Source organism: Danio rerio, chromosome 25, assembly GCF_049306965.1.
Source record: "Danio rerio strain Tuebingen ecotype United States chromosome 25, GRCz12tu, whole genome shotgun sequence".
NCBI lineage: Eukaryota > Metazoa > Chordata > Actinopteri > Cypriniformes > Danionidae > Danio > Danio rerio.
Window position 1 is genome coordinate 23,476,916 of NC_133200.1, and position 113,085 is coordinate 23,590,000.

The 113,085-nt window shown below is 37.4% G+C and overlaps 5 protein-coding genes and 1 long non-coding RNA gene across 14 annotated transcripts; 4 read left to right on the top strand and 2 right to left on the bottom strand.

The window, feature by feature from the left end:
* Positions 1–3,674: 3,674 nt before the first annotated feature.
* Positions 3,675–7,676, top strand: nr2e3 (nuclear receptor subfamily 2, group E, member 3). Of its 2 annotated transcripts, XR_011008702.1 has the most exons (9): positions 3,675–4,052; positions 4,192–4,342; positions 4,431–4,534; positions 4,618–4,890; positions 6,133–6,314; positions 6,511–6,751; positions 6,860–6,965; positions 7,052–7,358; positions 7,392–7,676. XR_011008702.1 is itself a non-coding variant. In NM_001007368.2 (8 exons), the coding sequence occupies exons 1-8, from the start codon at positions 3,962–3,964 to the stop codon at positions 7,182–7,184; spliced, it is 1,281 nt and encodes a 426-aa protein (NP_001007369.2). In that variant the 5' UTR covers positions 3,675–3,961; the 3' UTR covers positions 7,185–7,674. The 2 variants fall into 2 exon arrangements, 1 of the variants encoding a protein (NP_001007369.2); NM_001007368.2 differs by having other exon boundaries at positions 7,052–7,674.
* Positions 7,677–10,478: 2,802 nt separating this feature from the next.
* Positions 10,479–21,484, top strand: stoml1 (stomatin (EPB72)-like 1). The gene is given in 7 exon segments (NM_001110032.1): positions 10,479–10,792; positions 11,519–11,625; positions 11,705–11,854; positions 15,268–15,471; positions 17,422–17,632; positions 20,244–20,426; positions 20,762–21,484. Coding segments are annotated over 7 exon segments (1,233 nt in total). The 5' UTR covers positions 10,479–10,614; the 3' UTR covers positions 20,962–21,484.
* A 3,836-nt stretch (positions 21,485–25,320) lies between these two features.
* cyp11a1.2 (cytochrome P450 family 11 subfamily A member 1, tandem duplicate 2) lies at positions 25,321–40,646 on the top strand. The gene is made up of 9 exons (XM_686725.9): positions 25,321–25,973; positions 31,220–31,375; positions 31,450–31,649; positions 32,041–32,244; positions 32,349–32,509; positions 34,457–34,623; positions 34,967–35,045; positions 39,978–40,169; positions 40,274–40,646. Exons 1-9 carry the CDS (start codon positions 25,717–25,719, stop codon positions 40,394–40,396), a joined length of 1,539 nt encoding a protein of 512 aa, XP_691817.1. The 5' UTR covers positions 25,321–25,716; the 3' UTR covers positions 40,397–40,646.
* Positions 34,413–49,386, bottom strand: LOC141380962 (uncharacterized). Of its 2 annotated transcripts, none has more exons than XR_012400405.1 (3): positions 49,328–49,386; positions 45,020–45,097; positions 34,413–39,340 (listed from the first exon to the last, which is right to left on the bottom strand). It is a non-coding gene; the product is annotated as an uncharacterized lncRNA (long non-coding RNA). The 2 variants fall into 2 exon arrangements; XR_012400404.1 differs by having other exon boundaries at positions 37,826–39,340; positions 45,020–45,094.
* On the top strand, positions 49,027–64,368 carry cyp11a1.1 (cytochrome P450 family 11 subfamily A member 1, tandem duplicate 1). 4 transcript variants are annotated; one of them, NM_152953.2, is given in 11 exon segments: positions 49,027–49,073; positions 50,278–50,311; positions 51,076–51,349; positions 54,086–54,241; positions 54,316–54,515; positions 55,480–55,683; positions 55,804–55,964; positions 56,601–56,767; positions 57,798–57,876; positions 63,415–63,606; positions 63,698–64,368. In NM_152953.2, coding segments are annotated over 9 exon segments (1,530 nt in total). In that variant the 5' UTR covers positions 49,027–49,073; positions 50,278–50,311; positions 51,076–51,101; the 3' UTR covers positions 63,821–64,368.
* A 677-nt stretch (positions 64,369–65,045) lies between these two features.
* ccdc33 (coiled-coil domain containing 33) lies at positions 65,046–92,420 on the bottom strand. Of its 4 annotated transcripts, none has more exons than XR_012400401.1 (11): positions 92,188–92,417; positions 90,652–90,821; positions 90,025–90,088; positions 77,674–77,869; positions 74,614–74,702; positions 71,345–71,476; positions 69,707–69,800; positions 69,051–69,172; positions 68,877–68,947; positions 66,298–66,414; positions 65,046–65,145 (listed from the first exon to the last, which is right to left on the bottom strand). XR_012400401.1 is itself a non-coding variant. In XM_073943151.1 (11 exons), exons 1-11 carry the CDS (start codon positions 92,386–92,388, stop codon positions 65,780–65,782), a joined length of 1,350 nt encoding a protein of 449 aa, XP_073799252.1. In that variant the 5' UTR covers positions 92,389–92,420; the 3' UTR covers positions 65,046–65,779. The 4 variants fall into 4 exon arrangements, 3 of the variants coding, with proteins under 3 accessions (XP_073799252.1, XP_002666896.4, XP_005170760.2); XM_073943151.1 differs by having other exon boundaries at positions 65,046–65,851; positions 68,877–68,969; positions 92,188–92,420; XM_002666850.8 differs by having other exon boundaries at positions 68,877–68,969; positions 92,188–92,418.
* Positions 92,421–113,085: the final 20,665 nt, after the last annotated feature.

Below are 113,085 nucleotides of genomic sequence, written 5' to 3' on the forward strand. Positions count from 1 at the left end.
TATATATTTATATATTTATGAAGCGTTTAGATGAAAAAACCTCTAAATGCCGTCTGAAATTTTCCTCTAAAATAAGTATTTTTATCAGTCTCGTGTGTATGTTTAGTAATATTATGGCAAAGAATAGTCATGTGATATTTGAGAAAATGTAGGGTCACTAAATTTATCAATTCTTTTACTGTTTTTATTGGTTATTTATTAGCATTTTTACAGAACTCTACCTTTAAGTAAGTCTCATGGTACTTGCACTGTATTGTGACTTATGAAAAATAAAAAAACAAGTATGCAAATAATAAATAAATAATATACAAATAGTGAGAGCAATTTAACTTAATTAATGAACATTTATCTTAATATAGTGCTATTAATTTGATATTAAATTATGAATAATATATATTTATCTCCATGACTTGTTGGAAAATTTCAACAAGGGTGTCGCACCAAAGGACTTGTAAAATTAGGCCAGGGGTATTTATTAATTAATTATACGCTTTTATTTTTTATTTGTAAGATTTGTATGTGCCTTTTAAGTTTTGGCTCAAAAATATTTAAAGACTGAAATAAAAAACAAGAGGTCCACGAAAAACAAAGAAATATTAAAATAATTTAAATGATGACATTACTAATTATATTCATTTTGTCAAGTGTCACAGTGAAAATGCAATGTCACGTCAACAACCCACATTTAGTGGAAATGTTATTGATATGATGGTATCAATTTCATCATGCCATTCCAAGCACCCAAGATCTTCATCTTCCAATCTTGTTTAAAGTACTAAAGAAAAGTACTAAAAACATAACCAAAACAGTGTCCTCAGTGGTAAAATTATAAACTATTCTGATTGGAGTGACACAAGGATTAAATAACAGTTTTTTTTCTAAATGACAATCTCAATCTCAGATCTTTCTGTTATTCGTTTGTTTTGGCATATTTTTTTGTGGAGCGGATGGCCATCCATCCACAACCCAGTACTGTGCTGGGAAACACCCATACACACTCTCTTATTAATACACACACTACTGTCTTTGGACTGTGGGGGGAACCAGGGTACCTGGAGAAAACACGGGGAGAACATGCAAACTCTACACAGAAATGCCAACTGGCACACATATATATGCGTTGGTCGTTACTATATTATAAGATCACACACACACACACACTCACACTCACACACACACACACACACACACACACACACACACACACACACACACACACACACACACACACTCACACACACACACAAATAGAAAATGACCAACACAGTAATCAAATTTCTGCTGATTGTCAGTTTAGGAAATGAATTAATTGCCTTTTGGGACTTTTATGACTGCTCTCTTTATTATTATTATTATTATTATTTCCTTTATTTAGCCAGGAGATCACATTGAGACAGTACTGGTCAAGCAGGCAGCACATAAAGTTTCATATAAAAATCACAAACAATACCACAAAATTACAAAATCACCATTCTTAAAAACATCAGCTCATAAAAAACAATTACAGGTGTCCTTTAAGATGTTGTATAAAAGATGTTTAATAGTACTCAGAGTCGGAAGAGTGTCAAGATTGAGCTTATTTTGCAGGTCATTCCAAGCTCTGGAAGCGTAAACGGAAAAATCACGTTTGCCGAGTTCTGATAGTACCCTTGGAACTGTTAGACGAACACATGAACCAGATCTAGTGTGTTGGTTGTTGGTGTAAAATGTTAATAAATTAAAAATATAGGATGGTAATTTACCTAAAAGAGCCTTTAAAATAAATACTGTAAGTACAGATGTAATTTTCCTCCTTTGATATAAAGATAACCTGTCTAAGGAATCACACAAAATGCAGTGATGCGTCCGTGAGTCTGCACCTGTGACAAAGCGTATTGCTGCATGATAAACAGAATCTAATTTTCTTAGTAGGGTAGCGGCTGCGTGCATATAAAGATGATCACCATAATCCATTATAGACAGAAATGTAGTCTCTACTAATTTTTTGCAGGCTTTATAAGGAAAAAAAAATTCTTGACCGGTATAAAAAAACCTAACTTTGGCCTAAGCTTTTTTAAGTAACTTGTCAATGTGTATATCAGAGGCTAATCTGTCATCAATCCAAATACCTAGATATTTATAAAAGCTAACTCTTCCTATTTGAACACTGTTCAGAGTTGTTATTGTATGATATGTTAACTTAGTGTGGCCACGGCTAAAAAACATGTATTTAGTCTTTTTTAAATTTAAAAACAATTTAAACTTTTTTTTTTACTTTTATAGTTGGATATTTAACTCTGCAGTTTAACATAGTGACTTTTATTGACATTTTAGTAGTTTGAAATAATAACCAAATATGTAAAATAACAGAAAAACTACTTGCAGTTTATTACCAGGTGTTTGTACCATAAATTACACCACCAAACCAAACAATATATCACTTTAATTGAATTAAAAACGTGTCAATTACTTTTAAAAACTTTTCAACATCAAACGTTGTTGAAGGAATGTTCAAGGTTCCATAATGCAATTCATAAACATACATAAAACCCATGAATCACAAAATATGGAAAATTGTTTATTTACAGATTTATAATTTAATTACTGTAAAATATATTGTCTACATTCTTAATTTTTAAATAAAAAATAGTTTATTAAATTTGTTAATTTTTAAGTTGAAGCGAAAATGTTAATTGATTGTTTGTTGAAATTACAAGGATAATAATAAAATAAAAGCATGAACATTCAAATGCAATTAGGTTGACAAAAGTAAATACTAATATTTAGTGTAGTTTTTATAGTTGTTACTAAACTTCATAGCGTTAGAAACTGCCATAAAATTATTTAAAAGCTTTATTATTGTGTCTAAAATACACTCTTATATGTTGATATAAACTTTAACTTAAATTATGATGCTAAAGAAATATTTTGTGAAAAAATTGTAGCATATGTGTAGTAAACATGCCACAGTCAACCACTGTTGGACACACTGCTGGACATATTTTTTTGAATAAGATTTAAATCCAGCAGATTTGACTAACTGGAGCCAGTAGAGATTAGCATTGCCTCATCGTTACTTCTGGACAGTTAAGGATTAAAGAATGATGAAATACTACAAAACTTTTGGGAAGAATCCCCTAGCAGATGTCCCTTACAATCTGTGCTTTATCGAAAAGTAATATGATACATTTTGATTTGAAGAGATAGTTACACATAAAAAATGTAAATCTGATGTTAGCATTTCTTCATATCTTGTGTCATGTGTGGTTCAAAGTGAGCAGTGCCCTTTTGGATCACTTACCATAACCAAAATGGGTGTTGACCCATGAAATTAATATTGATTCCCCAAATTAATAAAACACTTACCAGTAGCCAAGTTATAAAACCACACGGAAAAGGTGGTGCAGTGCTAACTAAAATCTTGACTCATCAATTAAGACAGAAATTTTCAAAAGAGAAGAAACAAGAGCAAAAGAGACAGAGATAGATGGAGAGTTATGACTCAACCTCAATCCTTTTGTTTATTCACTTCTCTCCACACAGTTGTGGATGGAGCTTACACTGAGTGTGACTGATTGATCCACCCCTAGATGGACAGTAAAGATTAAGAGGATGACAAATAGGCACTTGCTTACACAGCGCTTGCTGCTAATCCCTTTGTCTTCCTTTAGGGAGCCCACAGTAGCCTCAGAGTCACTCACTGTCCGGCATCGCTAGACATACCAGGAGGAGGTGACAAACCTCCCTGCACTTTACAAAAGCTACAGACAAGAAGTTCTGCAGGACAGAGATACCCAGAGTCAAGAGCGGACCATCAGGATAGAGACTAAAGGATCTTGAAGAAACATCTAACAAGGAGTGACGGATCTCTTTGAGGACCCTCTAGGATTCTAGTTAACCTATCTGGGACACATATTCTAGCCTCAAAACTTTTGAGGGTGCACTTCAGGAAGAGTCTGCGTAAACTTTTACACCACCTTCAATGGAGGATCCGATGTCAGAAATGTCCATGGTACCGTTTTCATCACCAACAGAATCTTCCAGAAGCAACTCCACAGATGACAGCCAAGACGGTGAGCAACTTGTAAATTTACTTGTAAATCACTTTTAAAAGTTTCAGACAGCATAGGGTGACATATTAAGTCTGGTGATTATCAGATTCTAATCATTGGATTGGTAGTAAAACAAAAATTGTTTCTTGTGTTCCTCTAGGTAAAAGCCCAGCTCCTGGAAAGGTCCTGAACACGGGACTTCTTTGTAAAGTGTGTTCTGACACCAGCAGTGGGAAACACTATGGAATATACGCTTGCAACGGTTGCAGTGGCTTTTTCAAGCGCAGTGTGAGGCGCAGACTCATCTACAGGTGAGAAAACAACTTGCGTATTCAAAGTTAGAAGCAAGGTAGAAAATTCTGTGCAATAAATTAATATTTTGTTATTGAACAATTGCAGATGTCAGGCTGGTACAGGCATGTGTCCTGTGGATAAAGCCCATCGAAATCAGTGCCAGGCCTGTCGCTTAAAGAAATGCCTTCAAGCTGGAATGAACAAGGATGGTGAGTCAACTTCTTGTAGTGTTTCTTGTAGTTTCTGCCCTTATTGTCTTCACTTTCTTAACCGTTCCGTTCAATCTTCTCAGCTGTTCAGAATGAACGTCAGCCCCGCAGCACTGCACAAGTCAGATTAGATGCATTGGATGTGGACAAGGACAAGGAGCACCTCGCCACAACCTTGGAGCCCACCTCCTCATCCACCTGCTCTGTCATCAGCCGCCCACTGCTGGGCTCCTCCATCAGCTCCAGCATCAGCTCCACAGATGGTAGCCAACACTCCAACAGTCCCAAAAATGGACACCGCTTTATGGCCAGTCTGATGACAGCTGAGACTTGCGCAAAGCTGGAACCAGAGGATGGTGAGGAACATGACCATTGGTCAACCAGCATTACCAGCAAAGTTTTGTTAGTAAAAATGAGTTATAATGAGTTATATCTTTACAATTAGTGTAATTTCAGCAACTATGAATTACACTAACCTTAAACCGGAACAACATTCCAATCAGACAAGTTTACAATTTTTTTAAGTTTAGGCTTAAAGTTATTATTGTTACTATTAATCCCCCCCTTATTTTGGGAATAATTTACAGTTAGAGTTAGGTTTAGGTGTAGGGATTAGGTATGGATTACATTTTCAACCAGAATGATGTTCCAGGATCAACTTAAATGTTTATCCAGGATCGCATCCTACTTGGCAAAATCACACCCACCTATCTTTATAGTACCTTAGATGCTCAAAGGTATTTTTTTATAGTACCTTTTATAGTACCTTAGATGCTCAAAGGTTTTCTTGGAGCTCTACCTTTCTGAAAAATCCCAACTACAATTCTGATCAAACACATTTAATCAGCTCATCTTAAGGGGCACTTTACATTTATAGACAGGTGTGTTGGAATAGGATTGGAACTAAGCTTTGCAGGTCCTCTGAAACAAGACTGGGCAGCTCTACTTTAGGAGTACATCAGCTGGGGTAATACTTTTAAGTAGACAACTTACTTTCAGAGTAAGGGTACTGTAAATGCTACTACTGATATTTACTCTTGAGTGGTAGATATGGCACAATGCTATAGCTTTTAAGGTTCTATCCTAGTTTTTTGGCAGTTCATAAATAGGTAGTGATGAACCAGGGTAGCGAAATTTCCTTGTTAGGTTGTTTAACTTGATCCCTCTCAGAAATGAGGATGTACCTTTCAGTTATTAAAATTTACCCTGAAAGTGTTTCATGGAAATGATTGGCTACCTATATTAGATCGGTAGTAGATTAGATTAGACCTATAGTAGATTTTCAATTCTGGCCCTTGAGACTCCCAGTACTGCACATTTTGTATTTCTTCTTCATTCGATGCACCTGATTTAGCTCATTAGAAGGGATCTCCCATGAACTGATCCTTGTGTGACAAATAAGAGCGACAAACGAAATGTGCAGTACTGGGAGTCTTAAGGGCCAGAATTGAAAAGCAATGTCCTTGACTAACATTAAAAGGGCTTAAATCAACTGAAAAGGATGTTAATGCTGGTCTGAGCCGACCTTTTTTATCATTCTCAAAACTCTTTATCCACAGTTCATCAATTGAATATTTTGTATGTATCTGTGTTTACAGTGGATGAGAACATTGATGTGACCAGTAATGAACCTGAAAGGAGTTCTCCGATGTACGGCAGCGCTCTCTACCCCTCACGTGAACCCGAGAGTGTATATGAGACCTCAGCTCGTCTTCTCTTTATGTCTGTTAAATGGGCCAAGAACCTGCCAGTATTTTCACATCTACCTTTCAGAGACCAGGTGAGAGACTCAGATGTACTAACATCCCCTACTCTGCTAACATCCCCTACACTGTTAAACTCCGGATGAGTGTCTAAATATGCAGTATAGAATAGACAAAGAAAGTATTGTTTTTGGCTGTTTTGCTGTTTAAAAATATGAAATATTGTTGTAATGGTCTTAGCAATTTTTAACCCGACGTCCTTTATGATTATAGGTGATTCTGCTTGAGGAAGCATGGAGCGAGCTGTTTCTTCTATGTGCAATTCAGTGGTCTCTACCTCTGGACAACTGCCCTCTGCTGTCTCTGCCTGACCTCTCACCCACAGGACAGGGAAAGGGAAGCCCCTCTGCCTCAGATGTGAGGGTTCTGCAAGAGGTGTTTAGCCGGTTCAAGCCCTTGCAAGTGGATCCAACCGAGTTTGCCTGCTTGAAAGCCATTGTTTTGTTCAAACCAGGTACATTTTGGCTTCTTTTTACCACAAGGGGGCATAAGTGATGGCATCCAGTACATGGCTAAACTAGCCTGGAATAGATATTATTTTAATTAAGTTATTCTGTTACAGAAACACGAGGACTTAAAGACCCCGAACAGGTAGAGAACCTACAAGATCAGTCCCAAGTACTGCTTGCTCAACATATTCACACACTTTACCCCAGTCAAGTTGCCAGGTGAGTGAATATACACACATTTGCATTAGGAAGTCAACACTATTCATGAGAGAAGGTTGAACTAACACAGATTATGTTTTTCTTAGGTTTGGGAGACTATTACTTCTCCTTCCCTCCCTTCACTTTGTGAGCTCAGAGCGAATCGAGCATCTTTTTTTCCAGAGAACAATCGGGAACACACCCATGGAGAAACTCTTGTGTGACATGTTCAAAAACTGAGGAGCTTTTTCTGAAAGACTTGTTTAGAGGAATGAAAACCTCTTGAATTCAGGGGCTTTGCTTTACTGCCATGCTAGTTGCTATGCTTTTTATCTGTGTGAATGCTACGATAAACACACATGTATATATGCTTTTTTATTATTTTTGCATAGGTTGCTTATTTTGTCTCATTATGTGTCATCTATTTTTATTTGTCCTACTGTAGAGATTTTTTTTAATATCTGTAATATTGCCCATAAGTCTATGCATCTCCATTATGTGGAATCTCAGATACTTGGCACAGCCTGTTTATGTATTTCATTTTGAGAAAAATGCCTTCCAAGCGCATTATAATGCAAGTTTACTTAGAATATGTTTGATGATCAGTTTGATATCAACATCTGAAAGGATTGATAAACAAACACCCTTCTTAAAGAGGGCACTTTTGGTAAAAGTTGAAAGATATGCCTCATATTTGTAGGACTTGTAAGAAATAAAATGTATTATTGGTTATTTTTGTATTGTTTTATCTATCTATCTATCTATCTATCTATCTATCTATCTATCTATCTATCTATCTATCTATCTATCTATCTATCTATCTATCTATCTATCTATCTATCTATCTATCTATTCATCCATCCATCCATCCATCCAGCTAGCTATCAAACAGTTTTTCTCACTGTGAACCATTTAAGTACCCTAATGCACATTTTAAGAATATGTATTTTGCTTGACACAGAAAATAATATCATTTTCCATTTTCATAAATAATAATAATCATTTTAATGATAATTTTTAAAGGAGTTACCCTTCAAATAAAAATTTCCTCACCATTACTCTCCTTCATGTGATCTCCAATCACCCTTTATGAACTTCTTTTTTCCACTGAACACAAAATATTTTTTAATAGGCTATATCAGGGGTGTCAAACTCAATTCCTGGAGGGCCGAAGCCCTGCACAGTTTAGTTCCAACCCTGCTCCAACACACTTACCTGTAGGTTTCAAATAAGCCTGAAGGACTCAATTAGTTTGATCAGGTGTGTTTAATTAAGGTTGGAACTAAACTGTGCAGAGCTGCGGCCCTTTTGGAACTGAGTTTGACACCTATGGGCTATACCATAGCTTATAATATTAGAGATAAAAATAAAATACCATGGCAATGCAGTGGTGCAGTAGGTAGTGCTGTCACCTCACACCAAGAAGGTCGCTGGGTTGCTGGTTCGATCTTCAGCTCAGTTGACAATTCTGTGTGGAATTTGCATGTTCTCCCTGCCTTCGCGTGAGATTCCTGTTTCCATGTGCTCCGGTTTCCCTCACAGTCCAAAGACATGCCGTACAGGTGAATTGAGTAGGCTAAATTGTCCGTAGTGTATGAGTGTGTGTGTGAATGTGTGTGTGGATGATTCCCAGAGATGGGTTTTGGCTGGAAGTTGCTGTGTAAAAACTTGCTGGATAAGTTGGCGGTTCATTCCGCTGTGGCGACTCCGGATTAATAAAGGGACTAAGCCGACAAGAAAATGAATGAATGAATAAATTACCAAGGAAGTCATTGGCATTGCCTTGTGTTCGTCAGAATAAAGGAACTGAAAATAGAACAATTAAGTGAAGGGCAAGGAAAAAAGGTGACAAGGAGCACAGCTTTAGCCAAAAAGGCATAACGGCTAATGCTAACACTTCCGGTCTGCCAATAAACTACATGAAAGAAGACCATGAGGCTGTTTTTTTATTTTATTCTATGGATGTTGATATAGTTGAAACATCTATTCTAAATATATCTTTAAAATATTCACTTTACATTATGTCTTTATGTTGCAGACTCTTTTTTTGTTGTCACTTCACTTGTGCGATAGCCTATGTGAGTCGAAAGTCCAGAAGACTGTTATAAAATGCTGGCGATGACATTTATGCCCTTATATGATTGGATGCGGTGTTTAAGGAAGTCATTATACTTTATAACACAATGCTTTTCATGTCAGGTTAATAAGAAAATCTCTGTGGAGGCTCATCGCAGAATATTCATTTTGGCCCATTTTGGGTATGTGCACCCAAAAATTAAAAAAAGTGGTGGAAAGAGTAGCCTACTGAAAGATTATACTCATGTAAAAGTACCATTACAAAAAATGTAGTGCAAGTAAAGTAAAAGTATCTGTTGTAAATATAACTCAAAGTATGAGTAAAAAGTAGAGCTTTCCAGAGTAAAACGAGTAGTAAATATTACGCTGTAAAAGCTGATGAATTTCATTGTAATTTGTGCATGTGTCTGTAAACATAATAGTGCATCGAGTTATTGCCCAGCAGGTACACAACGTCATAAGACGTTAATATTAGGTTTGATTTAGGTTGTGATGTCAAGTGACCAAAATTAAATGTCTAGACAGCATCTAAGGACAATGTTATTTTTATGTCTAATAAAGATGTCAATTGACGTTAATATTTGGTTGATTTTAAGTCGTGTTAGAAGGTAACAAATATCAACACGGAACCAACATCTTAAACCAACGTCATATTGACCTCAAATACTTACATTTATTTGTCAGGTATGACAACCAAAATCCAATATCTGATAGATGTCATATTGGTAACGTCCACACAACGTCAAGCTGTTACAGTATGTCATTAGACGTTGGCATTTGGTTGATTTTTAGGTTGGGACATTGACGTCGAACTGACATTAGGTTCTGACGTCAACTCGATTTTCATTTTCAAACAAAAAATAACATCCCCACGACGCTGGGGTACAATGTCAATCTGACGGTATGTTGACATCCTGTGCCTGCCTTTGAGGCCACTTCGGTCATCATATAGTAAACGTATCATACGTCATCTTCTCACCAGTGACATGCATCTCAACAGTCTCTGGATCAATCCATGTAAAGATTTGGGACATCTTCTTGGACACTTTTAGTGCTTCCAAAGTACTAAATTGTCCAATGTCTTTCTTAAGGTAGTTCATGCGATTTATCTTTTATGTGTGATTTGATTAGACAGGAATCACAGGACTGATTTTTCTTATCCCTATATAAGTAGTCACTGCATGTTGAAGGTAAGTAGTGGAGTAACGATACTGCAGTAAAAATGTACTCAAGGAAAGGTAAAAGTGCATTTTTAAAACTACTTAGAAAACTATGATTCCTTAGAAAAACTACTGAAATACAGTAGTTTGAGTATTTGTATTTGTTACACCACTGACAGTAAGTAAATTTTCATTTTTTTGGTGAAATATTCCTTTACAACCCTCCAACCACTATGCAGGTGACCTCCTTTACTTAAGAGGGCGCCATTTGACTCGTTTTAGTTCAATCAAATGACGTAAGTTTATGCGACGCAAAACGCGGAAGTGCATTTTGTTTTGACTCTCCTGGCATGAATTGAGCTCAAAATAGCGTTTTTCCACATGAATATAGGATTATATTCCTCACGGGAAAGCACGATATATCCAGTCCAGGCATGAGTCTATTCGGGAAATCTTCGGGTTATGAATATCAGTGTCTGTCGCAGGGAGAGAGCGGTTATGGTGAAACTCCTGGACTGTTTTCATCTCATTCTCCATTTAATAACAGTCATCATGATCACAGAGGACACTCTTTTGATTATGTGCCTAAAGTCCATCAAAACGACTACACAGGTATTCACTAGTAGTTGTCAGTATTACAGTGCACATATTGATTGTGTAAATATGAAGTTAAAGTAGTAAAACACTGTATTATAACTTATATCAAATGTAATAGCAGTGTAAAAAGAATATTTAGTTATTTATATACAATATATTACTCTAATTATCTCAGGTGTCAGAGATTGATTTCAGTGATCCAAATAGCACTGTCAGACAATAAGTTACCACCCCTGATTTTGATTAAACCCCCCCCCCCCCCCCAAAAAAAAATGATGACACTTAAATCCGATTTGCATAATAATTTGGAACTTAATACATTTACATGTATATTAATTTGTACAGTATGTCATGTTTTAGAACAGCTTAGCTAAAGTCAAAAGCCAAACATTTTCTAATGACAGAGTTTAATTTTTTTGGGATAATAATGCACAAATTACAGTGTTAATAATTCTGTAATTATAAGTTACAGTGCCCAACTAACATTATACAGAATATGAGATGGTACAAAATTTTTGATTAGTATTTGGTTAAGTACATATCAGTGGCTAACTCTTATTGAATCTTTTAGTATAGTTGACTGATGTCATTTCTGTAAATTGGAAACACTGCTTCAACTTATTATATACGTGTATATAAATTTAACAAATGTTATATTCTAAATAAATAAAAATGCAAAGAACATACACAATTTAACGATTTACATGCTTAATTGCGATATTTCTGTGTTTTTCATTTCAGATAAATCTCAAGGATTGTTATCTTGGCTTTGCAACTTGATCGTAACATTTTTGGTTTTCTTGTTTACCTTTGTTACTTTTCCCATATCTGGATGGTTTGTTCTTAAGGTTAGTTCTAAGTACATTATTAGAACTGTTCTGATCTTCTTTGTTAAGCACAAATTAAATGGCCACTTTTTTTTTTCAGGTTGTACCAAACTATGAGAGGGTAGTTGTGTTCCGCCTGGGCCGGATCCGTCCTCCTAAAGGTCCAGGAGTGGTTCTGATCCTGCCCTTCATTGATCAGTGGCAGAGAGTTGACCTGCGGACCAGAGCTTTTAACATCCCTCCCTGCAAGGTACAATAAAGTCCTGCACCATTACAGTTTGGATGAAATTAAAACTTATAGTGCATAGTATGACTGCTTGGTAGGGCTGGGCGATTAATCGAAATTAAATTGCAAACAAGGTCAAGCAAAGCTGCGATTGTCACGCACATTGTTTCAGGGAGGCACGATATTATCTAGTAAATCTCCTCTAAAGGCCTGAGGGTGATATCACGCGGTACCTCTGAATACACACAAATAGTGTTGGGCAATGTACTTTTCAGATTGCCATATCGTCCCCCTGTGAGATCGCGATACACAATACTATCGCATAGGGGCACAATAGTGTTATGTTTACTTATTTGTTTATTTATTTAACCATTTCTAAAGGTATTTACCTTTTGCCTGTTTTATTTATTTATTTTTACTTATTTAATAATCTACTTTATCTTGAAAAATAATTCAAACCAATGCAAATTACTGTTCTCATACAGCTAAATAGGCAAAATAATTTATTTCAAACTCGATGCAACAGTGCGGCACGGGACAAGATGGTGACTTCTTGTCCATGCCATTATCAGTGGGAATGCCGCAAAATGGATCTAATATAATTGGATTAAAGGCAAATGAAATGCTATTTATTTACGACGGGAGAAACATCGACACATTAAGGTCCTTTCAGACGGAAGGACTTGCCGACCGCAGACTCGTCGCGAGTGCGACGTGGTTTCAGGTCTGATCATCATCACAAAAGTCATCAAACTGTCACATTTGTGTTTGCTAAAATCTAACACAATGTTGCGCTTTGGGATATGTGTTTATTGTTTTCTAATAAGAGAAATAGTTTCATTTTAGACTGGCTATTTTTTGACTGTAGGCCTACATATGAAACTTCACTGAGCTCAGTAAAATTTTCTTTAATTAGTTATTAATAATCTGTTCAATAATTCCTTAAAGCCAAAACGAATGGCAAAATGCAGGTTGTAATTTAGTTTAATGTATATAGGCTAGTTTAAATAAACTAATAAAATCTACATGCATAGCCTATAAATCAGTGGTTTTAAAACTGTGGTACGTGTACCACTAGTGGTACGTGGGCTTCCTTCTAGTGGTACGCGGAGGAATGAAATATGTCATTAACATGCTACATATATTTCAAAATTTATCAAAAATTATGTATATAATATGCCATATATGACTTATAGCCTATATTTCTGAGGTAATTTGCCACGTTTTTTTTAGCTGTGCAGAGTTGAAACTGCTTTACTGGGCCTATCACGCTACTGTATTTCAATACTGCTCATTTTGGTGGTACTTGGAGAGAATTTTTTTCTGAGGTGGTACTTAATGAAAAAAGTTTGAGAACCACTGCTATAAATAAATAAAGGCTTAGCAGTTTAAAATTACCAATGCGCATGTTTGTGTTTATCATTCCATTGAGTTAAACACAAATAAGACACACATATTCCATGTATTTAAATAAGCAGTCAAAGCATGCACTGAAAAAATAGGCCATATACCACCTTAAAACGTAAAAGGCTTTTAATAATGGATATAAATGAAAGATTAATAACTTAATAATAAATAAATAATAGATAAATATAGCAAGAGAGAAACTTGCAAGAGTGCTGTTTCAAATGACCAATAATTGTGTATTCCAGAACATTTCAGCATAGTTTCTTCATTTTCTTTTTCATTTGTTTCAATTTTTACAAATAGCTTTATTTAACTTGTTTGTTAATTAAGGGTGCTTTCACACCTGTAAATCGATTCAGTTGTTCCGAAACAGAGATTACAAATGTTACATTGTTGCTCTTTGCTCTTGGAGCGGTTCGCTTTCACACTGCAAAGCTTCTAATCGGACCAAAAGAGCTAAAACAAATCACGTGCGAGTAAACTATCCTCACATTGGTCAGAGTGTCAGGGTTTATTTTGCAGCGCCCCGCTGTAAGCTGTCAGGAGAGGTGGTGGTTTGGTGGTGATTGACAGGATGCGCGCGCAACGTGTCTGAGGAGACGATGCCTATTTGAGGACCGGGAGGGAGACGCGAGATTACCGGGAGATCATCACTCGTTTGCGGGCATCCGGAGACTCGCGAAACTTCCCGCCCTGCTCATAATTCTCTATTCATATAGCCGTAAGCCTATTACATATCCATAAAACACTGTGATATAACCGCGCTCGGATCGGATGGCTTTCCCACTGCAATCGAACCGCTCCAGGGTTCGTTTCAATCGAGCCGAGACCACCTCATTCAAGCGATCTCGGAGCGATTACTTTGGCGCGGAACAGAGCGCGATTGCCCTGTTAACATATGCTAATCGAACCGTGCTATCTGGGCAAACGAGATACGTTCCGAAACAAAAGTGTAGGTCTGAAAGCACCCTCAATCCAGTTTTGTTATTTAGCCTATTATTTTTATGCATCAAAGTTGCAAACTAATTTGCTGTGAGATGTAGCTGTGCTCTCAAGTGCAGTGCACGATTTAACAACTGCTGAGTGAGAAAGAGAGCATGCACGCAAGAGAGCTGGTCAAGTAACGTTGATGTAAACATCTGAAGTTGTCAAATTATTTGTGGTTCCTTTAATATTAATGATGAAGATTACAAATAATAATACTATTTATTTTATTCAATAATTTAAGTAAAACATGTAATGGGTCTACAAACAAGCTAAATATTGTCTTTAAAATTGTCATAAGTCTCAGCTATCAGCGATATCTGTCTATTGTCGATACAGGGTACTATCGTCTAGCTGCAAAACCCTACCCACAAAGAAGCAACCCAGAAAAATCCCACAGCGTTACTGACTGAACAAAAGATTTAGCTACTTCCATTGATTCAACATGACTAACAATTATATAAGCAGGGAACCATCTCACAAGAATTATTTTTGTCATTTTTAACTTTATTCGAAAGGACAGTAGGTTGACAGCAAGTAAAGTGGGAGAGAGAAAGGGGTAGGTTCAGGAAAGGTCCACGAGCCCGTATTCGAACTCTGAATGACCGGAGCATGCAGCACCTTATGTCATTACACTAGCTACTGGGCTATCGTGCTGACAGAAGGATTTATTTTATACGCTCGACTAAAGTTATGAATTGAGTTTGGAGTAAAAACATGTTATTATGTGTGGTATATGATAGCTGTGTGGTATAACCAACTTATTAACACAGTATAATCATGTTGAATTCATTAGTGTTTGATTAAACTAGTACGACTCGATAGTAAATGCTGGTCCGTATGAAAACACATGCTGGAGGTTTAATAGAACTGGCTTTACTGATGAAATGCACATGAAATTTGCCTTTAATTAATTGCCCAGCCCCACTGCTTGAAAGAAATATGCTTATGCTTGATTCACACCAAATGTGGAGCACCACAGCACTCGCTCTGGTTTTCCTGCTGAATGTTTTCCCTTTCCCTGTAACCGAGTTTTCTGGCCAAAGGTATGCACTAAAGATGGCGGTCTGGTGTCGGTTGGAGCAGATATTCAGTTCCGGATCTGGAGTCCAGTGATGTCAGTGGTGGCAGTGCAGGATCTGAACTCTTCCACTCGTCTCACAGCACAGAACGCCATGATGACCAGCCTGAGCAAGAAGAGCCTGAGGGAGATCCAGACCGACAGACTCAAACTGGGGGAACATCTCGGGGTGAGAGACGCATAACAAATATGACTTTTTTTTTTCCAAGATTAGTATTTATTTATTATTTATAATATTATAAAGTAATGCTTATTATAGATATTTAATACATCTTAAAACAGTTAAGAGGTTGATTCGATGGTTGGTACAGTGATGGTTCTCAAGTGGATTTACTGAATTTATGAGGAAGTTTGAGTAAATTATAGTTTTATTTTTTGTGCATTTCTTTTTTTTTCTACAAAGGTCTGATTTCTTTTGAAATGAAAATAGAGATGTTTCCATTTAGACGTAGAAAATGATAATTGTCCAAAATAAGAAAAGTTTTCAGTTATTTTCATTCCAAATATTAATTTATTAACTCTTCGCAGGTTAATCCTTGAATATTGTGTTTTAAATAAACTGATAAAAATATGTCTGAAAACGCTGCTTCTTTATTTTTCATGCACAACCATTAGAAGGGATGTTTTAATTTTAGATTGGGAAGAAATGTGTTTACAGAATAAACCTGAAATTATATAATGACATATTTTGCTATTAAAACATAAAACACATAAGTACATTATTTTTTTTCCATTTAAACTGCAATTATTTGATCAAAATTACAATAAAATCAGTAATAATATTAAGAGTGGCTATCAAATCAGATAATAATATTGTTAATAATAATAATAATTTCTTATATGTATATAGCCTCATTTGTAAGTCGCTTTGGATAAAAGCATCTGCTAAATGACTAAATGTAAATGTAAATATAGCGCTTTTCTAGACACTTAAAGCACTTTACACATTGGTGGGATTCTCCTTATCCACCAACTGTGAACAGCATCCATCTGCATATTACTGCGACGGCAGCCATATTGTGCCACACCACACACTAGCTGATTGGTGGATAGGAGACGAAGCCAATGAAGAGACGAAGCCAATTTTGATATGGGAATGGTTTGAGGCCATGATAGACCGAGGCCAGTGGGCAAATTTGGCCAGGATGCCGTGATTAAACCCCTACTCTTTTTCGAATAACATCCTGGGATTTTTAATCACCACAGAGAGTCAGGACCTCGGTTTAACGTCTCTATGAAAGACAACGCTCACGGTATAGTCGCCATCAATATACTGGGGCCTTAGGACCGAAACAGACCACAGGTTGAGTGCCCAATGCTGGTCTCACTAGAATCACTTCCTGCAGCAATGTGGTCTCCCATCCAGGTTCTGACTGGGTGCAGCCCTAATTAGCTTCAGTGGGCGACCATGTGAGGGTTGCAGATGTCCAAATTCAATTCATTAATTCATTCAGTTCTTGTTTTAAATCAGTGTTATAATAATAATTTTTAACAATGATAATGAGAAATTTTTCATGATTATTTCTGATGATTATGTGAAACTAGAGAAATGATGAGGAAAAATTCACTTTGAAGATATATTTAAATATAAAAATGTTACTGGTAAATTTATTTTATTATTAACAACATCGCAGTTATTTGCTGTCTTTTGGATTAAATAAATGCTGCTATGAGCTTGGGTTGCATGATACTGGAATTCAGTACCATTCGATACTGAAATTTAAAAAATGTCCATTTCCTGCTAACATTTGAGCACGTTTTTAAACAGCGCTGATTTGCCATTTTGTTCACTTGCTCAACAGAAATGACTGTGACTTTTCATGAAGGTCATCAGTACACCAAACTCACCGCTGTTTACTAGGAAAATACAGAGACACTTGAGCATTTCAAAGCCGCGGATCGCTCGTATGACAGCTTATAGACAAACCAGCTGATCGACGTGACTAAAACACTCCAGTGTCCCTGTACTTGTGGTTACACTCAGTAAACAGCAGTGAATTCGGTGAACTGATGACCTTCACAGTCATCAAGAGACCACTATTAAAACCATATTAAAAATGAAAAGTTCCAAGACATTTGTACTGTACAGTACTGTATCTGTAATTGTTGTGTGTTTCAGATGGACATGAATGAGATGACGAAGCCGTGGGGGCTAGAGGTGGACCGTGTGGAGCTGATTCTGGAGGGTGTAGTCCGAGAACCAGACGGCGGTCACTCAGGTCCCCTCATTATGCCTCCCTCCGTTCCGGGACTGGAAGGTCTCACTGGACCCATTCAGCAGCTTGCAATGCATTTCCTGAGCCAGACGACTGCATCTCAATGCACTCAAGGTGATCTACAGCAGGGGTTCAAACTTTTCAGCCCATCACCCCCAAAATTACAATCCCAGTGACTTGTGAGTCATGACCCCCAATATCCTCTGAGGTGTTTATAAATATAAAAACCCTACACACCAGCGCACATGTACCAATAGGCTTAAGTCTGTTTATCCTTTAATTTTGAAGAACGCCACTCAGAGACCATCCTCCATGTTCAGTTGTGGCCTCTATTTATGTTTACTGTACATGAGTGCTGTAAAGATGTCAGAAAGTTTAACCTAGTGCCTTAAAATCAATGTGCTTTGTCTTTATAATTACATAATTACCCCAGGGGTCCCAAATATAGAAGAGATATGGCCTCTTCTGTAGGTTATGGATAAAATATGGTAATTTTAGTAGTTTAATAAAAATGTATTTTATTTTTTCGAAATCTTCAAGCAACCCCCCATCATTGTCTTGTAACCCCCTGGGGGGTCTCGACCCTCACTTTGGGAACCACGTATTTACAGACGAGTCCTAAGCATATTCGGCAATATTCCATGCATAAGCTTTCAATTCAACCCATTTTGATTTTATTACGATTTGTTTCTCAATTCGATGAGCACAGATTTGATTCAGATGTTATTGATATGAGACTGACGATTCTCTAGGGAAGGGGCTCAGTCTAGATATTTGTATTTCCAATAGTTTTTGAAGCTTCATTGTTGTGAATCCTCTGGAGTCAGCGAAAGCACTGGAATCTTAGTGAATACATCCCTCACATGCATGAGAAATATATCTGCACAAAGCTCGAAATCCCTAATTATAAACAAACCAACTGTGCTTAAAAACACATGTTTTTGGTTTTGTAATGTTTTTTGTAACAGCTAGCTCTTTGCAACTCTTACATACTCGCCCACTGAAGCTAAGCAGGGCTGCGCCCGGTCAGTACTTGTATGGGAGACCACATGGGAAAGCTAGGTGGCTGCCGGAAGTGGTGTTAGTGAGGCCAGCAGGGGGTGGTCTATGTTTGTCCTAACGCCCCAGTATAGTCCAAGGGACTCTCCACTGCTCTGTGAGCGCTGTCTTTCGGATAAGAAGTTGTCGTTAAAAATCCCAGAATGTACTTTGAGTAGGTTTAACTCTAACCCTACCAAATTTGCCCACTGGCCTCTGTCTATCATGGCCTCCTAACCATCCTCATATCATAATTGGCTTAATCACTCTGTCTGCTTTCCACCAATCAGCTGGTATGTGGTGTGCGGTCTGGCGCAAAATGGCTGCCGTTGCGTCATCTAGGCTGATGCTGCACACTGGGGGTAGATGAGGAAATTGTGTATAGAGTGAGTGTCAAGAAAAGTAAATGGAAGGAATTGTTATTATTATTATTACTAATCTGTATAAAACGAACGTGATATACAGTCAGTCCTATCTGACCTTATAAATTTCCACCCCCATATTCAAATGCAAATCACACGACAGCAACCGCTTGAATGTCCACAAACTTGTTAAGAAAGAGGTTACTCCCATTTTGGTGTAGATCTGGTGTAGAGATATAATACATGATTAGAAATTTCAGATATCAGATATTTCCTAATTTCTAATATATACAGTTGAAGTCAGAATTATTAGCCCCCCTTTAAATTTTTTACCCTTTTTATTTTTTTTTATATTTCCTAAATTATGTTACATTATGTTATACAGAGCAAAGACATTTTCACAGTATGTCTGATGATATTTTTTGTTCTCGAGAAAGTCTTATTTGTTTTATTTTAACTAGAATAAAAGCAGTTTTGAATTTTTTAAACACCATTTTAAGCATAAAATTATTAACCTCTTTAGGCAATTTTTTTTTCGATAGTCTACAGAACAAACCATCAATATACAATAACTTGCTTAATTACCCTAAACTGCCTAGTTAACCTATCTAACCTAGTTAAGCCTTTAAATGTCACTTTAAGCTGTATAGAAGTGTCTTGATAAATATCTAGTCAAATATTATTTACTGTTATTATGGCTAAGATAAAATAAATCAGTTATTATAAATGAGTTATTAAAACTATTATGTTCAGAAAAGTGTTAAAAAAAATCTTCTCTCCGTTAAACAGAAATTGGAGAAAAAATAAACAGGGAGGCTAATAACTCAGGGGGGCTAATAATTCTGACTTCAACTGTACATCATTGAATAAAAATAAAATGTTATTATAATAATAAGTGCTATTCCACCTAGCCCAAAGGTGTCAAACTCAGTTCCTGGATGGCCGCAGCTCTGCACAGTTTAGTTCCAACCCTAATTAAACACACCTGATCTTACTAATTGAGTCTTTCAAACTTGTTTGAAACCTACAGGGGCGTGTGTTGGGCTGTGGGCCTTCAGGAACTGATTTTGACACCTCTAACCTAGCCGGTTATGTTGAAACAGGCAGTCGGGCACAATCCAGCACGGTTTTCAAACTGTACCTAGAATTCTGGACTGAGAATGGTTTATAATCATGGTCCGCTGTATCAGACTCACATGGAAACATAACTGAAACCATACCGGACTGTTCTTAAAATGATACTGTGCAATAATGGAAAATCAGCTATCGGTACATTGGTTGTTAGACTAGTAAATAAATGGGACCTCATTTATGTTTGCTTTCAGATACAGTGAGTTTCTCTGATGAGCTGCATGCGGTTTCATCTGTAAGCAGTGTGAACGAACTGATAGAAACAGTCAGATCAGTTCTCTCAGAAGAGCTGGTTCATCAGGTGGGAGCCTGTTTCCACTTTCACATCACAACTAACTCTGGACAGACCAGCAGCTACTATGTGGACCTGACACAAGGTAAGACTGAGCTTCATTATAAGAGAAAGGTGGTATTTAAAGCAAAAGGAAAGTTTACCAGTGCAAATTCAGCCTTTTACATCCTTTTTTTACTTTAGTCAAAAAACATGTGTGAAAAGCCACACTTTAGTAAATGCTGATATGTGGTGATGCTTACGTGGGTTTGAGTCTGGCTTGCAACATCTGCAACTTGTATTTATGTCTAAATACATAATAATTGTATGTCTACTTTTTACTTGTATTTTCTGCTTCAATTGTCGTTAGGAAAAAAAGGTGGTTCATGGAGTCAGTTGAATGTTGCCTCAGCATTTCTCTCTTTGTGTGTGTGTGTTCAGGTCGTGGAGCGTGTGGCGCAGGCGTTCTCCAGAGAGAGCCGGATGTTTCTCTGTGCATGAGTGAGCAGGATCTGTTGGCCATGTTTCAGGGAAGCCTGCAACCGTTTGCAGCCTACAGCAGCGGCAGACTGAGAGTACAGGGAGATCTGAACACCGCTATGAAGCTCAACACACTCATCAAACTTCTTAAGGCTAGATGACACACTTTGCATTTGCTATGGTTTTATTTAATTCAAGGCTTTTACAAAATATTTATATCAAGGTTTGCACTGCAAATGTTTACATATTTGGGTTATATATCAAATTTAAGGGATTGTTCACCCAGAATGAGTGAATTCATCACTTGCTCACCCTAAACTTAAAGTTATTTTGAAGAATGTTGGAAATCAGTTGCTATTGTCTTACAAAGTATTTTTCCCTGAATATAAATGTCAATGTGTATCAATTTACAACAATCTTCAAAATACGTTATTTTGTGTTTAAGTGAAGAAACTTAAACAAGTTTGAAAACACTTAAGGGTGAGAAAATGGTGAATAAACAGCCATTTTTGATTGTGGAAGCATACAAAGCATTTCATTTCCTTGTTTGTCAAAGTTGTTTATAAAAATGTGAAGTTTTTCAAGCATTTTAATTCATCTTAGTACACAACAGATTATTGCTAATTTTATTTATAATAATTTAATTATTGCTCATTTAATTTTCTAATAAAAATATTTACTCTATTGAGGGCCAGTGATTTCTGAATCCCTCCACACACACTTAGCAACATCCTTGAGGTTTGTGTTTGTAGGCAGATTCGCCGCCTTGTCCAAGGCTGACTGTCTCTTGACCCTTGACTTTCTCGTATGTGAGGCCCTTGGACTGTTTTTACAAAAAACTAATCAAGGTTATTCTACTATAACCACAAGTAACGTCAAAGTGCTGTTAATTCATGCATTTAAAAAGAGTGTGTAATGCCCTAGAAAAGATTAATGGCATCCAAAATAAATGTTAATTTTGATGTTTGATATTTGTGTATTACATATATATATATATATATATTGTACATTTGCAATACACACATACAGTAGTGTGAAAATGTGTTTGCCCCCTTCATGATTTCCCTTTTTTGCATGTTTGTCACACTTTAATGTTTCAGATCATTAAACGAGTAAATATTAGTTGTTAACTGCTTGGACCACCCTTAGCAGCAACTTGCAACAACTTGCCACAGTGGAATGAACCGAGCAAATGTTTTACGTGGCACACTGGGAAGAACCCATACACTCTTGCATTCACACACACACACACACACACACACACACACACTAAAGCCAATTTAGCATATTCAATTCACCTATTGCCCATGTCTTTGGACTGTGGGGGAAACCGGAGCACCTGGAAGAAACCCCACCAACATGGGGAGAACATGCAAACTCCACACAGAAATGTCAACTGACCCAGCCATGGCTCGAACCAGCGACCTTCTTGCTGTGAGGCGATCATGCTACCTCACAGTTACAAGGTCATGCCAAAACAAAATTTGGTCACACTTTATTTTGATTGTCTGTTTGTTGAATTTAAGTTACATTGCATCTACATGAAAACTAATTCTCAATAGATTATAAGTAGACTGTTAGGTTGGGGTTAGGGTTGAGGTAAGGGTTATGGACACTTGCAAAGTTTCTTAGTCAGTTAAATGTCTGTTGAAGGAGCAGTATCAACAGATATTGAAGAGTACCTATGGTGAATTATTCAAGCTTTTTTCAAGCTGTTTGGACAGACATGTGTGTAGTTATTGAGTATAGACTGTCATATTGGGGTGATATAAACACACACAGCCCTTTTTTTTTTATTTACAAAACATAAAAACGGTGGACCAATTTAAGCGTTTTTTAGATCGACCGCAAGTTGATGTAGGAGTGCGGTCCCCCCGCCCACCAATATTGATTGACAGGAGCGCATCACCATATCCTCAGTTTGTCATTTCCTGTCCGCCATATTCAACGTGTGAGTCAAGCGATGTCACTAAAGGAAAACCCTTACTCTATTTTTAGATGTAGGGCTCATTGGGCTCAGCACAAGATCAACATTCACCATATGGGAATTATTGTTTGTAACTTAGTTTGTTTGTAGGTAGGTTTGCAAACGTGTACTTTTCATTGCTTCTACCTTAAACTTCAGCCTTTGCATTTCTCGTGGTCACAGAAGCTCCCTGTGATCTTAACTTGGTGCAGCTGGAAAGTGCGAGCGCATTGCCTCACATGCATGTCTCTACATTGGAAATAAAATAATGAACTTGCCTGCAGGACGCACACCAGGAGCGTCGCGCCAAGCAGCACCATGCATTTTAGAATTGTAAACATAGGTTTCGATCAGGGTACACACAACGGTGCTTCAAGTCGGAAGCTGTCTGCAGCACCCAGCAACGATTCGGGACACTTCATATTTTTGCCACGCCTCAGAGCTCCGTCTGAATCTTTTTTTTTTTTAAATAACATCCGAATGTGCGTGTCTGGTGTGTCCGGCGCATCAGGTGTGTCAGTCAAAGTTAATAGTTAATTCAGTGTGCGTGGTTATTAGTCGCGGTGTACAAGCTCAGAACTTTAAACTAGCACACAGTTGGCTGTAAAACTATACAAAGACACAAATGATTTTGTACTCTGCTTGGTCTGTATATGAGTTGTACATGTACAGTTGAATGCTGGTCCTCTCACTCATGTTGCTTCGCTCTGTTGCCAAATTCTGAGTGGGGGAGCTCTTGGCTCCGCCCCCACGTTACGTCAAATTGACCATCAAAACAGTCTTACCCAAAATTTTATTTTTAACACGATTGATTGTGATTACCTTTTACCCATCACTCAAGACTCAGTAAATCAAATCTTTTTCCAATTTCCTGTTGACCAATTTTGTTTGATTAGTTATTTAATGTAACAGCAGACCCTTTTAGTTTTCAAACGTGCTGTTAAGTTTATTTTAGATGAAGGCCCTTTTTACTGGAACACAAACTGCTCTGGGCTGTTTCCGAAAACCATGGTTAGCCAAGTAAGGTCGCAAGTTCCGTCGTTATAAACATAGTTTGTTGGTTTGCCGTTTCCCAAATCGATCATTCTCATGAACATTCGCAAACAGCGTTGCAAACTTGTACACTTGCAACTACACCTGTAGAGCTGTAGTTAGAAACGTAGTTCCTGGCTGTGTTCTATTACCAGTTATCCCCCTCTGCCCTATTCCTTTCGAAGGTTTCAACATCAAAGTGTTTAAGTCATCTCTCTCTCAGGCGTATTTTACTTTCAAAGTATTTTTACAGCCATTTTGAACGCAGATGTGGCTCAGGTGACCTATTATTTAAAAGCGGAATTTACGTTACAGTGTAGATTGACAAATAAATTTGACCATGTTCCATTTTTACATCCTTATTCTTTCATTCATTCAATCAAGACAAACTTTGTGCAGACACACACACACAAACGACTTTGTTCGGTAGCATTTTCTACTTAGTATAGTGTCAGTAGAGGGTGCACAAGTAAAAAAAGGCCATCTTAAAATTACTAAGACCCATTACAATGCCAGTTAAATGTGACCTAATTTTGATTTTTTACTCATATGTGAGACAGATCGTATTTTTTCTATGACCGTGTAAACAGGAAAAAAACGCATGTATTCAGATACTAAGAGATTCAGGCCTCATTCATATTTTGAAATAAATCAGATATAAGACAACATGACTAGCATGTAAACAAGCAGATCGGATTTATTAAGGCATTCCGTTTTGTATGTCATTAAACTTGCAACAATGTGGAACTTCTCTGCGATTTAATGACTTTGAAGGAAGATCGTGTGTGGAGACGCTGACGTGGTAAACAACAAAGGATACATGGAGGAGGAAAGTGGTCAGTCGCTACAATTTGCTCCCACCAGACCTGAGATCTCTCTCATACCTACAAATGGTGGAGGACACCATATATAAACCATAAACACAAGCTGCTATGACGGCCCTTTCCCTCCTCCTCCAGCTCAAAAACATTTTAAAGTTGGGCGAACTTCACATATTTTGGAGAGCTAAAGGCAAGACAACTTTTTCCATCATGGCTAGTGTGGCGCAGATGCTAGAACCCACCTTTACACATGCGCGACGTCATAAAATGTGTGGCAAGTGTAAACACATGAATCAATGTGTATTGTGATATGGGTTACAAGTAAAAGAATGTGCAAGCGGACAGGCAAATTAATCAGATATAGGCAACAAAACTAATCGGAATTGGCCATCATGACCTGACAGTGTAAACGAGACCTTAGATTCACATTTAGGAAACATTGAGTTGTATTATTACAACCATTATTACACCAATAAATGTTTGCAGCATATATATATATATATATATATATATATATATATATATATATATATATATATATATATATATATATATATATATATATATATATATATATATATATCCCAGAAATGGGTTGCAGCTGGAAGGGCATCCGCTGCGTAAAAACTTGCTGGATAAGTTGGCGGTTCGTTCCGCTGTGGCGACCCCGGATTAATAAAGGGACTAAGCCGACAAGAAAATGAATAATGCCAGTATATATATATATGTGTGTGTGTATAGCAAAAATGTTATAAAATTTACTATTACTATTTGACTATTTTAATTTTTAGATGTTTAAAAAATCCTTTTTTAATTAATACATCACAAAGAATGTTTAGTCAATGTGGTTTTCCCATGATGACCTATTTGTGAATGAATTATTCTATTTAATTGATTTTTCTTAGTCATTTGTGTTGGCAACTTCCTGCATTTTTGTATCCATTCCACTGTATAGTGTGTGTGTTTAGAAATATGGGTAGGTCCTATTGCACTTGTCTTCAGTGCTTCATTGCCCTTGACACGTACAGTGATCTGGCATATAAAAACAAAAGTCTTCTTTCAGTGGGTCTGCTAGAGGCAGAGACAGAGAGAGTGCAATGGCCCGCTGGAGTCTGTCGGCCCGTCTGGATCAGTCTGTGTCTTCACTGAAACACCTGCTGCAGGTCATAGTCACTCGCTCAGGCCGAGCACCTGCAATCGGACTGCAAGACTCCACTGTACGGCCATTCAATGAGATCCCTGGACAATGGAGGAACAGCCTGAAAAGTGTCTTTGCCTTCGCCAAAATGGGTGGCCTCAGGAATATCCACCGGATTATGGTGCACAATTTTAATACATTTGGTCCGATTTACAGGTAAACAAGACACTTTAAAAACTTTTTTTTTAAGTAATCTTTTTATTTTATTAAAATCAAGAACAAGTATTGTGTATCTCCAGTTTGTCTGCTCGAGGACTGCTTCAAAACTGTTTAACTGGGATATTCTATGACCTTTTCACTTTTATTTAGCTTCTGTCGCAACTTTTCTGAAACTTTTTGCAGTGAAATTTTAAACTTGTTCATATTTACAAAATGTGTTTACATTTGAGAGTGAAAATGGTGGAAACATTGTCTCTGGACTTTTAATTCAGTTGAATACCAGTTAAAGTGACTTAAATCTGATTTTAGGGTCTTGATTTTATAATTTGTTTCAAAAACATTCCAGCTTTTATTTATATATATATATATATATATATATATATATATATATATATATATATATATATATATATATATATATATATATATATATATCCACAGTTAAAGGCAGAATTAATAGCCACCCTGTTTATTTTTTTCCCACATTTCTGTTTAACAGAGAGATTTTTTTTAACACATTTCTAAGAACTGGTGTGAAGGCACCATTAATACTGAAAAGTACTAAAGATTTTGGATACACACACATTGTTGTTCTTTTTTAACAGACAGGACACAGCAAGTAAAATTTAATTCAGGGTTATTTGATGTAGCAACAAGTAGTACAGGGGCGCCACAAGGGTGTGTAAGTTCACCATTTTTGTTCACCCTCTATACAAACGACTGCGTTAGGCAGCAGCAGACAAACCAATATATTCTTAAATTTTCCGATGACACTGTACTATTGCATCACAAAAGATGCCAGCATCATGGAATACAGAGCGGCTGTAGAATGGTTTGTCAGCTGGTGTAATGACCACAATTTGGAAATTAATGTTAAGAGAACGGAGGAGGTCATCATAGACCCCAGGTCAGTAAGCGATAGGAGCTCTATTGAGGTTTATGATAAAGACATTAGGCAGGTTGATTCATATAAATATTTAGGAGTGAATATTGATCGTGAACTTAATTGGCACTCTCAGGTGTCAAGTCTTTGTGCAAGAATTCATCAGCGATTACACTTTTTACGCAGACTAAGATTATTTGGAGTGAGCAGCAGCATAATTATGACTTTTTATAAAGCAACAATAGAGTCTATTTTAAGATATGGGATCATTGTTTGGTTTGGGAATCTGACAGTAAAAATGAAAACCCAAGTAAATAACCTGATGAGAGAGGCAGGAAAAATCATGGGAATTAAGACACTTGGTTCACTAAAAGACATCTTTGAGTTGTGCACAATCCAACAAGCCAACAAGATTTTATCTGATTCTTCACATGAGCTGTCTTTGGAATATGAGCTGATGAATTCTGGTAGAAGATATAGGGTCCCGTTGTGCAATCATAATAGATATAAACATTATTTTGTTCCTTTTTCAATTAAGTTGATCAACGAGCAAGTAGGGAAGGACGGTCAAAGACTAAGATAACAGGATTGGTTTGCACAACAGAGGGCAGTGGGGCACATGGTACTTTATTTTTATTAAAAAAAAAAATTTAATTACTGATTTTATGGAATCGTATATATATTAGGAGGTATTTTAGGATTAGATTTTAATGTGTATGTATGTTACATGTTGTCTTATTGGTGTCTATGTACAGCAGAACCTTTTTTCTAAAACAAATTTCTCCTACGTAATTTTTACCTTGACCTTGACATACACACAACCCCAAATCAGAAAACGTTGGGACAGTATGGAAAACTCAAATAATAAAAAAGTAGTGATTTCTAAATTTACTTTGACTTGTATTTTATTGCAAACAACACAACAAACATTATTTAATGTGTTCCTCGTTATTTTCATTTTATGTATTTATTTTAAATAAACATGTATTTCAGTTTTGGTTCTTGCAACACATTAAAAAAAAAAGTTGAAACAGTAGAGCATTTGCTACTTTGTAATGTTGTCTTTCCAACACTTAATAGACATTTAGGGACTGAAGACACCAAATGATGAGGTGCTTCAGTTGTAATTTTGTCCCATTCTTCCTGCAAACAAGTCTTAAGGTGGGCAACAGGATAGGTTTTTCGTTGTCACATTTTACACTTTAACATGCACCACACATTCTATATTGGAAACAAGTTGGGACTGCAGGCAGGCCAGTCAAACAACTCTATCCTAATCCTCAGCAGCCAGGACCCTGTTTTTTAAACTTGTTGCTGTTAAAAGTCTGGATAATCGTTTTCTTCTTTGGTCCGGAGCATATGGCATCCATTTCTTCCAAAAAAGACCTGAAATACTGATTCATCTGACCACAGTACGCATTTTCATTGTGTGATAGTCTATCCTAGATGCCTCCTAGCCTAGAGAAGTCGAGGGTACATCTGAACAATGTTAACATAGAGCAGGGCTATTTAATTAGTTTGTCATGGGGGCCGGTAAGGAACCCACGTTGGCTTTTTCAACATTAAAATGTTAATATATTGTATTTTGAAACTAAATAATACGAGTGCCTAGTACAATGTGGCTATTTTTTTTTTACAAACATTAAAAAGTTGTATTTCAGAGCACAACAAAAGCAGTGCATTGCTAGGAGTAGGCTTCTTCTGCATTCAGACACATTCATGTGATGTTTTGCAAAACAATTAGGGATGGAACATTTATAGATTTTGGTTGTAGGATTATATAGAGTCTGAAGAATAATCATGGTTTCATGGTTATCACGTATTCAACTTATAAATTAGGTAAGTAGCTATTTAGATGAACAGTTGTTGCCATCTGCGTTCATGCATATTTAATCATTTTAATAATAACTTGTCTAACATTTTTTTTGTTTACATTGCACTGAAAGACACGCACAACTCTCACCGTGAGATGTTTTCTATTGCGTGAGCCCAGAAAGAAGCAAATGCGTTGCTCCGCTTGTGCGTGCAAATTGTCATATATTATTACATTAGATATAATAAACATGCAAGCAGAAAATATGTGATATGTGAATCCGGTGTGCATACACATTAGCCTCGGTGTATATACTTGGAACTTTAAAGTAGCGGACAGTTGGAAATCGGCTAATATTGTTGCATCCCTATTGACGATATCAATGCCTTTTCTACAAACACATCCAAATGTTTCCGGCGGCCGCGCTACTCGCTTTGGTGACACGCTCTGTGCCTCTGCAGCTCATGCTGTATTGAACAGTCACTTTATAACTATAGTAGCCATTTTCTGACTGAACTAAATTTGTTATTGATGTCTTGGTCACACTATTTGGAGGGCCGGAACAAATTGGCGGGCCGCCAATTGAATAGCCCTGATAAGGCTTTCTTTCGGCACAGGACAGTATTAACTGGCATTTGTGGATGAAACTGTTTTGTGGAGAAAAAAAAGTTTCCTTCAAAACACCACAAAGTGTCCAATATTATTTAGATCTGGGGCCTCATGTATGAAGACTTGGATGGAAATCATACTAAAACATTGCGTACGCACAAAGCTGTAAATGTGCGTACGCAGAAAAAAATTCTGATATATGAAACAGCGCGTACGCTGAATCCCACGCATATTTGTACATCCGAATGAATGTGAAACTGAGCGCAACATGCACGAGCGCAAAACCCCTCCCTGCCTCCTCCCCCGTATGAATATGCCAATGACTCTACTTTGGCAAAACCAAACGAATAAGTCATGTCAAAAGCAAGCAGAAAGAGAAACTTTGAACATATGAGAAGATGTGAATTGGAGGTGCTCCTTTCGGAGGTAGACTGGAGAAACACGGTGTTATTTGGAAGTTAGCCTCCGGAATTAATAACAAAATCAAAAAATAGAGTGGGAGAGTTTAGCTGATGCGGTTGACACAGTTGGGTCTGAACATCGCACCGAATAGATTAAAAAAAAAAAATAGTGAGATCTATAGGTGTAAACTGTTGTGGTGTCAGTAACAGCCTGAGTGGCGCAGCTAGTAAAACGCATGGTATTACGTTTGGACACATTCAAGCATGAACTCGGTTTGAATTCAGCATCTGAAAAACTCATTTTTGTTTTTTTTCCCCCCACTACATATCAGATTTTGCCAACTATTTATCACGAGGAAGACAAGTAGGAATCATTAATAAGTCTGTGCATCATATTTTATTTGCACATTTATTGAATTAAAATGTATGCTAATTCATCTTCAAATAGTGCCTTTATAGCAAAGTTTTTGTGCGTACACAGCATTGATACATGAGGCCCCTGGTGACTGTACGGGCCATGAGAGATGTTCAACTTCACCAACTTTACTTTCATGTTCATCAGTTTGCCAGTCTTGCTATGTGTATTGATGCATTATCTTCCTTAAACACATTCATTAGTTATCTAGCACAAGTACTGGGTCTAGGGAATGGCATGATTTTGCAGCCAAAATATCCACTGATCCACCCGCATTCTACAATCTGGGCATGCAACAGCCTGAGTGGTAGGCTTCTTTAGGCCTTCAGCACATGGTAACTCTCCTGGATGTGGGAAAGACAGTGAAGGCGGACTTATCAGAGAACAATGCATGAATCACACTGTTCATGGCCCAAGATTTTTACTACTGGCACTATTGAAATTTGGCATTGGCTTAAGTGACCACAGGTTTAGCTATAGCAGCCCGGCCATGTATATTATTCTGTGGAGCACCCGACATGCACATTTAATTCTGAAGTGAGTTGAGCAGGACTGGCCATCGGGAGCACCGGGACATTTCCCGGTGGCCTGACTTCAATCTGGCCTGTTGCCGTAAACCTGGCCTGCAACATCCCCACCCCCAGTCTTCATTTTAAGATAGTTCCCGTTAATTAAACTGGCGTAATTAATATTTAGTCAAGTACAAGGTTTTTTCCAACTAGCCTATATTTCAAGAAATACGAAACACATTCAAATCTACAAAGATAAGCATGCAATGAGAAAATAAAATTGTTTCTAAGATAGAAACTTTGTGTGTTTTCATTGGGAAGGGTTAGGACAAAATAAATTAACATGGAAAATATACCGTTTTTCCATTTGTCAGTGCCACGTCATGTGTTATTAGGTCATGGTGTAGTCTAGCCTTTGAGGAGCTCCGGTTTATAGTAGAGAAGATGAGTGATGTAGACAATGAACTTTAAACCTTTTGACATTGATGCCTAGGCCCAGGAGAAGAGATGAGCAGGTGGCCGTAGAGCACTTGCTGCCAATACAGAATAATACATTGGTGCATTACTACATTCTACGACTCTATGTAATGTCTGTACAAATCCACTTGGACAGGGAAAAGGTTGGATTCTATGAAAGTGTGAACATCATCAAGCCTGAAGATGCTGCAATCCTGTTTAAAGCCGAAGGTCATTATCCAAAGAGACTCACCATTGACGCATGGACTGCCTACAGGGACTACAGGAACCGAAAATATGGTGTCCTGCTGAAGTAAGCAACGTCTTCCAATATCTGCCATAAAGATGTCTAGTCAAAAAGTAAAATATATTGATATATTCCTGCAGAGATGGAGAGGACTGGAAGTCTAATAGGATCATCCTTAATAAGGAGGTGATTTCTCCGAAGGTGCAGGGGAACTTTGTGCCCCTTCTGGATGAGGTTGGGCAGGACTTTGTGGCTCGTGTCAACAAAAAGATTGAGAGGAGTGGACAAAATCAGTGGACCACAGATCTGTCCCATGAACTCTTCAAGTTTGCACTGGAATGTAAGAACATACATTTAAAACTCCCGTATATTAATATAATTATTTGGTTAGTTAAAAGAAATAAAAGTGATAGTAATATATATTAAACTCAATTTACAATAAAAGTTACAATGTTTTTATTTCTGGTGACTGAAAATCACAGTTAAAACATTGGTATTGTGTTTTGAACTTTGCATAAACCAAACATCATCACATTATAAAACAATTATGTTATCTTAATGATAGGATACTAATACTGAAATTCTAGGACTTTTTGGTACAAATTATGCTGCTGGGGTTTTGGGGTGACCAAATGGATAGTTCACCCAAATGTAAATTTCTGTTTCATTTATGTGTGGAATACTTTGCACAAACCCTACACTGCTGAGTGTTTTCTGTTTGTGTTTCTCAGCGGTGAGTGCTGTGTTGTACGGCGAGCGTTTGGGTCTGCTGTTGGACTACATTGATCCAGACTCTCAGCGATTTATCGACTGCATCACCCTCATGTTTAAGACCACCTCGCCCATGCTGTACTTACCCCCAGGCCTGCTTCGGCCTATAAGATCCAAAATCTGGAGGAACCACGTTGAAGCCTGGGATGGTATCTTTAACCAAGGTAACAGAACGCTACAGCTGTTAAATAAAATTATTGTTTTTAATTTGCTGTTTTTTTTTCCTTGAAATCCACCTTGATTTTATATCCCATGTGAATTTTCATAGCTGACCGATGTATCCAGAATATCTACAGACAATTGCGGAAAAACCCCGAAGGTAATGGGAAATACACTGGTGTGCTGGCAAGCCTTCTAATGCTGGACAAACTGTCCATCGAGGACATAAAGGCCAGTGTCACTGAGCTGATGGCTGGAGGAGTGGACACGGTATGAAAATATAGAAATCCATAAATTCAAAGTTCATAAAGGACACCAATATACTTAAACACCACAATAAATGAGCTGGTGAGGTTAAAACCTGCTAAAGATGCTGGTTTGAATCTGGCTCAAAATGGACCAAGTAGAATTGAAGGGGTAACACTGGTTTTGTGACCCAGATGGGAGTGAGGTTTAGGAGGCTGAGCTTATTTATTACCATTTATTTTCAAAACAGTGAATTCTACTGACCCCATACTCCCATGCGCTCTGTTAAGGGCTGTCTTGTACTTGTATGGACAGAGTAGGAGTTTGGTTTGCATTGCCGGCAATACTTCAGACTGGTTTCCAGTGCTATTTGGACTCAGGCAGGGTTGTCACCATTTCTGCTCATAATTTTTATGGACAGAATTTCTATGCGCAGCCTTGGGCTGGAGGGGGTCAGGTTCAGGGACCACAGGATTATAGCTCTGTTATTCACAGACAATGTTGTTCTGTTGGTTTTATCGAATATGGACCTTCAGCATGCACTAGGGTAGTTTACTTTCAAGTTTGACGCAACTGTGATGAGAATCAGCACCTCCAAATCCAAGGCCATGGTGCTTCACCGGAAAAAGGTGGTTTGCCATCTCAAGGTTGGAGGAAAGTCCTTACCCCAGGTGAAGTAGTTAAAGTATCTTGGGGTTTTGTTCACGCGTGAGGAAAGGATGGAATGTGAGATTGACAGGCGGATCGGTGCAGCAGCAGCAGTTATGCAGTCGATGTACCGGTGCGTTGTGGTAAAGAAGGAGCTGATCCGAAAGGTCTACTCTCATCTATGGTCATGAGCTTTGGGTCATGACCGAAAGGACAAGATCTCGGCGGCTGAAATGGGTTTCCTTCGAAGGGTGGCAGGGTGCACCCTGATAGATAGGGTGAGGAGCTCTGTCACCCAGGAGAAGCTTGGAGTAGAGCCGCTGCTCCTCCACATTGAGAGAAGTCAGCTGAGGTGATTCGGGCATCTGTTTCGGATGCCTCCCTGACACCTACCTAGGAAGGTGTTCCAGGAATTTTTAACCAGGAAGAGGCCTCGGGGAAGACCCAGGACATGCTGGAGGGACTATGTCTCTCGGCTGTCCTGGGAACGCCCCAGGATCCCCACGGAGGAGCTGGAGGAAGAGGGAAGTCTGGGGTTCTCTCCTAAGACTGCTGCCCCTGCAACTTGGCCCCAGAAAAGCAAATAAAAATGAATGAATTTCATTACAACTTACTATAGTGGTTCAGCCATGAGTTATGATGTTGTTTGGTGAAATGCACACCAGAAAGTTAATTTAAAACCAAAGGAGTTATAAGGTGTTTCTGACCCATTTGGCAGTGAGATGTAGGAGTGATTGTAGTGGAGCACTTCAAGTAGGAGCTGTGTGAGTAAACCTCACTATCCTGGCCACAAGTGGCACACCAATAACAGTTAGATAGGGCTGTGTTTGTTAGCACTCTTGCCAGTTCATTTGCCACCCAAACTATTTTTAATTCTACTCAAGGCAGGGCGAGTAGAACTCCAGGGGTTACATTAGTTTTGTGATTCAAATAGAAGTGAGTTTTTGTGGATGTATGTCATGTAGGGCAGCTAGTCATGTGAGTAAACCTCTCCCCTGGCCTCAAGATACACACTATTGACTGTCACAAGAGGTTGTGGTCTTTATCATACTTGTTATATTGGAATTGGCAGTTGCCAATCTCATATGGAGTGGGGTGAATAGAATCAGAGTTGTTACATTGGTGTCATGGTCTGGGTGGCAGTGTGGTTTAGGCTTCTTTGACAAATAAAACCTCTTTTCTCAATTCTTCTATTTGGTCTGTTGGGGTACATATAAATAATTTATACTGGAACAATTCATTTAAAAGAAACCCCTTCTAATTAATTAATTTATTTTTTGATAACTTTTGAAATAAGTATGTATCTGTGTGTGTGTGTGTCAGACGGCTATAACACTGCTGTGGACACTCTATGAACTGGCTCGAAACCCAGATCTACAGGAGGAGATCAGAGCAGAAATCTCAGCTGCTCGTATTGCTTCTAAAGGAGACATGGTACAGATGCTCAAGATGATTCCTCTGGTTAAAGGAACCCTGAAGGAAACTCTCAGGTATACAAACACTTATCAGAACAGATGCATAAAATTAAAAAAGTAGTTATACAATTTCAGTTTCTAGTATATGTTGTTTTGCCAGTTTTTAAGATTTTATTCCACCATTCTTTGGTTGTCAAGTACTAGCACATGCCTATGAATATATAATATATATGTACATTTTTCATTGATGGTGTCTTGTATTTTGCACAGAAATCATAATGCTTACTCTTTTAATAACTTTTTAAAATAAAGTTTACATTTTTAGGTTTCCAAAATACGAATGTAAATAAACAGGATTTTAGCTTAAAACAGTAACATGCAAATGTCTCATTAACTTATCAACTTATTTCATTTGAAGGTTACATCCCGTTGCAGTGAGTTTACAAAGATATATCACTGAAGATATTGTCATACAAAAGTACCACATTCCAGCTGGGGTGAGTGTGAATTTAAAGTTCCCTGTTGTTTATTATTTCAGATATAACCTTTCATGTAGGGTGAAATATATCTGTTTGTGATTGTAAAAGAGCAAAGAAGAATAGCACTGAAAAGGCATGGACCGCTATGTTTGTGCCTGATTATACTGAATATCCATTTATAGGAGATCAGTGGCAAACGTTATGGGAAAGGGTGTCACTTAAATCGCATGTTTGTGTGGAAAACCAGAGCATCCGGAGGATACCCATTCGAACGGGGTATTTTTAATTTGCTTTATGGAATTAAAAGACAACTTGGTCAAATAATACCAGCACGATCTTAGGTCCCTTTTAGATAGGGAACTTCAACTTTGTGTCTTCTTGGAATCGCTAGATGACCAATTACTATGAAAAGTAAAAGAGTAGGGCAAAGAATGCCTTTGTATTGGCAAAGCGCAGCTTCTCACAGGTGCAGCTTATGTAATTAGCTGAGAATATAGCCTGCGACTGAAGGACAGCTAGCCAGACTTTTCACTTCAGAAGACTCACACAATTAAAGAGACACCTTCAGAGCTGAATCCAGAGAGATCAAAGCACATTTTCCTTAGAGAGCAACACAGTCAGGCAACATGTCTTTTTCAAGATATTGTTCCGACCATGCATTCCTGGATGCAGTGGTTCCTATCTGCGGATGATGGGCATGGGTACTGCATCACATTTTGGGGGTCCAACATGCTGAAGCAGTGGTTGTGGACAGCTTATGCCCTTACTGCGAGGGCATGTCTGTTGCACAGCTGAGATTGTGGCTTGCACTTGCAAAATCATGAGCCACCCCTGTTGTTCCCAGCAAAGGGGTGAGCACTCGGGCAGATCTAAGGATTACAGTGGGGGCTTTTCCATTTCCTCCAAGCCCACAGACCCCTCACTCTTTTACAGCGCATCCTATCCAAGCTTCGAGCATACTGTAGCTGGCGGTTGATCCGCTGAGATAGCCATGTTATCGCTTGATAACACCAGAAATTAGATGCCCATCAAGCATATGGTCATGCATAAGATATCTGGAGCCGCTGTCATGCTGCTCAGATTTTTAAAATGAGACCACTTCAGAGGTGGCATCACGATTGAGTCCTAACATGGGCATGGCATGCGGGGACGCATCGTGTAACCATCACCCCACTGTGTCACCGCACCTTCGGTCCCTGGACAGACCTTGGTGTTATATGGGCCAGAGTGCCCTTAGTGTCCAGTCATGCTGTAGCAATGACAGATCCTTCTAGTATGGGTTGGGTGGCTGTGTGCAACTAACATGCAGCTGCAGGTTTGTGGACATGACCCAAGTTGTATTGCCATATCAACTGCCTAGAGCTGGAACAGAAACGTGCAGGTTAGGATGGTGGACAGCACGGCTAAAGTAGTGCATATCAAACGTATGGGCTGTATGCCTATTTCCAGGAAAATGGAGACTCCACCCCGCGGTGGTCCATGCTGATATGGAAGTGCATCAGAGAAGTGCAGGACCTGGGTTTAGAAAGGACCTCCTTTCTTAGGGACGGGGTATCCTCTGGTATCCAGCCCCAGGTCTTTGGATCTCCACGTATGGTTCATAGATGTGATATGGAAGACTAAGGTGACCTACCTGCTCGGTGATTAACATCATTACTCAGGCTAGAGCACCCTCTACTAGTCATGCCTGGCTCATCGGAGGAGCCTGGTGCTTGGCCCATTATGTTGGGTGCTTGGTCAGCCTGCATTTCTGATTTCTTTAATACATTAAAACTTACATAGACTGCAACACTTGTGGCTCCTGTTGTCTCTGGGTGTGATAAGGGGATTTTAGACTTAGTGAATGGTTAGTTTTCAGATGCTCTAATCATTGCTACACATTCTAATGTGAGGTGTTTCACAGCATTCTGTGCATTTGATTGGCTGGAGAAGCTTATAGTTTAAAGTGTCAATCAAGTATAGTTGCATGGGTCATAATGATCATGGTCTCATATGTAGACTCTCAGGGGTTTTTGCTAAATTGTTTTGCGGTCTCGTCGTGAACCTGTGTGGCCTTTGAGGTGATTGTATGCGTCAGCATTTAGATTGGAGGAATCATCTTTAAATCTGACACTCTCCTCCTCTGATAATTCAATCTCATTGAATTAGCTCATCTGATAAATGTCTCATTGAAGTAACACATCACACAAATACATTTATAATCTGGTACTGTTCTGCAGTCAAAGATGTAAAGTTGGTCATTAAAGTTACTAGAGCAGCACCTACCGGCTCCGTCTGAGTGAAAAAGACACTCCAGCATGGCATAAGTTCTATTCCAATGTGTTTTCACCTCCTGAATCAAATTAGGACTATAGGTTTACGCATCTGCTTTGGCATCATCAATAGCCTTTTCATGCTGTTGTGATATGCTTAAAAGAATATCCTCCAATTTTGGTGATTGGTCTATTGCCTTCTAAACAAGCAAGTTAAGATCATGTGCTATGCAGTTTGAGTGGCACATGCAATCATGTTTGCAACAGTCTCAGTTACCAGAGATTTTGGAGGCATTTAACTTGATTTTGAATGTCCCACTTCTTCATCAAAGATGGCTTCACTTTAGTTATAGTTTCTGAAGTGTAAGCATTGGAAAAATTTCCCACTCCCAGGGTAAGTTCTAACTGTGGACATCTGATCATTGTCATATATACACTGACAAGTCATGGCCAAATATGCATCAATATGTAGAGATGTCCACATATCAGATGTAAGGCTTATAGGCTTACGGCCTCCTTGTGTTTTTCTTCACAATTTATTTTTTTGTCTGGCTGAAAGGAATATTGTAGGTAGGATCCTACATTTCTACAAACTTCTTAAAACCAGTGCCTTCAACAATAGCAAATGGCTGGTAATCTGTAACAACCATGTGGACTAACCCTGTCAATTATCTGTTTTCTGGTCCCTATAATGCAAAAAAGTGTTTAAACTAGGGCTGTCAAAATTAGCGCGTTACCGCATGTGATTAATTGAATATATTTAACGCATTTAAAAAAAATGCAAATAATTCAGTTGCAGTTTTTTTTTTATTTCCTGTTGTGGCCGACGTGTGTTCAGGGCCGGCGCGTCCATAGAGGCGACCTAGGCGGCTGCCTTGGGCAGCAGATTAGCGAGCGAATCCCCCTGTCCTCACATTCATCCGCTACACCCACCCCCTCCCTCACGGTCCTCTGCCTTCCATATGAATAAAACGGCGTGATTGCCGTTTGCCTAGAGTGCCAGTTGAGCTTGCTCTGGCCCTGCATGTGTTAAACGTGCAAAGAAATGTGGAGTTTCCTCCAGAGTTTCATGTAATTTCTGGTGTTTCATTTTTAATATTTAGACTTTAACTGCAGCTCAGCAGTTCACTCTCATTCAGCATAATTTCATTCAGGATGTTTTAATGGAATTTAATACCTCATGGCGAACGGAAAGAAAAACCTCTGCATTTTGGGACTCACGTGGTCATTTAAGATAATCAAAAATTCTATTTACATGGTCGACTCTTGATCAGTATTATCTTAATCATCAAAGCTGAGTATTGGTGTCCATGTGAATGAAAGTGCTAGATGAATTCACAAGCTGTCAAAAACATTTCTCTGCCCTTAAGCTGCGTCCCTCAAATGTTTCATTAAGTTTGACGTGGCCTCCCTTTTGTAAAGCGTCTGCTTCATGTTCCTCTGTCAGAATCCTTGCTTGTTAAATACAAACATACTTTAGAATGCTTAGTTTTAGCAAATTTGATGAATGCGATTGTGCGTGTTGATGAATCTGAAGAAATCCCTCTCACTCACCGGCACTGCGCGCGTTGTCTCTCTCTCTCTCTGTGTGTGTGTGTGTTTTAATCCACTTAGAATCCAATATGGAAAGCATTTTTGTTTGTTATTGGCATGGATCGTTTTAAAATTTAAATGGCACTTACATGCTTGTGTTTTTACTTAAGTAATAAATACGGCATTTCGTGGTTAATCATGATTAATCATGATTAATTACGTTTCGTGATTAATTATGATTAACTACAAAAAAGTGTGATTAATCATGTTAATTTTTTTAATCATTTGACAGCCCTAGTTTAAACTTATGTAACACCTAAATATGCACAACTGAGTATATCACATTTTAAAGACAGCAACTGACAAAAGAAAATTTCTAATAAAATAAATATTAATAATAAACAAAATGACCAATTCAAAGTGTTTTACCTTGGTTGGTATTAGCTAGTCCATCTCCAGAAGATGTGTGTGCATGTTAAGCTCTAAAATTTCTCAACATTGAGGATGTGCAACACTGAGGATGTGTGACTATAGAAGGAAACATATAAATATTGTCATAAAGTATGCAGCCAAAACTTATTATTTAGCATATATATATATATATATATATATATATATATATATATATATATATATATATATATATATATATATATATATATATATATATATACATGTATATATATATATATATATATATATATAGATATATATATATATATATATATATATATATATAAATAATAACATTAAATATTACAACAATATACCGTCATCATCATTATTAATGACTAACTTTATTTGTTGAGACAAGATGAAAATACTGCCAGACTTCTAAATGTCCTGTTTTTGTGGCTGGTTCCATGCTGAAAAATTAAGAGCCCACTACAGACTCCTCTACTTCACTACTGCCTGACAATTTTCAAGATACCTGAAACCTGTGCAAGGCGTTCACACTACTTTTGAACCATAAAACGAAACAGTCATGTGAATTTGTGAATTGTGAAGTTTCAGACATCACTTATTACTTACACTGATTTACTGGGAGGTGTTTTTGATACAAGTTTCAAAGACTGCGCAGAACATTATATCACATCACTACTTTAAACTGAAAATGTTGTTTATTAATTTCTTTATATTGCTGTGTCTTTCTGTTCTGGATCAGACTTTAGTTCAGCTGGGTCTCTATGCTATGGGTCGGGATCATCAGGTCTTCCCAAATCCAGAGCAGTACCTCCCCTCTCGCTGGGTCAATTCTCAGAACCATTACTTCAAAAGCCTAAGTTTTGGCTTCGGCCCACGACAGTGTCTGGGCCGCAGGATTGCTGAGACCGAAATGCAGCTCTTCCTTATTCATGTATGTAGATTGTTAAGGTCACAGATCTTCATATTCTCTTAATCAGCAAAAATACAAAAAACATTGGGCTGATTTTCTTTATTTTTTGATCTTCTTCTTTATAGATGCTAGAGAACTTCAGGATTGAAAAACAGAGGCAGATGGAGGTCAAGAGCATGTTTGAGCTCATCTTACTGCCAGAGAAGCCCATCATGCTAACCATCAAACCACTGAACTCCAGCAGATAGCAGAGATACAAACAGAAAATTATGTTGAATATGAATGTGAATGGAACATTCAGCTTTGAGGAAGTCAAATATCATTTGACAGTAACACCGATCAAAAAAAAAAATGCTTGAATTTGAGCGATCTGAATTTATGTTTCTCAGGTTTTAAAAGGATAATTCACAGGATGGTTGATTTTAAATAGTGATTTTATCACTATTTTTACCATAAAAACATTAATGTCTGTATCTTAACTATAAACAGTTATCCCAGTACTTCTGTGGTTTTTGATTGTTTGTTACTCAGAAATTACAAAGACTAAAGAGTGAATCTCTGTCTTGATCAAATGCAGATTTTAACACACTACTGAAACCATTGAAGTATTAATAATAAACATGCACATCATGATAATTTATAAGACTGTGTGGGTATGTGGGATATAGCGCTAAAAAGGGTCTACAACAGGGGTACCTAGTCCTGTTCCTGGAGATCTATCTTCCTGCAGAGTTCACCTGCAACCATGATCATATACACCTGTCTTTAATGGCTCGTTTCCACTGACTGGTACAGTACGGTACAGTTTGGGTCGGTACAGGTTACCTTTATCAGGCTTGCGTTTCCACTACCAAGGTTACCCTTTTGGTGGGCGTGGTGTACGACAAAGTTTCAGTCGCATCATTCATGCTTGAGGAAATGTCTACAGTAAAGCTGTACAGGTCACTAACATATCATATGAAAAGCACTTCTCACAAAACAGATGCTTTACATACATAAATACTTGCTCAAGAGCTCAAGAAGTTTGTTATTTCAGATATAGACGCGCGGCGAGCGCAAGCAAGAAAGCGAAAACGCTCGTGCTTCAGACTGGCTTGTAAAAAACTACGAGGCACAGGGTAGATTCTGCTCTACTCCGCGGCTTTGTGGCGGTTTATTAAGATGACAACAAGGTTTGTTTGAGCCTGGATCGACCATGGCTCGTTATTAGATGTATGTATAATTCCGCTATAATCTCTCAGCTGAGTGAGTATTTTAAACATGGCAGGTTTTTTATTTTCATTCTGACTTATCTGACGTATTTCTGTAAACCAATAGCATTCAGCTGAGCTTCTAGCTCCGCCTTTTGGTACATTTTCTCATGTTTGGCAGCCTTTCAAAAGGGTGTCGAAAAAGTGGTACGGTAAGGTTCGGTACGCCTTTTGACAGTGGAACCACTCAGTGGAAATAGCCTATAATTAACAAGTGCTCCTTCAGATCCTACCAAGTTGGTTTAGTTGTGTTTGATCAGGGTTGGAGCTGAACTCTGCAGGAAGGTTGACCTCCAGAAACAGGATTAGGCACCCCTGGTCTAGAACCACTCCTGGCCTACACACTGTAACCATTGTGTCCACCACACTTCTATCATCATTATATTTTACAATGAAGCCAATAATGTCAGTAATACATGGGATTTAAATGATGTGAGAGAATGTTTGAGTTTTGTTTTGAGTTGTGAACACAATTCCTCGGTGTAATTAATTACTTAAAGCAATACCGGCAATATTTCAATCTTTATTTAGTTTTCATCAATTTACAAGTAAAAAAAAATGAGTTATTAATCAGCGGGATTCTAGAGCAAATGCATACGACAAATGAATCTATTTTAAACTAGTTCAACTAAAATGTAAGTTTCTTTTTTACCCACTGAACACAAAAGAATAATATTGGCAACCATAGACATCCATAGTACAAATAACAAATACTAGAAGTTGGGGTCTACTGGCTTTAAGTTTTTTTCCTTTTTAAAAATATCTTCTTTTTTGTGTTCATCAGAAGAAAGAAAGTCAAATATGCTTAGAACAAGTGAATCGGTAATTGATGACAGGATTTTCAGTTTTGGATGAACTTTAAAGCCAAATGAAACACTAATGAAGAAAACAGTCAAATCATTGTGACAAATTTGTACATGACATGTCACTAAAAATGCAGCAGTTCAACTCATAATTAAATTAAAAAAGATGAGAAATGCAAAGGTCAAGTTTTCGGGGAAAACAGCACTTCCTCTTTTCACTAGACTGGCCACCAGCCTGTAGTTGCTATGCCATTAAGACAATGAATGCTGCTGACAAACAGAATATTCTGCCATAACACAAAGGTAAATGAACAAGGTAAAATGGTTCCTTATAACTTTAAATAAATTGATATCTAAATCGATATTGAAATAAATTAAAAATCTAATTTGCCTTTGCTTTCAGATAGTGAGTTTTTCTGATAAGCAGATCAGTTCTCTCAGAGGATTTTTATTCATCAGGTGGGTTTATTTCCACTTTCACATTACCACTGACTCTGGACAGACCAGCAGCTACTATGTGGACCTGACACAGGGTAAGACTGAGCTTCATTATAAGAGAACAGTAGTGTAAAAAGCAAAACAAATAAAAAAAAAAACTGTTTATTAGTGCATTTTCAGTATTCTGTAGCCGGCTATGGGTATTCTAAACTTATATAGAAACATCATCAGGTCAGAGCTGTGGCTTAGTGACAATGCTCACATGGGTTATTTGAGTTGAGGGTAACTTTTGAAATCTATTTAATTCGTTCTATGTCATTGTTACTGTCAAGGCAATTTTCAATTAAATGACTGATGAATGACAAATGACCATTGAACAAGTGACAAAACTTTACCAAAGACACTTTATATGCTTATATTTGCTCCAGACTCCGGAAAGGCTTAATTAGTTTGATCAGGTGTGTTTAATTAGGGCTGCAAAATAACGTCTGCAATATTTAGTCAAAGCTATACAGGTGCATCTCAATAAATAAGAATATAATTAAAAACTTTGTTTTAGTAATACAATTCAAAAGGTGAAACTCATATTATATATATTTATTACACAGACTGCTAAATTTCAAACTTCAGTTTCGCTGAAAGCCTCTTAAGATTGAAAGGGAAGAAATCAGCACTAATGAATCGCAGAGTCAAAACTGATGACCCGAGCAATTTGTTACAGCCAATGCCTTTACAGTTTGTTTAATTTAACAACCACAGTTTTCGAATAACACTTTAGAGAAACAAACCCCAGATCTATCCTGTTTGTAACACATAAAGTCGTTCATATAGAATTGACAGGAAAAGAATCATCTGTTTGTTACCAATTGGATCACGAACTCACATTATTATGCCAACATTCATATCCTTGACTTCATATAAGACTTTAAGGGTATCTGTATTATAATTTCCTGAAGCTTCTGATAAAAACTATTAAAAGACAACAACAAAGCTCCAAATAAACAAATGCTTATGATTATTCTTGCTCATATGAGTGATTTGGGTGTTAATCTGGCATGCAACATCTCTGGAATCCTTTGGTATATCATTTTCATATGTTATGAAATTAATTATTGTATGAAGAAACATAAGCTTCTTAATGAACACAAAATATCTTGTGATGCTCATACAGGTGATTTGGGTTTGAATTATGGTCAATATTTTATAGTTTACAGTATACCAGTGAAAATTCCGTCCATATAAAAAAATATACTTATCATAGTAGTAATATCAATAAAGTTAAAGTTAAGAATGAATTCTTATTACGGAGTGATAAGAAGGGACCCGTTTTGGGACCTTTACTGTTGGGACCCTTAGTTTGCAGTCAAATACGTTAAGTATTTATTTTAGCAAAAGAAAAGACAATTAAATATACTTTGGACAGAATTCAATGTAAAATGTAAAAAAATATTTATAAAGATATACAGGCCTATAAAATTGTTATTTAAATGTATAAATATGGCAGCTGTGGTTCTTAATTTAACAGCCGCAAGTTCTTTTGTATAATGTATCAATATGATGTGAGGTTACCTAACATCACTCACTATCCCTCAGCTTAGTCCCTGATTTATCAGGAGTCGCCTCAGCAGAATCAACCACCAATTACTCTGGCATATGTTTTATGCAGCAGATCCCCTTCCAGCCACAATCCAGTACTAGGTTTTTAACATAGTGGTAATGTAGTCAACCAACTTCATAATTTGTGATGTTGCAATATGTATTTGAATAATGATGAATGATTCCTTTACTTGAAAGCTCAGATTGGATTATCACCATTTCTTTTGTTGACAGAGTTTGAGGTTTACTGTATCATTATTATTCACACCTAAAGTTTGCTTTGATTGTTCAGCATTTGCACTTTACCATTGCACACACTTTGTAATGTTTTTTAACAAGTTTTAGAGTCTCTTTAACACTTATGTTTATTTTATTATGAAAAGATCAGATATTTTTGTTTAAATATTTTTGGTTTTGACTATTAAAACTATTTGCCTTAGAAATGTTGGTAAATTAAAATAAGTGGCTTTTTTAAAATTATAAAATAGCTAAATAGATTGTAAAAAAATTAGTAATTATCGATACCGAATGATATGAAACATGATTTTGTAATAAAAATTTTTGCAATATCACCCAGCCCTATTCGTGACTTTGGTAGATCAAATATAATTGTTTAAAAACATTAAAACATCTTTGAATATTTTACAATGCTGTAAAATACAAGCCTAAAACCTAGAAAGGGTTTTGTTATTTTGGTGAAAACTTTTTTTTTTCATGGCAAGGCTGACTTTTGCATGAAATTGCTCAGCTGTAATCTAGAGTGGGTCATCAATAATCATCTCACCTGTACCATGGGTGCATCAGTGGGCCATCAAGAACCATCTTAATGGTAGTCTGGGAGTGAGGCATCAAGAACCATCTGCTGATCAAAAGAAATTCTGCTTAATCTCATCACATTAAAGGATGGGTGTTTCAACCCGAAAAGTCACCCAAAAATTGTAGGAAATAATGAGAACCACTGTCACTGTTATCATCAATATACATTTATATCAAACTTTATTGACACATTGAGTGGAAAGATGAATGCAAAACAGTATGTTTTAATTAAGGGTGTTAATTGACTCCACTGAATCTGATTCTTGTCTCTACATTGTCAATGCTATGCCGAGTCACACAACAACAATAGCACGTCATAATTTTGCCAAGTACGATGTGATCCTGGATTCATCTCAGGATCCTCAGATACATCTATGTTGATCCTGGAACATAATTTTGTTCGGAAATGAAAACCATGCCTATTCCCTACCCCAACACCAAACCATAACTGTAACAGGGTATAACAGGGTGTAAGTATAGTGTATAGACCGTCATATTGGGGTGATATAAACACACCCAGTCATTTTTTTTTTCAATTTAACAACATAAAAACGGTGGAGCAATTGAATCGGTTTTTAGATCAACCGCAACTTGGCGTAGGAGTGCGGTACCCCCGCCCACCAATATTGATTGTCAGGCACGCGTCACCTAATCCTCAGTTTGTCATTTCATGACCGCCATTTTCAGCGTGTGAGTCAAAGCGATGTCACTAAAGGAAACCCTTGCTTTATTTTTAGATGCAAGGCTCATTGGACTCAACACAAGAGCAGCATTCACCACATGATCACTCTAATCGGAATTATTGTTTGTAACTTAGTTTATTTGTAGGTAGGTTTGCAAACATGTGTACTTTTCATTGCATCTATCTTAAACTTCAGCCGTTTGCATTTCTCGAGGTCACAGAAGCTCCCTGTGAGTGTGATCTTAACAAGGTGCAGCTGTAAAGTGCGACGGCCTGTCCCTTACGTGAGTGTCGCTCCATTGAAAATAAAATACCACCCTCACCTGCTGGTCGCACACCAGAAGCGCCGCTCGGCAACGCACAGCGTCGCACTATGCATTTTAGAATTCTAAACGTAGGTTTCTATCAGGGTACACACAACGGCAATTCAAGTCGGTGGCTTTCCGCGGTGCCCAGCCAGAATTCGGGACACTTCATGTGCGCCATCGGAACATGCGAATGTCCGTGTCTGGTGTGCCATGTCGTATCTCTAAGTGGGTCATCCGGTGCCTTAGTTAAAGGTAATTTAGTGTGCATGGTTATTAGTCTTGGTGTACAAGCTCGGCACTTGAAACTAGCACACAGTTGGCTGTAAAACCATACAAAGACACAAATGATTTTGTACTCTCTGCTTAGTCTGTATCTGAGGTGTACATGTACGGCTGAATGCTGATCCTCAAATGTCTGCCTGTTTGTTGCCAAACACAGAGAGGGGAAGCTCTTGGCTCCGCCCCCTTGTTAAGTTGGGCGGGAATTTGAAACAAATTTTCATGTGAAACAACACACCCCTACAACAGCGAGTTGAACCTAAACCGGCACACTCAAAAAAACCATAATATTAATATTAAATCATAAAAAAGGGGTGAACTAAGTGCCCTTTAATGCTGTGTTTACACCAGAAGAGGAATGTGCAAATAAACTGCACTATTTGTGCGTGAATAGACGCGAAAACATTTTGAGTTTACTTGCTTCATTCACTTTATAAAAGACATGTATTCGCGTCATGGGCAGGGCTTCTGTCTGCCTGGTAACTAGCTTCTGTTGTCTTATATTCTCTTTGCATTAAAAAAAAAAAAAAAAGGGAAACAAATTTTGAATTACCCCTTGTGCAAAATGTTATGCCGTGTCTCTGGGCAGGACAGTGAATGTGATGTCCAGTCCTTTTTCTTTCTGAAAGCCTTGATAACACTATCACAGAGTTTTTTTTTATTTAGTATTTGAGCAAATAGGACTGTAAATATATATATATATATATATATATATATATATATATATATATATATATTTGTGGTACCCTCCAATTCACTGCAATCAATTGCTGCATCCCTATTCACATATGCATCCTAAATAGAATTTAAAAATAGAATTTGTATGTCCTAAACCATAGTATGTGGAAAAGAGTATGCCGGATGGTTTATTATATCTGGTAAAATTTCATAGAACCGTTAATGCTCTAACCACTGATATTGCCCACAATACATTGCTAGTTGGATGTGAATTTGATCAGAACTACAAATTCAGGTAATAAAAGTATAAACAAACTACAAACATTGTGGACAGGCGAGACCAACCATTAAGTAGAGAGGCTTTGGTAAAGTTGTTTGAATGACTGTTGATCACTATCTACATAGGCGGAGCGTGTGTAAGGCTGGGGAAGGCTTAGCCTCCCTCTGGCCAGAGACCACAGAGATAGCAAAGAAAAAAAATTGCTTTGAAAACATGTAATGGGTGTAAGGCGGAATATGTAATTTAATGTTAATGATTAACAAAACACTTTAGTTACAAATTCAAAATACCCCTCTGCACAAAAACAGAACTGTCCAACTGATTAGCGCTGTTTTTAATTGGAGTTGGCAGCAGCTCTGAAAACGAAACAGAAACTGCTGGCCAGCAGACTTTTCTCATTTGCTGGTCAAGAACGTAATAAATAAAATGACAAATGAGTATTACGAGAGAGGTATGATAATATAGTATTCTTTTTAATTAGTTTTCAGTTTTAAATGAAATGCCTTATTTTGGTTGTTTCATTGTATTCTAGCCCATAGTAATCTTGTTTTGCATTTAAATTCTGCAGTTTTCTACAGGAGTGATGGGAAGTCAAGATTTATGTTTTAATTTGTATTTTGAATAATATAAATCTAGTTTAAACAAACAATTAGTCACGCTAGCTAATTGCTACTGGATTACCTTTACTCTGCAATGGTTGCCTCTAATTTAATTGCCAATAAGTTTACCATATTTTCATTTTCTTTTTTGTTGTTTCTAGCTTAATAAAGAAAAATAAATTCAGTATCCTAATCACAGTGTAAAAATGCTTATTTTTATATATTTATTGCTGAATTGCAAGTTCAGTTTTCGATTGACCTTGTGGCAAAGTGAATGATTTCAGATTCTTGACACATTTTTGCATTTGATCTATTTTTGCAAAAGGGTTAGATACTCAAAAATGTTACTTGTTAAATCAATTACAATATTACTAGATATCATAAATAGAAGAAACTAGCTATTATACACTTAGTTTAAGAGTAAGCACTGAGGTTCACCCTATTTAGGCCCACTCATTTTAAAATGTCTGGCCCCTGGCTGCATATCAAAACTAACTATAATAATTGAATGAATCTAATAAAATAATTTAATGTGCATATTAAATATAAGACGTTTGTTAATAGGCAGTGCTTTTGTTAAAACCTCTTCTTGGTCAGTCTATTTGAATGTGTAAAAGGGCAGCACATATCAGCCTTACCCTGGAGCTTGCTCACCCTCTGCCAATGACTATCTAGCCAACTGGAACATATTTAAACTGTGTTTTCCCTGCTATATTTCATCTGCAACAACAGTGTGAACTTCTATCAAGATATGTTTAGATATTCACTTCTGAATGCATAATTAAAGAGCTGAGAAGATTTCTCTGCGTGAAAGACTTGCGAATTGCAGATCCTACTGCTGCTTCTTCAAAAAGGTAACTTAACAAGGGGGCGGAGCCAAGAGCTTCCCCGATCTGTGTTTGGCAACGAACAGATGCTGAGTCGAGATGATTGACAGGTGACAAGCAACATAACGATCTGTTAACTAGGAAGTAGTATATCCTAAAGCTTGCATACTCTTCTGTTACACAAGTAAATACTTTTCCCTTTACAAAAAATTATATACTTTTAGGGCGTGGTATAAGTATGTAAATTGGGACACAGCGTAAGTTTACCCAATCACGACGACTTCCGCTGCTGATAAATTCGGAAATGTGAAAATGGTGCATTGGTTCTTTCCTTGAGTGACTGATATCACGTCTCCACAGGCGGCAAACGTGAGTGTATTGAGAAAGCTTTCAGATACTTGTTCAACGCGTTTTTACCCTTTACGTGTACAAACAAACTGCTTGTGCTTTAGAAACCAATGATACAACACTAAAGACAGATGTAACGACCACTTGAGCATATTTAACAGCTTATTCTAACACTTATAACAGCGTTCTCTAACGATATCGCGATTAACATCTTACATTCCACACCTTGTTATGATACAATCTATGAAAAGTGTCTATTTAGTCTTTATATTTACCTGTAGAACAGAAGACACTGGAAACTCGCATCTGCCCTTTCACAGCTCTACTGATGTATGGAGCATGCGCAGTTTGCTCCTCGTCGCAACACTCAAATTTTATTTTAGTTTATATTTTATTTTTTGCTTTCAGTGTGAAGCAATATGCATTTGTTATTTTGCTCACAAAAATATGGATAAACCTGCAAAAATAAATAAATACGCAATGAATGAGTAAATAAATCCACAAATTCCCGATGATTGATCATATCTATCTATGATGATTGACAGTCACCTTCTTTTAGCATGTTTACTTAGGAAATGTAAATGCGGATCTACGTGTTTTGTTTTATTCATGCAGGAATTTATGGATGCATTTATTTATGTATTTATTGTTTTACTTGTTGTTTTATTTATGTAGTAATTTACAAATTATTTACAAATTTATTTGCATATTTATGTATTGCTTTATTCATGTATTGTTTTGTTTATACAGACATTTATGGTTATTAATTTTTATTAATTTATTTGATTATTAATTTATTGTTTTATTTATGCAGGGATTTAATTTATTTAAGTAATTTATGTATTTGCTTTATTTATGCAGGAATTTGTGAGGGTTTAAGTTTATTTATTTGTTTGTTTATTTATTCTTTAGTTTTATCTTTAAATGCATTTACTCATTAATTAATTAATTTATTTATTGTTTTATTTATGTAGGAGTTTACGTATTTACTCATTTATTTGCACATTTATTTGTTTTATTTATTCACTGTTTTGTTTATAAGGGGAATTTATGGTTTTATCGAGTCATTTATTGATTTATTTACATATTTATTTTTTGCATTTATGCAGGAATTTATGGATTTACTAAGCAATTTATTTGCTTTATGCAGGATTTGTGGATGTACTTTAATCATTAATTAAATTTTACATTTTTTTATTTATTTGCATATTTATTGTATTTGCAGGTTTCGTCCTCCATACAAACCCTGCATAAATGAGGTAATCGTGAAACTTTTATATAGTCTAACATACAACACAATTGTCATTTTACATATTTGTGAATCATTTTTTAATGCAATATTTTATATATTTTTTAAACTGTGCATGAGGATCCAATAAGCTTTGTTTTCTAATCATAATTTTAGATGACCCGCAACAAATAGCCAAGTGTAAAAATAGCACTATAAAGGTAAAATGATTTTTCAATTAAAGTGATAGTTCTGTCAAAAATGAAAATCCTATCATTATTTGCTCATGCGTTACTTTTTTTCTGTTGAGCACAAAAGAAGATATTTTGAAGAAAGCTGGAAACTGCTAACCATTGCCTTCCACTGTATTTGTTTTTCCTACTATTAGGATTGAACTTGTTACTGTTAACAAACCATCATCAAAAAAAAAATGTCTGATGAGACCATTTATATATATATATATATATATAATTTATTTATTTATTTATTATTTGCAACCAACCGGTTAACTAAATCTTACATCTCAAGCTCATGTCAAGAATTCGTTACACTTTTTTTTTTTTTTTTTTTTTTCGGATGTGTTTGATTTAAGGGGTCAAATCTGTCATTGATACATTCTGCATTGTTTGTATGGTGGGTGGGTGTGGGTGGGTGGAATTGTGCTTGGAGGTGGATGTAGATGGTATAAAAATATGGGCTGGTCTCTTTGTGCTCCTTTAGTAGTTCATTGTCCTTGACCTGTGTGGTGTTTTGGCATATAAAAAACAAAAGTCTTTCTTTTTTTTCTGCTTGGAGCGTCAGAAGTAGAGAGAGAGAGTGTGATGGCCCGCTGGAATGTGACGTTCGCTCGTCTGGATCAGTCCCTGTCTTCATTGAAAAATCTGCTGCAGGTCAAGGTGACTCGCTCAGGCAGAGCACCGCAAAACTCCACTGTCCAGCCATTCAATAAGATCCCTGGACGATGGAGGAACAGCCTGCTCAGTGTCCTTGCCTTCACCAAAATGGGAGGCCTCAGGAATGTCCACCGAATTATGGTGCACAATTTCAAAACATTTGGTCCAATTTACAGGTAAGACACTAAAAAAATAATATACTAGTAATTATTAGTGCTGTTATTACTATTTAAATGGTTTCTCACAAATTTGACATCAGGAAAACTCACAGATTTACAGTTAAAGTCAAAATCATTAGCCCGCCCTCATGTGAACAATATTATTATTTTTATTATTTTTAATGGAGAGATTAATTTTCAATGCATTTTAAACAGAAGTTGGTTATCATTACTATATTATTTTGTCTTTTCCATGATGATCGTAGGCTACATAAGATTTTTCTGCTTATTTTGCATGTGTGCTGAAAATCTTTACAATGCAAACACAACTAGAAGCACATGCTGCACATCCTGAACACATACACATTAAGAAAATATGCTGCAAATCCTCACAGAACATGCACATTTTGATAAAAAAAAAATAATAATTTGACTGAAGTTAACACGTGGTTATGCATTATGTTGTCCTTTCCATCATTGTTTTCATCTACTCTGGGGTGAATTATTTTTATTATTATTTTTTTTTGTGTGTGTGTGTGTGTGTGTGTGTGTGTGTGTGTGTATGTTTTAATTTGGCAACTTTCTCTGTGTTTCAGCATATGAAATGATTTTTGGTGTTCAGTCTTATTTCAACACATTTTTGGAAAATGCTTTAAAAGTTTTTTAAAAAAAACTCAACAATACCCTCTGGCCAAGTTTATCTACAACCCTTTCATTATGTTCTTGGCTGTTTTTGCCCCACTGGCTTTCTTTATTGGACCTGCACTACAACTTGCTGTTATATTCCATAAAATTTAATTTAAAAGCCAGAAACTTCTTTGCACAGGCCTATCTAAATGGTTAATGTTGCAAACTGATGATCAACTGTAAAAATCATAAATTTGACCTCCTCCCAACAGGGAAAACCAGCAACAATCAAGAAAGCATGATTTTATGGTGTCAAGGCTTTGCAATCAAAAGTGGTTATAATGGAAGTAAATGGGGCAAAAACAGCCACCGACATATTGAAAGAGTTGGAAAATTAAACAATACACAAGGGTTAATCTTGAAGTGTCTTGAGTTGATGTGTTTTCTCGTCATTGTTCCATTTAACGCCAATAAGTTGAAAACCTTTTATATAAAGGTATTTTTATTTTCTTAAAACTCTGACTTTTACTTAGAACTTGGAATTGCAAGATAGTTATTTAGTTTAATTTTCATTTAGTTTGTGATGGAAAAAAAACTTCCATATATTTCTTTGTTCTATTTTCATGCTGACTTCAGTTGTATGGAATGGGGTTAATGAAAATCTGCATGCTAGATCTCTCTCTCTCTCTCTCTCTCTCTCTTCTCTCTCTCTCTCTCTCTCTCTCTCTCTCTCTATCTATCTATCTATCCATCTATTTCTCTATCGATGTTTAGAGCTGGGAGATAGCATCAAACGTTCTTTCATTAAGCTGCTATAATTTTGAATGATTTATTCAGCTTTTGCATTTGTAGTTAAAACATTGAGTTATTTATTCACTACCAGTCAAACATTTGACAAAGCTTTTGAATGTTTAAAGGAATCCAATTCTATTCACCAAGGCTACATTAATTCAATCAGAAATAGAGGAAAAAAAAATCAGTCGCTAAATATTTTTGTTAAATAATGTGGTTTTAAAAAATAGAAATTTATTCCTGTGATTTTTACAAGCTGAATTTTTATAATTATTACTCCAGTCTTCAGCGTCACATCATCATAATGATTATTTGCACTTCTAATTAGTTATTGTTGTTACAAAATAAAAAAAATACTATTATTAAAACTATTTCTTGCTTTATGGCATCATGGAAGCTGTGATACATTTTGCTTTTAGGATGCTTTGATTAAAAAAAAAATACACAAATTCAAAATAACAGCTTTTTATTTGTTATATTTGCTTTACATTTTATAAATTTATTTTCATTTAACTTACTGTGATGAATAAAAGTAAATATATTTTTAATGGTACTTTTGAATGGTGTTTTATCGGTTTCCCAAGCTGACAGCAATAATAGTTCTTGAGCTGGTTATGAGTAAAATATTTAACGGGTTATGTGAGGACTAAGTATGCTTGATTCAGGTTTAAACCACCAGAATTAAACTAAACTATGTTCATTAAAATAGCAATCCCTTTTGGTGATCTGAAACATTAAAGTGTGGCAAACATGCAAAAGAAACCTCAGTATATTTGCAAATTGGTAATTCCAGGGGCTCTGAGGATGTTAGATGGTTATGCTTTTGTTTGGTGCTTGTGCTTGGATACTCTGAGATGTTACATCTCTTAACCACATCTCTGAACCACCAACTAAATGCCATTCTACGAATTGGCTCATCACCAAAAAAAAAACTAAAAGTGGAACTGCCTGCTTGATCACTAACTAACTTTTATTATTTTTGTAATGTAGTAGACATCTTTTGTTAGTTTAGGGATCTAGCAGGCATATAGAAGTGGGCTTGCAAACAACTTGTACTCCTACTACAACTGACAATAATTCAGTGAATGAAACTTCAATGTCATTTACAGCTCAAAATAAATGTGTTAATAAACATGAAAACAATTGAGTCTTTCTGTAGCTAAAATAGTGCTAGCAATGCTAATGTTTTGGGTTTGATTCCCAAGGAAAGGTATGAAATGTACACATTCAAATAGCATATGTATAATTAGCTTTTTATCAGCCAATATAGAATAAGCCATTGGTGCATTCCTACATGCTGTAACAATATATGTATGTACAAATCCACTTGGACAGGGAAAAAGTTGGAATCTACGATAGTGTGTACATCATAAAGCCTGAAGACGGTGCTATCCTGTTCAAAGCTGAGGGCCATCACCCCAATAGAATCAATGTAGACGCGTGGACCGCCTACAGGGACTACAGGAACCAAAAATATGGCGTCCTGCTAAAGTAAGCAATGTTATTCAATACCTGCTATAAACATGTCTACTGGAATAGTAAAACATACTGATTTGTACCTGCAGAGAAGGGAAGGCCTGGAAGACTGATAGGATGATTCTAAACAAGGAACTGCTTTTGCCGAAGTTGCAGGGGACCTTTGTGCCTCTCCTGGAGGAGGTCGGGCAGGACTTTGTGGCTCGTGTCAACAAACAGATTGAGAGGAGTGGGCAAAAACAGTGGACCACAGATCTGACCCATGACCTCTTCAAGTTTTCACTGGAATGTAAGAACTGACACCTTTAATGACATGTATTAAAGAGCCCCTATTACGTTTTTTTGAAAATTCTTTCATGCAGTGTGCAACACAGCTCTAAGTGTATGAAAACATTCAGCTGAGGGGTAAATCTGAGTGCGTTTTGTTAAAAAAAAAAAAAAAAAAAAATTCGACTCGTATGCATGTATAAAATATGTATCTGGGGAATTTATTATTTTGTACAATTTGATTTGCCCTCAAACTTTAATCCAATATCGTGACTCAAAACAACTTTTCTTTACTTTGATCACGCAGAATAGCTTTATGGCAGGGCTATCAGACGTTTTGTGCGTAGCTATCAGTGTGTGACTCGTTTCTTCCCTACCTTACCAGAAGGCAGTTGAATTTTTAATGTTAAATTTAGCTCCTCGTTCTCAACACTATCAGGCATCAGAAAGCATTCAGATGATTCCAGTGGACAAATCCTCTTCCATTTCTTCCAACGTTCCAGTCGGTTCCCAAATAATGAAATCCTTCACCACACTACTTTATTTTTTTATTTCTGAATCTTAACTTTTTATTTTATTCCAAATTTAAAACATTGAGATTTATTTTTTTGTCAAAAAATGATAGGATAATCATACTTTAAACTTTGCATAAACCACATATTAGCACACCTGCCAACATTTGTCTCTGAAAGTTAGTTTTTTGGTGAGAAATAAGAAAACGGGAGGGTGGTTGTGAGAAATACGGGAGACTCCGGGGAAAATGGGAGTGTTGGCAGGTATGCATATTAGTGCAATTATGTTATGTTGATTACTTGATTGCCAAAGGTTTTAGGACTTTTTGGTATAATGATGTTTTGGTAAAATTGATCTGAATTAAATTTTTCTCCCAGCAATAGTTTACCCAAGAATTAAAATGGTGTATTATTCATTTGTGCAATACTCTACACCGATCCTAAACTGTTGAATGTTTTCTGTTTGTTTCTCAGCGGTGAGTGCTGTGTTGTATGGGGAGCGTTTGGGTCTTCTGTTGGACAACATTGATCCAGAATTTCAGCACTTCATTGACTGCGTCTCAGTCATGTTTAAGACCACCTCACCCATGCTGTACCTACCCCCGGGCCTGCTTCGGTCCATAGGGTCCAACATTTGGAAAAACCACGTTGAAGCCTGGGATGGCATCTTTAACCAGGGTAACTCAATGCTGACTTTAATATTCAATTATTATTGTTTTTATTATTATTTTTATTATCAGGAAACATTTTCTAAAGAAACTTCAACTGATTTTTCGTCCCTTCTAATTTTTCCAAAAGCTGACCGATATATCCAGAATATCTTCAAACAATGGAAAGAAAATCCAGAAGGCAATGGGAAGTATCCTGGTGTACTGGCAATCCTTCTAATGCAGGACAAACTGTCCATCGAGGATATAAAGGCCAGTGTCACCGAGCTGATGGCTGGAGGGGTGGACTCGGTATGAGAAATAATTAATGATACACTTGTTTTATGACTCAGATTGGAGTGAGGTTTAGGAGGGAAACAGACTAACAATCTTGTTAGTGCACCTGTCTCCGGAAACACTCAGTTGAATCAAGCTTTGAGTGGGTAGAGCTAGAGAGACTACAAAGTAGTGATGACCCAGTTGAGATCAACCTTTAGGGAGGGATTTACATAAGCCATAAAAGAGATGTGTGAATAAACTTAATTTCCATGGCATAAAGAGGGCTGAAGTCCTAATCGTTCTTGTGTTATGTTGGTGCCGTGACCCAGCAAGGCATTTAGGATTCTTTGACAAACAAAAGCTCTCTTGTTCATTTCTTTTGTTCAGTTTATCAAGATCAGAGGAACATAAAAACATGAAGACACTAGAAAGCTTAAAAGTAGTACTAAAATCATAGTTGTCCATACAAAGAGGTCAGTGATGCCAAGAACTAAATACACAGGAGCCCAATGTGTTTAATTGTATGAACGGGACCATTCTTTAAAGCTGTCAAAAACAGATGAATCATTTATGGTAAATGCTGGAACTTCTCATTTAATTTTGTGCTAACTTTTGAACTCTGTGTGTTTTTTTTTTTTGTGTGTGTGTGTATGTATGTGTGTGTGTCAGGTTACTTTCACACTGCTGTGGACGCTTTATGAACTGGCTCGACAGCCAGACCTACAGGACGAGCTCCGAGCAGAAATCTCAGCCGCTCGTATTGCCTTTAAAGGAGACATGGTACAGATGGTCAAGATGATTCCTTTGCTTAAAGCAGCCCTGAAAGAAACTCTCAGGTATACAAAGACTTCACTTTATTTTAAATTAATACATAGGGCAGTTAATAAGGCATATAAGGGAAACATACAAAATATATCCTGTTGGTGTGGCTTCAGGAACAGGGTTGGGAAAACACTAACTTGAGGTGGCCATTAGTTTGGGGATAATGTGTTATAAGTAACACACGTTACATAATCTAACTTTTTTTTTTTTAAGTAACGAGTATAGTGACACATTATTAAAAAAAAGAAAAGACAGTAATGTAACGCAATTTACTTTTTACCTTTTTTAATTGGCTTTTACAAAATATATTATAGAATAAAAATGACCATAGGTTGAATAACACCCTCAATAAGAGGGCGTGCTCTGAAGGAACAGACAGTCTGCTTGCTCTCATCATCAGGTCAGGTCTCTCTTTTTTCACAGCAGCTTAGTGTACTGTTAAGTAACTGAATAACTCTGGATAATAGTTTATCACGAGTCAGAGAGGGTATCAAGTATGTTAGTACTGAAGATGCAAACAGTTTCACAAAACCTTGGAGTGTCCTCCAAATTTATACACAACCTATTCATTTTATATATAATTGAAGTCCTTCATTTGCAACTCCATGCGCTGACTACTTCACCACTGTTTAGTTACTCTGAATCACCTCCTGTTGTTACAAATAATAGTACAACCACAAGTCTAAAAGCCTGTGACAAGCAGTGAAATATCTAACTGATCTGTCTAAATAAGATTTAAAGAGAAAGATGTAACGTAACGCATAAAATGCATACAATTTTTTAAAAGACTGTAGAAAGCAAAAGCTGAATTCCGGCTGGGATTTCTAAATCCTAAAATGCGCGGAAGCTTTTTGTAAGACTTAAAAAGAGGACATGTCTGGAAAAAATAAACAGGGTGTATGGTCACCTTGATACTATTATTCAAGCTCCGATACGTAAAATGAACAACACCAAATGTCCTCCAAAAATCCAATGTAAATAGCCTTTTGGGTTGAAAACTGTGACGTGTAAATGTTTTCTAAAATCGACTTCTTTCTTTTGAAGATTACATCCTGTAGCAATGAGTCTTCCAAGGTTCATCACTGAAGATACGGTCATACAAAATTACCACATTCCAGCAGGGGTGAGTGTGAATCAAAAGTTCCCCATTTTGCATTTTTCCCTATGATACGTTTCAGATAGTCTGTAATAAATCTCTTTGTGATGGTAAAATCTGCAATTTTTCTGTGATCTGTGTACTTTGTGTATCAAAGTACACAATGAATAAAGTTATTAGGTCAGATTTACTAACAGGTGTTTTTGGTGATAAAACGTTACACTATGTACTTACTAAACACTCACAGAAAAGAATAGTGATTAAAAAGGCACGGACAGCTACTTTTGCGCTTGTGTAATGACCAATGCAATGCTATTCACTAATATTTGTCTCGGGCAGTGCAACACATCTGCTTTACATAGTCATTTAGGTTGTTGACAGTGGCCTGTGGAGTGTTGGTCCACTCCTCTTCAATGGCAGAGTGAAGTTCACAAGTTTTGAAGAAGCATACTGACTGCAGGAATGTCCACCATAGCACTTTCCTGTGAATTGATTGTTCATTTCTGTAGCTTAAGCCATCTCCAAAAGCATTTCAGAGAATTTGGCAGTACATCCAACTAGCCTTAGAACTGCAGACCATGTGTATGCATACCTGACACTCACAAACAACAGCTTCACCTCCAAGATCATCTTGAAAGCCCAGCCCCCAGTACAGCAGCTGCAACAATCTGCTGCATAAATCAAAATTTGCATAACGAATGAATTTCTGCACAAACTTGTAGAAACTGTCTTAGGAAAGCTCATTTGCATGCTTGCTATCCTCATCTGGTATTTGACCTGACTGCAGTTCGTCATTGTAACCGAATTGAGTGGGAAAATGCTCACATTCGATGGCATCTGGCACTTTGGAAATGTGTTTTCTTTATGGATTAATCCCAGTTTTCATTGTAATATTACAGTTCTTGCATGGTCAGCATACTCCCATGTCGCTAGAGCTGCACGATATTGGAAAAAAACTGACGTTGCAATGTTTTGTTTTGTTGCAAATGCAATATATTTTGCGATATTAATGTAATTTAACCAGTTGACTTGAATGGCTCAATTTGGAGAAAATTACTGATTTTATACTGGGATTATAGACAGTTAAGGTTATTGCACATTGAATATGAAATTTTCGTCTGTAATTTTCTCATATCAGTCGTATTGACACACTGCCCCTGAAACCTTCCTCTGTTACAAAATTTTTTAATTGGTTTCGTTATTTATTTTTTTCTCTTTGCATCTGAAAAAGTGGTTTGAGAGGCGTTTTAACCGTTCAGAGCCACCTAAATGCAGCTAAAACGCTGAATGCAGAATGCTGTAATTTAAGCTAGAGATAACTTTATGAAAAACACAGTGCATAATATAAAGAAAACTTGGTGGATAGTTGAACCCCTTTATGTGCTGGATTTAATGACTTGCGCACCTCTCCCCTGTGGCAGCTTGGTGTGTGTATTTGTCTCTGAAAAGCATGGTCCACTTTTGGCTGGTTGCTTCAACTTGCCAACGTACAAGGTACTGCCAGTCTCTATTTAGGATTTGTTTAAGTACATGAATGTGTGACGCATCACAAGCAATGTATCAAAGTTTTACTGAATTCCTGAAATGAAATAAACTGCATTTCGGGATTATCAGTGCAACACTTTGATAATAAACTGATCTCTTCTTCCTCAATGCAGTATTATATTAACAAAATATGCAGTTTCTTCTTTCCCTTTCTAATTTGGAGAAAAAAGCATTACTGCTTGAACTGACTCCGAAATGTTTTGCATTTTTTCGTAATGAATTTATTAATACGCATTAGACCCCGTGTGCAAGGTTTGTTTACGTGACAAATTTCTCACATATGAATACGAAAAACACATAGGAAAATTTCCGACTTCTGTGTGCAAAGACCTTAAACTGGTCTGTAGAAAGAGACTCTTTCTTGGTGAAAGAGATGTTTCTTTTTTACTTTTTTTTTTTTTTGTGCAGTTATTCACTTCATTTTTTTTTCTTTTTATTTGAGGTTAAAATACTGCATTTTTAAAAAATGAAATTTAAAAATGGATTTGCTTGTTGGATGGTCATGATAGCCTCAATTTTTAATGAACCAAAAACACTTCCTAATTGTTTAGAGAAAAAAAACTTATTTTTAAATAAATAAATAAATTTTTTATTATTTTTAAAATGTAAATTTATCACATCATGTAATTAGAAAAACTGTAGTCTATTGTTATTTGTAAAGCAAATAACAAACTGGAAATCACATTCAACATTCCTTGTTGTGAATTTGAATGATAAAAAATTTGAACAAAAACATAGAGCATCCCGATTTTTGTACTCTCTCTTGTAAAATGGCACATTTGAAAATTCATAGATCACACCAAAAGTCTAATTGGTGGTAAAATCAGCTTTAATATGCTTCAGGATGACCTTTTAGTGCTTTAATCCTTTTTTATTGGTCATTTTTTCATTCAAGAGTAAGGTCCAAGACAAGTTACTTGTAAACTTTATTCTCTATTTAACAACAATACAGGAGGTTAGAAGTGGAAGTTGATCACTTATGCCAGATTCCGCTTGGTCAAAAAGTTGCCTTTTGATTTATTTTTTACAATTTATAGTGGCATAACGGTCAAAATAAGACAAATGTGCTCATGTATGGGACAATATCTGGACCTTTTCCAGTGGGGGGTAGCTCTTTAAACCACCCGATCTCCCCTGGCTATGGGCCTGCCTTAATGAAAAGGACATTTTTGAATATGGTGAATGGCTTGAATATAATCAAATGTAGCGATAATGTCAGATAAAAATATAATTTTATATAAACAAATGTTTTAAATGGACTTAAAATCTTACAATTAACATTATAGCTATAATTCCACTCAAATTTTCTGAGGGATCAATTAACTGAACATGAACTCAACATTGCATATTCTGCACGCTGAAGAATCACGTTGACTATTGTGGATTTGCACATAGTGAAACGATATATTGTGCAGCCTTACATGTTACCTATTAAGCATGTTTGGAATGGCCTATACAACAGCATTCACATGTTCCAGTTTCTGCCATTATCCGGCAACTTCGCACAACCAATAAACAACCTGGGGTGCATTCCCAAACAACAACGCAACTCTCAGTTAAACTATCATTGTATGATGCATCGTTTGGGAAAGGAACGATGTAGTGATGGGTGTCTCTCAAAACTGTAGTTGCTCTGTCACGGATCTGTTGTTTTGAAACACATTAGTTATAATGTAAAATGTCCTGTAACTACGTATGTGGTGTAACAATTTGCACAAAAAACTATAGGTTTGCCAACAAGCCCATGTTATATAGGCCTACAGTACATATCCATTTCTTAATAAATCTACTATAAATGAAAACCATTAATGTATGATATATATTTTTTATTTCCACAAGGTAAATTACGCTTTTAAATAATAGATCACCTATAGCTTCACATGAGCCACGGCTGCATTCTAAATGGCATAAATGTTTTGAATGTTTTTCAATCAAAGTGCACTAGTAATAATAACAATAATAATAATAACAATAATAATAATTCCCTAAGCCCTGCTTAATATGAAGATGATCACTAAAACTGAACTGTAAAAATACTTGGAAAGCAAATTACACCTAAGAGAGATGACCTTTTAATGTTGTTGTTGTTGTTGTTTTATAATTTCAACTAGACCTGGTGACTTTTTTTTTTTTTTTTTGGACCCTCTTGTTTCTTTCATTTAGGCTATTCATTCACTTTCACACAATTTTATTACTTTGCATTACTGCCTAAGTTACTAAGTTAATGCAGTAATATACTTTTTTAGTAATAATAATATGCACAGTTTCACTATTACTGACTCTATCAATGAAGCTTATGCAGCGATACCATTTACATAAATGCAGACAGATCATGGCTTCAGCGCCAAATGAGTAGTTTTTATTTTACTCTATATATTTCCTTCCATTTTAATTTCAAATAATATAAATGTTTAAAGTTTTAGGTAAAGATGTCAAACTATGCCAACACATCCAAGCTAACCCACTATTCATAAAACCGGTAAATAAATATAGTGAAATAAGCATAACAGAGTCATCACGCTTCATGTAGCCTATTACCCTGTCAACATCAGTGTGTTAAAAAAAAGTAAAATGTTACAATCCAATGTCATAGAAAAAAAAAATAGAAGCTAAATATTTTACTTAGTTACATTTTAAGGCATTAGTGTAGCAAAACAGAGAGCCTGTCTACCTCAAAAAAGGAAAGAAAAAAAGGGTTACATTTTGGCATAACACGCAACTCTATAGGCAAAATAACTTTTTGTTAATATTTTAAAGGTAATAATTATTAATGTTAGGCTATCATAATTGGGGTTTTTTTCATGAAATTGTCCCGATGGCATTTGTAAGAACATCATCATAAACCATTAGGTTACTAAAGGCCTACCTGTCATTTTATTTATTTATTTACCTTATTTTAATACCTTTTTTTCAGGTTACATTTACATTATTAGGGCCATGAACGAGTCAAAATAAAATCAATAAGCTTTAGTCGTTAAAATAGGTCTACAGGATATTTTCTGGTGTTTAGTAATGAATTAGGCTTCACATCATCCACTTGTCCAGTTTTCTCCCATGTTTAGAGTTTAGAGTGCACTTCTGCCACCGTGTGCACGCTTTAAATGCTATGGGCACACCTGACTTGAAGCGGTGACCTGATCTCTGAGATTGCTTTAATTTCACAATTTTCATAATTTTTCATATTATGAAATATCTAAATGTGTGTTCTGAAAGTTGGAATGAAGGGAGTATTAGCAATTAATGACAAAGGATTTTCAGTTTGGAGTGAACCAGGGGCATCACTAGACCCCACTTACTTGGGCACGTGCCCCAGTAAAAATCGCCAGTGCCCCAGTAAATTCTTTGAGATGCGATTTACTTAATATGCAATTGTATTTATTAAAACTGGTAATCCCAGAATAATATTCTCATAATATTCTCTATGTGCAACCGAGCCAACACTGATGATGTGCTGCTTATGCTCCGTGTCCCAGTTGTGAACATGTGCACGGAAAATGCGCATTTATTGTGAAACCGGTGTAAAAGCCTTTAATGGATAGTTGTCTTCATGCAGTGAGTTTTGCAAGTCGACAAAACTAAGTTTATATAAATTGATGGTGATCTTACTAAGCAAGCCTGACTTTTTTTGAATGAAGCAAAAAAGAGGGGTGATAATTCAGGGAGGTGAAACTTAATAAACAAATTCTCTGCAATGTGTCAAGTCTAAGAAAATTTACTGCTAGGCCTGCTTGGGGTGGGGGAGGGGGGGGGGGGGTAACTGGCAATGCAACACAACAAGAGGTGTAGTTGTATGCGCGTACAAGTTTGCAATGCATTGTTCGTTGGAACGATGGATTCGGGAAATGTCAAAACAAGGAATTTTGTTTGTAACTGCGGAACTTGCGACCTTAGTTGGCTAATGATGGTTTTTGGAAACACATCCCAGAATAACTTTATATGTGAAGCAAATGGTGGTAGATCTTTCATTGCTGTTGAGTGCTGTGTTAATATATTTGAACATATTCTTCTTTTCTGGGCCAGACTTTAGTTCAGCTGGGTGTCTATGCTATGGGTCGTGATCATCAGTTCTTCCCGAAACCAGAGCAATACTGTCCCTCTCGCTGGATCAGTTCTAAGAGACAGTACTTCAAGAGCCTGGGCTTCGGCTTTGGTCCCCGCCAGTGTCTGGGTCGCAGGATTGCCGAGACTGAAATGCAGATCTTCCTAATTCATGTATGTGGACTTTTAAGGCTAGGAACTTAATATCCTTAGAAAAATAACATTGTGAAGACTTTTTTTTAACTTTTGTTGTTCTTCCTTATAGATGCTGGAGAATTTCAGGATTGAGAAGCAGAAGCAGATTGAGGTCAGGAGCAAGTTTGAGCTCCTTTTAATGCCAGAGAAGCCCATCATGCTTACCATCAAACCACTGAATGCCAGCAGATAGCAGAGATGCAAACAGGAAATGACGTCAAGTATGGAAGCTTTGAGGGTGGCAAATATCCACTTTTGAGTTTTAGAGATTTGAATGTACAGTATGTTTCTTATCATTTAAAGAGATACTTTAGTGTTTACTCACCCTCACATAATACCAAAACCGTTCAACTTTCTGTTGAATCTATTCAAACAACATCTGAAATTAATTTATCTGTTTTAAAATATCTATTGGTGTCATCCACAGAAAAAAAGGCGAGTAAATAATGAAAAATATAGTCTAAGAGTTTAAAGCAACACTTTGTCTTAAGGTGTCCTTATTTATTTAATCCATATGTATATCCCTGTTAATATGCCTGGATCTGTTATTGTGTGTGAGTTGGGCACTATAATATGAGACCATGATCCTTTTAAATGTAAATTTGATATTCTATTATGCTGGGATATATTGTGTTATGAATAACATTTCAGTGATTTGCAATTTCAATTATTTTATTCTTTGTTGTTCTAATAAATCTTGCATATTTTTATCTGTGAATCAATAAATTGAAATCTCATCTACATAAGACTCCATGTTCTCTGATAAGAACACTGTAGTGGTTAGCTCTCTTCATTATTTGATGTTGAATGCTGAACTGAAGCCTTACTATTATAAACAATTCATTAATGCATAATAATGAAAATTACACATGACTAACTTTTAACCCAAACCACATTCCAAACCTAACCACATAGTATGCACATGTGCTTAATTAATATTACTCGGTATTAAAATGAATAGTTACACTGTAATGTGGACACCTTAAAATGAAATGCAATTTAATAATTTTCTTGAACTATTTTTCATAATTTTAATGTAATCCAGGGGTGCCCAAACTCAATCATAGATGGCTGGTGTCCTGCAGGTTTACTTCCAACCCCAATCAGGCACACCTGGGCTAACTAATCAAGCTCTTACTAGGTTTTGTAGAAACATCTATGCAGGTGTGTTGAGGAAAGTTGGAGCTAAAATCTGCAGGACATCAGCCCTCCAAGACCGAGTTTTGGCACCCCTGATGTAATCAATCACTAAATTCAGAAAACATCAGCAATAGAGTATGAGTACAGAGATTGTGGCAACACATTTTAATAAATATCCTGCTGTCTTCCTACATTTATTTAGAAATAAATCAGTAGATCAGTCCAAAAAACTTGAATTGCTCTATTGTTTTTTTTATTGTTCTAATAAGTCACTTGAAATAAGGTATTGTAAAGAAAATACACACACTGTTGTCACTTCAGAGGTTCCAGCTGCCTCAGCTGAGTGTGTCCCAATACAGAATCAGTCACACTTATCTCCTAGGAAATAACGAAACAAGGGACACTTTCTAAAAACATGCCATTTTAGTGAGTCATTACTATTTTTAAGTCATTCCGGGCGACAAGGAGGCTCAGTGTTTAGCATTGTTCCCTCACAGCAAGAAGGTTGCTGGTTCAAGTCAGTTGACATTTCTGTGTAGAGTTTGCATGTTCTCCAAGTTTTCATATGGGTTTTCTCTGGGTGCTGGGGGTTGCCCCACAGTCCAAAGACTTGCGCTATAGGTGAATCGGGTCAACTAAATTGGCCGTAGTGTATGTGTGTGGATTGAGTGTAAGGGTGTTTCCCAGTATTGGGTTGCAGCTGGACGGGCATCCAATGTGTAAAATATATGCTAAGTTGGCGGTTCATTCCACTGTGGTGACCCCTGGTAAATAAAGAGACTAGGCCGACAAGAAAATGAATGAATGAAACTTATTTTGGCAACGTAGTGGTGCAGTAGGTAGAGCTGTCGCCTCACAGCAAGAAGGTCGCTGGGGCGCTGGTTCGAACCTCGATTTAGATGGCATTTCTGTGAGGAGTTTGCATGTTCTCCCTGCATTCGCGTGGGTTTCCTCCTGGTGCTCTGGTTTCCTCTACAGTCCAATGACATGCCGTACATGTGAATTGAGTAGGCTAAATTGTCCATAGTGTGTGTGTGTTGTGTGGATGTTTCCCAGAGATGGGTTGCGGCTGGAAGGGCATCTGCTGCGTAAAAACGTGCTGGATAAGTTGGCGGTTAATTCTGCTGATTAATAAAGGGACTAAGCCAACAAGAAAATGAATGAATGAATGAAACTTATTTTACTGTAGTATTCTCTTTGGAGTCTTTCATCTCAATTTACTCTTGAAAATCTAAATGAATACTGAAGTCTATATAACTGATTATACTTTGTTATACTGACTATACAACATTGATGCTTGTAAAATTAAAAATAATAATCGCATAAATTTTTTATAGGAAGTTTATCAGTGGCAGAAAACACTAGCTGTGCATGTACCCCATTGGATTTTGTCATTTAGAACATATATGATTACTTGAAGATTGCATGTAAACACGTGTATTAGTCTGTGCTACCTAGAGTTCAATGACTGAATTAAACTTTTATTATCTAGGCTAAACAAGTAATAATAACTGAACATCATATACTCACCACAGGTAGATCATGAAGAATCATGGCTGAAGTCCGAGCAAATCCACGTTCATATTCACTGACTCGTGTCAACATCTCTTGTTTCTCTTTCCCCCACAGTTTGGCATTCTCTTTTAGCTGAATCAAACATTCGCAAATGAGTAATATTACAAAATTTGTTCAAAGTATTATTTATCTTATATGTATATTTTAATAAATAGTTTATGTTGACTGTGCATTTTCAACTGGGTGTCATGCTCATAAGTTTCAAAAAACATACCTCGGAAACGAACATTTAGGAATTTATGAGCATGCAAACCAACCCCTAACACAAAACCTAACCATTCGTCAACAATAAAACAACTACAGTCTTAATTCATTCAAAAGATTAGAATTTTCCAAGTCTATTAAGGCAGCACAAATAATGGGAGATGCGATTGTTGCCTCCATTTACCGTTTAGCTCAAATGCTATGTCACAAATTACATCAGTTGTTGAATGCTATTGACTTACTCTGTGTTTCATGTCTGATTGCATCAAATATTATTTGCTTCCACTGTGTTTCATGACTGATTTCATCAAATTCTATAGTCTTCCACTGTGTTTCATGACTGATTTCATCAAATTCTATAGTCTTCCACTGTGTTTCATGACTGATTTCATCAAATGCTATAGTCTTCCACTGTGTTTCATGATTAAGTCAAATGCTATTGGTTCCCTCTTTGTCTTGTGACTGATTGGTAGGCCCAAACGGAATCTGCATGCACAGAACTCCTCAGATTTTTAGGCTATCATTATTTCTGTTTATTTACTTGTGTTTATGAGTGTAAATTTATAGTTATTCAGTTTTTAAATTAATTTCAGTAATAATGTTGACTAATATGAAAATATTCCTATAAATTATTTACAATACAGCTTGTAAAGTAATATTTTCTGTCTTTTAGTAGATATATAATATGAGAGACTTGCTTTGTTTACCAAATAAAGTGGATTTAATTGGATTTGCATAGTAAACATTAAATAAAAAGTTAAATTTATTAGGTTTTTAGTTATTACGATACTCCCAAAATCATTCCGCATAAATTTGCAGATTTTAAACAAAATTCTCAGCAGAAATATCACAAAATGTCCGCAGATTCTGTCTGTCCCTACTGATTGGGTCACGCTAATGTGCTGGAGCATCTTTTTTTTTATTTATTATTAATTGAAGGATAACAGTGAGCAAGAGCCTTTACTATTAAATAATAATATGAGGCACAATGTCTAATTCAACAGATTAGACTAAATTGCATAAAAATTCAATAGCATAAACCCGTGTTGTCAGCAGCGATGTTGCCAAATCTGTAGTTTAACCCATGAAGTTTGTACTACCAACAGAAAGGTTGAATTAGTGTTGGTCGCATTTTGTTAAGCAGACATAGCAACCCTGTTTGCGTCGAGGGAGAACGGGAAATACAGCCGTGAATAAAATCAACTGCAACACCGGATTGTTTTCAGTCATTAAAACCTCATCACACAAAGACTATGTATTGCTTAGAGGACTTGAAATACAACACAAATTGTTTGTACTGCTTTGATATTGTTTTTTTTTTTTCAATAAAATACATGCGATTCCGTGGCATATCAAGACATGTTGCAAGTTAAATTAACTCTAAGATCTTACAGTTTGACAAAAAGATCATGTTCGTACAGTCCGAGATGTTTATTTTAGCTAGAAGGAATCAGTGTATTAAATTAAAGTTTGCTTTTGAGTTGTGTTGTGGATCATATATAGACTAAATTTTAATTATACTCAACAAAAGTTATGTATTTAGAACTTTATTTTGTGATTTTAACATGTATGAAAACTGAGGCAGAAATTAATATCAAACTCTGCATAAACAGTTAAAGAGTTTTTGGCCTCCTTTCAATACAGAAAATCAGAGTAAGAGCTGAGTGATATGACACGATGCATAAACATGCATCAACTTATATTCAGCAGTTTACATGTGATTGTTGCCTCATTATAAACATACATACATTACAAAATATAAGCATTAACAAGATAACATAAATAATTCCAGACCTTATGCCTCTGAATGTGTTTATAATACTTTTCCCAAATTTCGAGAATTTTCCAAATGTTGATAATGAACTTTATTGAAATAAGATACACCATGTCTAGTTGCTGTTAGCTCCATAATGGTAGTGTGGGTAGTGGGAAACCACATACCTAGCAAGTATAATACAAGCATAGATAAACTTGGAAACAAGGGAAGAAATGAGCATTATTGTAATCTTAAAATAAAATGTGAATTTGTTCCAATTGAGCAGTTTATCACTGAGATTTTACACTCACATGATTTACATGTAAACAAGGAAACAATGGTGTTTGTGGCTCACAATATGCCATTTCCATGTACTAATTTCTTATTTGTCAGCTATACCTATTAGGTTTATTCAGATCTTGATTATTTATTATTTTTAGCATTGTGATTACGCCATACCTACTTTTGGAGAAATGTACAAATGTGATTTTTTTACTTTCACTTTCAGAACTTTAATCTTCCACATAACTATATGGATAAAAGTTAAATGTCCTAATAACATTTAAAATCAAACCTGCTGCTCCAGTGTCTGGATTTGACCCTCAGCTCTCGCCAGTTGTGTCAGTAATTCCAGTTTCTCACTGTCTGAGAAAGGCTGATATAAGGACTGAGATAAAAACCAATAATGAAACTAAGTGTTGTTCAAACAGGTTGTCAGTAGTTTAATTATCAGTAGTCTGAGGTTTACCTGCGCAGGCTGTTGAATGATGATTGGTGGAGGGAGATTACACAGCCTATCCAGCTCTTCTCTGAGTCGAGAGTTTTCTGCCACAAACACAGACTCGATCTCTCTTCTCTTCTCCTCTTCATCTTTATAAATTCAACACATCAGATTGTCAGGCATGAGTGTTTTGTCCTTTTTAATTTATTAATTTTTTTTCAGCTTAGTCCCTTTGTTCACCAAGGGTTGCCACAGCAGAATGAACTGCCAACTTATCCAGCATATGTTTTCCAGCTGCAACCCAGTATTGGGAAACATCCAAACACACTCATTCACCCACATACACTGCAGCCAATATAGTTTATTCAATTCACCTATACCGTATGTCTTTGGACTGTGGGGAAAACCAGAGCACCCGGAGGAAACCCACGCAAACACGAGGAGAACATAAAAATTCACCTGTGAGGTGACAGTGCTAACTACTGAGCCACCGTGTTCCCCTTTTTAATTCATAACAATGGTAAATAGAGTGCTATATATTATGGAAAAGAAAACTAATTATGATGCTGGCCAGATTCGAACCCAAATTTCCAGACTGAGCACCAAAACCACTAAGCCATGGCTCTGACTATTGAATAGCAACGGAAACTAATTAAATACCAAAACCAGATGTTTAAACATGCCTTTTTGTTTCATGGCTGCTTTCTTCTTCTCTGAATTGCCTTTTCTTCTTTCCTTCAGATTTGCATCCAATAATTTCTCCATCTTCTCAATGACCTGCTCGGTGAATTCAAACAAACACACAACTTATTTATAGTAGATGTATAAAGGAATCATCCAACCATCACTTTTAGTAACCAAATGCACACACACACAAACATCCAGTATATAAACTTGTATAACGAAAAAGGAAACATTTGCATCATTAATTATTTTTTCCCACTAAAAATGATTGTATAATGAGTTAATTCACTCTTTATTTGTTTTGTTTTTTTACTTTCTTTATATTGACAAGAAAAGGGTGTGGCATCTATATACTGGATGTGATTATAGACTTGCAGGTATATTTTACATATCCAAGATTAAGTCTACCTTTCATCTCTTTTGTGTGGTTATTAAGTTAAATAAATATTTGCACATAGCACATATTTCAGAAACACATATTTTCTGTATTAATTTATAATTTCAGTTTATGAAAAACAAGATAATTTTTGTGTCTGTTCCTTCTTCCTGGTCAACTCTATTACATTGGTAATAAAAAGGCCTTTTAAAATACACTGTAAAAAAAATGTTGGAGGAGTTGGAGCTCAAGCTCCCCCTTATTGGAGTCCAAGTGTTTCTGCAGCAAGCAGTGTCTTAGAGGTCATGGTCTTTAACCTTCTTGTTTGAGCAACTCGATCTCAGCTCAGAGTGGGTTGGGTGTTGTAGGACAGCATTTTCAAGGACAGGGACAAGGACAGCATTTTTACCCGACCAAAGTGAAGAGCGAGGGGAGCGCAATGTTTATGAAAAGTGGGGTGCTCCCTATGGCCAGCGTAAAGGCTGATTTATACTTCTGCGTCATACTTATGCCAGCCTTCACACAGTAGCCTTTGCCGTGGCTGACGCAGAAAGCCGTTAGAACCCATTGGAGCGAATGTTAACACGTGTTGAGTCCCATAAAGTATCTCCAGTTGAAAACTGCTGTGGTGGATGAAGAGATTCCCCCCAAAAATGTGTAAAGCGCTTTGAGTGTCCGGAAAAGCACTATATAAATGTCAGGAATTCATTCATTCATTTTCTTTTCAGCTTAGTACCTTTATTAATCTGGGGTCGCCACAGCGGAATAAACTGCCAACTTATCCAGCACAGAATGCCCTTCCAGCCACAACCCATCACTGGGAAACACACACACTCATTCGCACACTCATACACTACTGTCAGTTTTTAGCATACTTAATTCACCTGTACCGCATGTATTTGGACTTGAGGAGAAAACCGGAGCACCAGGAAGAAACCCATGAACACGGGGAAAACATGCAAACTCCACAAAGAAATGCCAACTGACCCAGCCAAGGCTTGAACCAGCAACCTTCTTGCTGTGAGGCGAATGTGCTACTCACTGTGCCACCATGTTGCATGTCAGGAATTATTATTATTAACAATATAAAAATAATACTCCATTGTAATACAGTACAAACTAATAATATAACGTTTTATATGTAATGAATTTTCCACCATCCCATGAAACTGGCTATATTGATGTTTTTTGATAGCTTTATTATCTGGTGGTCTCTAAATGCACAAAAAGGCATATAGTTGTATAGAGAACATCTAAATACCTTTTCTTGTTGGCGAACTGTATCCTCCAGTGCAGTTATTTTCTTGTCACGGGTCTGGTATCGTTTTAACACAGCCTGCTGCTGTTGATGTGCTCTTTGCAACTGGACAAACTCTTTCTCAATGTCATTCTTCTGCAATAAGCAAAAATAGAAAAAGACAAAAAAATAAATAAAACTAAAGTGTGAATTTTATTTTGACAACAGGAGACGCAAATTGTTACTTTGCATTACTGAGCAATGACTGCATGGGACAAGTTTAAACTTGCGTCATGAAGCAAAATGGAGGATTTGCAGATTATATATTTATTCAGCTTCACACCAAAGAGGCATAATGTATATTTAATTGTCTCTTTTGCTAATTTATCGTGTTTATTTTGAAATTTGATGCGTATGTTTCAACAAACACTTGTAGGCTACTGAATCTTGTCAAATTCCCCAACTGTCATTTGTTGATGCAGGGGTTGATATTAAATCCTTGCTGTGTTTTCTTTGACATTATTGCTTCAAAATAAAACACAATGAATCTTTACTGGACTCTTTTGTCAAGTTCAATTATAATGTAGCCTTTATCCAGAACAGATCTCGTGAGCAAAATAGGTTCACATTACTCTGATGGGTTTAACCCTCTCCATGTAGTTAGTCATTCACTTTGGAATTTTTTTTTTTTTGACAAATTAAGTATTATTACGTTGCCATTGTTGAGCATACATCATGCTGTGTGTGTGTCTGTGAGACATACCTGTCAACATTGGGATATAATAAGGGACACCCCAACCTCTCGTTTATATTTTTCGTTTGATTACATTAAATAACTGAGGTGCCACTTTAAAAATGCACACATGATGCAAACATAATAAAATAATTCGATTGCTTTTTATGCTCATTTAGGACAAAAGTTGTTGTGTTTAAAATAAACCAACCAGGATCGACATGTTTAGATATTATTATTATTATAATTATTATAATTATTATAATTATTATAATTATTATTATTATTATTATTTATTATTATTATTATTATTATGTATATATGTATATTCAGACACCTAACCAAAACCCAGAGTGTCCACTTTCGCTCCTCTCAGATTGCGTGTACAGAATCCGTTTGGGAAACAGTGTCTATTTATCAATGTGGAGTGTGTCTGACAGTTACGCACAGCTACATGATCTGTTTTGAGGATTGCATTAGAGAGGCAAAAGCACCTGTTATAGAATGAAAGGGAAACCCACCATTTTTATATTTATCTCAAAGGGTTTTCATGCCTAAGTAAAAATAAAAGCACAGAACAGATTTACATTTAACCATCCTGTCATGTTCATATCCCGCCCCTTATTTTAGTATTCTTGACCCTCTGTTTTAACTGCTCTTTAACTAACACAAAAGCATTTTTCATCACCAAATATTTATTTAACATTCTTTAGCTGTGAACCATGTCTTAAAGAAGTGTTTATCGTGAATTTATAGATTTAGACATAAAAATAACTGCAGTGAAAATACCAATGAATACAAAATGAACAATAGATGACAGAAATCAAAATGCTTTGTTTTATTAACAAATAACAGCCTGCTTAAATAACTATCACAGGGTCTGACCAAAGAAATTGACATTTTATTCCATCTGAATGAATTATCAACCAGCAAAATACAAACAAAACAGTATCCTTTCCTGTGCATTGAGTGCTCGAAGTTTCATTCAGTCCTTCAGTTGGTTTTATATTAGTGTACTGGGGAATAGTGAAGGCATTGACCGTGAGCATGGACACAGAACTAGCACTAGTTATAGTTTGGTCATTTTTAAGCAAGATGCTAATGGTCTAATCCAATAAAATAATTGAGCGAGTGAGCGAGTGAGTTAGCGTGTGAGTGAGTGAGTAAGTGAGTGATTGAGTGAGTGAGTGAGTTTGGGTGGTATAGAGTATAGACCATTTTGAGGGATGTAAACAAAAACAATGGCATTTCCTGTTTTACATTTAATTTCTATAGCTTCCGACAGTCCAAAAGGAGCCACATGTTTATAAATAATGTTATGACAGCTGTTTTAACATTAAGTTATGATTGATTTGCTTCTTGTTACAGTTTTGAAATAGTTGATATCAAGCAGGAAATGTTCATGGGCCAATGACATGACCACATTGAAATGGTCTATATAGTTATGTTTTCTGTCTGATGGATGAATATAGTCTGGATACCCATTCATTTCCTATGGCGGTCACTTATGACCGGAACACCACAGGCGTAACAAGAATAATTTAACACTCAAAATTCAATGAAAGAAGTGATCATCACTTTTATATGTTCACGTGCATAGTGTGGAGGATATCATAAGGCCTTGAGGTAATCAGATGTAAAACACAATATTTATGAGTGTTTTAAGATGTAAATTGGTCAGATTTGATCCGAACACGACAGGAAGGTTAAGAGCAAGGGATGTGCCCTGGTGGTTCGGCGGTATGGATTGCATATAGGGAGGGTCAACCCTTTATTGTTTATTGCCACCCTTCACAGACAGATTAAAAATATGGGAAAAACCATTACAAGATGATAGAACTGTAAAATATGGGAGAATCCTGGAAAGAGCTGCAAGTCAGTTTAGAGCTCATTAATATTCACAACCAATCCAAATATGGTCAATATAGACCTTCTACACTGTAAAAAATCCAGGTTGCCTTAAATTTTTAAACTGAATGAAATTACCTTATGAGTCCATTGAACTTACATTATGTTAAACTGACTTAAAACAGCTTTTGTATATTATAAAATTAAGTTAGAGCATGTATAACTTAGTTTAATAAGTTACAATGACTTAAAAATGCATGTTGTCAAGACTAATTTATCTTACCATTTTTTACAGTGCAGGGGGACTTTATGGAATAATAAATAAACATATAAAAATATTTCTCGAGATTTTTTAAACTTACCTTAGCCATATACTCACTATAGATATCAGAAAACAATTGATCTTATTTAATCAATGCAATATATGTCACTATTAAGACTTCTGCCAGCCTTGTGTTTTTCGTCTTTGTATTAGTTGCAACAAGATATATGCCATGCGGTCTGGAGGTGAACTCAGTGACCAGTCATTGATTTCTGGAGGAAACCATTAACGGATTTGACATCGTAGCATTTCCATGCGAGCAAACATCAAAAATGTATGCCAGGCAATGGACCTCTAGAGCTTAATAAGTAAATGCATACAGTTTCTGACCACTGCTTCTGCTTTTATTGAAAACTGCAGACGAGGAGAAACTGGCCTTGACTGACCCACCTTGATGAGCTCGTTTTGAAGCTGTTGGATTCTGTCCTTCATGGCGGATGCTTTGCTGCTTTCACTGGACAGCTTGAACTTCAGAGAGGCTGCAAACAAAAAAGACAATCATTATAATATATATATGATTATTATATAGGTTAAATTATTAGCTCTTCATATGACATTTTCTTTTAAAATAGTTTCCTCCTTCTGAAGACAGGTCTATTTCTTTTAATTTGGCTAGAACAAATGCAGTTGTTGCATTTTTTAAAATATTTTAGGCCACTATTATCAGCTCCCCAAAGACTTATGTAGTATTTTATGAAACCATTTTTGTTCAATTAATTTCCTAATTAGCCTAACTTGACTAGTTAACCTAATTAAAGTAGTTAAGCAATAAAATTGCAGTTTAAGCTGAATACTAGTACCTTGCAAAAGGTGCTAAAAGGTCACCACAGCAGATGCCCTTCCAGCCGCAATCCAGTACTGGGAAAACACCCATACACACTCATTCACACACAGACTCATACAGTACAGACAATTTAGTTTATTCAATTCACCTATAGCGCAGTTTCCTCCCGGGATAAAACAAACACAAAAACGAGAAGACATGCAAACTCCACACAGAAATGCAGAAACTGGACAAACCAGGGCTAGAACCAGCCCAGCGACCTTCTTGTTGTATTCTTCTTGTTGCTATTTTTGTGACCTCATTAGATTATTCAATACCAATATCAAACTGAAACAAATTGAACTGGAACAAATTGTACATTTAATTTAATATGTTAGGGAAAACTATGAAATTAATATAAAATATGAGAAAAAAATCAAGACAGAGTTTTTACTTTTTTGCAATATTTTTAATTTAATTTATAATTATAATCTTTCTATTTCTAAAATATTATTTTAATACACCTATCTGTTTAAAAAAAATCCATTCTGTTAAAATGCACCAAAAATTTATATTTATATATTACAATATATTACTTGCACTCACAGAAAAATTTATAAAAATATTCATTTTGAAAATGAGTTGTACTTATTTATGCTGAGCACTGTTTATAATAATACAAATATTTATTAAATCATCACTGAAGCATCAGCTAATTGCATGGCCATGACACTGTGAAGATATTTTTGGAGAAAACCTTACAGACTTTATCTAAAGCCCTAAAAGCCATGCGGTGCATTAGGGACAGAGAAGAAATTAAAGGCTGCGTCTGCTTTGAAGGCCTTAAAGGTCTTTGACGTGTCCTTTTAAACGGAGCTCATGTTTGTGTGCATATGAGTGTGTGAGGGACGCAAACTGTCCTTCAGCAGATAAGGCAGGGAGTGCTTATCAGATTCCCTTCGCTAAATGAGAAAAGTCTTATCAATCCTCAGCATAGCTCGGCGAGGACATGACACCCGTGCCAATCACTTCACACTCACAACTTTCACATTCGAGAAGTTCTAGAAGTTAGCACAACTTTAGTTTGATGTACTTTTTGTGTACTTAATCTGTTATCAGGATGATAATCATTAGTGGTGTTAGCATTAGCCCATAGTAGTGCCTAGCCATGTTCTATTTTTATTTTTATAGTCCAGCCAAAACCAGCTATATCCAACTTAAACCAGGCTGGTCAAGCTGGTTTTAGCTGGATTTGGCTGGTCATTTTCCAGCCTGACCAGCTAAGACCAGCCTGGAAATAGCTGGAAACCAGCCTGGAAATGGCCAAAACCACTCTAAAACCAGACTGGCCGACCAGCTAAAACCAACCAACCAGCTTAGGCTGGTTTAAGCTGGATTTTTCAGCAGGGAATTGTTTAGCCCATGCAACAGATGTTATTGATAAACAGCAGAATAATGCTTGCTAATGCTAACCATTAGGTTTATGTCCAAATAAATTGCTAAAACCACAAAGTAGCATAGCAAAGTGTTAGCAACGGTTAATATGTTAGTGGTTATTTTTTAAGCACATCTTGTCTATATCTTGTCAATAACTAGCAATTTAGACTATGCTCTGAAGGTTAATTATAAGTAATTAAACTGGTAAGTACTGGCAAAATTTATTATTTGTCAAACCATTTGTTAAAACTTACTTAATTGAAACTAACTGTAGCCTATAGGCAAACTTGAATGATATACACAAATCCTAATCTAAAGTCACAGCTAGCAAAAGTAAAGATCTGACTAGTTGATTTTGTAGATTGTAAACCTTTAATGAAAAGGCTGACATAATAGCAGCACCAGCTAATCAGCTACGGTGAAGTGTAAAGTCATAAATAATCTTTATATTCTTAAAAGTTCAAAAGAAGTTCTTGGAAAGTGCTAACGTTAGCCTGATAGCACTGAAAGCCTACATGCCAGCCTGCAAGTGCCATCCAAACCACTCCTCCTAAATATATTACCACTACATTATTTTAATAATTAAAATACTAAACCTAAAAAAATAGGATGTTGCTATTTGACTACCTTGTGGGAGCCAGGTGGCTCAGTGGTTAGCACTGTCGCCTCACAGCAAGAAGGTTGCTGGTTCAAGTCGGCATTTCTGTGTGGAGTTTCCATGTTCCCCCCGTGTTCTCCCTGTTTTCATGTAGGTTTTCCTTGTTTTTATTCCCCACAATCCAAAGACATGCGCTATAAGTGAACTGAATAAGCTAAATTGGCTGTGGCGTATGAGTGTCTGTGTGGGTGTAAAAGGCTGCAAAGGGTATTCACTGCATAAAACATATGTTGAAATAGTTGATAGTTTATTCCACTGTGGCGATCTCTAAAAATAGAGCCTAAGTCGAAGGAAAATGAATGAATGAATGACGTTATCTTTTATGTGGAAACAGGGTGTGCAGAGTTATGGACATTACATATTTTGACAGGCAGGTAGAACAGACGGCCTATCATAACATTCGGACCTAATGTTCTGATTGGACAAACTTGTCTTGCTCCTACTGTACACGTTTCACCGATTATTAAAATCATTTAAATAAATTTTGAAAAATTAATTTAATTGATTGCTATCAGGACATGCAGAGACTTTCAATAGTAAGACTAAAAGAGTTTCTAAGACCTTAAAATGATAATACAAAAAGGAATTATACCAATGCGGTCAGCGATCTCAGTGTTGGTCATGACGTCGACGTCGGTATCATCCAGCAGCGTTCGTCCCAGGTCCTGATGCAGAGAGAGTTCCCGTCGCAGATCACTGTTTTCAGACTCCAAAACCCTCATTTGAGATCGCAAGCCGATCATGTCCTCCGCCATCTTATGCAGAGCCGCACTGTAGTTTTCCAGCTCCTGTAGGATAAATAAAAATACATTTTTAAAGACAATATAACTTGTATATGGATTCCGAATGTGAATAATTACATTCCATATAAGAAATCATTTCATTCATTAATTCATTCATTTTCATCCACTTTTCTGGGGTCAGGTCGTGGGGGCAGCAGTCTCAGGAGAGAACCCCAGACTTCTCTTTCCCCAGACACTTCCTCCAGCTCCTGCAGAGGGATCCCAACGGTTCCCAGGCCACCCGAGAGATCTAGTCCTTCCAGCATGTCCTGGGTCTTCCCCGAGGCTTGCTTGCTGTGGAACACCTTCCTAGGTAGGAGTTATGGAGACATCCGAAATATGATCGAGCCACCTCAGCTGACTTCTCTCAATTGTGGAGGATCAGTGGCTCTACTCCGGGATCCTCCCAGATGACGGAGCTCCTAACTCTATATATAAGGGTGCTCCCTGCCACCCTCGGAAGGAAACTAATTCCGGCCACTTAAATCCAAGATCTTATCCTTTTGATCATGACCCAAAGAGTAGGAACGTAGATTGACTGGTTAATTGAGAGCTCTGCCTTTCGGCTTAGCTTTTTCTTTGCCATAATGGACCAGTAAATTGATCGCATTACTGCTGCCGCTGCTTCGATCTGACTGTCAATCTCACGTTAAATCCTTCCCTCACTTGTGAACAAAACCCCAAGATACTTGAACTCCTCCACCTGGGAAAAGGACTTTTTTTCAAGCTAGAGATGGCAAACCAACTTTTTCTGGTAGAGCACCATGGCCTTGGACTTGGATGAGCTAATTTTCATCCTGGCTGCATCCCACACTCTGCAGCAAAGTGCCCTATTGCATGCTAAAGGTCCATGTTGTATGAAGCCAACAGAACAACATCGTCTGCGAATAACAAAGATAAAATTCTGTGGTCCCTGAGGTGGACCCCCTCCAGCCCAAAGCTATGCTTAGAAATTCTGTCCATAAAAATTAAACAGAACTGGTGACAAAGGGAAGCCCTGCCAGAGTCCAACATGCACTGGAAGTCTGACGTATTGCTAGCAATGCAAACCAAACTCCTGCTCTGTTCATACAGAGACGAGACAGCCATCTGACCGCATACTCCCAGACCACCTTCCACAGAATACCACATTTGGGAGATACTTTTTAAAGTATATAACAGCAAGGTAGAAGCAAAAGCAGAAATCAGGCCCTAAACATGTATTAAATTAGGTGGTAAAACTGTCGGTACAGTAAATTCATGGCACTTCAATATATTAGGAATACTGTTTTATAATAACATTCAGTGTTCCTTTTTCTTAACATTATTCACCTGTGTTGGGGAAAGTTAGCTACTTTTAAAAGTAACATATTGCAAACATTTTTTTATGTTTTTTTAAAGTAACTGTGTTACTTTTTAAGTAAAATAAAGTTTTTTTTCTTTTCTTTTTTTAGGGTTTTTTTCCCATCTCGGCTGGGCTTAAGATCATATTATATTACTTTAAAATGTTAATTTAATTAAGTAAATGTACATTTCTTAACATTGTCAGTTGCTACTACAAAGAGGGTCCAAGAAGGGTCAATTAAAAAAGTAAAATAAAATATTGATTTTTTTTTTTTTTTACAATTTACATGTACATTTGTATTTATTTCCATAATGCAGCAATAACAGTAAAACATGCTAACATCGAATACTTAACCATTTAATTCATAATTAAATAATAATAAGAAGTTGTTAATTATACAATATAGTTTTATTTTTTAAAAGAAATATAAAGGGAAATTTAAAACACAACATATGACAATTAAATACATAATAAAGGGATAAAATTTACCCAAAAATGTAAATTCTGTCATCATTTACTCACTCTTGTTTCAAATCTTCATGGGTTTCTTTCTGCTGAGCACAGCAGAAGGAAGAAAGCTGAAAACATGTAACCGTTGACTTATTTGTGTTTCCTACTAAGTCAGTGGTTGAGTTTCAACGTTCAACAGAAGAAAGAAAATCAAAGGTTTGCAACCAATTGAGGGTGAGTAAATAGAGAGTACCTTTTCATTTTAGTCATTTGCAGTTTGCCACCAGTAGGTGGAATCAAAGTCACATGTTTAGTCGGCCTAAACAAATGTAAGTCTGATTGGAGTCGACTCGTATCAATACCTGGCTACCTGCCCAATAAACATTCATTTTATGCTTTTAAAAGAAGGTGAGATAAACACACACAGTGTGTCAGCCGATGCCATATTTTCAGTCAGTCTGTAAACGCCTCAGTGGTTAATTTATCAATTCTCTGACTGTAGATGCTGGCAGACACTGATGCTGAAAGCTGAGTGAGAAATGTGTACTCAGTGAGGATTGAGACAGGGATTAGGATGAAATCCACCAAGTGAAAGGTATTTTTTTTCCTCAGAATCCACTCTAACAAGAATAAAAAATGTTCAGGCAGACAGTATCGAGTCTTAGACACAGTTGAATTCATTGTCATAGTCATACATTCTGGTGAAAAATAAGCTATTGTGGTCTATTGAATGTGCTATTTCTTTTTAAAAGTAATGTAATAAATAATTTCTGAACCAAACTACAATAAAGTGTATTATAGGCCTATTGTATATTATTTACAACCATTTCTTATTGTAAGCTATACAACATGCGGTATTAATTAGTTAACTCATAAACTGTAATAAATACTGCAGGTTTGCCAAATTTAGATTTACTACAGTATACTATGTTGTAGTATAAGTAACAATATTTAGCCTATATATATATATATATATATATATATATATATATATATATATATATATATATATATATATATATATATATATATATATATATGTGTGTGTGTGTGTGTGTGTGTGTGTGTGTGTGTGTGTGTGTGTGTGTGTGTGTGTGTGTGTGTGTGTATGTACATATGTATATATAAGTAGTATAAGTGACTATTGTAATAAATACAAATGACCCAATACTGTAGTTTCCTGTAGTACAACTTTAGGGTTTGTAGAAACTACATTATTGGATCATTTGTATGTTACCATAACAACTATAGAATAACCATATCATACTAATTTAAAGCACTTTACCATAGTATGATTTGAAAAACACTACAGAATTAAGTACATGCAGTTTATTTGTAAGGATAGTGCCTATTTTAAAATATTTATAATTTCTGAGAGACAGCTCATCGGCATCCAGCAGCCTGTCATTGAGCAGAGCAAAGACGGTTTATGTTGTCCATCCAAAAGATAGTGATAACCCGATTTACTTCTTGGTTGGCCATCTGTTAATTTCTAATGAGTCTCCTGTTTTCGCTACTGTGCAGACTAGTTCAGTAAAAAGAAAGAAAGAAGAAATGCCTGCATTTGTTTTGCCTTTTTCCTTATCGCAAACACAACAGTATTTCGGTAGTTTGCTTTGCTTTGGCTTTTTCTGAGTTAATTTTCATGATATCACAATTGCAACAGGGAAATACTGGGAAACGTCATTAGACTTGTAATCTAAAAATTTAATCAATGTGAGCAAAATCACATCATCTGTTTTGTCATAACTTTAGAAATTATGCTATAAAATCATTTAAATACTAGGTCTAAAATGCTGTTCTGATGTCAGCTGCAGATGTAGATAAATGGCGAAAGAAAGTAGTTCCTCATACAAAAGGGTTTTTAGACTTTCTGTGTTTGATTTTCTTTTTATAAACACGATTATGCTAAATCCAACATTTTTGATTAAAACCAAATCAACATATACCAGTGAAATATTACTGTAAAATTAAGACCGCTTTACCAATCACACAGAGACATTTAAAATGACACCAAACATGAATATAGTGCTGCAAGATACACCATATTAAAACTTTGAACATTTTATGTGAAATGTGCTCTAATCAGAAGGTGACATAAGGGTCAAGAAGGGGGCTTGAGGTGGGAGAAGGGTGACTTTCTCGCATTACCCCCTGCTGTAGTGTAGCTCTGTTTCTCCAGCCTGTGTTTGCATTGTCAACAGTGATTTGAATAGAATAGTTGAGCAGCTGGTTTCTTCATCACTTCTCAGATTAAAAAGTGCATTGGAGCATTGCATCTTGTCCCATGAAATTCCATAACAGTTCTCAGGGTCTGATATTTTGGATTCTTACACAATTATACTTGATTCTGTTTTTAACTATATATAAATACATATTTATAAACTCTATATATAAATAGACATCATTAGACATCATTTTAAAATGACATTTAAAGACGTGCTTGAGTTCTACTTGGACCTAAAACACTCTTAAATTTATTTAATATCAGTTAAGGCTAATGTGTAACTTAATTTTAGCTAGGCCTATGGAATTAAATGTTTTGTTGAACAAAATGCAACAAAGTCAATATAACACTAGCGTGTGGTCCTTTTGGCATATCTACATTTGTCAACATGCCTTTATTGCACAGTTCATTGATTGAACAATAGCATTGAGACATTAGCATTATAATAAACAGACTGCAGGCCAGGGGCTTGCTCCACGCTTCCAGAAATTCTTTTATGCCATTGTGCTAGTAATATATCGCCTGTCATGTAACATCCTGCAGAGGCGTCTGCTTTTCACTCGGGGGTCTCTGTAAGCAGGAAAGTGCCCCGTCTGAGAGTCGCGTGGGGGGCCGATGTGCAGAAACAGGAGGGGTGGAAGAAGGAACGATTAGACGATTCCAATCTGGGCCAGTGTGCGTGTGGCTCCCTGGGGTCCTCTGAAAGAAATTGAGCGCTTAATTGAAAGGGCACACATGCAAGGTGAGGATGATGATGGGTGATGAGATGGGGACCACGAAGGGGTGGAGATGGAGGAATCATCTGAACTCACTGAAGGAGTGAATAGAGAGAGAGATAGGTCCCCGTAGACGGAGGCCCTGCATCGCCTGTACTGTTGCTCCAAACAATCAAATTTGTGATCACACACGGCCTGCGTTCTCTCGGTCTTTCTCTGTGAGGTGCTTTGCCATTATTCCGACAAGATGAAAAGAGAAAAGCCAATACTGTTTTTCCATCGTCAAACACTTATACGGTAGACTGAACACTGCAGATGCTGGATGGTCACATTAAAGAGTCTTGAGAGCTTTTTATTTGAATTCTGGTATCATGGTGTGAATATTCATGAATGAATTATGAGTCATGAGTTGACTGGCATAAATCAGAACAGTTTCTTTATGGCTGATTTCTCGTCCAGATTGCATTGCAATAATTGTGTAGTACAAGGTCTGTACTGTAGATTATGGATATGGCATCAGGAGACAAAATACTGTACCAGGTCCGAGCACCCATGAAAGTTAAAAAAAAAAAAAAAACATGATTGAGATTCTCACCACAGGCTCATTGGAAACAGTGGCGCCCCCAGAAAATTTTCTTAGGGGTGGCCAGAAGAGGCCGCACCAAATCTTGGGGTGGCACACACAAAAAAAAAATATGAATTTAGTGTAATGTTATATTTTTGGTAAATGTAATAATGTAGTTTTTATTCATTTAATTAATTCTTCTTGAAATATTGCTATTTATTCCTTGAAGTAATTCAGGAAGTACATGTGCAAACCAAATAAAAATCTATGTTTAGTTTAAAAACACTTTTCATATATATATATATATATATATATATATATATATATATATATATATATATATATATATATATATATATATATACTGTATAAATAACTTTTTACGTGCTTTTATTGTGCATCATACGGTATATGCCATGTCTAAAATTAATGAAGATTAATGAGTTTATTATTCCTAGAGATGGGTTGCGGTTGGAAGGGCATCCACTGTGTAAAAATGTGCTAGATAAGTTGGCGGTTCATTCCACTGTGGCGACCCTGGATTAATAAAGGGACTACGCCGAAAAGAAAATGAATGAAAGAATAATGAGTTTATTAATAACCCAAACAAATGATCAAACTGAATGAATGGCATTACTATACACACTCACTATACCTAATAATATCATTTATCCATATTACTTTTTGAGCCATTTTATTAATGCAGCTTCTTCTATTGATATACTGTACCTTAAGGTAAATATTAATTTGCCATTGCTGTCTATTGAAGGTGTGTGCGTGCTGTCAACGACGATCGGGAAGGGTAGTGGTGGTTCTAGTTTAAATGACACCCTGGGCGAACCACCCTATACACCCCCCACCTCCCTTGAATTGTTAGATTTGTTATTCAATAAATATAACAATTTATTTATATTTATTTTAAATAAATACAATTAATATTATTATATAATTATTATTCTGAATAAATAACAGAAATCAATCCTAAATATTACTGGAAAACAACAACTGGAGTGATATGCCAAGATCACTTAAGAAACCTTTTGCATGAAAATTAGTTATGACAATTCTAAAGAATACAAAAAATGTATTATAGAATTATCTGTGGTCTTAGACCAGATCATGGCTGAGAAATCATGTTATGAAGTCTTACCTCCCTGACTCATTATCCCTCCTTTCTGCTTTAAAGGCATGCTTAGTGAAAGTAACATCATCATCATTATCATCATATTAAACTTTAGTCGACTTTCACCTCTGCACAAAAGGCTGTTACTCCGTTTCACGGCGTATGAGCGGCGCGTATTTTGTCGGCGTGCATGCAAACAACCAACCGGGATTCACACACGAGTGCGTGAGGCGCGCGGGAATGGTTTTCTGCGCGCATGCGTCAGTTTGCTTTCATCAGCATTCAGCATTGAACCAGCACTAAGGTGGAGAGACAATGAATCAGCTACGTCAGTAACACCAACAATAATTTAGTGGCTGCATTTTATTTATTTAAACATTGGGGATTTATAAGTACATTTAAATCAATAATGTCAACAGCAGAGTTTACCGAGGGGTGGCCGTGGCCACCCCTTGGGGGCGCCCCTGATTGGAAATACGTGCCTCAGGCTACATTTTTGCAAAAAACATGCTTCAACATAAATTTGCATGCAGTTTCTAGGTAAAATTACCTCTATGAGGCAATATGACGATGCCGATGTTTGTTTTTTTGATACTTCTGATACTTAATGGGACGAATGATCAAGCAATACAAGATTCATTATTGTATGGTTCTTTGCCAAAAGAGAATAAATACCACAAAACATCTTAAATGTGTCTTTGATTTGTAATCGATTGTGTTTACCTCACCTGTTTGTCTTCATATGGACAGCGTTTCTGCCAACCCAGGGTCATTACAGGTACCGTATGTACCCTGTATGCATTTCTGGATAGTGTGAAATAGGAGATATGTTTTTTGCAGTTTTTGTTTCTGCAATGAATGCTTTTTCAGAGCTCAGTTTTCTTTGGAGAGTGTCATTCGCACCTGCTGTTCTGCTGTAAATCCAGCAGAGGCTGCTGTCAAGTGACTCTTCCCTAAACCCAACCGACAGTGTTTTCAAAAGCAATCCAGAAAAAGAAAAGCCCTCGTGACAGCCTGATTTCTACATTTTTCGATCTTACCACATTTTCACCCTGTCATTTACTTCTTTTATTTAATATTTTGCCTTTTGTTTTTGCTTTGCCTACTTTCTGGAATCATTTTTCACCAGAGTCAACCCCCATGGTCACGGTTAGGGTTAGGAAATGCCATCCACTTTGAAGCAAGGCAATCTGGTAGCATTATACTAGCCTGTAGCATTAATTTTAAAGACAAAATGCAGCCATATGTAGCTTTGGCTACATAATTCATGCTCATCAGAAATGTATACGTATAATGTACGTTTTCACAGTGAGCCTGTGTTGTTTTCTACTGTGGTCAGTTTGGTTGGTAGCTCACCTTGTACTGTGTTGTACTTGCCTGAGTTAGAATCCAGTGAAGGAGGGTTTCACTGAACTGGTAAAAGTGATGTAAAATCATGGTAAAACTATGTAGCCACAACTTCTGGATTTTGGATCACAAGCTACAAGGAAATATTGTCAGAGCAATGTATTTCATGTTTCGCAAAAAAATGTATCCCTGGACACGTATTTCTATTTAGCTTGGGTAAGTTCATGTAAAAATTCCATGACACTGTGATGTATAGGTCTTTACGGGTCCTAAAATTCAAAGAAACCATTAATTGTGTTTGACTTTAAGAGTAAACACAGACGGTTCCAGGACAACACTGTGTACAGAACAGATGCAGATCTGAATGTTTATTAAAAATGAGACCCAAAACAGTGCAGACCCAAGAAATGTCTTAAATGTACACGGACCCTGGTTGCACGGATTGTTACATATTAACAGCTACTGCTATTAATTACTATTTAACAAGTTTAAAAAATACTTTTCACTTAACTACTGTTTGTTGCCTTTTCCCGAACTACAGTATGTGCAATGCATACAGTTCTCTTTGTCAATAAATTTACATCCATGATGCGGTTTCTCTTTTGCAGACTTTGAATCCACTATTCTAGCTTCAAATGTCTACTGGCTGTCATGGTCAGTGATGGATGGTTGAAGCAACTTTGCAGTTGTTCCCCGTCCCAATGTCAAGTAAGCCTTGACTGTTTTGTTTACCCTTGAACTACAATAAGGATACTATTGTTGATTGTATTATGCCTCGTAAACGTCTAGCCTACAGAGATTTACAAAGGCAATTTTGTAATGTTACAGCCTTATGTTACTTTTTCCCACTTTGGTCTACACTTCAAACCACACAAAGGCTAAAACAAATTATACCGTATAATTATACCAATTATAAGGACTAACAGCTGATGAATATCCAGAGGTGGGTAGAGTAACCAAAATCTAAACTCAAGTTTAAATACAAGACCTTGCGGAAATTTTTACTCAAGTAAATATAAAAGTAATGATTGTAAAAGTAACTTGAGTAAGAGTAAAAAGAATTCCATGAAAAAATACTCAAGTAACTAGTTACTAGTTACTTTTAATTTTACAATGTTAGCTTGATGTACAGCATCACAAATCTGTTTTTGACAACAGTGAAAACATAGACTGAACTTGAGGCTGCAGGTGATGTGATCCGATAAACTTGCATGTCTTTAGACATCATTCACACTGAAGCACTCGATAAACGAAAGCAGGAGACACATCTCTATAGCAGTCTTTCGCCACACAACCACTTCTACATGATACCTCAAGATATTTGCGAACAAGGAACATGAATCAATCAAATTTATTACCGCTTCACAGTAATGGAGGAATGCTGCAAAATGTAACAAAAAGTAAAAGCTGCGGTCACCCTAAAGTTTGACCTTGTGAAATTCATTTAAAAAAGCAAGCGATTGCTCCATATTTTAAATTTCTGTAAGAGAGGTCATGTTTTGACCCTTGATTGGTCTCATGCAGTCAAGTGATGCAATTTCGCAGGTCAGAGTTCACCAAGTTTGAACTGTGCATCACAGCGAACTGCAAAACTTGTCGCACAAGCTTGCGTTTCCGGTCTGACGCATTCGCATTCATATGAGTGGAAGCCTATGGTGAGAAAAGACCAATGTGACCGCAGCTTAAGAGTTTTTCCTCTAAAAATATGCTTGAGTTAAAGTTCAAATCTTTAAATGTACTAAAAAATGAAACAAAGTAAATGTAAAACCAAGCCATGATGTAAAAGGAACTACCTGCAGACACAAGATTATCTCCAATAATAATAATACAAAATAAATTAAAAAAAAAAAAAAACTAGAATGACAATATAAATGTGAAATTTGCCTAAAGCTGGAAAGAACAGAGTGGCCAAGAGAAGGTTTTATCTGGAGAGGATTAAACACTGCATGTTTAAAAGCATCTGGTACATCCCCCTGTGGCAGTTATTAAAACAGGCAAGAAAACACAGAATTAAATGTTTCTTTTAGAAGTGTGGCCGAAAAAGCATCTGGACATCTAGATGTTAACTTTGGTAATGAAATTACTTCAGCAACAAAAAAGGAGAGAAAAAGGGGTAATGGAGTCTCATTGTCATAACATCAGCCAAAAACATGAAACTTTATATGTGTTTTGTCTATTCGTTTACGTGGCAATGTAATTTTGGATTTTAAAGTGCAAATTGCAAACACACAATATGGGAATCTTTGAAAACAGCAAAGTTTGTGTAGAATGTATTAGGTATGTAGACATGCATTATGTGTCAGTTTTAAAGGTGCTGTATGTACGTTTTTGAGTCTTCTAAAGCAGCGGTTCCCAACAGGGGTGTCGCAGCCCACAAGGGGGAATCAGCGAGCTTTGTGGGGAGTCGTTTTATATTTTTAAAAAATCTTAGCAGTGGACAATTAGGAGAATGATCATGTTGCCTTAGTTCATTTTATCACCTAGCTCAGTGGTCCTCAACCACCAGTCCGTCATCAATTGGTACTGGGCCGCAGAAGAAATCATTAATTATTTCTGTTTTATTTTTTATGTAATTCTGAACGATCTTTTATTTTGAAAATTCTTTTATTTTGAAAACTGACCATCTCGCTTACGTCTTGGTCACCTGAGCACCCAAATTTAACCTACTGTACAAGCAGCAAAATGAGTAAGAAATAGACGTCTTTAGAAAGTTTCTTTGCTAAAGGAAAAAAGGCCCAGTGAACGACCTGCGAACTGACAAGGAATAGATCCGCAACCAATTTGTCAACATATCAGGTGAATCCACCATGGCTGTGCAAGAAGATCACCTGATGGAAATTGCAAATGACGGTGGCCTTTTAGGGGGTGTTTGCATATCACGTATTTCTAAAGTTTGCACAAGTTTGTTGTTTCCAATGGAGGTGCGCAGTTTCCGCGCATGTGACACACTTGCATCAATGAACCCCGGGCCGCGACCTGCGAGTGCATCGCGGGTCACTTGACAAAAAGGCAAAAAAAGGGAACCACTGTTCTAATGCATAAAAATACCATTATATGTTTGCAGATATTTAAGAAACATGCCAAGTGAACATTCAGGTTTATCTGAAAAACAAAGCTAAAGTACAGATATTCCGCTTTGAAAATGTGTGTTATGTGCTGGAAAGACTGTCTTTGTTTTGGATTCTTTAACCTGCCCACTGCTAGTTTAGCTAATTATATTTCAGCACCCTGGGTTGCCTCGGTGGAAAACCGTGTATTTCATTCATTCATTCAGAAAGGCTCTCCAAGCATGCGTCCAAGACTAAAATGCGACCTCTGGTGGACAGTAGCAGACTCCAAAATGAAACACAGATTCAGTTCCACATTAGGTCATTAATTAGCAAATAATATAAATATTACAAACATAAACATTAGGTAAACAGGTTACATTGTTACCACGTGTCCTAACAACACACTTTGTGAAGAGATTTGCAGTGATAAGCAATTTGGCTGTTTGCACTAGACGAAACACGACAGCACAGAATAGTGCACTCATTCATGAAATGGTAAGGGTGCTAATCGAATTAATACATGGAAAACATCTTTAACATTATTAAATGTAGATGCTGAAGCACTGATATGTGTAGGTCACAGGCCTAAAGTTAATTTTCAAACGGTTTATTTAATTTTCTAGATCTGAGATGAACTGCTGCTGCTTTCAGTAGTACGGCAATAAATGTCATGTAAAATGGCATTCAAACTCACAGCATTAGAATTTAACACTGAATAAAGAACATGAGGTGTACCTGAGGTGATCAATGTCAGTTTTTTGTTGTTCAGCTGCAAAAAATAGAAGCATACCCTGTATATCAATTCGAGTTGTCTAAATACCGAGAACTTTTTATATGGATAATATTCCTTCTATTGCGTGCCGTTGCTTTATTTATAACACAATTTAAATCAGCCTTTAGCCTCGATAGTCACTTGCTCCTGTTGGTCCTCAATTTGGCAACCTGCACTTTTGGTCATTTTGATCCAGGAATGCAATACCTAGTTCAACCACTGGTGTCAAACGTACACCTTTAAATGTAGAAAAAATACATTTATTCTACATTTATTTTATCTAATAAAGAATAAATTAACTTCTCTCTGTGTCCACCAACGTACATGGCGAGCCACTGGACAAAGCGGTAACAATGGGAAAGTTGTCCATATGGATGCAAACAGTCAGTTGGTAAGCGCAAAAAGGAATGGCGTCATACCGCCCTGTAGTGTTTGTTTTAAAGACGAAATGCAGCCATACGTAGCTCTGGCCACATAATTCAAAATCTCCAGATATGTATATACGTCTTAAGAATGATTATGTGTTGTGATTAGCAGATTTTAGAGTTTCTGCCATTGGTTATTGTGTTTGCAGTTTAATTACGCACCTTAGTTTGATGTTCACTGACTTCGCCATTATGGGACTCATCTTTTAAATCAGACGCTGGAGGACTAAAATGGAAATATTTACAGCAATAAATGGACAATACAAGTTTAAACATACAGTTTAAGTCAGAGTTATTAGCTCCCCTGTTTATTTTTTCCTCCAAATTCTGTTTAACGGAGAGAAGATTTGTTTCAACACATTTATAATCATAATAGTTTTAATAACTGATTTCTAATAACTGAGCGATTTTATCTTGGCCATGATGACAGTAAATAATATTTGACTAGATATTTATCAAGTCAGCTTAAAGTGACATTTAAAGGCCTAACTAGGTTAATTAGGTTATCTAGGCAGGTTAGGGTAAATAGGCAAGTCGAAAAAATAGTTGATTATAGAGGCTAATATTTTTGACAATAAAACTGTTTTAAAAAAAAATCAAAAACTGCTTTAATTCTAGCCAAAATAAAACAAATAATACTTTTTCCAGAAGGAAATATATAATCAGACATACTGTGAATTTCCTTGTTCTGTTAAACATCTTTCAGCAAATATTTTAAAAAGAAAAAAAAATCAAAGGGGGACTAATAATATTGACTTCAACTGTATATTTGGCTACCGTCTTTTTTACCTTTTGTGTGCTAAATTCACATCAAACGTTCGGTTCAGTTGAGAGTTAGCCTTTTTTTGTGGTACAGACTCTGTCCTGGTTTGAGTTTTGGGACTTTTGAGTTGAAGATACTCCTGGAGGATTTGAGAGATTGCATCATGTGAAGGGAAATCATATGAATCCATGTTTATCTGGGAAAAAAACAACAAAAGCATGCTTAATAATAACATCCAAACACAATCCAGTTGAGATATTACCCTATGTATGTCTATATCAACCAACCTAGGCTCATTTTGAAAATGTAGTCCCTTGGACTTTTCTGGAGAACGCTAAATACATCCCCAGAGGTACGTATTTTTGCATTTTTGTTTTTGCCAATCCACGAGAGGCCATTGTGTGTGCTTTTTCATATCTCAAATGTCTCTCGCGAGTGCCGTTTGAGCCCATGCTGTTCTCGCATAAACCCACCAGAGGCCGCTGTTGAATGACCGTATGTTTGACTGACTGTATAATTGACTGTGCGACCGGCCAATCGACTGACCCACTCTTCTCCTTCCTTAAACCCAACTAGTTTTACCGATTGACCCACCAACCCACTTTAATCCCTAAACCCAACCAACAATTTGCAAAACCCATTCAGAAAAAGAAAAGCCCTCGTTTGATTTTTACCACTTTTTCGGATTTTACCACATTCTCACCCTGTTGTTTACTCGTTCATTTTATTTTTTGTATTCTGTTTTTGTCTTACCTGAATTCTGGAACCGCTCCTTCCCCAGACTTGAACGCAGTCATCGTCATCGTGGTCAACTCCTCTCTGTGTCTCAAGTGCGCCGAAGTACACGACAAGCTCACTGGACAAATTGGTTGCCATGGGAAAGCCCTCGACACGAAGGTAAGCGGTCAGCCGGCAAGCGCAAAAAGGAACAGCGCCATACCGCCCCGTAGCATTCGCTTAAAACATGAAATGCAGCCATAAGTACCTCCGGCTACATAATTCGCTTTCTCTAGAAACGTCCAAGGGAAAACATTTTCAGAATGAGCCTGTGTTGATTTCAACTATACAGTTTGCAAATGCATGAAATGGCTCAGTTTAACAATTACCCTGATGAAATCAAGTGTTTGCCGAAACACGTATGTGCAGTTTTAAGGAATAGCCGTGTCAATAAAGGTATTTTAATATTTTTTCCACATTTTTCGAGTTCCTTGGACTGACATTTGCTGTTTATTCTGATGTCATCTTTGCATTTAAAATGGCATAACTGAGAAAATGACACTTAATGGCAGTTGTCATTAGCATTCATAAAATCTTCATATTTACAACATGCATTAATATAATAGAGGTGTCATGACAGTCTTATAAACGTCCACTTCAGAGAAACTGTTACCCACTTCTGTATTTTTTAAAATGTATAGCAATAAACAAACTATACTCATAATATTTGAAAATATGAGCACATTTCATTTGTTTCATTACATCAAACAGATAATGTTGATTATAATTTCTTCATGAATTCTGTATGTGAAGATCTGTTCTGAGATAGGCAGTAGGTCATTTACCTGTGCTCCTGCAGGGTCATTTTGTGGTTTCTCTGGGTTTTGCATGTGGCTGAAGGTTTCTGAGCTCCTGTCAGGCATATTAAACAGCTGAATGAAGAGAAAGCTCTGACAATGCTGGCAACCTGACGTCGGGTTTCCACAACACAGAAATCCTGCCTGGCAACTTTTATAGGCTGAACAGGAAACAAACCAATCATTCATGATATTCAAGAGCTCACAGAGACATTACTACACTGTAATCAGAATGTAAAATAATTAACAAAATACATGCAAATATTTGTCTGTAGCTTCTGGTGGTTCTGTGTTAAAGGAGCACATGAGTTTGCTGCTCTGGAGATTGATGATGTTTTCTGCTCCATGCTGAGATGAGCTTGTTCTTTATTCTTTGAGCGCAGCATGAAACCTTTTAACCTCCAAACACATTGAGCTGCTCTCCCTATGCCAAAGATCATCGCACATTCATATTATTCACATATAGTGTTCACTGTTTGGCATCAGAAAGAACAATGCTGAATAAAATAATTATTAATTAAATCAGAAGAGTCATAAAGTCTGTGTGTTTTGTTAGGTTAACATGAATATTGTGAAATTTGCTACGTATATTTATGAGATACACTGGAAAAAAAAACGTATCGTTTCATTTACTCATTTTTTAAGTTAAGTGGTTGCAAACAATTTATGGTCTGAATTTAAACAAACAAATTAAGTCAAACAAAAAAATGAACATAAAAAAAGAATTTAATTTGTTTGTTTAAATTTATTCATTCAATCATTCATTCATTCATTCAGTTTCTTTTCGGATGCCCTTCCAGCTGCAAACCATCTCTGGGATACATCAATACACACTCATTCACACTCATACACTACAGACAATTTGGCATGTCGCTGTACCGCATGTTGTTGAACTGTGGGGGAAACCGGAGCACCTGGAGAAAACCCATGCGAACGTGGGGAAAACATGCAAACTCCACACAGAAATGCCACCTGATTCAGCTGAGGCTCGAACCAGCGACCTTCCTGCTGTGAGGCGACATCACTACCTACTGCACCACCATGTCACCTGTTTGATTTCAGCCCATTTAAATCAACCCAGGCTCATTCTGAAAACGTAGGCCCGTGAACGTTTCTGGAGACGGCAAAATACACTCCGGAAGGTACGTATTTTGCAGTTTTTGTTTTCGCAAATCCACAGGAGGCCACTGTGTGCGCTTTTTCGTATCTCAAATGTCTCTCGCGAGTGCCGTTCGCACCAGAGGCCGCTGTCGAACGACCGCCAGTCTAATTGACTGAATGACTAACTGTGCGACCACACAATCATATTTATAGCATATGATAATCATAAATATAAGAATTATTAATTCATTCAGCACCACCTCCCAGAAGAGCAATGAAGTCTGTTTAAATCTATCTTTTGTTAGTTGAACGTGTATATTGTGAAACTTGCCTCATATGTTTGTAACGAGGCAACAAACACCATGTAAACATTCAGTATATGCATTTAACTGGCTTTTAAATGGGATAAGAGATTAGACTCTGATTGGCTTATAGCATATTACACCCAAAACAAACAAAAAACTTTTAGAAATACCAATTATTTTCCCCATCATTTAATAAGAAAAAGTGGACTTGGATTTTCCATGAGTGCAACTGTGTCTTTAAACCATATGCGCTTAATCATTAAAACACAATAACTTTTAATTATTGTGCACTTTGATCTTGCAAAATTTGCAGACCTTTTAGATTAACACACAGTCCAACTCTATCTAGTTGAACAAAAATACACTGAAGTCAGCAGATCTATGCTAAGCTAAAAGTGCTGACCCAGAGCAAAGTCCCTTTAAGGCAAGTCAGTTCCCTCGACAGCCATCTTTGAAATGCCTCTTGGGAGGTATGCTTGGGTATTCTGTCTGAATGGGGAAACATCAAATTTTTCAAAGTTGTTTATCAAGCTTACGATAACATTAAATATTTGGAACCCCCATAATATTAAACAACAACCATCTTATAAGTTTAGTTTCTAAATGTCAAGCTATTGCGCATGTCCACTCAAAAGAAACGAGATCACGACACCAACCTCATTTATAACTTGGTCTTGATGATGAATCTTCTTCAGAAATGACAGCAACTCTTTGTTTACAAGTCTGTGGGCGTTTGAGTAGTTGCTGTCATGTGATGTGTGTTTGACAGGATGGACTGTATCTCATTTTTCAGATTACTAAAACAAAAAAAAATGTTTTTTTTAAATACACTTGCTTCATTTAAAAGTACAGATTTCAAGCTTTATGTGGATATATTTCTTATATCTGTGAAGCAAAAATTCGTTGGTATTCCAGCATGTTTGTTGGTCACATAAACTGTCGTAAAAGCACACATCTGGGGTCTGTTCTTCATAGCTCACTATAATGGTCTAAAATGGTTTAGCAGATCCTGGATATTTTAATCTTGATAACCGATCTCTGGTTAGTTTGGTTTTTCAAACAAGTTCACGAATCAGATTAAAATGTCTGGATGAACTGTTCTGAGATCACTGCATGTGTTGTTCAGGGCTGATCTATCCATCCTCGAAATCAGGATCAGCACTGCAGCGATTGGCTGATGGCACAGCAGCGTAATGACATCATCAGATTAATATTCAATTATCTATGTGAGCTAAACTACATAAAATTTGCGGTAAATGGTTTGTTAAATATGATACGCAATAACTTTACACCTTGTTGCAGGCTGCATGCTTGGCCCTTTCATGTGTCAAGAGCAGTTTCTTTAGTTTTACAGTTAGAGCAGTTTTTTTTTTTTATATTATAGTAGCCATAGTAGTATTGTAGTGATTTTTTAATCAGAGTAAAGAATAACTGGATGTTTACAAAAGCATTTTGATACTGGTAAAGGCGTCTGCAACTTTTGTGAAGCATCAAATCACCGTCATATTAACTGTCATAACATGTTCATTACTGCATAAATGTATTATATATATATATATATATATATATATATATATATATATATATATATATATATATATATATAGTTAAAAATATTTACTATTTTCCCAAGTGTATATAACTACTACTGTAAGAAAATATCAGAGTTCGGTACATACTTTCAGTATTTTCTTTGCTTAAACTGACCCGATCTAATCCTGTTTATATGAAATAAGCCTGCTCCTGACCAGATTTGAGCTGCTAGACCTGTCACTATGACAACAACTCTCGGATCAGTTTTGGGGAACGAAACAATCCTGGATCGTGTCAAATCGTCAATACCCAAATCCTAAAAAACCCTAACTGAGTAATCCACGTACAAGAACGGACCCACTGTCTGAGTTTTTTCCCTGGAGAAATGTCAATCTATAGCGATCGCAGATTGGCTCCTGTACTAGTAGGCGGGGCTTCATTCGAGATATTGACCGTTTAACTTTTCCCCATTCAAAGCTATACACGTGACATGTCTTGTGTATTCTATAGTCTTTGCCCAGAGATTGGTGGAATGCATTAAAAAGTGGAAAAAAACAAACTAGTAGTGTAGTGTATTTTATTTTATAATTGTCATATAAATGTCTTGAAAAGCTTTTTTAATTTGACTTTGACAAGCATTTTGCTCATCATTAATTATGGAAAAGTAAGCTTGGATTTTCCGTTAGTGAAACTATGTATTTAAACCATATGCTCTTACATCATTAATATAAAACAACTTTTAATTATTGCGCACTTTGATCTTTCAAACTTTGCTGGGCTTTTAGATTCACAAACGGCTACATTGCACACTGCATGGAAGCTTATATTCAAAAGAGCATAATAGGGCCATGTTAAATGCAATAAAAATTACCATAATGCTTTGAGTGTGTGTTGAGCATTTATGTGTGTCTGCCAATCATTTCGAAATGAGTCTGTTTATCAGCACTAGAGACTCATCTTTATCATTAGACAAAGAGCAACCCATCGACAAACAGCCATCCGGTAACAATATGCAATTAGTTCATAACAGCTTTGTTTCTGAAGAAAAAATAATCGTTTTGAGACAATAATTGCTGTTTAGTTTTTCATTTCCTTAAATGACTTTCATTAAAAAACAATGCAAATTAATCTAAATTATTCCATTTCTATGGCAACATCATAGACCAAAGCCCACCAGAGTGCAGCAAAGAATTTTTGAAGCACACAAACACTTAACCAGCTGAAAAATAAACCAAAGGGGAGGAAAAACCTTCTTTAAATAATAATTAAACATAAAAAATGAATAAGTAAATCAAAAAACAAAAATGAGGCTTATTTTACTCTTAATTCTTGGTGTTGCCATAGCAGGATTCATAGAATCCATAGCTCGCAGGATTCATTCAACTGGGTGTGTCTGGTCTGGAAAGTGCGAGCACACCTCCATTGGAAACAACTTGTGTGATCTCTAGAAAAAACGTGATATGCGAATGACCCCTAAAAGGCGGCAGCCATTTAGGATGACCCTTAGTTGATCTTTGATCTCCTTGCACAGCCATGGTGAATTCACCTGATTTGTTGACAGCTGGGTTGCAGATCCTTTCCTTGGCAGTTAGTGAACTTTTTCCCCTTAGCAAAGAAACAGGCCAAAGACGTCTGATACTCATTTTGCTGCTTGTGGGTTAAATTTGAGCACTCAGATGACCGAGATGTAAGCGAGAGAATACCATCATTTTTCAAAATAAATGACTTTTTAAAATAAAATATTGTTTAGACTCAAATAATAAATAAAACGGAAATAATTCATAATTTCTTTTGTGGCCTGGTACCAATTGATCCAGGGACTGGTAAATGTCAGTGGCCTGGTGGTTGAGAACCACCGCACTGCATCATGGAAGATCGCCTACACCTCCCTCACAGTAGTATGGGCATTACCTTCGTGAGCGTCATCATGATTACAGACTGCAGCGAGGACATGGTGGCAGCTTCTAGCAAGTAGCAACATCGGACACGTAATCCTAATCCTAATGATAGGTCTGGAAGTGCAGGTCTGAGAGTACAGTTGGGTCTCTGGGCCTGCAGCTTCATAATTTGTTTGTCATCAAATTGTGACTAAAAAATGCTCTCCAGTATCTGACATGCCCCGCCCCCTTCAAGACACTTCTCATTTGATGCATTTGCGCTCAACCACTGTCAATGGCAGAGATTAGATTAGATTAGATTTAACTTTATTGTCAATACACATGTAGAAGTACAAGGCAACAAAATGCAGTTTAGGTCTAACCAGCAGTGCAATAGCAGCAAGTGCGGCATACAGGTATAAGTAATAAAGTGCAGTTATTGAAAAAACTATGTTGATATTTACAGATGGATGTACCATAAACATTTTATACAGATTGTGTTAGCTATGAACAGAGATTTACAATACATGAATATATGTACAGGTTGCTATTAATAATCAGAAGTGTGGAGATGGATAAACATAATTACAAATGTATATGTACAGTGGGTGTGTATATAATTAGAAATGTACATGTGCAGTGGGTGTGTACAGTTAAAATAAGTGAATGAGTGCAATGTAGTGCAATGAATATTTGTAAATTTAAAATGCGTAAATGTTAAACAGTGCAGTGATTGTGAGGAGTATAAGTTGGAGGAGTGTGGGGGTGTATTGGGGGGCAAAAGAGTCAGTGAGGGGCAGAGTTCAGAAAGGAGACAGCTCTGGGGAAAAAGCTGTTCCTCAGTTTGCTAGTTTGTCCGGGGAGGCTGAAGCGCCTGCCGGAAGCAATTATTATTATTATTATTTTTATATATATTACTTTATTATATATGTATTATTAATAAACAAAGCAGTTTTTATCTAGGAATACTTCATTTTATATAACTAATTTCATATGTTAATTTAGCACAAATGTGTGTTTTTTCCAGAATTTCCTCTCAGGCTTAAAATATTAAACGCACTATGCAAGATCTAATAAGGTAAATATTACTCTTCCAAAGCGCCTGCTTTAATTCCTGATGAATTATTCACTGTTTCCTTGCAGCTGTGTGCTCTGAAACACCGTTTAGAAATCCTTCATTTCACATTCTCTCCACCTCAGGCTTGCAAACTGAACAGACCTGTACATGAGATGGACTGACAGACGGGGTGAGAGGCCTGCGACACCAGATTGGTCAGTGATTGCAATGTGCCGTATAGGATCTATGCTGTCTTTTTTATCCCTGCATCAGTATTCAGCACACAACCTACTAAAGACAGCAAATGGGGCTTGAGAAGACTGACAGGAGCGAGTCTGCCGCCACACGGAGCTCAATTACCCTCAGAACGAGGGGACGTCTCCTGAGTCTACACCACGAGACACTTTCTGTCTTCTCTGCTTCATTTATAGATTTTTGCATGTCCGTTTTATATCCTTTTTGGTTCACCTCATCCTTTTTTAAAAAAAAAATAAAAATCTTAATAGTTAAATATCATTTGCAGCATATTTTGTATAAAAACAACAGAAGCCAAATACATTTAATATAATAAAGTGTCTATTTTGCACACTGACTGCTTTAAACCAATTAAAAATGACATCCTTGGACAAGCATGTAGTTCTGTCTAAACACTAAAGTCATTAGCTGACATACCTTTGTTACTTTTGAAGTTGGAATGAAATCAAAATGTACTCTTCTTTTATATGTATACATGCGTGTTATGATGTATCCAATGATATCTCACGTTAATTCGTAACTTTGTGATTTATTGGCTAATTCGTAATGAGTTCGAACGATCTCATTTGTACAATTTAGTACTATTCGCTCATTCCCCAATGATGGTTGGGTCTAGGGGCGGTGTTAAAAGCCACACCTCCTTTTTAAAAACTGTACATTTTCGTATGACTAAATGAATTTGTTACGTAATTAGCCACTAAACTGACAAAATGTAAAATAGCTACGTTTCCTTGCAGGCTGGATGTATCTGTGCACTTGATTATTTTAAATATATTTATTTGCCCTTAGAATCTTTAAAAAAATATCATAACCCCCCCCCCCACCCCCCCCCCCCCCCCCCCCCCATGGTTTTTCATTCGACAGTCTTTTATTTCATTTTGTTAGCCATTTTCCGAGGATCTGGTTGGTTTCCAAAGGACAAAATCGTACACCGACCTAAATTATTTTTTAATTTCAGGACGGTTTCAAGAGGAAAAAAATGAGAATTTTCCAGTACATCGTGATTTTGCTTGTCTCAATGTGTTGTGGAATAAAAGGGTAATGGACTAAACATGAAATACTCATATCCATGATGACATCATTTTCACAGTTTCAGGGTTTTTTTTTTATATATAGTTTACATGTAGATGGCTGTGGTATCTGACACTTTTAAAAGTCCCCAAAATGTCAGTGTTGTCTAAATGAATGACCAAAATGCATGAAAATGTTTACTTTTTAAGATTAAATAATAGATTACATAATTTAATGCAATAAATAAATTTGGTATCACTTAAATTTGACTTTTAGCTTAGCTTAGCAAAGATCATTGAAACGGATTAGACTATTAGGATCTTGGTGAAAAATGTCAACTGAACATCAATCATGTTCCTATATTAAGAGCACCTATGATGAAAATCTACTTTTGTAATCTGTTTGGATAGAATTTATGCACTTTAAGCTAGACTATTACTATTTTCTATTTAAATATATTAGAAAAACACAGCGGCGTAATATTGAAGAAACTTCTGCTACTGCTATGGTTGCAGCAGTTGCTATGATGTTATACAACGCCTGAAAATCATCAATATAACCAACAGGACCACTTGTTTGCACAGTGATAGCACCTTACAATCATGGACACATTTGTAAAAAATTAATCCGAACATATTTACTTTGTTTAATCGTATCCTGAGATCCTTAACTGGATCTATTTGAACCAGTATACAAGAAAGCTGGCAGATCTATGCTAAGCTAAGCTAAAAATGCTCCAACCAGACCCAAAGAAACTTTCTCTTTAAAAATCTTTAAAAGCCACTGTATAGAGAAAATGTTAATTTTGAGGATTGAATTCGGCATTTTCATCCATTTTTTCGGCATCACTGTCAGCTGAATTAGGTTTCATTCGGCCGTTCATTCTTTGTCAGTCTGGACTGGAAGACCTTTTGATTTTAAAATGCCCTGCAATTTGGCTCTCTCACACTTTCCCTGTCGACTCTCGGCCTCCTGGTGACAGGAGTCTGGATGTGTTAATGGAGGTACAGATGATGTGTGTGTGTGTGTGTGTGTGTGTGTGTGTGTGTGTGTGTGTGTGTGTGTGTGTGTGTGTGTGTGTGTGTGTGACTAAGAAGAGTGTGTGTGAAAGAAAGAAAAAAAAAAGGGTTGATTCAAATGCCTGCTGTTTTTGAGCTTCTTAAAGAAAAAGCATCATAAAAATACATCCGACTTTTGTTGTACATCCGTCTCTTCTGAAATCATATGAGAAACTAAACTTGCCACGCATACAGACAACTATGATCACCTTCAAGTTGACTAGTAGGGAATAAAAGCAACAAATACACAAATTTATTTGCCTGCATAAATAAAAGTGCCATCAATGCTCGTGCGAGCAGAGGGAAATGAGACTCCTCGGGAAAGCAATCTGTTCCGAAGTGTCTCATTCATATTAATGTTCAATATAAAGAATCACACCCCTTGCCAGGCGAGAGCTGAATACAAGTGTGTTTCCTTTTTTTTCTATGTGTGTGTGTAGAATCTGAAAGCCAAATGAATTTTTTATGCATCGGTCAGATCCTCATCCGCTTCCTTTAACAGGAAGCAGAGATCAACATCTTTAATCTACAGAGCTTGCAAAGTTCATCTCACCTATTCAGAGAGTCAACAAATAAACAGCATTAGTGGTATAAAGTATATACAATTTTTGTATCAATGTAAATACAGTGCATCCGGAAAGTATTTATAGCACTTCAGTTTTCCACATTTTGAATGTTTAAATGACCATTTATGTGAAGATGCTTTGACTCAATCCACATTGTAAAAGCTATATAAAAATATAGCTGAATTGAATTGAAATGTTACAGCCTTATTCTAAAATGGATTAAATTATTATTTTTTTTCTTAAAAAAAAAATCTACACGCAATACCCCATAATGACAATGTGCAAAATGTGTTTTTGAAATTGTTGCAAATTTATTAAAAATAAAAAAGCTGCTAAATCACATGTACATAAGTATTCACAGCCTTCACTGTGAAGCTCTGAATTGAGCTCAGGTACATTCTGTTTCCACTGATCATTCTTGAGATGTTTCAGCAGCTAACTGGAGTCCACCTGTGGTAACTACAGTTGATTGGACATGATTTGAAAAGGCATACACATGTCTATATCAGATCCCAGTGAATAAAGAGTGCACGTCAAAGCATAAACCAAGTGTGGCAGGAGGGAAGAGTAGGGATTAACAATTTATCCACAAAGCAAATCCGACTACGCCACCTGAGAGGTTTTCTCCCAGGAAATAGAAATTGGCTTAAACCTTACTCTTAGGCCACACAGGTTCAGTTCTCATATGGATAGGCAAGAGACGTGGGTATAGTATAAAAGTACAAAATTTATTTTCAGAATTTGTGGCAGATTAAAATGGTCACATTACATTCTCTTAACATTTTGCCAGCACCCCCCTCCAACACAACTGCAGTAAAATAAAACAAAAAAAGAAAACAAATTTATAGAAGACAACAACAACGTTATTACAAAGTAAATATGAAAATGAAATTAACCGGGGAAATAAATTGAATAAACTAACTTACAGGGCTGAGGTCACACATGGGGGGGGGGGGGGGGGGGGGGGAAATCACCAGTGCTCTGTTGTGTTCAAAAAGCACACTTCCACACACACACCACACTAGATCCACACACTCCACACTTCCCAAACCGTCCACAGCAAAAATGTCAAGTGCAGTGACACCACCACCACCTCAAGATCCTGCACCCATGGGACCTCAGTTCCTGCAAGGAAAATCAAAATCAATATACGGGATAAATTATACAAGAGTAAAACAAAACAACAAACCACACACAAGAAAAGAAAAACCAAATACAGCTTCTGTAGTTTCGCTATAGAAAAGCAAGATTCACACAGAACACAAAACTCACTCTTTTGCACACCGAATCACACAACCAAACAGAACAAAAATCACAAATTATATAACAGTAGCAATAGGAGATAGTAGTAGCAGGTCGTAATAACAACAGCAGTAAATAGAGCAGGTAACAGTTAGTCGTAGCAGTTAGCAGTAACTGCAACAGTAGAGTAGCAGCAGGCAGATAGTAGTAGCGGATAGCAGTAGCAGCTAGTAGTAACTGCAGCAGTAAATGTAGCAGCAGCAGATAGTAGTAACGGGTAGCAGTAGCAGCTAGTAGTAACTGCAGCAGTGAATGTAGCAGCAGCAGATAGTAGTAGCGGGTAGCAGTAGCAGCTAGTAGTAACTGCAGCAGTGAATGTAGCAGCAGCAGATAGTAGTAGCGGGTAGCAGTAGCAGCTAGTAGTAACTGCAGCAGTAAATGTAGCAGCAGCAGATAGTAGAAGCAGGCAGCAGTAGTAAACAACAGTAGTAGTTCTTTCCACTAGAGATCTCAGGATAGCAGAATCTTTCAAACACAACCGGAGTAATGTTACAGATGCTAGATCTTTATTTATAATCGCCCAGGACAGAGAGGGAGAATCCTACAAGAGATATGCACATGCAAAAACGGTTACTGTTTGCAAAATCACACGCTAGCATTCCCCTTTAATCTCTACATAAGAAACTTACCAAGCCGGGAGTAGTACACTCATGTATTACGAATTAGTCATCTCCATTTATGCTACAAGCGAGCTGAATGGGTGGCAGTCATTAACTCCATGGCAACCAACAGGAAAACCAACGAAAAACCAGGCTAAAAATGAAACCACGATGATTAATCCAAACGTTAATCGAAAGAGAGAGAGAGAGAGAGAGAGAGAGAGAGAGAGAGAGACACACACACAACCGCTAACATACCTGAAACAGATGTCAACAAACGCGGAACAAGAAAGGCGGGGCTGGAGGTGACACATCACCTAACACAGCCAACCGGCTCTAAAATAGGCAGCACTGGCCCCTGATTGGTTGTTATCAACATCAATCACTACCACTTATCCTATACACGGTCACAATCCACCCCAGGCTTCTGCACCGTCGCCCCGATGGTGAACTGAAAGAAAATGACAAGAAAAGATGTCTCCTAAACCCTTTAACTCCAAGGACGGAACCATACCTCAGCTGCACTACCAACTATACTAGAAACTGTACCTACACCAAGTGACCGTGGCAGATGATGTACATTAGAATGCTGTCCGGCCGTACTCCTTCCAGTCCTACGCACGGCACTCTCACCCCTCACCACCGGGCCTAATGGAGGGTTCATTACAGGCGGTAATTCAGCTGCCATCTCTGTATTGCCTCCTTCTCCTTCAGAGCCACCGGCATCCTGAAGGACAGAAGGGGGACTACCTTGAGATGCTTGCCCACTACTAACCTGTGGCGTTTCAGGCACTAAAACAAACAAGTCTCCCTCATCTGAATCCATCTCACGAGGCAGCACACGTTCCACTAATGGAACATCTGGCACTCTAGGGAGGGGGTCTCTACCAACCTGAGGTTTTAATAGGGATCGGTGCACATGCTTTATCTTACTTAGATCTGTAGTTGGCGCAATGGTGTACACTACACCTCCTTCCTTAGGTGCCTTCAGTATCTGGTACACCACTGAGCTCCAGAGGTCATGGATCTTATGTCTACCTCTCACACTACAGTCACGGAGATACACTTTCTGCCCCTCCCTTAGAGGCAAGTTATGCACCTGTAGGTCATGCCTAGCTTTTCGACGATCGGCTGCAGCCTCCAAACGCCCACGAGCACCCTCAAAAGCAACCTGCAGCCGATTCTGATGCTCTAAAACCCACCGGTGAACACTACCTGCTAATGGTTCTTCAATCCTACCAAGCAAAAAGTCAATTGGCAGTCTAGGCTCTTGCCCAAACATCAGAAAATAGGGGGATTCCCCCGTAGATTGGTGAGGTGTAGTGTTATAGGCAAAAAGGACCTGGGGGAGACAAGATGGCCAATCCCCTTTCCTAGACAACGGAAGGGTGCGCAAAAGATCATGTAATGTCCTATTAAAGCGCTCACACTGGCCGTTTCCTGCTGGATGGTATGGGGTTGTGCGTGACTTTTCAACCCCATATAAATGACACAGCTGCTGAATGAGGACAGACTCAAAATTACGGCCTTGGTCGGAATGGATACGACCTGGCACCCCAAACTTACAGAACCATTCCGCCACCAGAACCTGGGCCACAGTCTCAGCTCGTTGGTCCCTAGTAGGTACAGCTAAGGTGTACTTGGAAAAGATGTCAGTAATAACCAAAACATTCTCTATCCCAGGGTGTGAAGGCTCCAACACTGTGAAGTCCAAAGCCACAATCTCGTTTGGCCTTGCAGCCAACAAACGTCCCATGAAGCTAACTGGGATGGGCTGAACACCCTTGGCACACTGACACCTTTCACACTCCTGGCACCAACGGGCAATGTCCCCCGACATGCCCGGCCAGTAGCACCGCTGCCACACAAGCTGGGTGGTACGCTCTACCCCCTGGTGCCCGTGCTGTTGATGCAGCTGTGTCATTACCTCAGACTTCATGGCCAATGGCAGCAACACTTGAAGGACTTCTTCCCCACCGTCAGGGCGAAACACTCGCCGATAAAGCACTCCCTCGATCTCCCTCAGACGATCCCACTGTTTAAGTAAGATCACCGCAGACCTGGAGAGTTTCTTGCGCTCCTCTGCACTTGGTGGCAACTTCCGCCTCCAGAACACCAATAACTCTCCGATAACTGAATCAGCCTGCTGCTGGACACTGATATCATTCTCAGAAGAACATGGAAAGGATACAATTTGGTTTACTTGGGTCACCAACTGCCTGTGACTAGCTTGACATAATGCGGCTGGAACAACCAACCCAGGAAGCAGATCCTGAACCTCTGTCGCAGAGGAATCCTGACGTGACAAAGCATCAGCGTTTCGGTTAATCTTACCTGATCTATACTTGACCTCAAAGTCAAACACCGCTAACTGGGCGGCCCAACGCTGTTCCATGGCACCCAACTTGGCAGAGGTCAGGTAGCTAAGAGGATTATTATCAGTATAGACCACACACTTATGACCCAGAAGGTACTCCCTAAACTTCTCGGTCATGGCCCACTTGAGCGCAAGGAACTCCAGCTTCATTGAACTGTAGTTAGAGGTATTGCGCTCAGTGGGCCTAAGACCACGACTACCATAGGCTATGGGACGCACCTTACCCTGCTGCTCTTGAGAGAGGACTGCACCTAACCCCCTATGACTGGCGTCCACCTCCAAAATAAAGGGGAGTGAGAAGTCCGCATATGCGAGTACAGGGGCTGTGGTGAGTCTACACCTCAATTCCTCAAAGCTACTCTGGCACTCACTAGACCAGGCCTGTTCAAATTCTTTGGGGCCATGCTTGGACCTTTTTGGGGCTGCCAGTTTTGCCACCAGCCTGTGGAGGGGAGCCGCCAACCTCGCAAACCCCTCCACAAAGCGCCGATAGTAACTAGCAAACCCCAAAAATGACCGCAGCCCCGAAACACTATTAGGCTGAGGCCACTGTGAAACTGCCTCAATCTTCCCTGGATCTGTAGAGACCCCTTCTGAAGAGATCACATGACCCAGGTACTGTACCTTACGCTTAAAGAAAGCACATTTTGACAATTTTGCTTTCAGGCCCTCTCTGAGCAACCTGCTTAAGACAACCTCCATCCGGGCTAGATGCTGATCTACTGAACTGGAAAACACCACAATATCGTCCAAGTACAAAAGCAGAGACTGGCACTGTTGGTCTCCAAACAACCGTTCCATTAAACGCTGAAAGGTGCTAGGGGCATTACAAAGGCCAAACGGCATCCGGTTCCATTCAAATAGCCCGAATGGAGTACAAAAAGCAGTCTTCGGTTTATCTGCCTCACCTACAGGGACCTGATTATACCCGCTAGCAAGGTCCATGGTAGAAAACCAGCATGCCCCCGCCAGCGAGTCTAAAGTCTCCTCAATGCGGGGTAAAGGAAAAGCATCCTTCCTTGTCTTAGCATTTAAACGACGGTAGTCTACACACATATGTAGGCTACCATCCTTCTTTTTAACCAAGACAATGGGTGACGCGTATGGACTACAACTTTCTCTTATTACTTGAGCCTCGAGCAGTTGATTTATGTGTGCTTTGACTACCTCGTATTCAGATGGAGGAATGCGTCTATAACGCTGCCTCACAGGTACGTCATCAGTCAAGGGAATCTCATGGGAAATGAGACTGGTACATCCCAAATCACCCTCATGTATAGAAAACACGGATGCATACTTCTCCAATAGTTCCCTCACCTTCCCTTGTTCTTCCGCTGAAAGTACAGACAAATCAATTTCCCCAATTTGTTCTTGTACAGACTGGACAGCCTGTGCAACCTGTATACTCACCCTAGCTGAAACTACTGGAACTTCAGAGATCTCTGGGGGCAAGCTAACAACGTAAACCTGGTTAACAGTCCCCACAACTGTGCCGGCATACACCACTACATCTGCGGTGCTAACATTCACTACAGGCACGTAAGCAGTTCCATGGTCTACCTGGACCAGTGCAGGGGATGCCAACAAACCTGCTGGAAGACCAGATTCTGGTGGCTCAAACAAAACAGTGCCCCTGGAGTATTGGGTTGAACAGGTTACGGCAACCAATTTGATGGTGCCTCCGGGGATGCGGCACACCTGACGTCCTCGTACTTTAACTCTACTTCCCTGATCCGAATCTGGCTGAACTTCAATGAGGTGGCAGTGTTGTAAAGCCTGAAATACAGAAGTGGGAGCCTGTGACACAGCAGGTAGATCAAAAAGCTGAGCGCCATGCCGGCCAAAGAGCTCCCGATAGCAGCGGCCCAGGATATTCATTCCCAGAACCCCAGGAACCTGAGCACACATACTACCCGGAGGGTCTCTGACCACCAGCACGCCACAACCTGTAACCACCTGTCCACACAATTCCACATCTAGCTCCAGGTAGCCAATATATGGAATCGAAAGGCCATTCGCGGCCCGAAGCTGCAACCAATGGCATGACCTAAGTTGTTCCTGACCCCATGCCCCAAAATTTGACACAAAACAGCTCTCAGTAATGGTGGACACCATAGACCCAGTGTCCACCAAACACTGTACCTTGACCCCGCCCATATATACAATAAGTTGAGGACACGATGCCATAAAGCGAGACATAAAATCTACCTCAGCTGAAACATTTGAGCCTGTTCTTCTCCCGACCAAGCTGTGGCCCTGCAGCTCAGCGGGTATTAGTTTTCCGACGGTTGCCCAGACTGCACACCCCTTGTTGAAGCGGAATCAGCACGTGCTGGCGCGAAACGAGGAGGTCTCCGTTCCCCATCACATTCCCGGGCAAAATGACCAGGCTGCTGACACCGACGACAAATAACCTGATTAGACCGGGATAACTGAAGACGTGGTTGGAGGTTTTGAATTTGAGCCACATTTTGAGTCAACTGATTCAATTGCTGTTGTTGTTTTTTCAGCATTTCTCTCAATTCGCGCAATTCAGAACTTGCTAAATTACTACCTCCCGGAGGCTGATATCCCTGTACCCCATATTGGATGCCATAAGCAGATGGTACAGATTGGCTACGACCACGTGTTCCCCCAGGCATACCCTCCCGTTCCCAGCGCATTGCTTCACTACGAACGTCCAATAACCTAGCGTTAGGCTGGCGACGGACAAACTGTTTGAGTTCACGTCGAAGAGCACCATCACGAACGTGTTCAACAAATTGGTCGCGCAACAAAATATCTGCATTTGGCATCCCATGAGGCGACTGGCGCTTTACTTTTTCCAGGAGATTTAACAGGACTAGGGAAAACTCTAACAGGGTCTCCCCATCCTGTTGTTTCCTGGAAAAAAAGGACTCTTGAAGAGCTACATATGAACTAGTACAACCATATAATTCTCGCAAAGCCTGAAAAATTTTGTTTGGATCCTCCCTCTCATCCCTTGGCCGATATCGAATATCATCCCTCGCCTCTCCCTCCAAATGATCAAACAGAAAAAATGCCTGATCAGAAGTAGAGAGATGGCGGAGTCTCATGCAAGTTTGAGCCTCCTCCACCCACTCTTCGATCATAATGCCAGATCTACCATTGAATTTTGGGCAATTTCGATCCCGTGGCACAAAAACAAATCGTTCCGCTGCTGAGGAACTAGGAACGGCAGGAAGAGGATCAACCACCGCCGGAATGGAAATATTAGAGGGACCAGGTTGTTCAACGGGCACTTGTTCGTGTCGCAATTTTTCATTGTCTGCCCTTAATTGGGCTACCAATTCTCGCAACTCACGTAATTCTTCATCCATAGTTACAAAACTACAAAATCACTCACCACTATGGGCTTGAAATCTACTCTCCACACTGAAACACCAATATGCCGCTGCCGCTATCTGCTCCTGCAGGAAAAAAAAAAAAAAAAAAAAAAAAAAAAACAAGCCCCACACTACCAATACTCACGTCTATGCACTATACCATACGAGGACCCTGCCGACTACGCCAGAATGTGGCAGGAGGGAAGAGTAGGGATTAACAATTTATCCACAAAGCAAATCCGACTACGCCACCTGAGAGGTTTTCTCCCAGGAAATAGAAATTGGCTTAAACCTTACTCTTAGGCCACACAGGTTCAGTTCTCATATGGATAGGCAAGAGACGTGGGTATAGTATAAAAGTACAAAATTTATTTTCAGAATTTGTGGCAGATTAAAATGGTCACATTACATTCTCTTAACATTTTGCCAGCACCCCCCTCCAACACAACTGCAGTAAAATAAAACAAAAAAAGAAAACAAATTTATAGAAGACAACAACAACGTTATTACAAAGTAAATATGAAAATGAAATTAACCGGGGAAATAAATTGAATAAACTAACTTACAGGGCTGAGGTCACACATGGGGGGGGGGGGGGGGGGGGGAATCACCAGTGCTCCGTTGTGTTCAAAAAGCACACTTCCACACACACACCACACTAGATCCACACACTCCACACTTCCCAAACCGTCCACAGCAAAAATGTCAAGTGCAGTGACACCACCACCACCTCAAGATCCTGCACCCATGGGACCTCAGTTCCTGCAAGGAAAATCAAAATCAATATACGGGATAAATTATACAAGAGTAAAACAAAACAACAAACCACACACAAGAAAAGAAAAACCAAATACAGCTTCTGTAGTTTCGCTATAGAAAAGCAAGATTCACACAGAACACAAAACTCACTCTTTTGCACACCGAATCACACAACCAAACAGAACAAAAATCACAAATTATATAACAGTAGCAATAGGAGATAGTAGTAGCAGGTCGTAATAACAACAGCAGTAAATAGAGCAGGTAACAGTTAGTCGTAGCAGTTAGCAGTAACTGCAACAGTAGAGTAGCAGCAGGCAGATAGTAGTAGCGGATAGCAGTAGCAGCTAGTAGTAACTGCAGCAGTAAATGTAGCAGCAGCAGATAGTAGTAACGGGTAGCAGTAGCAGCTAGTAGTAACTGCAGCAGTGAATGTAGCAGCAGCAGATAGTAGTAGCGGGTAGCAGTAGCAGCTAGTAGTAACTGCAGCAGTGAATGTAGCAGCAGCAGATAGTAGTAGCGGGTAGCAGTAGCAGCTAGTAGTAACTGCAGCAGTAAATGTAGCAGCAGCAGATAGTAGAAGCAGGCAGCAGTAGTAAACAACAGTAGTAGTTCTTTCCACTAGAGATCTCAGGATAGCAGAATCTTTCAAACACAACCGGAGTAATGTTACAGATGCTAGATCTTTATTTATAATCGCCCAGGACAGAGAGGGAGAATCCTACAAGAGATATGCACATGCAAAAACGGTTACTGTTTGCAAAATCACACGCTAGCATTCCCCTTTAATCTCTACATAAGAAACTTACCAAGCCGGGAGTAGTACACTCATGTATTACGAATTAGTCATCTCCATTTATGCTACAAGCGAGCTGAATGGGTGGCAGTCATTAACTCCATGGCAACCAACAGGAAAACCAACGAAAAACCAGGCTAAAAATGAAACCACGATGATTAATCCAAACGTTAATCGAAAGAGAGAGAGAGAGAGAGAGAGAGAGAGAGACACACACACAACCGCTAACATACCTGAAACAGATGTCAACAAACGCGGAACAAGAAAGGCGGGGCTGGAGGTGACACATCACCTAACACAGCCAACCGGCTCTAAAATAGGCAGCACTGGCCCCTGATTGGTTGTTATCAACATCAATCACTACCACTTATCCTATACACGGTCACACAAGCATGAAGACAAAGGAATTGTCTGTAGACCACCAAGACAGGATTGTCTCGAGGCACAAGACTGGGAAAGGTTACAGAAAAAATTCTCCTGCTTTAAAAGTTCCAATAAGCACAGTGGAGCACAGGAAGATGTTTGGAACCACCAGGACTCTTCCTAGAGCTGGCCGGCCATTAGCTGAGTGATCGGGGAGAACGGCCTTAGTCAGGGAGGTGACTTGATGGTTGCTCTGTCTGAGCTCCAGCGTTATTCTGTGGAGAGAGGAGAACCTTACAGAAGGACAACCATCTGTGCAGCAATCCATCAATCGGGCCTGTATGGTAGAATGGCCAGATGGAAGCCACTACCCGCCTGAAATTTGCCAAAAGGCTTCTGAAGGACTCTCAGACCATAAGAAACAAAATTTTCTGGTCTGATGAGGCTAAAATTGAACTCTTTGGAGTGAATGTCAGGCATTACATCTGGAGAAAACCAGGCAATGCTCATCACCAGGCTAATACCATCCCTACAGTGAAGCACGGTGATGGCAGCATCATGCTGTGGGGATGTTTTTCAGCAGCAGGAACTGGAAGACTAGTCAGGATAGAGGGAAAGATGAATGCAGCAATGTACAGAGAGATTCCTGATGAAAACCTGTTTCAGAGTGCTTTTGACCTCAGACTGGGGTGACGGTTCATTTTCCAGCAGGACAATGACCCAAAGCACATCGCCAAAATATCAATGGAGTGGCTTCACAACTTGGTAAATGTCCTTGAGTGGCCTAGCCAGGGCCCAGACCCAATTCCTATTGAACATTTCTGTAGAGATCTAAAAAAAGCTGTAGACTGTCGCTTCCCATCCAACCTGATAGAGCTTGAGAGGTACAGCAAAAAAGAATGGGCAAAAAAATTCCCAAGACAGATGTGCCAAGCTTGTGGCATCATATTCAAAAAGACTTGAGGCTGTAATTGCTGCTAAAGGTGCATCAACAAAGCATTGAGCAAAAGCTGTGAATACTGATGTATATGGAATTTTTATTTAATTTTGTTATAAATTTGCAACAATTGATGTTTTATATTGTAGTAATGAATTATAAATAATAATACAAATGAAATTATAATTATGAATTATACATATCAAACATTCATTATGAAATAATATTTTTATGTAATTGATAACTTTAATTGTAGAATTGTTTTATTGTGTACACACACCTATTAAAATATAAAAAAAAATAAAACAAAAACATAAACTGAAATATTATAGTAATATTAAACAACATGTGTGTGTATATTACATGTGTATATTATAATACACAAGATAACTAAACATTTTGTAAATATATTATACAGTATTACAATATTTTATGAATATATTAAATATATGTACAGGATATAATTGAAATATTTGCTGCGCTATGACCTCTCTTTAAAGGGGATCAGTGCTAATAATCCAATTTGTTTAGTGAAATTATGTTTATTAGATGGGACTGTGCACATATGAGCTTCAATGACTGATCCTAATTCAAATCTAATCCTCTAAAACATCATTATCACTTGCTTAAATCATCTACATTCCACTGTTTGCCCTGGATGCGTCATACAGCACTTTCTGAATTAAATCAATTGATTCCCGAAAGGGCTGGACTGGCCTGATCTTAGTAATGTCTTGTCAGCAAAGAGAGCATGTTTGAGTGTGTGTGTGGGTGCATGTGTCTGTCAAGGACATCAGTTTTTGTTGAAGGACAGTAGACTCCCCTAAGCTATTTAAACTCAACTGAGCGAACACAGGAAAACCAAAAATGAGATTTAGACAAGAAAAATACCTTGACATAACCAGAGGAGACTCTGAACATGCACATTCAGTTTAAAGAGGCTGTATGATACTATTTTAAAAATCCCCTGAAGCGTCTTGAAACATGCAGTGCTATTTTTAGTGTTGAGATCATTTCCACTGAAAGAGGAAAAAAGGGAGGGACATAACAGGCAGCCCATCCCCTATTTCAAAAGTAACCAATAAGGTTTTATTTGAACTTGAAAATGATGTCATTAATTACTCAATCCTAAGGTGTCATTCCAAACTTCAGAGACCATAGTTTGTCTTTGAAACACAAATTAGGTTATATTAGGTGAGACCGGAGAGCTCCCTCATCCTCTGTAAATTCCCGACTGATTCAAAATTTTAAAAAATACCAAATACCATCCTCACAGCAGACCATATTCAAAAGCTGCAAGAATAGAAAATTATTGCAAAAATAATGACTTTATTCAACAGTTTATTCTCCTCAGTGTCAGTATATTGTGCACGTTCAAAAGAATGCAGTGCATGTCCCACCTAAACACCTGCTGAAGTATAACAAAATCCCTTTAAGGCAAGTCATTTCACTCAACGGCCATCTTTGAAATTCTCGAGGTCTATGCTCAGGCATTCTGTCTGAATAGGTAAACATCAAATCCTACAAAACCTACAAAAATCGCGGGGGCTAATAATTCTGATTTCAACACTATGGGCTATATTTTGACGGTCCATGCGCAAAGCGCAAAACGCAGGGCGCAAATGCTTTCAGGGCATGTCAGG

Excerpts from the sequence above, each read along its gene's own strand:
- nr2e3 (NM_001007368.2), top strand. The coding sequence starts at position 3,962 with ATGGAGGATCCGATGTCAGAAATGTCCATGGTACCGTTTTCATCACCA. Across the intron at positions 4,053-4,191 it reads CACAGATGACAGCCAAGACG|GTAAAAGCCCAGCTCCTGGA; the intron begins GTGAGCAACTTG and ends GTGTTCCTCTAG. Across the intron at positions 6,315-6,510 it reads ATCTACCTTTCAGAGACCAG|GTGATTCTGCTTGAGGAAGC; the intron begins GTGAGAGACTCA and ends TTATGATTATAG.
- cyp11a1.2 (XM_686725.9), top strand. The coding sequence starts at position 25,717 with ATGGCCCGCTGGAGTCTGTCGGCCCGTCTGGATCAGTCTGTGTCTTCA. Across the intron at positions 31,650-32,040 it reads CTTCAAGTTTGCACTGGAAT|CGGTGAGTGCTGTGTTGTAC; the intron begins GTAAGAACATAC and ends TGTGTTTCTCAG. Across the intron at positions 40,170-40,273 it reads TGCAGCTCTTCCTTATTCAT|ATGCTAGAGAACTTCAGGAT; the intron begins GTATGTAGATTG and ends TCTTCTTTATAG.
- cyp11a1.1 (XM_073942383.1), top strand. The coding sequence starts at position 51,102 with ATGGCCCGCTGGAATGTGACGTTCGCTCGTCTGGATCAGTCCCTGTCT. Across the intron at positions 56,768-57,797 it reads GCCCTGAAAGAAACTCTCAG|ATTACATCCTGTAGCAATGA; the intron begins GTATACAAAGAC and ends TTTCTTTTGAAG. Across the intron at positions 57,877-63,414 it reads ATTACCACATTCCAGCAGGG|ACTTTAGTTCAGCTGGGTGT; the intron begins GTGAGTGTGAAT and ends TTTCTGGGCCAG.
- ccdc33 (XM_073943151.1), bottom strand. The coding sequence starts at position 92,388 with ATGAATGATTGGTTTGTTTCCTGTTCAGCCTATAAAAGTTGCCAGGCA. Across the intron at positions 90,089-90,651 it reads GTGAATTTAGCACACAAAAG|TCCTCCAGCGTCTGATTTAA; the intron begins GTAAAAAAGACG and ends TTTCCATTTTAG. Across the intron at positions 65,852-66,297 it reads TTCTTCATGATCTACCTGTG|CAGATGCCCTTCCAGCCGCA; the intron begins GTGAGTATATGA and ends GTTTTTACGCAG.